The sequence below is a fragment of the Pinus tabuliformis genome, chromosome 9 (genome assembly GCF_031772625.1).
Source record: "Pinus tabuliformis cultivar Carrire ecotype Pingquan chromosome 9, CPIR1, whole genome shotgun sequence".
NCBI classification, from domain to species: domain Eukaryota; kingdom Viridiplantae; phylum Streptophyta; class Pinopsida; order Pinales; family Pinaceae; genus Pinus; species Pinus tabuliformis.
In genome coordinates this window covers 427,459,093-427,603,271 of record NC_142307.1, presented here as the reverse complement: position 1 = coordinate 427,603,271, position 144,179 = coordinate 427,459,093, and the positions used below count along the sequence as shown (strand labels likewise).

Below are 144,179 nucleotides of genomic sequence, written 5' to 3'. Positions count from 1 at the left end.
CTATTTTGCAGAAATTGAAAATCTATCTAAATTGCAGAATTCAAACTTACTTCTAATGGCATGAAAGGTAATGCTAGAAACCCAATTTCAAGAAAAACAATCTAGTTCTATTTTGCAGAATTGAGAACATTCTACACTATCTTGTAGAATTGAGAACATTTTACTCTATCTTGCAGAAAGAAAATTCTACACTTAATTGCAGTAAGGAAATTTTATGCTAATTACATGAAAGAGAAATGGCAATAAAAAGGATCTAATTCCTACTTGCAGAAATGGAAAACATATCAATATAGAATGATTACTTGTGTGCACATTTAACTCATAAAGCATATTTCATCATCATTTAAGAAATCGAATTAAGCTATGAAACATTTAAGTGCTGGAAAGAAGATGCATTCAAGAATCAGAACTTTTTTAGTGTTTTCCTGTTTATGAGTACTCTACAATCAAAATGACAATTATAAAAAATGTAACTATGATGAAAACAATTCTTAAAAGAAACTACAGTTCTATGAACAAGTCAAAAATACAAAACAAAACTATAAACAAAACCTCACAACTTGACATGGGGCCCTCCTGTGAGTGCAGGTCAGCTATCAATCACAAGATCTATCACGCACGCATTGAGAACAGAGTAATTATATTAAGTTGGAACAAAGTATCACCAATCTTCACAATAAAACAATTACAAACTTAATATCTGAACATGTTTTTCAGGTCTCGGCCTACACATTTATAAAAATTTCATAAAACGATTTTTAAGAGTTTTAAGCCGACACGAAATGAGCTAATTTGACATCTACGAGATAGATTCACTTTGAAACTCAATCTCTTTATGACTTGCTACTGAAAGAGCAAGTCATAGGAGATTCATCTCGATCCATATCGTAACAACTGAAAAAATCTTCAACACACTCACTTGATGTCGTCCTATTCCTCTGTTGCGTTTACTTGACCGCTACACGTTATTCTCAGAGTTTTCCTCTGAATTTGACTTTGAGATATCTCAATCCTCATAGCTTTCCAAGTCATGTTGATAGGTGGTTATCCTTATGGTGGACATTTTTCCTCTCCAGGTAGTCTTCATCCTCTTATTGAAGTGCTGCAACCTATCTAACCATGAATATTGTTGCCGAAACCAACATTAGATGCAAAATGTTTATGTTTTTGCCATTGTAAGAATGTTTTCATTATAATGAATTAAGAAATAGAGATTATAATTATGGATGATAACTATATTTTTTAAGGGTTGAACTTGATCATGTGCATGTTGAGATTTCTATAAAATCGTGGCAAAAAGGTGAAATAATATGGTAAAAGGATAGTAAAAAAGAAGCAATTTCAGACTTCAACACAAACAACACTTCCTTCTCCTTCAACTTTGTACTTCAGAGCCATAAGTGATGAACCAACACCTTTAATCTATGCAAAGTTGTAGTACATCTTGTCAAATACATGTTCAATTATATGACCTATCAAGACCCAAGAAAACCCCATTCTTGCCAAGAGTTTATAACACACTCTTCGGTCAATTTTACATCAAAATAATAATAGAAACCAATACCCAAGCTATCCACTAAAAGGCCAAAAACATCATCATGTTGAATTCGTAAGTGACAGAAAACACTTCATAACGTTTACAATCATTTCACAACGTGTGATTTACAAATGTGGCCATGCTCAACTACTTAAAAATGCTACCCATCTCTTACCCAACTAGGTTGATGGGATCTCTTCCTGTAGCTGCATTTCTCATTGATTTGCTGCACTAATAGGTTCATTTTCATGTTCTTTCTGATCCTTCGGTCTCTGCTCTGGATGGAGCTCCCAACATGTGGCTCTTCGATGTCCATTCTTGTTGCAATGGATACAAAAATTATTTTTCCTCTGGACTTTTCTAACCTTCTTCCTTCCCTAATGTGGAGATGGTTTTTCTTGTCTTGTCTTCTTTCTTTTTGTCATTCTCTCCCAACACTTGGAAACTGCGTGGTTATACAAGCCACAAAAACTACATGGTTTTCTATGCCACAAGTTTTGTTCACTATTACCAATTTTCTTGTAATCAAAATGAACTTTAGAATACTAAGACTTTTTATAACTTTATTTAGCCCACTCTTTTGAATGCTCACTTCCATTTGGAAATGAATTGCAATAATGATAATTGGAGGCTTGTGAGGTACTCTCAACATCCTTAATTGTCTTAGACTTGTCTCTTGAAGATTCTCCTATCTCTTATTTTCTGACATAGCCCAATCTCGCATGTCATGGTAATTCCACCACTTAGATGGGATTCACAATTCTTTACCCATTGGCTCTTATTCCCTTGCCTTCATATCCCATATTTTTCATTAATCTTGACCCAATGCCTATAGTGTGCCTTTCAAAAGCACCCAAATCTTCATCATCATGTGAAAATGAAACTGAAGAACTACCAACACCATTTAGCTTAGCTATCGATTCTAAAGCAGGTGATGATGGCTTCATTAAGCCTTAGTTTCACTTCAAATTTTCCAAGGCCTCTTCCATGGCTCGTAATTGAAGTTTCAATCTTTGCTTCTCCTCTTCAGTTTCTTGTAGAGGTATCCTCAATTCAAAATTCTCTGCTTAAAGGCTCTGATTGATCTCTTCATTTGAATGATGAGAAGAAGATGAAGAAGAAGAATACTCACTTGAATATGGAGATGGAGGATCATCCTCTGCTCTCTCCTTATCCTGTTCCTCTTTTTCCATTTTCTCCTCATAATTTGCATACATTTTATCTACCATGGTTTCCATATTGTAGAAGACCTCATAGAGATATCTGTGATCCTCCATTTTCTTTTATTGTTGCATGGTCAATCTTTGGTCATCATTCACACTCACAATTCGTATCAACAAGAATACCTCTTTGATACCAAACTTGATCTAGATTCTCTCAATTATCAGAATTAGCCAAGATCTTTTACTTCTATGATGATAGAAGAATTGCATATGAAATAGTATGAAGAAAACACATGTGCATACCTTAAAGAAGAGGAAACATAAAGACAACCATCAAATCAAAGAACATAAACAACTTGATAATGAAGTTCACCCAGTGTGGGTTACATCTCTAGGCCCAGTGTTAAGAGTGGGGAGGCCACTTCATTAATTATTGCAAGATGATTATGAGTACATGATGCATTATTGCCAAATACAAGGATGAACTTCCTTAACTAGAGTGGCATGTATCTTCACGAGACATTCTTCTATAAGAACTCTCACTCATAAAATCTCTCTAGCATGACAAAATATCTAACTATCACATGAAGTGCCATATAAGGATCCTCCAAAAAAATGGGAAATAAGGATCTCAACATCTAATCATCGTCTTAGCAAAAATCAAAAGAAGACATGACATCAATGCATCTTATACCTCCACTTCTGGGGACAGCCTAAAATTTACACCTTTTCTAAAGAAATTGATTGCATAGTTGAATTCCTAGTGGAAAATCATGAAATCTTACTATAAACTTGACCCCCTCTCCAGGAATCTCAAAGATTCTTCAAAGATTCTCTCCTGCAGGTAGGCTGAAATTTGGCTGCTCAATCGAATAAACTGATTACATCACCATGTTCCCTTCAAAAAAATGAGAAAAATGAGTATAAATTTGGTGTGGTTCTAAATTTTTCATTTTCGAGCCTCTAGGGAATCTTTCATATTCCATGCAGATTTCTATGTCAAGGTTCCACCCTCAACGTTATTCTTCTGAAAAATCTACTACTCAGATCAGAAAACTGATCATGCCATCAGACTCTTGGTGAAATTCCGGTTAATTTGAGTATAAACTTGGAATAATTCTGACACCTTCAAATATTGGTTCCTAGGGAATCTCTAAGATTCCTCCAAGATTCCCTGTATCAGGGTTCCGCCTCCTGAATCTACATCATGGTTCCATCATATCGAGGTTCCATCATTGTTCTAGGTTCTGCACACTTCCTCCTCTCTATTGGTCAAATGGTAAAACTCATTGTCTATATAAAATTTGGGTAGGCTTTACAAAGCCCAGTGGGTTGGTGTGTCAGTTGGCCCATGGCTGGCAGGTCGTTGGGCAGGTGGACGTCCCGGGGTCGACCCCCCACCACTCCACATTTAGCACGTGACATTTTTTATTTATTTATTTATTTTTTACGGTTTTCAGTTATTGTTTTAAATTTGGGGTCGCCCTTTGGCAGGCTATCCCACCGGGCCAAGTAGGTTCGAACCCCATTGGCCCCATTTGAATGGTGGTTAGCAACCATTGGGCTATATATATATATATATATACATCTATATATATATATATATATATATATATATATATATATATATATATATATATATATATATATATATATATATATATATATATATATATATATATATATATATATATATATATATATATATATATTCAAAAATACGGTGGGGAGTAGATGGAGCCATTGGGCATGACCCGTATTTTTAATTTTAATTTTAATTTTTTATAATAAATCATTCAAGAATTGTCAGCCGAAATTTTAGGGTCACCAAAAATTTTAAAGACGTAATAGTTTCTCCATTTTTGACCATCGGAAACCGTCACCATTTAGTTCCATTTTGTCGCCTAGTTAACAATTGTCAAATTTATCCAAAACTCCAATTTTAGTTGGCTCTCTGCTAAATTTAGCCAGTGGGCCTAGTTGACCAAAATTGTGACTGTGAATATCTTGAGCATACAAACTTGGATTTGAGTGTCGTATATGTCATTGGAATGAGAAAGACGAGATCTACGTTTTGGTTCTAGTTTCGATGAAATTTGATGATTTTGAATTTTGAGCCAATCTTGAGCCACCTTTGATCTTTGATCCTTCCTAGAGCCACCTCGACCAGTGATGCATAAGTTTTAGCAAAGTTTGAAGGTTGCCCAACTAAAAAGATGGAAGTAATTCAAGCTACATCAAAACTTTATTTAAAATTAAGTGTTATAACCAATCATCTTAATACCTGGCAGGTTGCGCCTCCTTTTCTCGGCAGCTTGATAAGGTCACGAGCTATTTTGACAAGGTAAATGAAGCAAGTTTCATTTTTTCTATTTGTAAATCTTATTATATCAGTTCAAGAAACCAGAAAACTCAAGTTTCAACTCTAACAAAGATTTATGTAGGCATCAAACTTAGGGAACAATATGCTTGAGGTCACTACTTAAATGAGATAAAGTGAAGATCTCACTTCTCTTCAGGCCATTTCTCACCATCAAATCAAGAAAAATTCAACAATGAACCAATCCATAACTTTGCATGTATGGTAAATGAAGTTTCATTTTTTCTATTTGTAAATCTTATTATATTAGTTCAAGAAACCAGAAAATTCAAGTTTCAACCCTAACAAAGATTTATGTAGGCATATATCTTAGGGAACAACATGCTTGAGGTCATGTGCTACTTGAATGAGATAAAGTGAATATTTCACTTTTCCTCGGGATATTTCTACCCATTAAATCAAGAAAAATTCAACAATGAATAGATCCATAACTTTTCATGTCTGCACTACAATCTGATAAGTTGAAATATTACTAAATTGAATTGAACTATTCCTGATTGTAAAGGAGTTAACAACCTGCATGAAGCAAAGTACCAATATTTTCCTTGGCTCATTTGACAGAATACCCAATTGAAAAATATTGATCAGTGCTACATATAATTTATCTATGTTTTGATTTTGGTGAAGCTCAGGGCTCAAACATAACCCCATTGTTATTAGAAACCCATGTTTTCATGGCGTGGGATTTCTAGACCAAATGCATAAATTTGTAATGTTATCTTGTTAATATGAAATCTTGATTTCAGGAATTCTCTACTTTCACTTCCTTACATCATTATTGTATATAATTGTCAAACTTAGTAGTCCAAATATTTATATGGTTAAATTTTATGCAAATCAACATGGAGGTGGAGGCATTGGAGTGGATTAAGGATGAAGAGCTGAAACTCTTTCAGAGAAATAAGATCTTCTTTAATTTTAATGTTCTTATTCGCATCAAGGAATCAATGGTTTATGTTTGTTCTTGTTGTATATTATATAGCATTAGCATTGAAGGTCAATGAAGAATATCTAATCTTGTTTATAAATAAGTAATTTATCAACAGGATCAAGATTTATTAGACAATCAAATAGCATGCAATCCATTAATAAGCTTCTGAATTCAATTTGAAAATTCTTACTAGGCCATAAATCTTGATAAGTGGTGCTTTTGTACTCACCTTTTTCCCAGAAGAGAAAGACAACCAAAGTAGGGCCATGTAGAGGAGTTGGTGACATGAGTGCTTCAAATGATGAAAATCGCTTGTGAATATGCTGGTATATGTTATGGATGAATTTTCTATTATGTTTTTGAGTTTATAATTTTGCTAGGTTCATGAAGAAAATGCAGAGGAATTGAATTGTGCATTGGCCAGAGAAATGCAAACATATCGTCAACATTGTTGGTCCCTTTAATCTTGTGATATGTAGATATTGAGGTCATAAGTGACCTCTTAAGTTCGAACTGCCATTACTTCTTTGGATTTTGATTGGTTCAATAATTATCTATAAAACTGCAACCATCTTTGACCTCTTAAGTTTGAACTTGCATTAACTCTTTGTATTTCGTTTGGTTCAAGAGTTCCATATAAAACTAGAAAGGGTCATAGATTAATTTGGGTAAGTGTCTTTGTGTTTTATTGTAAGGGATAAGTATATTTCAGATTGATTGAGGCTTGAAACATGTTTTCATGCACTTTTTGGTGTTATTTACTTGAAAACATCATTCAGTGATAAATGGGCATTCATGCTTGGGCTCATGGTAGGATACATGTTTCTTCATTATGGTATGTGAAGTGCATCAAAATTGTATATGTTGTGATGATTTATTTGTGAGAAGTTTGTGCAAATGTTAATGAATTTGCTTGGATTGTTTTTAATTTTATCTACAGGGTCAGTCCATTGCACTTTATCAGCGTAAATTTCTTGGTTCTATTTGTGGCTTCTATTCATGTTCTATTCTATTGGCAGGGAGTTGCTGCTTCACAACTCCCATTATTCATTATATATTTATGAATTAGTAAGTGGCATCCCCTTTCATGGGTCACATTTAACTACAATTTATATTTATCTAACTTTGAAACCATAATTTAAATACTACAATTGATTTTTATTGCAAGTATTTAATAAATATGGCTTTGGGGGGGGGTTTGGAGAATGGATTTTGCGGTTTTGCAGTTTTTCACATATCTCTCCTGTGGCTAGGGTTTGGTTTGTATGCAAGGTTTAGCCTATGTTCTGATGGAAGTGAAGGAGTAGATCTCGAAATTTATAGAGGTTGAGGCTCCTCTAGTCTTCTCTAACGAACAAAAGGTGGTTAATGGTTTTCATTTGGAGGGCATGAATGAGCTTGTGGATATTTCACCTAAGCTGGTTGATTATGTCAATTTCTAGGCCAACAAGCTAGCTCATCTCCATGCAAAATCAGAGGATCAACCAGATGAAGGAGTAGATCTAGGATTTGAAGCAATTTTTCCTCAGTATTTTCCCAAAAATTTTAAGGTTTCTAACTTCCCTGCCTTATTCCCTTCGCCGGTTTTAGGTAGGGTTTCTACACCGCTTTCTATTTCCACTATTTTTTGCTAGACTCCGGCCATTCCACAAGAAGGTATTTTGGTGGGGAGTTTTGTGGGTCCTCATGAGAGTAATATTGTTTCTCTTTTGAAGCTAATCATAGGTCTTTCAGAGGGATTTTATTATGGAGTGGGGTTTCAACATGAAGCGGTTTTTAGCAGCTCTGTGGCGAAAAATGTTGAAAAGTGTGCAACAAGAAATGCTTGTTGAGAATGCAACAAGATGATGGAGCTTAGTGGAAAGGAGTCACCTTCACTAAGTGGGCCCGCAGGCAAATTATGGCACAAAGTGTATTTTTGGATCACAGCAGGAGTGATCACAGCAGGAGTGATCATAGTTTATTTTTAGAATGCTAGTCAAATATTATTGTCTCATAATAATATTTAGACTATAAACTTTATCTTATACCCTTGGAGCACTTCAGTTAGAGCTACAGATGTGGAACATGCAGCTGTCAGAAGGAAATATGTTTTCTTTGTGGGTCAGTTGAGCTATTGCATGCAAGACATCTGTTAGAACTCGTGTGGTTGAGTTCTGTGGAGTTGGATGTGGAGTTAATGGAGTTGTGTTCAGTTTGACTTATTTGAACTAGTTGTATTTAGTCTAACTGATCAATAGACTAAGTGATGAGTTGTGTGAATTAGTTATTAATTAATTCACTAATTATTAACTCATAATGCAACTGAAGAATACATCAGTTAACTCAGTGCATGTACAGTTCAGTGGAGACAGGTGTTAGAGGTTGAGATTGCTATCAGTTGTGCATGAGATTTTGCACATGCATGGATTGAGTAATGCCAATGAAGACTATGTAGTGTTGGGGCCAATACCAAGAAATATAGCTTGTGCTCACGTGATTCCCAGTGTGGGTGATTCTCTTGAGGTAAAAACGAGTTTGGTTCAGCCATTCTCATTCATTCTCTTGCAGGATTGTGCAGTGGAGGCAGGCAAAGCAGCGGGGGAGATTTGGAGATCAGATCTGAGCTGTATTGTGTGTAACAGGTGGAGATAGTACTGAGTACTTGTGAGGAGTATTGTACTATGTTTGTTACATGTTCTCAATCAATATAATATACAGATAGTTGGGGTTTTTAGTGAGATGCTTTCCCTGGGAAAACACTGTGTTGATATGTGTGATTGATGCTTCTATGTGCGCATGTTATTGTTTCTGCTTCTGTAAATTGATGATCAACGTAGAGGAGGTTATGTATTATGCATGTTTTCTACAATAGTGTATAATCGAGATAATCTCTGTGAATAAGTGATTAATTATTCAAAATTTCTACATGGTATCGGAGCTGGTTGATTTGTAGGAAAAGTTCTACAGGGTATCAAAGCAAGGATTGATCATCGGATCTATTATTCAGAAAGTGTTTACATTTTATTTCTTCAGGTAGAGTCTGTAATCGTGCCAGGTATCCTCTGGATTCATCCTTCTTTTGGAAGGTGAGATATCTGATGAATGCCCATACAGTCGATCTCTGTACAAGAAATACTTTGTTCTCACGAATTTTAGATCAGAAGCGGTTGAGTTTTGAGCTGGTGGGATGGCACTCAAGGATGAACTCAGAAACATTAGTTGTGAGAATGGAGACAGTATGCCCCAGTATCTCACGAAGTTCACCCAATGCTGGGATGAGCTGGGAAGTGTGGGGGTAACTGTTGAGGATGAGGATATGGTGAGTCTAGCACTCCTTGGCCTTCCTAAGAGTTGGCATAGCTACCAGGACTCGGTGAATGGAAGGGGGAAATTGCCAGGATGGGAGAGACTTTGGTTGGATCTTGTGCAAGAGGAGATTAGAAGGTGCACCAGAGATAGTTCTTCATCTATGCATGATGAAGAGAACTGTGCCTTAGTGAGTAAAGCGAAGAAGGGGAAGGGGAAGGTTTCTCTTTCCAAATCCAGTTCTTCCAATGATGGGAAGAAGGTTGACAGGTCGAAGGCGAGATGCTTTCGTTGTCATGAGTTGGGCCATTATGCTACTAATTGCCCAAAGAAGAAATCCAAGAAGGCATCCGGGGAAGGATCTAAAGGTGAGGCACTTGCTTCACAGTTTGAGTTGGATTTCACACTCTTCGCATGCATGGTTTCATCCATGGTGGGAAGTGGTTGGTTTCTTGACAATGGAGCTTCTTTCCACATGTCTGGTGACAAAAGTTTGTTCAATACTTTAGAGGAGAAAGATCTCCAGATACTCATAGGGATGGGTAATGATGAGAAGTATAGTGTCTCAGGTGTAGGCACGGTTATTTTTTAGAGGGAGCATGGAGCTCGCATTACCTTCACCGATGTCAATTATGTACCAGGACTGAAGAGAAACTTGGTGTCGATCGCGGTGCTGGAAGATAGAGGCTATGATGTAGTCTTCAGTAAGGGAAAGGTTTTCCTTAGACACATCATCACTAGACAGGTGAAGCAGATTAGTTCACGGGCCAAGAACCTGTATGCTCTTGAGGTTCAAGATGGATGTAAAGCCTTGAGTAGCAAGGAAACTGATGGAGACTTGGTGGTTGAGAGGGAGCGTATATTACCGCTCAACATGCAGAGCCAGAAGAAGTATCAGACGATTGTGGAGGAGCCACGATTGGTGCAGCAGCTTCAGGAGGTTGTGGAGCAGCCACAACAAGGGAAGCTGAGAGGAGATCGAGTAGAGACATCTACTCATGCAGAGACCTCCAGTAGGGGGAAACTTCGAGCCAGGTGGGCTGAGGGATCGCATGCAGCCATACCTCCAGGTAGGAGGTGGGGTGATGTGGATTGATCATCCCAAGGAGGAGGGGCAGGATCCTTGAGTTACCCAACCTCTTGGATGAGAACTTGCTACGGGAGCCCCGATGTGGAGTAGCAGGAAATGATTGATTGGGTAGAGACAGATGCGGATGGAGTGGCAGAGAGAGAGACAGTGTAGGGAATCCTAGGACAACGCATAACATGCAGGCTGCAGCAATGCGAGAGGCACAAGTGTTTTGCACAATGCTAGGTGGCAAAAAGAGGTGTGCAATGGTGCGAGAAGCATGGAGATGTTGCAGTAGCATAGATGTCAGAGAGGGAGCACTTGTCAGCAGCAGGTAGAGCTTCAGCATCAGAGTATGTTCCTAGCCCAATAGAGTGGTCAGTTGGGAGTGTTTTTGTTCCAAGTGCTGTTGAAGCAAAGTGGACCGGGCAGATGTGTTGCATGCAGAACATTCTAGAGTTACAGGATCGGGTTTGAAAGGAAGCCTTTCTTGTTGAGAGGGAGTGTTGAAAAGTGTGCAACAAGAAATGCTTGTTGAGAATGCAACAAGATGATGGAGCTTAGTGGAAAGGAGTCGCCTTCACTAAGTGGGCCCGCAGGCAAATTATGGAGCAAAGTCTATTTTTGGATCACAGCAGGAGTGATCAGAGTCTATTTTTAGACTGCTAGTCAAAAATAGAAAAGTCAAATATTATTGTCTCATAATAATATTTAGACTATAAACTTTATCTTATCCTCTTGAAGCACTTCAATTTGAGCTACAGATGTGGCACATGCAGCTTTCAAAAGGAAATACACTTTCTTTGTGGGTCAGTTGAGCTATTGCATGCAGGACATCAGTTAGAACTCATGTGGTTGAGTTCTGTGGAGTTGGATGTGGAGTTAATGGAGTTGTGTTCAGTTTGACTTATTTGAACTGGTTGTATTTAGTTTAACTGATCAATAGACTAAGTGATGAGTTGTGTGAATTAGTTATTAATTAATTCACTAATTATTAACTCATAATGCAACTGAAGAATACATCAGTTAATTCAGTGCATGTACAGTTCAGTGGAGACAGGTGTTAGAGGTTGTGATTGCTATCAGTTGTGCATGAGATTTTGCACATGCATGGATTGAGTAATGCCAATGAAGACTGCATAGTGTTGGGGCCAATACCAAGAAATATAGCTTGTGCTCACGTGATTCCCAGTGTGGGTGATTCTCTTGAGCTAAAAACGAGTTTGGTTCAGCCATTCTCATTTATTCTCTTGCAGGATTGTGCAGTGGAGGCAGGCAAAGCAGCGGGGGAGATTTGGAGATCAGATCTGAGCTGTATTGTGTGTAATAGGTGGAGATAGTACTGAGTACTTGTGAGGAGTATTGTACTATGTTTGTTACATTTTCTCAATCAATATAATATACAGATAGTTGGGGTTTTTAGTGAGATGCTTTCCCTGGGAAAATACTGTGTTGATATGTGTGATTGATGCTTCTATGTGCGCATGTTATTTTTTTTGCTTCTGTAAATTGATGATCAACGTAGAGTAGGTTATGTATTATGCATGTTTTCCGCAATAGTGTATAATCGGGATAATCTCTATGAATAAGTGATTAATTATTCAAAATCTCTACAAAAATGCCTCTGAAGCAAGCTAGGTAAGGTTTGGAACCCATGCAGTTTCAAAGAGTTTGGTGGATATTGAAAATTTTCTATGAAATAAAGAGGTTTCTTGAGAGGGTGAATAAGGGTGCATTCCCAAATGACCATTAAGGAAACCTGCACAATAAAATTCCTAAGATGGGTTGAGTAGAACTAGAATCAGACAATGGGCGTAAAAAAGGAAAGAAGCAAAAATGAACTCGTCCAAAGAATGAGGAAGTAAATATGGTATTTGGAGAAGATATTAAGAGTGGCGAGGTTCTTGACATATCTGAAAAGGCAATGGTGGGAATATTTAGAGGTAGGTTTCTTTTTGTTGATTTGCTTCTCGTCTAGTTTGAGAAAGAATGGAGAAAGGAATTGATGGATGTGCTAAGACATTTTCGCTCGCTCGTGGTTGGTTTCTCTTGAAATTTGAATCAGCTAAAGTGGTTGGTAGGTTATTAATCAAACCTCGCAATTTTGACTCTTCGTCAGTGTAATGTCCCCTAATAATAATAATAATAATAAAATAAATAAATAAAACAATATAATATTAAAATATAAGGAAATAAATAATAAACAATAAAGAAAAGATAATAATGGTAATAAATAGTAAAAAATAAAGAGAAGATAATAATAGTAAATAAATAATAAATGATAAAGAAAAGATAATAATAGTAAATAAATAATAAATAATGAAGAGAATATAATAATAATATTAAATAAAATAGTAAATAATAAACTGGAGTTCTAAATAAATATATATAAAAGTAAACTATAAAAATAATAAAAATATGTCCTTGGTGGGGGTAAGAAACGAGGTGAACGTGGCCGGCGGATCCCATGAAGATTGACAATTGGGTTGGTGAGGTGGGCCGTACCTCCAAGCCCCCTCATACCATGTGAAGGAGGGGATGGTGTACAGGAGTAGCAACTCTCGGGCGTGTGAGAATTTACGTCGCCTTGGGGGTGGGAAGAGCCGTTGAATTGATAAGCGGGATGCGGAAGGAGTGGGGACTCTGGTTCAGTGTGTAGGCATGGTGGTGGATTTACAATTGGCCTCCTGCTTGACGGCGAAAGAGGCGATGGAGATGCACCAGAAGTGGTGGTTCCTTCAGTTTCCTTGGGAGATATGGACTGTTGCACCTAGGGGTGGCCAACTCCTGATCTTTCTTGGGCTGGACATAGTTGGATTGGGTTGGCAGACGTGGTGGGAAGGAAAGTGCTATTTTTGGGTCATTTGGGGCAAGGACTGCCTCTGCAAAAGCCAACAATACATTAGAGAGGGTGGCGCTTGGGGCGTATCTTGCTCCTGGAAAACTATCATCCTCCTCGTCGCTGGCTTTGTCCATTGGAGTGACTGGTGCGAGGGGGAGCGTGGGGATGACATCAACAGTGCAACCTCAGGGTCAATTTGGAGAACGGGAGGGATGCCTTCCATTATAGTTGACAAGATAGTTCTCCTAGTGGAATTGGGTATAATTACTTGGTGAAAAATGAAACCTACTCTTCGATGCATGCAATTGAACTCTCTGGAGCAGCAAAGGATGGGGAGGGAGGAGACCCTCACCTTGGAAACCATGGTGGATGGCAGTGGGAGTGCACTGGTGGGAAAGGCTTGAGGTGATGGTTCTAGTGTGTGCCGAGGATGACATGGTAGACTTCGCAATGATAGATGGGGTGGCCGGAGTCGAGGGAATTTGGGTCAGCATAGTGGGGGTGGAGGCACGAAGACACCCTGCACCAAAAGCAACTCGAGAAATATTGGCCCTCGGAGAGGTGGAGGGCACCGAAAGACTCAGAAAACTACAAAATGATGCAGGAAAAACCACCTAAAGATAATTTTCCTACTTTTCATAATCACCTTACCATGAACCTGTGGGTTATGGGCCCACCTATACAAATTGCAAGCGTTTCTATTGGTGGGTTCTAACAAAAACTTGACCAATCACCAAACAACATTTCTACACATAATCCGCCAACGAATGTCGATCCCACCTGAATGCACACAAGACTAGACCTTAAATTTCATTTGAACACCATTCGAGAATTGAACAGCAATTGCAATTGAACAACAATCGCAATTGAACAACAATCACAATTGAACAACAATCGCAATTGATGCTAGATCACTTTATGGACAATATCCATTGGATAACACATGGTCATCAAATCTACGGCCTACAGGTCTTCAAATAGCACACGGGTTAATTATAGGCCTAATCCTGTAGTTGACTGTGATGTAAGCGTTGACTAATGAGATTTCTGGCTATGATTTAGTGCGGGCCTTCAACCACAATCAGGGCATCCCGTACTCTCCTAACCTGCTGCAGTTGCTAAACAGACTTCCTCTTGGTTTCGAACAAAGAATTAGCATCTTTATTTCATTCCTGGAATGGTCGAATTCAGGTGTTAACGCAGATCTTCCTTCATAGTTCCACTGAGTTGTCTCTAAAAAAGGAATGCACGGATTCCATTCTAGTTCGAATTTCCCCAATTACGTATTGTGTGAAGAAAATTTCTCCTAGCTCAATCAGATCCAAATATTTGATCCTCCCAATCCAAAGATCACTATAACAAATGGATTTAATGACTTAATATACACATAACTACTTTAACTTTGATCAGATCATCATGATGATCACGATTGCTCTCTCTCATTCCACTAGATTCCTGTACGGAGCTCTCGACTAATGATTCACACTAAACTTCACACAGACACAAATTCATCTACCAACCTTACCCAATCAGAGAATTGACATGTCATACATATATGATACTTTATTTGATTGTCAAACTCCTAACTTGATTTCACCTTCTTACTCTGCATAAAACAAAGTTCTCCTTCATGGATGTGACTCGATCTTCGTGGACAGACAAGATACCTCCTTCAATGCTGTAAAGAAATTACACATACGCACTCCAAATTCTTAAAACACTTTACGCTGCTCCAATCACTAAGAGATCTCGTAATATTTGGTCAAGTTTCATGACCTCTGCAAATACCTTCTGCGTTGATAACTTCATCTCGACATCACAGCTTTCTTCAATGCATATTTTCAGATCTAAAGATTTGACTTATTACAATGGTCTTTTAAAATTATTGAATTGCTTCAAAATAGAATATTAAAGAGCTAATCTCTTATCCAAGACTTCAACAGGAATTCAATCAATCAACAATCATCCAAGATGAAATAACCTAATGAAAAATTTCTTTCATTAATCAAACTATATACATAAAATTCTTGGCCCAATTTCTACATTTGAAATGGCCCTCACACATTTCCTCACACCCATCTCTATCTTTTCCTCTATCGCTACTTCTCCCTATCCTCTCTATCCTCATACGCAGGCTTACATTTATAGAATTAATTACATAGTTATGGATTATTCTACATCCATGATTTCCTCTGTAGATCCCTCAACTAAATCCCCAAAAATATCTTATCACTCTTTTGACTCAATTAATTTCTATTCAAGGAGCTCATAATCCCTAACATATCTATACAACCCAACTCCTCTCATATTCTCAATTATAAGAGAATATTTACAATAAACCACACACTCAGATTTTTCTCTTAAAATGTACATAATTTATAAAATAATTAAGAAAAACATCACCCCCTAAATCAACCAAATAAACAATGACATTTGAGCAGGATGCTCCTACATCAGACTCCCCATGTAGAAAAGTTTCCATAGACTCCTGTCTATGAGGTCTGTCACTTTTTTGTAATAATGTGACAGCCACAAGTCTTAGTGACTTGCTGCCTCTAGGATTCCAAACTCTGTTAAGGCATAGGTCCTTTAAAGTATCAACTCCATTCTGTAATTTTGCATAGAATTCCCAGAATAGTATTTTCAAAGAATTATTTAGCATGGTTCTCAACTTTCCATGCCACACCATCTTTACCTATGGAAATATAGACTTGTGCACTGCAAGTAGAAACTTGAATACCCACTTTCCTGGTCTCTAAATTTCGAATGGGTTTCGAACTGGCTCTACATTGACACTTATAGTTTTATCAGCAGACTCGGTAGTGCTGAAATAAATAAGAGCTAAATATGAAAGCTCACTATCACCAACATCACTCACTCTGTCAACCGGATTTTGTCGGGTTTTACAGCAATTACTTCTACCAATTCCTTGGAGTAATTCCACTTTGTCAATTACATCAATACGGTTGATGTTTTCTGTAGTGTCTTCTCCTCCTTCCATTGCAATTTCTCTGGTCTTATATTCTTCGGCCTCTGGCTCTTTGTCTACTGCTTCCTTCTCCAATTGCATTAGACACTCAACTTTCTGTAATGAAGAATAATCAAGAACTTCTTCTTGATCACAACTATAGTCATTGATTGTCCCTATAGTAACAAATTTCTCATCCGATATTGTACCTGCATTCATCAACAAATTATTAGTTTTAAAAATACAAGACCTTTTGCCCTCTTTTGATGCTTCAAGCACCAATCTCCCATCATAGACCTTCTGGATTTCAGCAGATCCTCTTTGTTGTGATTCCATTCCCTTGAGTCTCTCCTTCTCTAACAAATCAATATGAATTCGTTTAAGTTCTCTGAACTCATTTATCAACTTGCCATTCTACTTTTGTTGCAATAGCTTCCACTTGACCTGTTTCTTCGTTCTCCATCTGTATCTTCGGTCTTCATTTGTCTTTCTTTGTAGCCACTTTGTTAATATATCTACTTCTGCTCTCATTACTACCATAATAGTCTCACACTCTTCATTCTGCTGCCAATTGTTATACTCTCGCAATCTAATGCCTTCCTCAAATTTACTTTTATGTTGTTGATCATCCATTTTAAATTGCCGGTTTCTTCCATATTTATCCTGCCGGATTAATACTTTTGTTTCCTTCATGTCTCTAAGGACATAACTTTCTTGTAGCTCTTGATATTTCATCTCATCTTCAGATAATATTTGCTTAATTTCTCTGATTTCAGCATCATATTTATTAATGTTGTCTCTCATACCTACAACCACATTATTAATTGAAGAGTCAAAACATTCACTTAAATCAATAAACGTTAGAGACATTTCATCCTTATCATTCATGGTACCCACAATCTATTCTTTATCATGTTATGAAAGCTTCATTTCTTCTTCAGGTTCCTTAAGCAATCTTTCCAAGAATTATATTTCCATGTGAAATATTTCCAGCATTTCATCACAACCTTCATTCTCAACTTCATTCTTTTTTTGGAAATCCTCCTGAGTTATCTTGTTTTCTGTACCATCACATTGCAAAATTCTTTCATCAATTTCATTAAACAAATTCATTTGTTTACCTCCTTGGAATACCACTACGGAATTTTCATTATGCTTCTGGTCCATAACAACTTCAACTGACTGTCTTACACCAAACAGAAATTCATCTATGAATTCTTTCTATTGCAATAAATCAACACCTTCCTCCTCTAAAAGGCATTCTCCATCATACTTCACCTCAAGAGCTTTATTCATCTTTGTGACAGTTTCACCAGACTGTCCATCATCTTCTGCACATCTTGCAAACACACACAAACTATGAGATTTAAAAACACAAGGCTTCATAGCCTCATCTGCTTCCCTTGTCAACATATCTTCGAATTGTTCTGAACTATTCCAATAGTCCATGAGATCTTCAGCTGATCTCCCATTATCCTCTTCACCCAAAATTTCACCCTGTTCTAGTCCACAAATGGAAACTTCCATTTCTGACTCTGCTTCTTTGAGTTTTTCCACCAGCCACTTTACTTGCCTCTGTTGTAGCCTTTTCTGTAACTTATGCCACTTCACTGGCTTCTTCTTTAATACCCAACCTAGTCTTTGGTTTTCCTCTAGTAGCATTGTTAACACATCGAGTTCTTCTCTTATCTCAACCATCTCCTTGTCAAGCTCTGCTTGACTCATCCGTTTCCTGTAGATTGTTTTAGCACCCTTTTCCTTCATCTTGTAGCCTTCTTTTGAACCTTCCATATGACTTTCCATAGCCATCTTCTGTTTTGTGTGAGCTTCTACACCTGCAACCAATCAAATTCCTTATGAGTTGATATTGTCACCAAGCTTCTCCTCTGCCTGGTTTCCAAGTCCTCTTTCCCATAGAACTTGCACTGAGCAATCTTGCTCTCTCTCTGGTTGCTACACTCACTTCTCTTAAGGACTCCCATGTCCCTGTCTATTCCAAGCCTCGGCTAGAATGAGATTCTGCTACAATCTATAAGAACTTCCAAAAGTTCTTCCTACAGTATTACTATTGTAGGCTTGTGCCAAACTTTGCCATTCATTCAACTACTGCAAACTTTCATACCTTTGTAATCATAAATCTTCATATGCAAGAACATCCTTGATCTGACACCAATTTGATGTAAGAAATAACGTCTAAAGGCAATTTCCCTACTTTTCATAATCACCTTACCGTGAACCGGTGGGTTATGGGCCCACCTATACAAATTGGAAGCATTTATATTGGTGGGTTCTAACAAAAACCCAACCAATCACCAAACAACATTTCTACACATAATCTGCCAATGAATGCCGGTCCCACCTGAATGCAAAGAAGACCGGACCTTAAATCACATTTGAACACCAATCAAGAATTAAACAACAATCACAACTGAACAAAAATCGCAATTGAACAACATTCACAATTGAACATCAATCAAAATTGAAAAACAATCACAATTGAACAACAATCACAATTGATGCTAGATCACTTTATGGCTGATATCCATTGGATAACACGCGGTCATCAAATCTACAGCCTACGGGTCTTCAACTAGCATGCGGGTTAATTACAGGCCTAATCCCGTAGTTGACTGTGACGTAAGCGTTGACTAATGAGATCGACGACTATGATTTAGTGCTGGCCTTCGACCACAATCAAGGCATCCCATACTCCCCTAAGTCCGCTACGGTTGCTGAAAAAACTTCCTCTTAGTTTTGAATGGAGAATTAGCATCTTGATTTCATTCCTGGAATGGTCGAATTCAGGTGTTAACGCAGATCTTCCTTCGTAGTTCCACTGAGTTGTCTCTGAAAAAGAAATGCACAGATTCCATTCTAGTTCGAATTTCCCCAATTACGTATTGTGTGAAGCAGAGTTTTCCTAGCTCAATCAGATCCAAATATTTGATCCTCCCGATCCAAAGATCACTATAACAAATGGATTTAATGACTTAATATACACATAACTACTTTAACTTCGATCAGATCATCATGATGATCATGATTTTTCTCTCTCATTCCACTGGATTCCTGTACAAAGCTCTCGACTAATGATTCACTCTAAACTTCACAAAAACATAGATTCATCTACCAACCTTACCCAATCAGAGAATCGGCATGTCATACATATATGATACTTTATTTGATTTTCAAACTCCTAACTTGATTTCACCTTCTCACTCTGCATAAAATGAAATTCTCCTTCATGGATGTGACTCGATCTTTGTGGATAGACAAGATACCTCCTTCAATGTTGTAAAGAAATTACACATACGCACTCCAAATTCTTAAAACACTTTACGCTGCTCCAATCACTAAGAGATCTCGTAATAGCTAGTCAAGTTTCATGACCTCTGCAAATACCTTCTGCGTTGATAACTTCATCTCGGCATCACAGCCTTCTTCAATGCATATTTTCAGATCTAAAGATTCGACTTATTACAATGGTATTTTAAAATGATAGAATTGCTTCAAAATAGAACATTAAAGGAGCTAATCTCTTATCTAAGACTTTAACAAGAATTCAATCAATCAACAATCATCCAAGATGAAATAACCTAATGAAAACTTTCTTTCATTAATCAAACTATATACATAAAATGCTTGACCTGATTTCTATATTTGAAATGGCCCTCACACATTTCCTCACACCCATCTCTGCCTTTTCCTCTTTTGCTACTTCTCCCTATCTTCTCTATCCTCATACGCAAGCTTACATTTATAGAATTGATTACATAGTTATGTATTATTCACTACAAGAAAAAAGGACATTGGTGAGGGGAGAAAAATGTCACCATAACCTCATTGGTGATGGTCAAAAGAGTGTTCATCACCAAAAACTGAACGACACCAAAGGTGGAGTCGCCAAAAGTATAGGTGTTGTGGTGACATTCAAAGTTTGTCACTAATAATGATTTATAATGACAAATAGTGACCGTCACCATTTCATATGAGAAATGGTGATGGGCCATAGCCTTGGTCACCAAAAATTGAACGTCACTAAAGTTGGCATCGCCAAAAGTATAGGTGTTGTGGTGACATTCAAAGTTCGTCACCAATAATAATTTATAATGACGGATAGCGACAGTCACCATTTCATATGAGAAATGGTGACGGGCCATAGCCTCGGTCACCAAAAATTGAACGTCACCAAAGGTGGCATCGCCAAAAGTATAGGTGTTATGGTGATGTTCAAGGTCCATCACGAATATTGATTATAATGACGGACAGTGACCGTCACCATTTCATATGAACAACAACAATTTATTGTGATGGATCTTTCATGGTCGTCACTATTGGTGCATATATATGGCGACGTTCGTTGACCATCACCAAAAGCTGCATTGTCAAAAGTATAGGTGTTGTGGTGACATTCAAGGTTTGTCACAAATAATGACTATAATGACAGACCATCACTATTTATTATTAACAACACCGATTTATGGTTACAGACCTTTCATGGTCATCACTATTGATGCGTAAATATCGTGGCATTCGTTGACCGTCACCATTTCATATTTTGGTGAGGGTCAAAAAACGTCACCATAAGCTCATTAGTGATGGTCAAAAGAGCCTTCGTCACCAAAAATTGATCGTCTCCATTCCATATGGATATCAGGGCACGATGGAATCGAACCACCAACCTCCTACTTGTAAAGTAGGTGCTCTTCCATTGAGCTAGCACCCTTTAAAGAATTAGACTTTTAAAAATTAGACCTTGAAACATCATAAATTGTAAATTCTACAACTTTTAATAAATTAAAGTTTTCACAATCTTTTACTAAACAAGCAAAGCAGCATCGAAGTTGCAAGTCCCTACCTAATGGTTATGGAAGTTATGAAAAGTGGGTGGAGGGAAAAATATATAAGCTTCCAAGGAGGAGTACATGCCCTAATGAGGTCGACATCTTAGCTGCCAGGCCGACTTGGTCTTGGAGGGGTATTTTGACACTTTATACACAAAAATAATTATTTTGACATGTTACAAGATGCCCAATGGGGTCTTTTTCATGTGAAAATGACTCTATTGACTTCTTGACTTCATGACAAACCCTAGAAGCACTCAATGGGTGCTTAACTATAAATAAAATGACCTTGAGCATGAAACCCATGCTACAATAATAATAATAATTTTTCTTTTCTTTTTACAACATAAAAGAATCAAGAGTACATTTCATATTTATGAAGACCGAACCTAGTTACATATTTCAACATATCCCCCCTCTACCTTTATAGAATAGATCTAGGGGATAACAAAAAGATCCATAGAGAATAAGATTGGGGTGGGCAAAATAAAGATGATAAGCAAAAAGACAACAAGCAACAAAATCTACTAATTTGAACATGTGTCCACATGTACTCAAAGATTAGAGGAAACAAAAGAACCCAATGTGATTGATTATGCACTTGATAAAATGGCATTCACTTCTTTAGTAAAAAGGAAGAAAATCATAGCCTCTTTTCTATTGTCCTCTAGAATAAATCATCTATGTATGGCATTGGGGTTTTGTGCTACACTCTATGCTTACAATCCAACATTAAAGTAAGAGTTCCCAAATTTGTTTCTAATTGTTTGATTTGTTTGACTTTGGGCCAAGCTAGTCAAATCTTTTCAATTTCGGCCAAGATGTAATGAGCTTAATTATGTTTTCCTGAGCTAGTCAACAAGCTTGACCCTAAATTTTGAAAAAGAAGTTTGATAGAGATGACTACTCTAACATATTTTGACAAATTTTCCCTTTTTGTATGTCTTGAAGAGAGAATATAAACTAGCCTCCTCTTACCACAATGTGGCTAGATAAGCAAGACAAATCAAAACCAATAGTATCCACTAAGAGATTGTGAGTGAACGGGGGGGGGGGCATTTATTCTGCCAAAAGATGCTCAGAACTTGCATCTGACTCTAGCCATTGTTTTTTGTGTTGCTACATCCATAAGCACAAATGAAATTTTGTCATCAAAGAGGCTTGAACACTAATATGGGAAATTTAAACATCTCACTTTTACCAACTGGGAAAACCACTATTTTAAAATTTATTTTAATTATGGAATTTTATGCCAATTTTCTGTTGGGGAATCCAAATCAGGTTTCTATTTTAGACTTTGCCCAATGTTTCTTGGGTCCATGTCTTGTGACTATGCTCTCCACTGGGATATAAATTTTTGAAAACTCATCTCTTTGAATCAAAAACATTTACCATAATATAGATAGGCAACTCATGTCTTCCAATTCAAAGGTTACCCTAGTTGAAGATCTCTCTCCACATTTTGTCTTAGGTATGAAGTTAAACATGTTAACTAGGATTGGTCATAGAGTTTACAATAGCTAAGCAACCTTTTAAAGGTTGGTCCCAATTTGAATTCATATTCATAGCTAGAGGCTTTCTAGCTATAGGGTGGTTCCCCGTCATTTCTAATATGCAAATTTGAGTTCAAATGCAATATTTTAGATCACAGAATAAGGTTTTGAATATATCGATGACTAATAAGATGGATCTCTATTAGGACTACTCATTTCTCATTGGGTGATGGATTCCTTTACTTGCACATATATGCTAAAGTTATTTCAAATGATGGATAGGTTCAGTAAGGAATTCTAATTATAAGAATATATCCTCTAACTCAAATCAACAAATTTTCTATATTAATGTGGAATAAAATTGCTTAGGATGAACCAACTTTCACTTCAAACCATAATCATCAATGGACCATGTAAGCAAAACAACCAAGAGCTTAATTAACCAAAGCTTCTTAACAAAGTAGTATAAACATGATATCTTGGACTGTTTTAAACTTACAAAGAGTAGTAGAGGATACACAATGAATCATGACTCCTACTCTTGCTTTACTCAAAAGTATAAAGGGAAATAATTCTACTGCATGAAATATAGATACAAACTAATCAATAACAACTTCTAGTTGCAGCATTAACATATAAGCCTGATCTATAGAAAAGGGAAAAGGATGAATGGCACAACCATGGCTACCCATATGTTGCACTGCCCTCAGAGATCATTTTTTGTCTTATTGCAAACTTTGGAGGATTAAACCCCAAAAAATCCACGCCTTACAGATTTTACAATATCCTCAATGTAGATTGTTTTGACAAAGTATAAAATGATTATCTAATTTCTAACCTTGACCATTTGGCAAAGTCAATGTTTATTTTCCAATAAATACATATTATCCCTTTGATCAAGTCAAAGATGATCATCATTCCTCTCATCCAATTGGTGATCAAGGAAGTAATTTGCAACCCTCAACATTAATCTCTTTTACAGTGTCAAATATGACAATCCTCCTCCTGGGCCTTAATCATTAAAAACAAGTTCCCAAACCATTAAGTATCCTACCATGCAATATGTCATCTTTGAGTTTGACAAAGTCAAACTTGATCACTAATCCCATACTTGGAGGTCTTTGGAATGGGTAATTTGCCAAGTTAGCCTTTATGATGATTTTTTGTCATGCCACGTCTAAGGGGAAACCTACTCATATTTCTCACCAACACCATCTCCTACCTTGATTTATACTCCCATGGGCCAAAATATGCTTTCTGTAAGACCAAATTTTCTTTCTACCTATTATTTTCATAGTGCCAAAATGTCCACTTGCATTAAAAAATGCATGCCATGATCATAAATTGAAAACCTGATGGATGATAAGGAAAAGGGGCTATCCTATATCCCATGAAACATCATATTCCATACTTAGAATGCACTCCAAAGTGTCAAAATTGCATGCCAAGTGGAAAAATCGCATTTCTCAGGTTAAAATCTGCATTACAGCCTGACCTGATTGCACACAACCTCCTGCACATGTACCTATGGAGAAGCCATAAAATATAGTGCTATATTATTTCTCCTTGTGCATCTTCCTACACTTCCATAATTCTAATTTACATCTTTGAGTGAGGGTACTAAGTCTCCCAAAACAATTTCACTGATTTACCTCATCTTTGGCTAAATGCAAATAGTCTTTAGTAACATGCATGTCCAGGGCTCACTAAAGATCAAAATTGAGATTTTCAAATTTCTTTGTGGTTCTTAGAACAATATTGATCTTTTTACATTGTTAGAGTTTCACTTCCAATCCAAGAAGTCACTATTGTGCAAAAATACCATGAAACTGCCAAATTACACAACACGACAAATTAGGCTAGGGTGCCTTCATAATTTTATATGCCAAAACATACATGAGCACATATGGTGAAATATAGAGATTGATAGCTAGAGTATCTTATGGTCTACAACAATACATGATCAAATTCCCAAGAACAATCTCCAACTATTAGTTATTAAGCATCAACCGTAGCAATTTGTTTGGTTTGGCACTTTTCTCCAACTCTAGAAACACTCTCAAGCTTAAAATAAATTGCATACACTGTTCTTATTATAAATCCAAATGCTAATTCTTGAAGTCTAGGGTCAGCTCAAGCAACCAAACACAAATAAAAGAGGAAGCTTTACATGGAATCAAAGGTCTGAGAATTAATTATCTTATTTGTAACCATGACATTACCTCAACAACAAAGCAGGCCTAGATCTTGTCACTGCGAGCTTCCATGATTCCCTTTAAAATCATATGCCCCAAGTATCGAATGATGTTATATATTTCAAGGAAGAGTGCCCACGCCTCACAAAACATCTATGATATTGGTGAAAACTAGCACAAAATATGACGACAACGTTAAACCATGTCTCAAAATAACAAAAATGAGTTATTGAGTGGATATAAAATCCCTGTTAATCTAAGAATTTAACTGACCTCTATAAGCAATTGTCGGGGTTGACTCATACTCTTTACTATGATAGGGCACCCCATGGATTAACCACCCAATTCCACTGCCCAACTTACCTTTTGAAAAAAATCCACCATCCTTATCAAGCACCTACATAGTTTCCAAGTAGATAAACAATTATACTTGATTAGCAATTTTACAGTGGTATTTTCCTTTTTTTTAACTACTGGAAAAAGAAATTTATGAGCTGGAGCAACACAATCACTGCATGGATGGATAATACATAAAGAAGCATAAGAATATCAAAATTGTAATACTTTAAAGGACCAGTTCATATTCCCCTTTGTATGGGCGAAGTAGAGAATGCAAATAAGATAAAACTAAAAAGATAGTTGTAAGGATATGATGTTATGATGCTCCCAATCATATCATATCCATGCATTGCAATTTGGCATGCATGTAAGTGATTAGAGCATATGGCTACATCTTCCTGCTTAAATAATTGAAAATTTAGGAAAAGACAGTAACATATTGCATGCAAAAGCCCCTGTGTTTCATAAATATGTCTGCAGTAAAAAATTCAGCAGGAATATATATTACACTTTCCATAATATTAATTTGTAACAAAATTCTCTCTTTTCTCAAGAATGGTTTCCAAAATTATTGGACCTTTCAAGTTCTCATAATAAGACTGCTAAATATTAAATTTTATATGTGAGCATGGAGGGGAGAAAAGCATAAAGTTGTATAAAAAAAGTAGATGTTGATGTTAGGGAAACTTTAGAGAAGTATGCTTAGCAATTATTTCTATAAAATTAAGGTGCATGATTTACATAAGGAATGGTGTTGAGAGGATAAATAATAATTGACTTAAAACACCTAGGTGACATATTCATATACCAACACTAGTGGGTAGGATGGTTTAACCACCTCACATCTAACTAAAACATCTAACATTAAGTTGGTCACATATAAAGTGGAAAATATTACTGAAACAACAATTTTGAGTGTTACCACTCTACCACCACCCCTCCATGCCCCAACACTAAATAGCACATTTTATCATTACTCAAATCCCCCCAATCTCCCCTAGTAAAATAATTCCAAATTTTACAAAGATTAAAAAATTTCTTAAGACCACATACCGATCTACCACCACCCAATGAGGCACCTGGGTAACCAGCCATAGTGATTGCTGGCTGTCTAGGATGGTAACCCAGTTCCCAGTTACATGTCATATCTTCAACTTTCTTCATCTCTAGGTCTAGGTCCTTGTTGGTTCTCCATCATACTCTCATTTTCCTCATTTTGAAGGGCATATTTCCATAAACTCATCAAAACAATCTTTCCACTCTATTCAATTGCCATCTCTTTCCATCGATAAAAGGATTTAGTGGAATTAAGCTGGACAATCTATCAAGCTAAGAATTCCAACTCATGTACCCTTTGCCTCAAAACCTAATTGAGTTACTTAATTAAAACTGGAAGTCTATTGGTTTTCACAAATCACAAGGTAAATTCTAACATGCACATAATTTTAAGAATTAAATCTTCAAAATGCTTTCTAGAACAAAATTGGACAGTGTTTTGGAAACTCTCAAGGTTTTCTGGTAGGTAGGCAAACTGGCTGCTTCATCCCTAATATAGTCTTGATCATTAATTAACAAAATTCATCAATAATTTCCCAAAAAAAAAATAACTCCAACAAAAAAACAATGGAATTAATTCATCAACCACTGAATATATGCAAAAACAACAATAATGGGTTGCACACATCTCCGTGCATCTGCAAATACAAGGACATGCAGATGTTTTTGATTTCTTCCCTACGTCAACTTTAGTCTAGGTCTAACAATGTTCCCTAACAAGGACATTTCTATAGTGGCTGTCATCCTATTATCAATGGCTACACAACATTTGCATTGATCTGTGACTTTTGTCATAAATTTGCAAAAAAGTTGTCTGATATCTAGGGCACATAACAATTGACTTAATAGCCATACATGTTTTTGCTACTGCTCTATACAAGTTCTGGGTATCTAATTATCGCCACATCCTCAGTGTAGCAAGAACATGAACATGTGAAGAAAATCAAGATTGCATTAATAATGATATAATGGGCTACAAGCTAGTCAAGTCAATTCCACTTTATGAATGTGGGATAGACCAAAAAATACACTAAAGTGAAATAAAGAATAAAAGTATAAAATAGCCTACAGTATAAATTGACTTTATTAATGCCCATGTCTAATATCTAATTGACTATTATAACCTGATATTTATTTTAACACCCTCTCTTACTGGTCAATCTACTAACTACATCAAGTTTTTTGGAACCCAAATACTCGTTGAAAATCTTTGTAGTTTGATCCTTTGTGGCACAATTATGCAATTCAATAGATCAGTCCTCTATAAGGTGTCTAATGAAGAGGTAGTGAATCTCAACATGCTTGGTATGCTCATGGAAAACATGATAGTTGGATAATATGAGCACCCATTAATTGTGACAAAACAGGGGTGTTAGCTTTTTCTGTAACGCCATTTTTGAAAGCATCCTCCTTATCCAAACTACCTCAAATTTTCCTTTCATTGATCCTCGATATTCTATTTTTGTCAATGAAGGAACTACTGCATGTTGCATTATTGCCAGCCTATGTGACTACACCCATGCCAAGCTTGAATACATATCGAGAAGTTGATTTTCTATCATCCACACAAACTGCCCAATTTCTATTCCAACACAGCCTAGGGTCTTTGCTTCTTCTATATTCAAGTGTCTCTTTCACATATCTCAACACTCACTTCACTATAGTCCAAATATCTACATTTGATGTTGTCATGAATCTAGAAATGAAGCTCATGGCATAACTCAAATCAAGTCTAGTGGCAACAAGATATATCACACTCCCCACTAGTTGCCTAAAAATTGATTCATTAACTGCTTTAGAGTCAGTCTTAGCTGAAATTTTCAGCCCTATCTCCACAGGTGTAGATGAGATTTTGCACTTCTAAACCTGTCAAGTAAAATCCTAGCATTTTTCTTTTTGTGAGACAAAAATGTTGCTCCCTGTTTTCCAAACTTCTACACCTAGACAGTAATGTAGGAGGCCTAGCTCAATCATGTCAAAATATTTCATATTAGAATTCATTTTTTTAATAGCACTAACCTTACTAGCTGTAATAATAATGTCACCTACATAAATGACCAGTAGAATGATATCATTACCAACACTTTTGACATACAAATTAGAATCTGAAGGACTTTGTTGGAACCCTATTCATCGAAGTATCTGTCAACCTTAATGTACCATGCCCAAGGTGTCTACTTTACACTATATATAGTCTTCTGCAATCTGCAAACAAGATGCTCCTCCACTAGAACCCAAGACTCCTCTCGTTGATGCATATACACCTCTTCTTGAAATCTCCATCTGATGGAAGGCACTCTTCACATCCATCTGATGGATCTTCCAACCAAACTATGCTTCCATGGCTAGAACTAATTGGGTGGTGCTCATCTTTGTTGTAGGAGCAAAGTTCTGCTCATAGTCAATGCCCTCTTGCTAACAGTACCATTTTGCGACCAACCCAACCTTGTGCTTGTTAAGTGTGCCATCTACATTTCCCTTGGCCTTGTATACCCATTTTCCACCAATGGGTTTCTTCCCTGGAGGAAGGGCTATGAGATCCCAACATAAACCTTCTGATGAGGCCCTCTCTCACCATTTTTTTTATCAGCTAGCCTCTTTTTGCAATGTTTCTCCATATGGCCCACCTTGCTATAATGGCATATGTTCTTCTAACTTCTAGTTGCATCTTCACCATGACATTCACCTTTCTTTTTGAACGATTTTCCTTTCCCATTGACATTGGTTGCAAAGGTCTGCTCTGAACCCTCTGTCTCACTATTGCTATAGATATATTTCTTCCATCAGTCCTACTGTAAGAGTGTATTTCCTAGCTCATCAAACTTCAAGTCAACATTCATATTTAGATTTATAAATTACCTAATGACTTTAGTTCAGATCCTGTGATTCGTGAATGGTTTTAATTCAAAACTCTTAATATCATTTTTTAATTTTAAAAATATTAATACATTTTTTGTACTTGATGTATCTTTGCCATTTCCAGATACTGGGTTTTCAAAAATCTAGCTGGTACATATCATGGTAACATAGATTTCAACCTCACAATTCGATTTTTAGTATTTTATTAGGATATACAATAGTTTTTCTATTGGTGTATCATACACCACGTAGTTGGTGTGTCTTCAAATGATTGACTCAATGTGGGAAAGAAGACAATAATTGGTGACATCCTGCAAAAAATTGGTCAAATTTTGCATTGCTCTTTTCAAATATGTGAGCAAAGATTACAATAGTGAAAACCACGATATACATCACCATACAGTCTCCCATGAACTTGATCCAATTTGGTTGTAAAACAAATTATACAAGGTCACAAAAGCTACTATAAAGAAGATAAATCTAAATCAACATAAATATTGGTTTCATAAAAGCAAATTAGTTTCAAATACATTAAAGGCAAGCACAAGAAAAGTTGCAGCAGGCAAATAGGTTGAATGGATGACAAAAATCAAAGGAATATCACTGAAAAGAAGCCTAATTACCAGCAAAGGGGAAACTGATCCCTTGTAAAAACTCCAGCTGCCCAGACCTGAAGTGTTGTAACTAAAACAATAGGACAAGTTTGCTTCTATCCCTTTTGGGGGGAACAATAGGTGACATGAACTTACTGGGGGGGACAATATGTGACATTACTTACCAGCTTCTTGTTCAAATGCATCCTTTCTCTCTTGATATACATCTACATTTATGAGACACCAAGGCTTAAACATATGAGAAAAGGAATCTAGAGAATGGTAATCCAACACCAATTAACTATAAGTAGCCTCCACTATCACATCTAAACATTATATTACAGAAAATGTAGACATGTAAAAAATTTATTTTGATGCCCTATAAAGCAAATATGCAGATGGAATATCATGTAAGAAAAATCAACGTATGACTACCAAAATAAGGTTGAGCACAAGAAACACATGCATAACACCAAGGAAAACAAGTACACACTAGATAAACCCATACTGTCTAAAACCTAACAGGGCAATTCCAAGGCTGACAATCGAAATGAAAATCATTTACTTCACTGAAATCACCACCATCCATTAGTTTCATGGCGTCATCTGTGAGTTGACTAAAGACGGATTTTATTTCTGGTGGCATTTTGTCATGCCTGTTCTTACCATTTGATGCTCCCTTCATCCTCCACAGAGCTTGCAGAACCTATATCCATGGCAAGTTTTAGTTAAACTATCCTTTAGAGATGCCTATTGATTTACCTAGAAGTAGGGGACCTTTTGAGTCTAATACCTTAAATATCTTTAAATTTTCAGGATTGCTAATACTTGCAAGAAACTAGAATACTTAGCAGATTGTTTCCAGGTAGATGTATTAGAAATTTAAAGTTGTTTTCCCAAGACACAGCTGGGATTTAGTTGCAATATCTATTTGGACCTTCCCCTCACTTAAAAGTCAATTAGAATATCGACAACAGTTTCAACAATAGTGAATGTATGACAAGGGAAATCAATGGAAAGGCTCCTTGACAACTTTAGTTAGACACCATTTAGAGACAGATGTACATGCAATCAATATCATTAGGGATTTTTATATTTTAGATAAGCCAAATCCTTTATATTACTAGAATTGCCAATATTTGCGATAATTTGGTATGCTTAGCATATTGTTTCAACGAAGTTGTCCTGGAAATTTGAAAGGCAAAGAAACCTTTTGGGAGTTGGTTGTGAGCCATATTTGGACCTTTCCCTCACTTCAATGATAGTTAGGATATCTTCCTAATTCTAACAAAAAAATTCTCTAGGAAGGGGTTAAGACTCAATGAGACTATGGAATAGGAAGAAGGGTTCTTAGTCGAAAAGATAACTTGAAATTTACTCCCCATGCTTTATATCTATGGAAACACTACTATATTGGAGTTTTGTAAGTTATTATTCTAAAATCTGGTATCTTTAATATACAAGTAGAGGTGAGCAGACCTAATCAGCAGGATTGGTGATAGTATATGACAAGCACTTCTTTACTATGAAACCAACAAACTACATTAAGGGATATGAGTTACCTCCAGATAGCAGGAAGGATTAGCAAGAGTCAGACAATTTAGGACAAGAATGACAGATGGATAAAATAGTGTCAAACCATATTGAAGTCATAACATCTTTCAAGTCCCAAGTTTTAGGCTAGTTTGTAATCAATCAGTCCCTTGTTGCCAATGCAATTCATAAAATATTAAAATAGGGTTAACCAATGGTTTGCTTACATTTTAAATAGATGAAATAGTGAAACATGTCTTTTAAAGTTGTAGAGCTCGTTGAGTGTTGTGGGTATGGACCAATTTACAATAAACAAACTTCATGCTTGGTCAGCTCAGCTAGAAGGTGGCAATTTGAGGAGATTTATTGATTGTCAAACAAAATGGCAAGGAAATATAAAGCACTATTTTACTCATAGGTTTCTATGGAGAGGGTAATGTATGGACGACTTTAATGGTGCATCAACCAACTTTTGCCTTATAGAGTTGACAGAGTCTAAAGTTGATATAGTTGCAAAATTTGCAACCAAAATGAGTTTGTATAAAAAATATATGGATTCTATGGAGTTTGGCACTAAGGTGGATATGTTGCTTATGCTTACTTATCTCGGGGGAGAGAGAAAAATGTAATATCCCCTTGCTAATATTTCATGTGTATAATTACATTGTTATTTATTGCAAGAAAGAATGTACCATTATCATAATTATATGTATGTTTTGATTTGCAGTATGCATAATTTTTTATACACATTTAATCTTCTGCTATTGATAATATTTTATTTTAGTACCAATTATTTTCCTCCCTCAATCATCTCAATCCTTTCATGTCTACCCTCTTGTTAACCCCCATATTTTCTCCATGTTATACTGGAGGGTTTAGGGCCAGCATATTTAATTAGGCTAGTGTTCAGAGTATGATTTGAGAGACAATTTTCGTTGAGTCTGAGGTTGGTTTAAACATGAGTTCAGATGCAAGATGCTTCAGTAAAATTGTCCATAGTTCGTTTCGAGAGAGAGTATACAGGTTTTCATCATATTAGAGATTTATTACTTTTCAGATTTAGTAGAAGTGGAGGCAAGAAAAGCTAGGGTGGAGGCACCCTGGTCTAAGAGGCATAGTTTGGTGGTCTCTATGGAAATATTGGTTATACAATTGTATTTAGGTACTCAACATGTGCAAACATATCATGTTTTCAAAAACCAAGAATGGTAAGGTGAGAAGCAATATCTACTTGATTTCTTCCTAGTATAAGTGAGAGGTATTTATAGTTAGCAAGTCTAGCAAAAATAATGATACAACGTAGTCAAGGGAGAAATCCAAAAGCTCGTAAGTATTGGGTACAACATTCAACCAAAGGATGATAGATTTAAAGGTTTTTAAAATTAAAAAAAAGCCTGAAATTGACATCCAAGTTAGGTTTGCCAAGTTCTAAACTCTGCGAAAGGAAAAGAGCCCACAAAATCCAAGATTTTATCTTATTATTATACTAGATAATTTTCTCCTAGAGATTAAGCACTTCAACCTGCAAATCAGATTGTTGTTTATTCAGTGCTCATAGAGCATATAAATGATCAATTTCGATCTCAGAAAAAGACGCCACCATGGTTGCTGAAATCTCGGCTTGATGAGACGAAAACTGAAATTGGTAAAGGAATTACGTCGCCGTGGTTGTTGAAATCTCGACTCGATGAGACGAAAGCTGAAATTGGTAAAGGAATTATGCTCATCACTAGCTCATTACAGCCTTGGAAATGTACTAATTGCAACCCTTCCAAGTGCAAAGTCTCAAAACAGAAGAAAGCCTGGAAAAAAACCTCCGATGAGTTGTTTAAATGTCTCCTTAATGATATACAGTTCAGTCTTTGTATTTAGATGCTAGTCGTCTCTACACCGCAATAGCAATATATAGTACTCTTGCATGAGTAGCCAACCACTGGATTGGTAGGGTCTAAGATTAACTCTGGAAGCTAATGAACTTGCTTACGGGAGAGTCGGTTGTTCACGTAATTTGTATGTATGGAATGGGAGGAGTTGGTAAAACAGCATTGCTAAGAAGAACATACAACGTTTTTAAGGTTAATAAAGGAGGCTTTGATTTTGTGATTTGGGTTAAAGTTGGTCAATTCCCTAATTTGGCCGACTTGCAGAGTTGTATTGTTCACGAAATCAAGCATGACTTACCAAGCTATAATGATGTTGATTATAGGAAGACGTCATTGTCTGCTTCTCTGAGGGACAAGAAAGTTCTTGTGTTCTTAGATGATTTACGGAGATTCTTCGATATTAATCAATTGGGCATGGCGTTTGTCAATAAGCAGGGAAGCAAGATTGTATTTTCTGCTCGCCAGGCTGGAGAAATGGGTGCACAAGAGTCCATGAAAGTACAAACCCTATTCCTCGACGAAGCCACCGATTCGTTTTGTAAGATAGCTTTTGAAGGCCAAGGTATTCCCCAGGATAAAGCGAATACATGGAGACAAGTTGCAGATGAATGTAAAGGTTTGCCCCTAGCCGTACGTGTACTAGCCGCTACATTGAGGAGAAGACCTGTGGATGATTGGAAACTTGCTTTAAAGCAGATGCAAACAGGGGATCCAAATTTTCTGAGTTTATATCCTCATGTTAATGACGAGCTGTTCGAGCCATTGAGATGGAGTTACGATCATTTGCCCAACCCTACTTCGGAGAACTGTTTTCTTTATCGTGCCATATTTCCCAAAGATGCTGAAATCCATCTACAACTTCTTAATTTCAGCCTGTAGTGCTTAAGTTAGAAGCTGCTTTGATTGTCACTCTTCCTCAATTTCTTTTAATTATCGTTCCATTTTAGATCCATAAAAAAGGAATAAATATGCAAATCTAAGCTAATTAAATTTACAAAAAAATATCTGAAGCAAACCAATTATTTTGCATAAGATAATTTGGGCAGAAAAACATCGATGTTCATCTCTTCTATCAGTAATTCATTTTCAAGCTCGTTGTTGCATTCCATTATTGTTTGGCATACCCATAATAAGTATTTTCCTTGAGTAACAAGAAAAAATGTCAAAACACATATTTTAACATACAATATCCATCTCACCTGTAGCACCAGAAATTGATGAGAGCGCCAAATAACTTGATGGTACGGTGGCGATTGGGCCTGAAAATGTCCTTTAGAGAGAAATCGTGGGCTCCCATAGTCTACATTAGCTTTTGAATTTATGAAATAGAATTAACATTGCCCACAGATTCTCTATGTGGCTCCTCGTTTTGCAGCACCTCCAAATCACAGAAGACTAGTAATTTTGTCTTGTTCCTGCATGTAGATTTGAAAAAATAAACCCTAACCTCTACAGCACGCTCTCATTCTCGTGAATTCAAGTCCAAACAGGTAGATGCATACATCCATAGAAGCCCTGTGCCTCGGTCATGTATTGAGTGAAGCAATGGTAGATATGGGAGATCGTATCAGGGTTTTATTGCAGAAGCTGGTTGTGGGTAACCAGTCGGACCAAAACTCTATTGAACTACTCACAACGTCTTTGAAATGAGTAAGAAGCCAAACCTCTCTGGCTTTCTTCTTTGTAGACTCTGAATCAATGGTCTGATAGAAAAGTCATGTTTTAAACTTGAAACCACTTTGTTTCCCACCCTTAGCTGATTGTGCACGGAGGTAATGGTTTTCAAATGTTTTGTTTCCCGCTCTTGACGATTGTGTCGTGGTAACACATGGTTAGATAATGGTGGTGAAATTTTGTAAATAGGGGTAGAGTCAAGCAGTAAATCATTTTGAATTTTAAATTATTTTTGGAGGTATAAATTATTTCTATATGATTAGTTATATATGATAATTTTTTTCATTTTAAAATGTGTTTGGTGTAATTAATAATATGTGCTGATAAATCTAAGGATTTAATTTAAATCAAATTAGAATAATAATATATATATTGAGAATAATGAATATTTTTTTTTTTTTTATATATATATAAAGTATGTATTACATTATATATTAGAGTTTTCACAAATAAGTTATCTCATTGTGTTTATGTCATCAATACACTATTGCACATATCTCCTCCCAATAAGAAGCTATTGAGCTCTCATACAAATGAGACCTCTAACATTGTATCCTAATTCCAAATATTCCCATAAGCATTGATTGTCTTTCATGTGATCAAAATATGACCCTTCAATGACAAGGGGTTTTGCTTCTTCTCCACCAAGTTCCTATGTTTTTCCTTCAACAATAGTCTTCCAACAAAGTAGGTTGGGCCTTGTGTGACATAAATGATTGTGTCAATGGGGTGAAACCACAAGGAGAGAACCCACTTTATGTGTGGCCCTCTTTTATATATATATATATATATATATATGGGAAAAGTCCATAGACTTCACCATATTTGATGGATGGTAATTTAGGTAGACCATCACTGCCCAACTTCCAAGCATCTTGCCCCTAGAGGACCAAGAGAATTGAACATCTAACCTCACCAAAATGGGGAGACAGATCTCACATCTTACTCATGGCTACTTAAACTAACCCTCAAGGCTACAAGACGCTTAGCCCATATTTGGAAAATAATCAATGGAATGGTAAATTAGTGATATTGTATTGATCCGCACTCACATCTAATGTGGATTATGTCTAACTCTTTGCATTAGAGCCACCCAAGGGTGCTAATTACTTTCCCTCCCCCACGACACTTATCATGTGACCCTCGTCCATGCATTTGATGATCTTTTTAAACATAATCATTCTCAATGAAAGGGAAGCTCCTCACTCCAAGGTGTTCTTCTCAATGCCTATGTGGTTCATTTGTTGTTCAATCCTACTCTTGTCCTCTTTCCTTTACTTTGTGTGATTTCCCTCACAACAAAATTTTATTACATAAACATTCAAGATAAATGCAACATCTGCCCACTTGTGTTCCATTTGGAATTTCGAGCCTCCATGCATTCAACATGGCTCTCCATCCCAAACTTATTTTATATCATAAACACTAGGTTTTATCATTGTTTTATTAGATTGATGTTGGCGGAAAAAGAAATAAATGGGATTCAAGGATGTTCTTTGAACTAGAGAATGTGGCTTATTGCCCAAGATATTACCCAAAGGCCATGCTTTCTCACTATTATATTTCAAGAATTTGGAATTCATCTAAGACTAGTTGATTTCTACTTGGGATACTTCCTTCATCACACCACTCATTTAGTGTTCAAAGGAAACAATTAGAAATAGTTGCAGTTTTCATTTTGAGATCTTGGGTTTCATTATCATGGGTTACCATTCATTGGGCCTAATTTTCCTTTCTTCACCTTTTTCTTATATCTAGGACTTAGGGAATGAGTTTTTCATTAGTTTGGAACAACTCATAGATATAAAATTTACATGCATTTGCACTTCAACCTTCGAGTTTAAACTTAGATGCATCGTATTAGTGTACCTTTAATTATTTTGGCTTTCATTTTTTTCTTTTCTTTCATCACAAATGACAAAAGGGGAAATAATTTTCCACAAATCTATGAATGCTTAATCATAAAGGTCTCACCTGAGGAAAATGAATGAATATCCTATAGAATGACATGGGATAAAATTTGACCAAGGGAAATAAGGGGTACAATAATATTGATGTGTAGCACCTACTCAAATCACCAAGTATATTCCCAAACCATCAAGATGACACACTTCTTTGAGTAAAATTATGAAACACCATGGGACAATCCAACTTAGAATTTATAGGCAAAGCATTAAGAGTTAGAATAGATTTCTTAAGTGATCACAATAAAAATAATAACCATTCAAGATATCATATGCACATGGATCATACATATCAAGCTAAATTTGGTAGCCAAAGCAACCTCTTCCTACACCTAGGGTCCTAGATGGCCAAGGAAAGGTGTGATTGAGCCAACGGTAAATCCATGAGTTACATATAGATGCATATACCTCAACAAGAAAATGATCAATGTGAAAATAATTCCAGAGGCTAAGATGACAATGAAAATTTGTAAATTTCCTCTAAAAAGCCATATATAAAGGGGGGTAACAGGTCCTATGACATCCAACCTACAATTTACAATGGGAAATCCTCATAAGTCTCTTTGAAGGAATATGTCCCATTAAGGCCAAGATGAGGTATGAGGCCACACCAATTTGATAGTTGAAGAAGTTTGAATCTTGGTTTGTCAAGTTTGGCCCTAACTAGGCAAAGCAACATGGAAGGAGGTGACACCCCTTAAAAGGGTTCAAATGGGGAAGGCCACATAAGGTATTATATAAATATCTAAATCCAAGAACCTCCCTCTTAAAAAGAGCTAGACATGTATTGAGAGAATGTAGACAATGAACCATCCAAATCTTGATAGAGACAATATAATGTCCCTTGGATCTCATAATAAATGTGGCTTCTACATATGAGGTGAACCTCTAACTCTATCTCATGTATATGGAAAAGCTAGCAGATTTTATTGAGAAGATGAAGATCATGATGATTAGTTTCAACTTAATGCTAATGTAAACCCACTTCGAACACAACAAGGGGAATCTAAGAGCAACATCCAATGCTTTGGTGCATATGTGGGTTAAGCACTAGCACCCCCTCTCATTTGCATGAATTGTAGCTAGTGCAAATCCATCTTAGAGTCGAGGCAATGGAAAGATGAATTCCAAGTACACTGAATGTATTGTCTATCAATAACCTCTCTAATAACCTGACATAAGCATATAATAATGACATTTACATTGGAGGTGTATATCACTTGAATTGTGTTCCAACTTTAATCGTTCCCCCACAAAAATGTGTCATGCTCCATGTGATGATGCATCAACCTTACTCGAGAACAACCTCATGATGTAAAAGGAAATTAAACATGATGTAATTTTAATAGTTTCACACTTTCACCCCTGGACTCACCAATCATGGCTAATGTGAGGTTATTTAAAGCATTTATGTGGATAAAGATAATAGAAAATCCCTTGAATCTCATAATGAATGGGGCATCTATAGATGAGGTGATAAACACATCCTGTCTTACACTATTACAGAAATAAATGGATCTTGTTGGTTTTGATACATGCCATTTAGTGTCATTGTGCAATATTTCATATAAGGTCTTGAAAAAAATCATTAGCAACCATTTGAAAGTTCACTCAAGAAAAATTAACCCAGAAGAGAAAAGGGGGTTTTGTAAAGGGAAGTATAATACTATAAAACATTGTAATGGTCCAAGAATATATTCATAGTAGCCTAACATGAGTTATAGTCAGTTCTTAGGTGAACAAGTCATAGTCTACTTGTAGTAGTTGTAACTTGGTCAAGTTGTTGTAGTTGAGGCAAGACTTGATTGGGTTCCCAAGTCCCAAAAAAAGTAAGGGTAGTTGTAAGGGAATGATAGATAAGGAGTGTCAGGGCATGCCAAGGAATGAAAAGGAATGCTAACGCATGTGAGGCAATGGAAATGAATGTTGAGGAGTGTTAGGGAGTGCCATAACATCACAAGGAAGAACTAGGTCAAAATTCATGGAAATGAATGAATAAGAGTGTGTGCCAAGGAGTGTCAACAAATTCCAGGTGTCTCAAGGATAAAGTGTGTTAGGATAAGTTTAGAATAATACTTGTAGGAGGAAAGCCTATGGTTACAATAAGGACCTAGACAAAGAATTTTTAGACAAACAGAGACTTTGGGTTGGGCACAACATTGTTTTTCCAATGACTTGGTTGGTTCCCAAGTCGCAAAAAAAGTAAGGTTATCTATGAGGGCATGATAGCTAGGGAGTACCAAGGTGTTCCAGGGAAAGCTAGAAAGTACTAACACATGCTAGACAATTCCAAGGCATGATAGGCATGCCAAGACAAGTCAAGTTCTAAGGCATGCCAAGATGTGTCAGGTGCCAGGGTGTGGCGCGAACACATGATAGGGAGTGTGAGGGCCAAGTATCAGGGAAACACAAGGGAGCACTAGTTTCGAATGCATGGAAATGAAGTGTCAACAAGTTCCAAGTGTGCTAAGGAGGGAGTGACAAGGTATGTTAGGTAGTGTCAAGGCATGCTAGAGTGATAGGGAAGCATACCAAGATGTGCCAAGTGCCAGGGTGTGCCAATGCGTGCTAAGGAGTGTTAGGGAGTGTCAGGGAAACACAAGGGAGAACTAGGTCAAAATGCATGGAAATGAATGAATAAGAGTGTGTGACAGGGAGTGTTAGTGAGTTCCATGTGTGCTAAGGAGGGAGTGATGTGGTATGCTAGGCAACGCTAAGTCATGCTAGAGTGTCAGGGTGGCATGCATCCAAGGTGTGCCAACATGTGCTAGGAAGTGTTAGTGAGTGATAGGGAAACACAAGGGAGCACTAGGTAAAAATGCATGGAAATCAATGAATAAGAGTGTGTGATAGGGAGTTTCGTCGAGTTCCAGGTGTGCTAAGGAGTGAGTGACATGGTATGTTAGGCATCGCTAAGTCATGCTAGAGTGGCAGGGCGACATGCGCCCAAGATGTGCCAGGTGCCAGGGTGTGCCAACATGTGCTAGGAAGTGTTAGGGAGTGCCAAGGAAACACAAGAGAGTGACAAGGTCTGTTAGGCAGTGTTAAGGCATGTTAGAGGTCAAAGAAACATGCCAAGATGTGTTAGGTGCTAGGGCGTGCTAATGCATACCAGGGAGTGTTACAGAGTGCCTGGAAACACAAGGGAGCGTTAGTTTCAAATGCATGGAAATGAATCAATAAGAGTGTGTGACAAGGAGTGTCAGTGAGTTTTAGGTGTGCTAAGGAGGGAGTGACAAGGTATGTTAGGTAGTGTCAAGGAATGTTAGAGTTCCAAGGCGACATGCCAAGATGTTTCAGGTTCCATGGTGTTCCAATGCATGCCAGGGAGTGTTAGGGAGTGCTATGGAAAAACAAGAGAGAATTAGTACAAAATGCATGTAAATGACCATATGAGAGTGTGTGATAGGGAGTATGAGTGAGTTACAAGTGTGTTAAGGAGGGAGTGACAAGGTTATATCCTAGGAAGTGCCAAGGATTTGTAGAGTTCCAGGTCATGTCAAGGAGTGGTAAGGTGTGCTAGTAAGTGCCAGAGAATTCCAATTAATGTAGGGGATGCTAACATGTGCCACATAGTGCCAAGGGATTGCTAGAAATATAAGGTTTTATGGCATGTCAAAATGTAAACTATGTTGCTTAGTTGTTTTATGGCCACGGTTGGACGTGAGCCTTGACTTGATAACTTGCTAAGTGGGGTGAGTTGAGATTGGACATGAGTAGCTTGAGATGAGTTATAGGTAGTTCTTAGGTGAACATGGCATAGTATAGTTGTAGTAATTGTAACTTGGTCAAGTTTTTGTAGTCAAGTCAGGACTTGGTTGGGTTTCCAAGTCTAAAAAAAATTAAGGGTAGTGTGAGGGCATGATAGCTAGAGAGGGTCAAGACATGCCAAGGAATGAAAATGCATACTAACACATGCCGGAAAATTTCAATTCAAGTTGAGGAGTGTTAGGCAGTTCCAAGGGATCACAAGGGAGAACTAGGTCAAAATGCTTGGAAATGAACGAATAAGAGTGTATGTCAAGGACTATTAACAAATTCTAGGTTTCCCAAGGATGAAGTGTTTTAGGAGAAGTTTGGAATAGGACTTGTAGGAGGCAAGCCTATGGCTATGATAAGGTGTGGAAAAAGAAATTTCAGAGAAAGGGAGACTTTGGGTTGGGCACAAAATTGTTTTTCCAATGACTTGGTTGGGTTCCCAAGTCGTAAAAAAAGTAAGTCTATCTATGAGGGCATGACAACTAGGGAGTGCCAAGGTGTTCCATGGAATTCCATGAAGTGATAACACATGCTAGACAGTTCCAAGGCATGTTTTCCATGCCAATACATGCTAAGTTCTAAGGCATGCAAAGATGTGTCAGATGTCAAGGTGTGGCACCAACACATTCTAGCGTTTGTTAGGGCCAAGTGCAAGGGAAACACAAGGGAGCACTAGTTTCAAATGCATGGGAATGAATGAGTAAGAGTGTGATGGGGAGTCTTAGTGATTTCTAGGTGTGATAGGTGTCAGGGAGTGCTAGGATGTGCTAGGGAGTGCCAAAGCATGTTAAGGAATGCAGGGAATGATACCATGTGCCACATAGTGCCAAGGGATTGTTAGACGTGCTAACATGTCAAAATGTAAACTATGTTGCTTAGTTGTTTTATGACCATGGTTGGATGTGAGTCTTGTCTTCGTAACTTGTTAAGTTGTATGATTTTAGATTCGACATGAGTATCGTAAGAGGAGTTATAGGAAGTTCTTAGGTGAACAAAGAATAGTCTAGTTGTAGTAACTGTAACTTGGTCAAGCTGTTGTAGTCGAGGCAGGATTTGTTTGGGTTCTCAAGTTGCGAAATAAAGTAAGGGTAGTTGCGAGGGCATGATAGCTAAGGAGTGTCAGGGCATGCCAAGGAATGAAAAGGTGTGCTAACAAATTCCAGACAGTGCCAATGCATTTCAAGGAGTGTTGGGGAGTGTTAGGGAATCACAAGGGAGAACTAGGTAAAAATGCATGTAAATGAACAAATAAGAGTGTGTTCTAGGGAGTGTCAATGAATTCCAGGTGTCCCAAGGACCAAGTGTGTTAAGATAATTTTATAATAGGACTTGCAGGAGGCAAGCCTACAATTGTGATAAGGGGCTGGACAAAGCAGTTTCAGACAAAGGGAGACTTTGGACTAGGAAAAACATTATTTTTCAATGACTTGGTTGGGTTCCCTAGTCACAAAAAAAAGTAAGGCTATCTATAAGGGCATGGCAACTAGGGAGTGACAAGGTCTTCCAGGGAATGCGAAGAAGTGCTAACACATGCTAGACAATTCCAAGGAATGTTAGCTATGCTAATACATGCCAATACATCCCAAGTGTTAAGGCATTCCAATATGTGTCAAGTGTTAGGGTGTGGTGTCAACACATGCTAGGGATTGTTAGAGAGTGCCAAGGAAACACAAGGGAGCACTAGTTTCAATTGCATTGAAATGAATGAATAAGAGTGTGTGATATGGAGTGTTAGTGAGTTCCAATTGTGCTAAGGAGGGAGTGACAAGGTATGTTATGCAGTTCCAAGGCATGCTAGAGTGCTAGGGAAACATGCCAAGATGTACCAAGTTCCAAGGTGTGCGTATGCGTGGTAAGGAGTGCTAGTAATTGCTAGGGAAAATCAATGGAGCACTAGGTCAAAATTAATGAAAACGAATGAATAAGAGCGAGTGACAGGGAGTGCCAACGAGGTCAAGGTGTGGTAAGGATGGAGTGACATGGTATGCTAGGCAGTGCTAAGGCAAGCTAGAGTGTCCAGGAAGCATGCGTCCAAGATGTTCTAGGTGTCAGGGTGTGCCAACGCGTATTAGGAAGTGTTAGGGAGTTCTAGGGAAACACAAGGGAGAATTATGTCAAATTAATGCATGGAAATGAATGAATAAGAGTTTGTGACAGGAAGTGTCAATGTGTTTAGGGTGTGCTAAGGAGGGAGTGACAAGGTATGCTAGGCAGTGCTAAAGATTGCTACAGTTCATGGAAGCATGCCAAGATGTGCCAGGTGCCAAGGTGTGCCAATGCATGCTAGAAAGTGTTTAGGAGTTCCAAGGAAACACAAGGGAGAACTAGTTTCAAATGCACAAAAATCAATGAATAAGAGTGTGTGACAGGGACCAAGGGTTATTTATTTCACACGCCCAGGCCTATCAAAGTTTGTCTTGCCTGAGCTGTGAGCTTTTCAATTAGATATCTCCCTTCTAAATATCTATGGGTCCCCCTCATTTTCAACCCCCTCCACATTGCCCTTTGGAAAGACCTTTGCAATAAGCTCTCCAAAAAGTATCGACCTGGACCTTCCGCGTTCTCAACCTGATAGGGAGGGCCACCCTGGTGAAATATGCTCTACAAGCTATGTCGTTGTATCAACGATCTACCCTCCTGGCCCCTAAGAGCATCTATGTCGAGTTGGCTGTTGCGTTTAGAAGATTCCTTTGGAGTGGGGCAACCAAGGAACGGACGTGGCCATTAGTAGCTTGGCATAAACTTTATCTCCCAAAGACCATGGGAGGGATCAGTTTACGTGATTTGAATGTCTTGATTGACACCCTTAGAGAAAAGCTTTGGTGACAGTGGATACAAGGAGGGAATGAACTCTGGAAGATGATTTGGTCTCAGAAATATGCAGAAGGAAAATTGCAGGACGCCTGCCTTACCGAACCTCTTACAAGCACTAGATCTACAATATGGAATCGCGCTAATAATAACAATGATATAATTCGAGACTACTTCTTCTAGGAAGTAAGGAATGGAAAATCCTCCCTCTTCTGGTAGGACTCCTGGAAGAATCTCCCCCGACTTGCTCAAGATCAATTGCTTTTTGACCTAATACCCCTCTTCCACTCAATCTCGGCCCTCTGCATATCGGATTACTGGATGGAAGATGTGGAACACCACAGATGATGGAGATGGAAATACGGTGCTGATTGGCCAAGAGAGATCTCACGGGAGGTCAGTGCATGCCTGGGGACTTTTCTCTCTCAACGTCAGGTACATATATCCTAGGAGATGGACAAACTAAGATGGGGTCGTTCTACGACAAGAACCTTTTAAGTGAAAGAAGCCTATATCATCTAGGCTAATGGTTAGGCTTAATCGAATCACCTCTTCTGGTGACACATCTGGAGAAGCAACCTATGGCCCAAGGTTACTCACTTCCTCTTGCTAGTGGGCCACAAGCAGATTCTTACCCGGGATCGCCAACAAAAAAGGGGTTTTGTTGGCCCGTCAATATGTACTATGTGCAAGAAAGCGAAAGAATCCCTTTCCCATCTCTTTGGAGACTGCCCCATAACATGTGAAGTTTGGAATCATACCTCCAACTTGTTTGTCCCAATAGATACCCATCTAGTGTGACACCCCAGTTTACAAGACCGACGCTGTTGACCAGTTTGCTTCTCGCGTCGATTTGCAGACATTAAAACTAGCACTAGCGCCATATGGAGTGACTAATCCCTTTTCCAATCGCACCGATCCTCTTTTGGCAAGTTTTTTAAATATGGAGTCGAAGCTTCCAGCTCTAGAAGCTTCGTAACAGAAGTCTGGTAGATGGTTGGGCTGGATAGAGCTGAGGAAGTCAGTTTGGGCTCCTTTCCCCTATTAGGATGGAAAAAACTCAAGAGATAAGACCTTCTCCCATGATGAGAGGAACCATCTCCCATCCATCCAAGCTATATAAACCTCTCTTTTCCCAAGCTAAACTAGTTTTGGAGTGAGTTTGAATGATCAACAAGTCATATATAGCTTGTAGCTTTCTAGTGTATGTTTGAGGGAGAATAGTGTGTTTTGGTTTGGTTTGAGACTAAACCTCAGATCACCTTGGTTTTTACCAGCCTTCTTGTAAGTCTGACCATTTGCAAAATCTACCTTTGTTGAGGAATTCGCCTTGTGTTTTCTCTTTACAAAACTTCGAAAAGCTTGTGTTTAAAAGTTTGGATTTCATTTTTAAAAAGAAAACAAAAATTGGTTGTTTTTTAACTGATTTGTGATTCTGCATAAATTGGTCCTTAGTTTACATCTAGCTAAGTAAAACATCCTTAAAAAAGACATCTTGTAAGCTTTGACTTCAAATAGGTTTTATAGTTTATAGATCTCAAATTTAGTCATTTCCATAGTTTTGAGTGTTTTATAAAAAATAAAAAATCTCTTTTGGAAAAAGTTTGTTTTTGTAGTGGTTGAGTGTTTTAAAAGAAAAGGGAATTTTTTGTGAAAATAACTAGTTGTCTCGTTTTGAGTGCATTGGAAAGGACAAAAGCTCTTCTTTTAATTTGTTTGTTAAGAAAGATTTGTGTTTACAAGTATTTGCATTCTCAAACTCTTTCATAGCTAGAAGTTCATTGAAGAGAAAAGATTGTTTAATCATCTTAAGTGCATTTTTTAGTGATTTCAAGTCGAGTCTTCATACCACGAGTTTCATCTCCGCACCTCTTGACTTAAACAAAAACCAATAAAAATAACGCTTAAAGTAAAATTCATCTAGTAATATTTTTATTTCTAGGGCTCTGATACACCAACATAACTTAGGCTAGTGTCTTGGAGTAGGAGAGTAATTAACTCTCCAAGACAATAAAACAAACAAGTAGTTGTATCTTGCAGTAGGAGAGAAATCCAATTGTTGCATTTATGCTCTGGGAAAGCTCCTCTTAAAGGAGAAGCACGAGATCGTGTCTGAACCAGTGTGGGAATCAATCCTTCCTCATTGGGAACAACGCCAGATATTCACGTATTAAAAATGGTAAACCTCGGATTAACCATTGTCGAGGAGCCTGGGGTCACTTGTTGGTAAACCTTGGATTATGTCAAGGAGCCTTCAAGGGGATTAAGCTTGTTACTCTGCCCTTGTGTGCGTATCGGATCGTAGACTGTTCCCCCAGGTATATTTGTTTCAGTTGGTAACCTTAGTGACCATATTCTTTAGGATTCTTCCTAAGGTGACAGTGGTGGGAAGATTCCACTGTACCTAGAGCAGACGTCGGTGAGACTCACTTGGATGTTCTGGGGGGTTCTCTTCACTCGAGACGGTTAAGTGGAGGAACTTGTGCCAGTCTATTCATTAAGCAGGTTGCCGAGGTAATTGTTCCAACTGCCATTTCTGTATTGAACTTTGCGACATTGGACTTCATCACCAACTAGTGTTTTCAGTACGGAAAGTTACTGTTTGTGTGTGTTTGATCTCCTAGATTCTTTAGGCATGTGATTCAAATTTGTTTGGTTCTTTAGAGGCTTTAGGTGGTTTTCATTGAGATTTTACTTTGTTTGCGTGTGAAGTAGTTAAATTTTTTTAATCGTGGCTGAATTACTGAGGAAGTCCCGTAGACTTCATGGCCAACCTCCTGAGTTTTCACTGAGCCGGCCTGAAGGGTTGAGAGCCCTCATAACTCCTAGAGACAGTAGAGTAGGGTCACCTAAAGAAGGAGAGTCTTCTTTGGTGGTACATCCTGATTTTCAAGCTTTAGTAGCAGATTATAATCCACAATCAGTGTCTGTTTCTGAAGTTACTGGTAGCTTTTCATCTACTAGTGATATAGGTGAGGAACGTGAAATATCTGAACCTGAAAGTGAATTTGCTGCTACTCCAACATCGGGGTTTGCTTCTCCAGCTTCTAGTGGTCCTAGTTCACCTAGGGTAGAAATAATAATTACCCAAAATCTTCCTTCTGGACTTATAGCTATTGAAGAACTTGTTACTCCGAAAGAAGAAGTAGGCATCCCTATCCCTGAAAATCAACATGTTATTGAACTAAGGGAGCGTGAATCAATTTTTTACAGTCCACCTAGGAGCAGTGCTTGATATCTTTCTTTGACTAATTTCTTAGAAAACCTAGGGTTAAGTTTTTCACCACCTCGTGTTCCTTATCACCCAACACCTAGAGGTTATTATCCTCTGTTAAATATGTCAAGATAGTCGTCCATGTTTACTCAATCGCCAAAATCCTTTTTGTACGGCGGTCCTTCTGTTCCCTCTGGGTATCAATCACTTTCTGGTACTTTTTCGGGAGCATCTCTTCAACCCATTAACCAAGGGTTATTAACTGGAAGCAATGGTACTAAGCCGTTGAGCGTAGAAGATATTCTCATGATGTCAGGTACTATTCCTAATCCTCAACCTCAAGGTGGCCAGTTACCGCTTGGGGGGTAGCCTCAAAATCCTCAATTATTGCCTAGGGGGCAACCTCAAGGTACCCAATTTGCGCCTGGGGGGCAACCTCAAGGACAGTACATACCTACGGGACAGTACGTTCCTCAAGGTCAACCCCAGACTCAATATGTACCCCAAGGTCAACCCCAGTATCAATATGTACCTCAAGGTCAACCCCAGTATCAGTACGTGCCTCAAGGGTATCAACCCCAAGGTCAGTACTCGAACCAAGGTTTCCAACCACCCTCCAGTCAATCATATGTTCAAGGAACGGGAAATGTACCGTTGAATTATCGACCCTACCCTCAACCCGGTTATGGTCCTCAATATTCTCAACCTGTTATGGGTCCGTACCCCGGAATGAATTTAGTGTGGGATCCATCGCAAACTCAACAGGTCTTGCAACTGAATGTACAGTTGTCATCTCAAACTAGACAACCCTTAGTTTCTGGTACACCCCAGCAACCTGTCCAGTCTACTATTCAAACTTCTGTACCTTTGGTAGTTTCTCAGCCTGGGCCTAGTACGCCTCGTACTCTGCCTCAAACGACTGCTGCAACTACCACAACATCTGTTCAATCTACCCCACCTACTTCTCGAGTATCTAAAGCTCTGGTTTCTATTGTTCCTGTATCTACTCCTCAGACATCTTTACCTCCGTCTGGATCTACAATTCAAACTTTGGTTCAGATGCCTGTAGGACAACCTGGTTCAAGTACGGTTGTCACAAGTCAACCACAATTTACTTATCAATCGTACGAGGGACAGTACCAATTCGGTCCTGCTGTGGAGTAGCCAGTCTATCAGTATCAACCGTACCCTGGGTACACATATCAACAACCTCAACAACCCCAGTATCTGGTTAATCCTGGTTTTCCGGGAGGATACAATATCCCAAATACAATCCCTATTCCTAGTTATCCTTGATATCCTCCTCCTGGGTCTGGTCTCATGACCCAGAGTTTTAGGGACCCTAATCATTAGTTACCGTTTATCGCAACTTTGGACTTGCCTGACTTGTCGCGCCTAACAAATGATCCCATTAATTATCTTCCATTTTGGCCGCCAATGCCGAATAAGTTGCCTAGTGATATTCCTAAGTTTGAAGGCAAATCAGGAGAGGACCCGTCGAACCATGTGATGACTTATCACCTCTGGTGTGCATCTAACCCCATTTCAGATGATTCAATCCGTCTAAGGATTTTCCAGCGCACTCTAATTGGTCTCGCGACCAAGTGGTACATTGAGTTACCGCAAGGCACTTTTTATAATTTTAGTTAGTTAGCTACCTCGTTTTTAACTCATTTTCAGTTTCCAGTCAGATATGACAATGGCACAGAATTACTAACTTCATTAAAGCAGTCGACGTCCACTTACATTTCAGATCACATTCATGAATGGAGACGTCGACGACGTTTAGTGAAGGTTTTTATTCCGGATCAGATCTTGGCTGAATGGTTTGTAAAATCTTTGTTGCCAAATATCACTGAAGATGTAGTTAAGGCCGGAGTCATTACTCCGGAGCAAGTAATTTCTCAAGCACAGTACCTTGACTTGGTTTATACTCAGTCAAGTACATTACACGAGAAAATCCCCGATCTTCCTAAACAGAATCAAATCGCTGCAGCTCCTTCAGGGTCTCATGCCGCTGATGGTATGATTGGTACGGTTAACACTAAAAGTAAGAAGAAGTCTTCCAAGAATTCTTCTCCTATCATAACCTTGCCTGATTCCCAGACATGAGATTCTTCCACAGAGATTTCCGCTGATATTCACGTTGTAGATTCATCTACAGCCAAATCAAAATCCGGTCGTAAGAAGAAAGGGAAGAAGAAAAATAAAACGGACAAAAATTCAAAAGAGAAACCTAAAAAATTGGAATCCAAGGATGAAAAACGCAAACCTCGTTATCCTTGTCTCATTTGTGATGAAGAACATTTTACAAGAGACTGCCCTCATCGTGCAGAGGTTGCGAAGATTGTCAAAGGTTCCCAAATGCCTGCTGTTTTGAAGGATCCTTTTCCAAGTCAAGACAGTAAGATGATAGGTTCTTCTTCGAGTGCCAATGAAGAACCCATACTGATGATGTCCCATGTTAGGATTGTGACTCGATCGCATGATTATGGTAGTAAAAGTCCTGTTGATGGTAAAGAAGTAGAATCTTCTCATTCTAACCCATCAACCTTAGCTCTCGGTTCCGATCCACTATAGATCGAGAAACCTAATCCATACTTGGTAATCAAACTACCCGCCAAGGGTATACTTCGAAAGTCAGCTTTCAATCCACATGCGAGAGAGGCTCAGAACTATAAAATTATTGAGGATTTCGCTGTTTCACCCTCAGCAATGTCGGCTTTGGAAGTGCTGCAATCATGTCCAGCACAACGTAAATTACTTTTGTCGGCTATAGGAGCTGTTGACGTTCAGGACTCGAACCTAATAATTTTCGATCTAGAAAATAGTACACCGCGCTTACCTCATCAAATGGATTTCCAGATTCCAGTGATAGTAAAAAACAAACCTATTCATAGGACTGTGATTGATGAGGGAGCCTCAATGTGTATTATGTCGATACAGTGTTGGAGATCGCTTGGTTCTCCTTCACTAAATCAATCCCCGACGATTCTAAAGGCCTTTGATGGCCGTGGGTTTCATCCTTTTGGTATTCTACAGGATCTACCTATAGGGGTTGAAGGAAAAACCGTTAATCTAGATGTGGAGGTGGTTGATGCCCCTCTAGATTACAACCTTCTCTTTGGTCATAGTTGGTCTTACGCTATGACAGCTGTCGTTTCATCAGTCTTTCGGGTTATAAAGTTTCCTCATAATGGAAAGATCGTAACAATAGACCAGCTGGATTACGTTTCGTCTGACCCAGCCTCTTCTGAAAGTATTTAGCATGTCGATAAGTATAAGGATGTTGGAGTAGGACTAGTTAAAGATGTCGGTTTACTGGGAACTTTTCCTTTTCCTCCGATCAACGCATCGTCTTCATTTGCAACCATTCATATGATTTCGTCAGACACCAATGTTTATGATGATCCTTGGATCGTTCCTTCTGAATCTGAGATAGACTCATTTGGTGATGTTATGCCTTTGAGTCCATATGAAATTGCGTATGAGGCCATGCAATCGTTTACTGACCCATCTTCAACCAAAATTGACTTAATGAATGTGGTCCGTGAGGAATCACTTTTCACATCAAGCTCAGATTCAACAATGTTTTCTGAACTTGCTCACTCTGATGAGAAAATTCGTGAAATCCTATGTGTAGATGATTTACCATGGGAAGATCTCCATCACAGATCTTCGTTCCTACCCGATAATGATCGTTTTGAAAATGATTTTTCATCAATTTTTACGACTGAATATGTCAAGGAACCTCAAAATCGAATGAAAAATCCTGATTCGGAGTTAAATTTGGGAAACATCTCTCGAACCATTCCTATTGACATTTCGGTTAAGCCTGGAATTGTTGAGAACATTCATATAGGTGCCTCGTGTACAGAAGATGAAATTCAAATATATAAGGCCCTATTTCAAGAATTCCACAACGTGTTTGCTTGGTCCTATGAGGAAATGCCAGGAATTGACCCCGCAATTGTTGTTCATGAAATCAAGACTTACCCAGACGCTAAACACGTCCGACAATGTTTGCGTCAGATTCACCCGAGAAAAGCTACTACTATTAAAGCAGAAGTTGAAAAATTACTCAAAGCAGGTTTCATTTATCCGATCCCGTTAACGAATTGGGTATCGAATATTGTTTCGGTTAACAAAAAGCAAGGGGCAATAAGAATATGTATCGATTATAGGAACATTAATTGAGCCTGTCCAAAGGACAATTACCGAATTCCCTATATCGATCAAATCATTGATGATTGTGCTGGCAGCGAAATATTCTCCTTCATGGATGGTTTTCCGGATACAATCAAATCAATATTCTACCTGCTGATCAACCAAAAACGGCTTTCATTTGTCCATGGGGCACATTTTCTTATTGAAAATTACCTTTTGGGCTGAAGAATGTCGGGGCAACTTTTCAAAGGGCCATGTCTTATGTGTTTCATGACATCAAACACATTGTGCAACCCTATCTCGATGATTTGCCTTCTCATTCATTACATCAAGCTGATCATATCATCCATCTACGAGCAATCTTTATGAGGTGTAGGCATTATTGGATTAGGTTGAATCCACACAAGTGTGTTTTCTGTATAGAAACGGGTCGATCGCTGGGGTTTGTTGTTTCGAAAGCCAGCATTCACGTCGATCCCTCGAAGTTCAAAGCTATTGTCAAATTGCCTCCTCCTTCGAGTCTTCGTCAACTCCAAAGTTTGCAAGGGAAAGCAAACTTTTTAAGACGATTCATTCCTAACTACGCCAAGGTTACAAAGGGTTTTACCCAGTTGTTGAAACAGAATACTCCATTCTATTGGGATGAGATAGCTCATAAATCTTTTGATGCACTAAAACACGTGTTGACGCATGCACCGTTATTGCATCCTCCCAACTACAACCAGGACTACTTCTTGTATCTCATCGCCTCCCATTCCACCATTGGAATGGTCTTAGTTCAGGAAGATGAATTCGGTACTAAACATGTGATATATTACCTTAGTCAAACTTTAAATCCAACTGAGCTAAAATACTCACATGTGGAGAAATTGGCATTGGCAGCTGTTCAAGCTGTCCAACGTTTTCGTCACTACATTTTACTACGTAAAACTACAGTAATTTCTGATTGCAACCCTATGATCTACATTTTGACCAAGAAATTGCTAGGGGGCAAGTACTCTAAATGGATTGTTATCCTGCAAGAGTTCGACTTGGGATTTGAAAAATCTAAGTCTAAGAAATCTTTAGTTTTTGCGGAGTTAATGTGTGACTTCCTGCGTGCTAACACGGAAACTGTGGCGGAGGAGCCCATTGCAGACGAATCCTTGTTTCTCATCAGCACTTTAGATCTGTGGTATGGGGATATCATCGTTTATCTCCAGACCCAATCCTTTCGGCCAGAAATTTCAAGGTCAGAATGTCGGAAAATACGATTCCAGTCCCAACAATTCAGGATTATAGGAAATACACTTTATCACCGTGGGGCGGACTCTGTTTTTCGACGTTGTTTAACTCACGAGGAAGCTGAAAGGGTTCTAAATGACTATCACTCTGGAGCGTGTGGCGGTCATATGTCTGGGTATGCCACAGCCCAAAAGATATTGCGCGCTAGCTACTTCTGGCCATCTTTGTTTAAAGATTGCATTAACGTGGTCTGAAAATGCCACAACTGCCAAATTTTTGATCGAAGGATGCGCGCTCCACCTGCTCCTCTCCACCCTATAATTTTTGTTGGTCCTTTTGCAAAATGGGGTATCGATTTTATTACATGTAACCCTCACTCGGCGGGGGGGCATGTGTATATCATCCTTGCGGTAGATTATTTTACCAAGTGGGCCGAGGCGATGCCTACATTTGAGGCAGACGGCAAAACAACTGCAATTTTCGTGTTCAATCACATAATTGCTACGTTTGGTGTCCCACAAGCGATTATCACAGATCATGGGTGTCATTTTCGAAACGTTATGATGATCGAACTTACAGGCCAGCCTGGCTTGCATCACAATAGTTCAACTCCTTATTATCCACAAGCTAATGGTCTGGTTGAATCCATCAACAAAGTTTTAGTCATCATGATCCGACGAATCATTGGGATTCATCGGTCGAATTGGCATAACATGCTATTTTCAGCGCTTTGGGCGTATCGAACCTCAGTAAAAACATCAACAGGGTTCACTCCTTTCCAACTAGTTTATGGTCTGGAAGCTGTGTTACCCATTGAATGCGAAATCCTGTAATTGCAAATGGCCATCGAGTTACTTCCAGCCACTTCTGAAGAGGAAAAAATGTTTGTTATACTTGGCTCAATTAGATGAGAATCGACGTGATGCTGCATTGGCGATCGAAACTCATGCAAAACGTATGAAAGCTCAGTATGATCGAAATGTGACCCCTTGAAATTTTTTGGAAGGAGATCTAGTCTTAGTGTATGATCAAGCTAATGATAAATTAGGCGCCGGAAAATTCGTTCCTACGTGGCATGGTCCCTATGTTGTCAAGCAAAAGCTAGCAAAAGGGGCCTATGAATTGGTAGACTTTGACAGGGACTCTTTGGGTAAACCCAGAAATGGTCTTTACCTGAAAAGGTATTATGCTTAAAGAATTGGTATGGAGAATTTTAGTTAGGATAGTTTTTCTTTCTAGCTGGTGTGTTTTAGTTTAAGAAGTGTGCTTAGCTTAGAGAGTGTTTTTCGTCATTATTCCTGCTTATCTTGGTTTTACTCTTGGTATTGTAGATGTCGATGCCTCTCCAAACATACATTGGTTTCGCTGATGGTGCTTGTCGTAATACATGGAACATTTCTTCCGTAGCTTGGGTTATCTATTCGACCTCTGACGAGTTGGTATCTATGCATGGGGTAAGCCTCAGTCAAACAACGAACAACATTGTCGAGTATAGTGCAGTGATTGAGTTATTATCTGAATCTATTTCTTTTGGGATTCAGAGTTTGATAGTGAGGTTAGATTCTGAACTCGTTGTATTACAGCTTAATAGAGTATATGCCATTATAAATCCAGTGTTATTGAGATTATTTTTGAGAGTGCGTCTCTTGGAACGTGAATTTGATTATATTGAATATCAACATATTCCAAGATCTTTAAATACATTAGCAGATGCAATTGCTTCTCGAATGTTAAGTAGACATTTGTAATAATCATACATGTAAATTTAAAAAAAACATTCCATAACATGATTTACAAGATAAGCCGGTAATAGTGATATATATATAGGAGTGTGTCAAAAATACATCGTCCTCGATAATAGGTTGAAAAACACCTTATGATCGACAAAAATGATAAGTACAAAAAGCAAAAATGTCATATGTGCCTACAATAGGTGATCATCCTATCACTGGTGATGATCTCGATAAGAAACCACTGCACGGGCCACCTTGCAAAGGAACCTCCTAAAAGGTCCTGGGACCCCAATCACATAGCGCTGAAGTCGACGAGGAATGTCATCTATGCTGGTCTCTGGAATGTCTCCTGTCAAGTGCTCTATATGACTCTCCAACTCGGCCAAGGTCTCTGCTGATTTGTCCTGTGGGGCTGGTGCGGCTGCAGCTGGTTATTTCCTCTCGTAAGGCCGGAGAGCGGCTGGTCGCTGTGGACCCACATCTGCATTTGAAACTTTTACTATCAGTTTTGGGACGATATAAAAATAAAAAAATTAAAATAGGAAAATGTTGAAAATGATTTTACCTAAGTCATCCCATTACTCTCTTGGTGGAAGAGCCATGTCTGGGTCACCATGAAAATCTACCCCAGCATAAGGGAAGTCCTGAATAGAAAAAATATGGTTTTCCAACCATTGGAAATACTCAGGTTTGAATCGAAAAACCTCTGTCCCCTCGTCCAGATGACGGGCCATAACTGCGACCCATCGCATCAGTTTGGGCTCTTGAGGAAGCCCAGCTCCAACAGTAAGGTGCTACGGGATCAACATCGGAACCCTCTCCAGACCAAAACTCACAACTAAAGCCCCATAACCAAAGGTCTTCAGTTGTTCGTTCTTGGCTCTGGTCAGTTGGCCTTTTACATTGGCCAGCACATCATCGCACCAGTTGAAGATGGTGCCTCGAAAGCAGTCAACTGCCATCTGCATCTGGGATCCGGTGGCAATATGTAATGCGGCACTCCCGCAAAGTCTGGTGACAGTAAATGCGATCACCATCAGTTTAGGACGAGATATGGTTTTAATGTCTATCCCTTTGTCTCTAGCCTGGCTGTTGCAGAACTCTAGCTAGAGGCTATCGACAGACTGGCCACCTAGCCTAGTCCCGAATAGAGTCAAGTCTTCACCTCTCTTAGGCAAAACAGTCAAGAAGTATATGTCTGCCGGCTCGATTTCGAGTTGGTGGCCACCAATGAAGAAGCATTGGTCCTGTATGCTCCATCTGTCAACCAGCCACTGTAAGAAATCCACTTGGGCCCTCATGCCAAGTATGGCCCAGAATTTGTACAAGTCGCATGCCTTCAATGCATCAATCGAAGGTTGGTGATTCAACGCGGCAAGATCCACGTCCTCATGCTCCCGTTCATGCCAATCTAGCATGATGTACACTCTACATCCAATAAAAAGACAAAGTAGAATGCTAGAAATTAAATTGTTTGGGTCAAATTTGAGAATTTTTGGGTTAAAAACCCTTGTTGTGGGGACCACACCCTCTGAGTTAGAAACAGTGCGTGGGTCCGCACCTTGCCTACATGGAAGGTGCGGACCTCTGACTTTTTCCCCATTAAGAAAAATTCGGGGTCCGCGGGATGCCAGTGTTATGCCTGCGGGCCCCCGAGCACGGGGTTTTAGCCTAAAAACCCTAAAATAAATTAAATAAAAACCTAAAACAAAAAATGAAACGGTTAAAAATGAAGAGTAGGTTGATGTGGATTACCTGGAGAAGACGATGTTCGATTCCGACGGTTGGATTTTCCGCAATCTTCACGGGACGTTTCTGAGCAAAAACACTATTTTCTCACCCAAATCTCAAACGATAAAAATGAATTGACGAAAGTCATTTTTATAAGTTTTTTGAGTAAATAAATTGCATATTTGTTTATGTTTCACTTTAGAAAGGTAATTTTTGCAGCATTTTTATCCATTTCAAACAGGTAAGAGTAATGTTTTCATTTTTGTTCAGGGTAACGGATTATTCAGGCGAAATCTATCATTTTCAACGAAAAAACATTTAGAGTCACCTTTAAGCTCTTTTCTGACTCTTAAAACATGAAAAGATCGCCGAGTTTTTCTTTTTAAACTCGTTAAAACGAAACTAAAAAGACGGTCCACTTACAGCTCTTTTCTGACCGTAAAAACATGAAAAGATTGTCGGATTTTTGTCGTTTCAAATTCGATATTGGTTATAAAACGACGTGTTGTTGATCGCTTTTTTACTTTTTCAGATCAGGGGCACTAATTACGAAAAGTACTCCTTGGTCGTAAAGATCAAGCGGTTCTCTCAAGTATTATTTTATACTTTTTCGGGCTTGGGAGACACAAATTTACGAAAAAGGTCAACCCTGGAGTCTTCTTAAGTTTTTTCAGACTCTCTAAAATTGAAAAACACCGAGTTTCTCCTATACTGGACTCATTAAAATTTCACAGTAAAGGACCTGTTCAATTACAAACAGGAACGAACCACTCCTTCTTAGGGTTTGAATTTAAACTAATTTGGACTCATCCAAAGGATGAGCTTATAATCAAGCAAATGTTATCCTCCTCAAGCTTGTCAAAAATAAAGAGGTACTTGCTAGAAATGGTGGGGGAAAAGAGAGAAAAATGAGCCTATTTGTCATACTTTGTAACCACTCTTTAACACGACACTTTTATTCACCTGGGTTGGGAAATCCTTTGCCTAACAGTTGATCAAACCACATTGAAAGTCTTCAGCCGGTTTCTGGGTATTAACTTTGGGTCAATTGTCACCAAACCATCTGTTGTGTCGTTATGTGTTCAAGAGGTCACTGCCAATAAGCCATTCATCTGCAAAGTATTTGTCATTCATCTTGACCATCCCTGAGTCAATCCTTGCAACTAAATTTCTTCAACTTGATCCATGATTTCGTGTTGTGGGCTTGCCTGCGACGGATCGCTTTCTATCGACTTCAGCTCATTATCTAGAAAAATGATCTAGAAATCGTCAGTACCTTGGGATCTGCATGCCTCAATGGCAGGTTTCTCGCCTTTGATGATAGGTTGCATCATTGACCTTCGATCAAAGGATTCTGTGACATGTTCGACATCAACACATCTATTCACATCTCATGGATTGTACTGGGTACTTTGAGAGCCATTGACATCACTGGTGGTTTCTCTCACACTTGTTAACAGTTTACATCATTGACTGGTAATCAAGTGGTTTCTACCATGTTCAACATCAACACATTCATTCGCATGGATAAAATCATACTGTTTTGGGAAGTGGAAATGAATACCCTGGATCTAGTTTCTGTAATCTAGGCTGCGAGGAATTTTGTATTCATTATATGATGGACTATTCATAAACAGATGGCTGCGTCCATACTGTGTCTGTAGAAATTTTGAATAATTTAACACATATTCAACAGAGATTATCCTGATCATGTACTATTGCGGAATACATACACAATACATAAGCTCCTCTATGTTGATCATCAATATAGCAGCATCAATAACAATAAAACATCAAGAGCATTCACACATTAACACAGTATGTAACCCGGGGAAAACATCTCGCTAAAAACCCCACACTATATGTATATTAATGATTGAGACCATGTAACATTAAAAAGTACAATGCTTATCACAAGCAATCTAGTACCATCTCCACCTGTTACACACAATACAGCTAAGATCTGATCTCCAAATCTATTCCACTGCTTGCCTGTCTCCACTGCTCAATACCTGCTCAAGAATGAATGAGAATGGTCTACCAAAATCGTATTTCACCTCCAAAGAATCACTCACAATGTGTAAGACGTGAGCAGAAGCTACAAACTGGGCAAATACATGAGCAAACTCATTGGCATACTCAATCCCTTGATTGTGAAAGATCTGATGCACAACTATAGTTACAACTGATAGCAATCTGATTCTCTAACACCTGTCCCTGCTGAATTGAACATGCACTGACATGAAACTGAGTTAACTGATGTATTCTATAGTTGTATTATGAGTGAATAATTAGTTTAACAACTCATCATTAGTCTATTTGCAGTTAGACTAACTACAACTAGTTTAACCAAGTCAAATTGAACACAACTTCATCAACTCCACAATCAACTCCACCAAACTCAACTGATTGAGTTCTAACTGAAGTCATGCATGCAACAACTCAACTGACTCAAGAAAAGCATACTTCCTTCTGACAGCTGCATGGGCCACATCTGTAGCTCAAACTGAAGTGCTCCAAGAGAATAAGATCAAGTTTATAGTCCAAATATTATTATGAGACAATAGTATTTGACTTTTCTATTTTTGACAGCCAGTCTAAAAATAGACTTTGATCACCCACACTTTGGTCACCCACATTGTGATCACTCACACTGTGGTCACCCACACTATGATCATCCACACTGTGATAAAAAATAGAACTTGTGCCATAATTTTCCTGTGGGCCCACTTAGTGAAGGCGACTCTTTTCACTAAGCTCCACCATCTTGTTGCAATCTCAACAGTGTCCACATGAGTCTATACTTTTGATGTCTTACAAGATCATTCCTGTATCAGAGCAGTAGTTAGTTTTCTAAGTCAGTTTTGATCTGAGTATGGGAATGCCTACCTCAGTGATGATATGATCTCATATATATATCTTGCATTGAATGTTTTTACAGGTTCTGACCGGGCTCTCCACAAGATGATCCTCGAAATGATAAAGTACTTCACTCTTCCTAAATGATAAATGAAGTCCTCATCTACTACAGACTTCGCACTTTAGGGGGAAATCTGTTACACAAAAATATCGTCACCATGATTATTTGCAGTGAGTATGGGTCTATCATCACTTGTACTATCCTCCTAAGCAAGTCTCGGACCTCAGCTCTTCAAGTCAAGCTTTGAAAACGAGAGAAAGACATTGAAAATCAACAAAACTCTGGTTCCGCACTTTCTCTCACTATTGCCTACGGTGCCACACCTCTTGTTTACAAAAACTGCGGACCTGCCCGCTCTGTCCCTAAAGGAGTGGGTGCGGACCCTTGTGAAAGTCAAAAAGGCACAAGTTTATTCTAAAAAACTCACTTTGGGTTAATTCTAGATGATTCCAGAAGGAATTTTGACGTGGATTGGTCGCTCTTAGGTGGTTCATGCATCCCAAAAGAGAAGGAGCTGATCCCTTGATGAGAGGATCTATCCCTTTGAAGGAGGACCTAGTAACTTCCCTCCATTGCACTATAAACTAAGGCATTGGGCTAGTTGCTAGGGAGGTTAAAAGCTGAACATTTTTTAGGGTAAATGCTGGTGGAATTGAGACTTCCTAGTTAAGCTTGAGAGGAGAGATCACATACCTTTTTGGCTTCATTGGGAAGAGAGTGAAACTTGTCAAAGTAGAGGAGACTTCTTGTTGGACCCTGGGAGGAGCTTGTACAACATCAAGGCACAGGTTGTAAAGTTCTTCTTTGATTTGAATTAATGCAATCAGATTCATTTTTCTCAACAAATTGTCTTATGTCATTTTTTTCATGAATTCCTTGATCTTCATGTTGAATATGTTTTATGATATTGGCTTTTCAGGGGCTATTTAATTTGTTTGCTTGTTTGTGTTTGCAGATTCGCAACAAGGGAGATCATTTGGATTGAAGGAGCGAGGCTTCCACAAACTTGCATTGGACCCAAGGTAGGCCTAAATCACTTGTTTGCCTTTGTTTATAAATGCATATTTAGAGAAAGATAGTTTTTGATTGGCTTGCTTGTCATTAGATCTCTTTAGATTCTAGGAAGGTCTATCTTGTCTGAAAGATCGACTCATTCCGTGTGACACCCCAGTTTACAAGACCAACGCTATTGACCGGTTTCCTTCTCGCATCTATTTGCAGACATTAAAACTAGCACTAGCGCCATATGGAGCGACTAATCCCTTTTCCAATCGCACCGATCCTCTTTTGGCAAGTTTTTTTAAATATGGAGTCGAAGCTTCCAGCTCTAGAAGCTTCGTAACAAAAGTCCGGTAGATGGTTGGGCTGGATAGAGCTGAGGAAGTCAGTTTGGGCTCCTTTCCCCTATTAGGATGGAAAAAACTCAAGAGATAAGACCTTCTCCCATGATGAGAGGAACCATCTCCCATCCATCCAAGCTATATAAACCTCTCTTTTCCCAAGCTAAACTAGTTTTGGAGTGAGTTTGAATGATCAACAAGTCATATATAGCTTGTAGCTTTCTAGTGTATGTTTGAGGGAGAATAGTGTATTTTGGTTTGGTTTGAGACTAAAGGAAAGGGGCCTTGAAACTTCCATTGTTAGGGCTATCCATGAGATGCTAGCAGAAGTGTGGGAACCCAGATACGTCAGAGGAGACCAGCAATGTCAAGGCACTGGTTGTAATCTCTTTCTAATTTATATACTATTGATTGATTTCCTATATGAAGTGTTATTTTACATATTTATGGCTTAATGTTCCTTAACTTGTTAAGTAGGTTGAATACAATATTATATGCTATCATGTTTGTTGTTGTTGTTTGTTTGCCTATTTCAGGTATTCAAAGGAAGGAAATAGAATATAGCTGGAGTGAGGAAGCAGGGCCATCACCAAGCGGAATAACGTTCTAAGAGGTAGGCCCTCTTAGTTGATTCTAGCTTAAGGAGATTTTCCATAGATTGTTTGTTTGTGGCTAGACCCACTCTCTCGAGCTAGAGGAATTGTTTGTGTCCACATTGAGAATTTTCCTACACCACGTAGAGCGCGTAGATAATTAAAGAGTCATAAAGGGTTTTACCCTTATTTTATGTAAGTTAAGTTGACTTTTGAAGATCTACCCATGGCATGCGAACCATGGGATTGTATAAATATGTGTGTCTTAAAGAGTCTATTGCATGGTCATGAAGAAGTGGAGTTTGGTCTATGGGAGAAGTCTAAAGAGTTAGTGAAGAAGAGTAGGAAGAAAGCCTCTGCAGTTGTGTGCGCAGAGGCCTAGAGTAGAGTCCGCAATTGAGTGTGCAGGGAAGTCTTGAGTTTGTAAGAAAAACTGAGTATTAATAAAGAAGATTGTTGCAGAAATACTTGTGTTATCTCTTTACTTCTATTATATGAATGCACCTTGTGTTATAATGGTTTTATGAAATAATGATGTAATGATTTGCGACTTTACATGACTTATATGGTTATATGAACGCAATTACTGTCAATTGTTTACGCGAAGATTATCTTGTTGTATGATGAAGTTATCAGACACTTAAGCTAATATGAGTAATTACTGGGTTATACGTAATATTTGATGTGCGTAAGTAGTGGATTCACCTATTCAGGGTCCGTGAAAGATAGTTGTAAACGTTCACGGAGGTATAGAAGTTGATTAAGGTTAGTTATATCGATAAGCCCTAAAGACTTATCAATCAGCACAAAGGCATATTTAGGGCATAAAATGACATCACACTCATCTTTGGGTGCGGAAACTTGGTTCCGGCATCCCCCCATACTACTTTGGGTTAGACTTCAGTCCGCGCTCTACGGATTGATGCCGAAAGGGCCAGTAGTGTAGGGATTTGTTTGGTGCATCTAACTCTGAACCTGGTTCAGGACCCACTAAGCCAACAAATGCTTCCATTTCTGGGACCGAGATCTGCATAAAGAGATGTGTGATGTCGCATCACTAGAATCTGACCAAGAAAGAAATTGAGGAGTGGTTGGATAGAAAGATCCACAAATTCACGATGCAAGAAAATAGAAATCTGTGCCTAACAAAAGAACAATGGTTGGATAGATATTTGTACATAGAAATACAAAAGATATTCTTTTGCACCTTCCCGATCAAACTATATGAGTGGATCGCTAAATTAGCAGACTGTCAAGGAACGTGGCGGCTTGGTGGTCCAATAGTGTGGACCCAGGAGCTAGTATGGAGGTTGGAAGCCTCTGAAGGTAAGCTCGCGTGGGCTCTTAATCACTAGCTTGATCAAGTCATAGGAGGATTTTTGATAGAATTCGCAGTCAATACCTCTGTCAACTACAGCGAAGCAGAGCGACGCTTCTTCAAGGGACCGTGAGGTAAGTATTTGAGATCTTTGCATACATGGATTAAAATGCTCTTGTGTGAAAAGAGGGTTATGCCATTACTTTGATGTTTGGGGCTACATGAAGAGGAAAGTTCTTCAGGATAGAGGGAGAAAAGGCCCTCTATATAGCCCATTGATCGAGCCTCCTCTGTGTTAATGGGAAAAGTGTCTATTCAGAACGACCCTATCCCACTAAGGTGTGACAGTGACCTTAGAAACAAACAGAGAAAACTACTTTTGTATTCTCCTTTATGAACTATAAACGAAGAGAAATAGGATGAACCAACCTGTGTCTTGCGCTAGTCTTTTGATCCAATCTCTCTCCTCTTGGACAGCTTCCAACTACCTGCTCCCTTACTTGCCCAGCTTCACCAAGTACCTGCAAGATCACAGAAGAAGGAAACTATACAAATACATGGGTTCATATTCATAAAAAGCTTAGGATCAGATTTAAGCTAAACATACAAATGTAACAAACATCAATGATACACAAGCATGTAGGAGAAACTCAAATAGTTTTATTGATATAACAAGAAGGTCCAGGAGGAGTTACAACCGATGATTCCTGATCCAGCATCAACCTCCCAGTAGAGAAGCCCCTCTTCACCTTCAACAAAGCATAAATCACCCAATACTCTGATATCTATCTCAAAACCAACAGCAATTCTCTGCAATGTACAATATTCCAGCCTCTAGATCTCTTGGTGAGGGATCCATATATAGATGTATGCAAAGAGGATGAGTCAGCTCATGAATTGATTAGTGGCTTCTCTCTGTCAGTTCTTGCTTCCACTTGGAGACTGAGAGCCTCTTACTCATCACTGGTCGAATTCAGTGAGGCAAGTGTCATTGGAGAAGATTCTAGAAGCTTCCATTGTCTCTCCACCTCGTGGAATGACTCTGCCACTTGTCATTTCCCGATCAACGCACCCTGGTAGTGCATTTAGGTGCGTTGCAACGCACCTAGCCAGTGTATTTGGGTGCTTTGAAACGCAGCTAGCTAGTGGAGCAGCTGAAATGATCCTGATTTGACTAGTTCTGAGCAGTTTCTGGTGGAGAACTTCTGGGAGAAGCTGTAATTTGTTGACCTTGTTCCTTTAGGAGTTATAACAACACTTTTAAGGACTTAGGAGCCCTTGGTTTATGGACATTTCATGCTTGGAGCTGTAAGGCACAAAAATGTCTATAACAGTTTCCCCCTAAAGTATGAGGCCGTTTATCGGGTGAAATGCTTTATTAGGAGGATCCGAAGTTCCTTCAATGCTGGGAGGAGACCTGTAATAAGATACAATAGAATACATTATTTTCATACTGTTTTCATGATCTAGCTGAGGTGAGCATTCCCATGCTCAGCTTTATAAATTCATTCTCATGTACATAGGACAGACAATCGTCTAATGGTAGACTGATGATTCCGATGGAGTCATCATTCTTTTGGTAGGATGATTATCTGTGCTGCAATGCTGTACATTTCAATGTCTTTATTTTTCCTGAATATATATCGCAGCCTGGATGGATGAAACTAGATCCGGGGTCTTCAATCTCGTCCGATCTTCACTCGAAGTACAAGTCGATCCATGTGAGAAATGTTTTGAAGTCGAACATGGAAAGACATCGCTTGATTACCAGTCAATGATGTAAACTGTTAACAAGCGTGAGAGGAATCACCGATAATGATAATGACCCTCAAGGTACTGCAATACAATTCACGTGGTGTGAATAAAGGACTTGGCGTCGAACACCACGCAAAATCTTTTGGTCGAAGGTCATTGATGTATACCTATCGCCGGAAGTGAGAAACTTGCCATTGAGGCATGTAAGCTTCAGAGTACTGAATGGCGTGTTCCTAGATCAACTTCTTGGATAATGAGCTGATGTCGACAAGAAGCGATTCGTCAAAGGAGGGCCTTAGTGAATCCCACATCAATGACACGAAACGGAGCAAATGATTTTGATGGAGGTGAAAACGATCTGATGATATATGGTTCAGGGTGGCGGTCATGAAGGAATGAAGTATAATGTATGGTAGTGGATGGGACACAGGTGACTTCTCTGGATGACTTCTCTTGAACATGTCGGCGACACTTATGTGATGGATTCATAGCATTTACCCCAAATGTGGATGGTATGGCGTGACCATGGTGATGTGACCGGTGAATGAAACAACCCAACCCGACTCAGGCACGGAGTGGAAGTGTCATGTTCAAGAGCGACTTGCTACCAACAAAGTTTCTTTGAGTTTTCTTCCCAATTTTTCCCCAGTCATTGCTGACCAGTACCTCTTTATTTTTGTCAAGCTTGAGGAGGATAACATATGCTTGTTCTATAATTTTCCCTTCGGGCAAACCCATCGCTATGTTTTAACGAGCCTAGCGATAGTGAAACTCGTTCTTGTCTAAAGACAAGTTTGTCGCTATTTAATCTTTTTAACGAGTCTAACGACAAAGATAACTCGGTCCTTTTCATTTTTAGAGAGTCTGAAAAGGTACGTAAAGGTAACTTCGGAATTCCTTTTTCGTCATCTAATCCCTTAAGTCTGAAAAAGTATAAAACAATACAGAAGGGATGAATTTTCGATAGTTTTAACGAGCCGAACAAAACAAGCGCTCGATCTTTTTGTGCAATAATCCCTCAGGTCCAAAAAGATTAAAATCTAGAGGAGGGATAGCACTTCCGGTCGCTTTAACGAGCTGGAAGGCCAAAACTCGGCAATCTTTTCATATTTTACGAGTCAGATGAAAAGAGCTTAAAGAAGACTCGTCTTTTGAGGAACGAGTGATAAAATGGGTAGCAGCTGATTCCAGGTAAGGTTTGGAATTTTCCAATCACGGCAGTGTCACAAGAATGGCTAGTGAAATCACTCTTTGCAGTTGTTCCTCAAAATGAGTAAACAATCAAATGGAGGTGAATGATCGGCCAATGGAAAAGTGGAGGCGACGGTACAAACACGACCAAGGCTTTAATGGCTGAAAATGCTTCATTCACGGTGGTTATTTACCGGGGGATAGTTCATTTTTTAACGAGCTTAAACGAGAGTGGAAACATTTGCTCAGATCTTATGTTTATTTTTTAACGAGCTTGAACTATGTGCTAAAACTGCTCAATTAATCTAGTTATATCATAAGAATGTCTCATATAAAAACGACAACTTTTAGATTTTTGCCCCACATCCTTTCTTTATGCAAGTTTGGTGATGACTAATCCTACGAGTTTAAAGGGTTAGCCTATGGGTTTAAAGGGAGGACCTAAAAATTTAAAAAATAAATAGTCGCCCTTCGCTTGCACTCCAAAAGGTTTGCATGCCCCTAGGTATAAAACAGAGTTTCAAAATTACCCCTCAATTTGTAGACAAAACATTTGTTCTATCAGGAGAGGCCTACCTCTTATAGGTTACCCAAAGATTGCTCTATTTGCGGTGCAAACAAAACAATTCTTCGGCGATGTCTATCGAGATAAACAAAGGTGAGTGACGACGTCCGCCAACTCACATAACTTTGACAAGGGAATCTTATTCTAGACTAACCCCTCTTCCACCGACGAACGGGCTACAGACTAGTCATATTCTCCCGTGGAAACCTACCCAATACCCAAAGTTTTCCTGCTGAAGCAGACCAGGACGCATGCCCCCTGGGTTTCAGTCATATCCCTCCGAATTACTCGTGCTCATCGGGAGGACGGACTGGGGATTGAGACATTTCTTGCGTGAAGAGACCATTTAGGGACGGTATATGACTATTTGCTATGCGTGATCCAGGAAATGAAAGCTGGTCCACGAGCTTGACCACTCTTCCTTCGCACGGAAAACACATTACTCTAAAGAGTGAGGAGACAATGGCTCCTATGCAATAAATATAGTCTCGTCCAAGGAGTAGGTTATAATCCAAGGGTCCTTGAACGACCATGACGTTCATGCGAACTGTCTTCCCTCTCAATGTTATGGGCACATCGGGAAGGATCCCTAAAGGTCGACTGGTTCCTTTATCAAAGCCTGTCAGATTTCTCATCTCAGGCAACAGTGATGGAGAACCAAGCGCTTTCCAAGCAATAGAGGAAAGGATACTGACAGAAGCCCCCTCATCTATGATGGTACCAGCCATGACCATTCTATATATTTGAACGATAATTCGGAATGGTATGCTTGCTAGCAAACAGGGTCTGCCTAGTTGATTCCAGTCGAAGGAGACAACTAGGTTGCTTGGAGGTGGGACCGAGTAGACGGCCGGGTATGGTTCTAACGAACTTCCTTCCTGCGGTAAAGGAACGGGTGGATTGCCCCCATGTTCGTCGGAGTCTGTGTTGATGAAGAGAATTTGGACGGTGTCGTCCTTGTTCTCTTTAGTGACTGTATCATCCGAAGATAAAACCTCTGAAGGCAAGACCGGGTCAACTGCCGCCTCGACCTTTTGACTTTCGTCTGGTATGGATTCAGTTGGTTTATCCCCAATGATAGACGCTTCAGCCGACCACTTGAGCGGGCCAGCTGGATTCTCAACTGGTGACGGACTCGGCAAGAGTTTTTTATATCCAGGAGGAAGTCGTAATGGTGAAACCGGACAATCATCCAAAACTCTTTTAGCTTCGTCTAAGAAGGGACAACGGTGGAGGGCATGGTCGCCTTCGCACAGTTTACAAGGAAATCTAGCTTTCCCTTTTTGTCCTGGGACTTCACTTTCACTAGTTGACGGTGTACTTTCAACATGATCACCAGAGGTTGACGACACTGGATTGTGCAAATGAGGAGACCAGTCCCTTAGTATCTGGGGGATGCAAGGACAATCTCTGTGAAAGTGGTCTCCTTTGCAAATGACACATGGCGATTTAGGCCTGGTCGGTGCAGTGTGTGGATTTTCGTTAGACGACACTCGTTTTCCCCCATTCGCCTTTGGCTCCTTCTTCTTTTTCTCTTTCTTCTTCTTTTCCTTCTTCTTCTTAGGAACTTGGATTTTAGCTTTACCAGTTCCATCAAGCGAAGAGGAAGGAGGAGAGGAAGAATTCTAGGAAGTAGAAGGCTGGTGGGTAACTCTGGACTCGTCTAATTGCTGATTCGATTGTTCAGGAATAGTGGTGTTCTGAATGACATTGGTTGAGAAGAGCCATACTGGCAAGCCAATTGTCAGTCCTGGAAGCGACAATGTGGCCATATCGGGCACACCAACATCTCCCCAAGAGGAGAAGGGACTAGGATTTCCACCAAGGGGAATTCCTTGGTTGGTAGGCTCCATTTTCTCAACCCAAAGATCAATGTAGGAAAAGGGGATGAATATTCCGTTTAAAATAAATTTTAACACGCCTTGACACAACTTGTTTTTTCAGTTTTAAAGAGTCGAGAAAAAACAAAAGATGACTCTAGTCTCCTTCGATTTTTAATGAGCCTGAAGTGACAAGTGCTCAGATGGACCTTTTCCGTTAAGGAGTCTTAAAAGGAACGAAAGGGACTGTTCTGGAGGTCTAGGTAGAGGGAGTACCAAACCAATCGCAAAACTGTAGAATACTTTTTACGGTACGACAGTAAATCTTCCCGAATGCTGTGTTTGGTGCATTGCGATCATTAGGGTGGCCGACACGGCTTCCTATGGATAAAAGGTTTTAAGCCTATAGGGGTCTCCCAATATATACTTGACGGTACATGGGAGCACAAGTCCGTACTGGCACTTATCGTCTCAAAGTGGAGGAATCACCCAACAATCAGTAAGGACAACAGTTACCAGGCTTTACGACGCCGGAATACGTCTCTAGCCTAGACCTCTAAATGTTGCGCGTTAAGTTACAAAGCGTTGTTAAGTTCATTGAATTTATTTTAAGTTGATCTTTCTTATGAAGTTTGCCTTTTGGGATCACCACGATATGTATATGTAATTCCTAAAATGCAATCTAAAGATGATAAACAAGCTTTTATCTCTTTTCAGCAATGAAAATCCTAGCTACAAGGGAAAAGAAAGACACAATCTTTTTGCAAAGAGCAAAGAGCACACTGTAAATGCACTTTTCCTAAATCAAGCCAAACAGACTGTCAATATGCAAATGCACATGCATGTGTTTTTTTTTTCACTTTCTTAATATTGATGCCTAAAAAGAAAGTTGTTGTACAAATCTAAATTCGCTTTCAAGTGAAAAACACAAACAAGCTTCTTTTCGAAATCAAAAGGTAGAGACGATTACGACACTTTATGATTTTGAAATAAACACTCGTTTCGACACTAGAAAGTCACAAATTCAAACCAAAGGCAAAAGTAAAAGCATAATCGACTGTCAACAGCAAATAAACTTTCTCCTATGATCAAAATTGACACTTGCGACAGATCTAAATTAGAGGACGACAATATGACTATTCTACTTTTGTAATGGAAAACTGTAAATGACGTAACAAACACACAAAGAACATCTACAGTTTCTTTTATACAACTGAGGCGGAATATCAGCAAAGAAAAGGGGTTTTTAAACAAACACACACACTGATCACAGGCTGCAAAAATCAGAGAGAAAACTGAAAAAATTGAGCAAAGAACCTCAGCTGCACAAGGCTAGGCTGATCAACGCACCTGCTACACAGAGAAACTGGATTGCAACGCAGGTTGCCCTCTCGGGAACTGCGCTGAAATGCAGGAAATCTTCATAGTACCTGCGCTGGGGCAGAAACGAGAATTCTATCTGGGTTCTGGGTCACGGTTTGTAGTTTAATCTATGGTTTTTGGCCGAGTAAAAGCAATCAGTAATGCACAATCAGAGGGTAGATTTAATGAAGGTTTAAGAGCTATCACAGAGGGCAATCAGATCATTTGTGAATCAGCTGTTCAAATCATAAACAGATCCAGTGGATGGATTGAAGCAACAGATGTCTACTTTGCATTTGTTAATGGCAAATGCAGTTCGATTCGCTACATCTAAGTTTATGAAACAAACAACAAGAGAAACACAAACAAACCAACTAGACGATCGTCCCCAGCGGAGTCGCCATTTTGTTAACAGGAAAAGTGTCTATTCAGAACGACCCTATCCCACTAAGGTGTGACAATGACCTTAGAAACAAACAGAGAAAACTACTTTTGTATTCTCCTTTATGAACTATAAACGAAGAGAAATAGGATGAACCAACCTATGTCTTGCACTAGTCCTTTGATCCAATCTCTCTCCTCTTTGACAGCTTCCAGCTACCTGCTCCCTTACTTGCCCAGCTTCACCAAGTACCTGCAAGATCATAGAAGAAGGAAACTATAAAAAGACATGGGTTCATATTCATAAAAATCTTAGGATCAGATTTAAGCTAAACATATAAATGTAACAAACATCAATGATACACAAGCATGTAGGAGAAACTCAAATAGTTTTATTGATATAACAAGAAGGTCCAGGAGGAGTTACAACTGATGATTCCTGATCCAGCATCAACCTCCCAGCAGAGAAGCCCCTCTTCACCTCCAACAAAGCATAAATCACCCAATACTCTGATATCTATCTCAAAACCAACAACAATTCTCTGCAATGTACAATATTCCAGCCTCTAGATCTCTTGGTGAGGGATCCATATATAGATGTATGCAAAGAGGATGAGTCAGCTCATGAATTGATTAGTGGCTTCTCTCTATCAGTTCTTGCTTCCACTTGGAGACTGAGAGCCTCTTACTCATCACTGGTCGAATTCAGTGAGGCAAGTGTCATTGGAGAAGATTCTGGAAGCTTCCATTGTCTCTCCACCTCGTGGAATGACTCTACCACTTGTCATTTCCCGCTCAACGCACCCTGGTAGTGCATTTAGGTGCGTTGCAATGCACCTAGCTAGTGTATTTGGGTGCTTTGCAACGCAGCTAGCTAGTGGAGCAGCTGAAATGATCCTGATTTGACTAGTTCTGAGCAGTTTCTGGTGGAGAACTTCTGGGAGAAGCTGTAATTTGTTGACCTTGTTCCTTTAGGATTTATAACAACACTTTTAAGGACTTAGGAGCCCTTGGTTTATGGATATTTCATGCTTGGAGCTATAAGGCACAAAAATGTCTATAACACTCTGAGTGACGACGAGGGAGCAACATAGGCTTCACCGCAGAGCGCTATCCAATTAATAAGGCAAGGGTTTCCACAAATACCTCATCTGTCCACACCACCTCCACCTTCGCCTCCACAACATACACCTTTTCCCACACCACCACCACCTCTGCCACTGTTCAATATGTCAAACATGATGAAATTTCCCGTTTACAAGGGCTTCGGAATTGAGGACCCATAATAGTTTTGGTTCATTGCAAAGGCCATGTGGACAACACAAAATATTATAGATGATCATATGAAGAAATCGCAGTTGGTTACTTCTCTAAAAGATCGTGCGTTGACGTGGCACATTAAGTACTGCACTGATAACCTGGTCGCATCATTAGTGGACACTCGGACTGCTCTGAACAAGGAATTCAGTAGGCCTAAGTCTAAAACACAATAGGTATTAGGGTTCAAGGAAATCGCGATGAGGATCGGTGAAACACCTTGGAGCTGGATCAAAGACAAAAGTGCGGAATCTGCAAAACCAATATGAATCTCACAGATAGTCAGCATTGCAACTGGTTTATAGCCACACTCCTGCCTCAATTAAGGATTGTTCTGTCACAACAAAAGATAGGAACACAGGAGAAAGTGCTAGAGATCGGAATAAGATTACATGCGACACCTATCTAGGACACGATGTTGGGAGTTCAACATATTCATGCGGAGTTGTAGAGCCTCTGCTTGGAGTTTCAGAGCTTGAAGAAGGAAAAAGCGGCTTGGCCAAAAGTGCATGAAGAAGTTTGGTGTGTCAGATGTAAAAGGTAGGGGCATGATAAAGACCACTGCCCTATTTTCATGAATTGTGTAGCAGGAGGAGGGCCCATGCCTCTGAGGCAGGAAACCCCAGCAGGACCAATTATAGGGCCCACATTGTGGTGCACTATCTGTCAAGTAGCTAGAAAACATGTGACAGACAATTACCACTTACTGCAAAAATTCGTATAGAAGCCACAAAAAATATTCTGCAACTTCTGTAAATTGGTAGGCCATGATGAGCGTAACTATCATAGCTATGAATTAATGATGGATAGAATGCCCATGTATCAGATGCAAACAGAGACTCAGCCTCTATACCAAGGCGTTGTGGGAGCATGCAGAGGATATCAGGGTCGTGGACAAGGCCGAGGAGGAGGAGGACCTAGTAGAGGTCGAGGGCAAGTTATTTTCTATAATTACGGAGTGCCAAGACACTACGCGTGGGAGTTTACAAGCCAAACACACCTGTCATGCTAGTATTGTACTCAATTTGACCATGCGATAGAAGAATGCCTTATATTGATAGCTACAATGTAGGAGAAGAAGGTGTAGCTTCAACATCCTACCCATAACTTGCAGATGATGAGGGTAGAGCCTCGTGAAGAGGATCCCAATGTCAATATCGTGCTGTGAAGTGGTGTGACGACTGGTGATGATAAGGGAAAATAGCCTGAAGAAGGTGGATGGGTCCACAAGGCTCCAGAAAAAGAAGTTGGGTTTGATCTAAAGCATGCAAAGGAAACATTCATGGAAGTAAAGAAAATCTTCGTTGAAGCCTCTACCTTAGGAATTCAGGATAGGCTACCTGAAGAAGTTGACCCCTTCATGCTTACTACTTTCTTGGATACTTTCATGAAACTATTGCACAACAGTAGGGCTGTGAAAGGATTACAAGAGTTGATAAACAAATGTGCGGTAGGGATAATGCTTCTAATGGGCACCGCGCAGTAAGAAAGATTGTAGACACAAGATGAGAACATGTCATAGGATGAGGCTCACTGCACAAATAAGAGAATACGAGATGGATCAAGTTATTTTGGACCTAGGGTCGGATGCGAATGTTTTGCCTAAACGGACTTGGGAAAAAATGGGGAGGCCTATGCTACAGTGGTCTCCGATTAAATTTAGAATGGAAAATAAACATAAGATTATCCCTATGGGAAGATTACATGGGGTAACCGTAGATATAGAAGGTGCATGTGCATTGGCTGTGTTAGCTACCTATACCAATAAGTTTCATTTTTCATGATTGGCAGGGGAAGTGCCAAATATGCTCTACTTTGGTGAGGCAAAGATCTCATATTTTTGTGGAAAACACATATCTACAGTTGTTTGATGCTGTCCTACTTCTGAATGGGTGATCCAACAGTCTAAGCTGGGTCATGCCATATTTCAATTTTTGTTGTAGATTAGAGAAAGAAATCTGTCCAAACTGTTCAATCTTGGCAGATCAGTAGTTAGGTAGAGAATGAAGGTTCCCAACTGCTTAATCTAGGGTCTTGGACATAATAAGGCTAGCCTTAGATAGAAAATCAAAAGAAAATGCAAAAAGAAAAAGAAAAAGAGCAATTGAGGGTTTGCTAGTCTAAGTGCACCCTCCTTGAAGTAACAAAAAATGGTAGGCAATAGAATGGGTAGGTAGATGGGGTTGTAGAAGCATGATTTCTTTCATATCACTGGCCTAAGCAAAGGAAACACATGGTGGCCAGTGCAGATCTTCCTATTCAGCAATTTTGTAGCAATGAAGTGAAGCATGTCTAACTTCCCATTCATTCCCTGTCAAACTTCTTTCTAACATCCCAGTATCACCTTTGTTCATAAGAGAAGTCAAACTCTTTTGTTGATTCTTGTTGCATAAAGAGCCACATTTCTTGGGTAAAAATCTTTTCATTTTGCTCTACTCTCATAACTAAGTCTCTTCCCTAAAAGGCTTAGTGTTTGCTCCCTCTCTTCTATATCTCCCATCCAACACTAACTACTAACTCCATTATTACTTAACTCCCTATGTTCCCCTTTTCCCTATTATTATATCACTATTGTACATAAAAAACCCCAAAAAGTGTATATACCCCTTCCCCTAGGCAATATAGCCTTATAGTTCCAAAAGGTCAGAGCGCAAAGAAATTAAGGCGCTAAAGGAAAAATAGTGCTAACATTATGTCTCGAGATTAAACCAAGATCCGCTTGGTTTAACAGCCCTAACCCCTTGTTGTGAATAAACAACAATAAACTCATTTTGTCCACAAAACACTGAAAAAACCCAAAAAACCTGCCGATGGCTAAAGTCCCGCCCTGGCGCGCATCCCCAGAAAAAATAATTATTTATTACCCGCTCCCCGCCGTATTGTCCTATCACTTTTGCTTCCCGTCAACCGTCGGATCTGGGCCCTCCCATCCGACGATCCTCAGCAATATTGGGCTGCCTCCGATGGCAGTACTTTAGCGCCCGAAATTGTCAGAAAGGTGACGTAGGGCGCTGCACACGCGTCACAATATAATTGTATTGGGTGGCCTCCTGCCAAAACCGCACCCGTACCTTAGGCGGTCCGATATTACCACTTACCGCCTTCTGTTTACCGCCCGCCAAGTCGACCCTACGTCACCTCCATGCCATTTCTGAGTCAGCACCACATTGGCGCCCGACCCACCATCGCCCCGAGCTGTCTGCCATGTCCCCCGTTTTCACATGGACCACTCACAGACCGCCACGTCATCATTCTGTACCATGACCCCACCTATGACGTCATGCTGACGTCATCCGAGAAAAGCGCGCCAAAGGCCAAATTTCCTATATTTTCGCCAAAAATCACGTTTTTCCGCATTTTTCACCAAAAGACTGTTATGCCTCCTGCATGAAATTTAACGACGTTCTCGCCGCCAACCTGCAGAAATTGATTTAAAGCCGTGGCCGCCCACAATTCGGCTTGGATAAGCCTCCACCCATCGCGCCGTGACCAGGTATTTACCAATCCTTCCTGCACCTGGTTCAGTTTGTTCTTCTCTGTAAAAAACGCCCAGAAGTGCCATTTTCCCCTGAAACTCAAGCTTCCTTGACCTGCAAGTGACTCAATTTCCCCCAAGACTGACCAATTGTGCCCCTTTTACACCAGAACTGCCCTATTTTCAGTGAAAATCCTTTTTACCTCAATTCGCTGCACAAAGCCGCATTTGCCTACATTCCCAAGTGAAATTCTACTTGAAGAGCACCAAACACATGGAGACACCAGTAGCTCTAAACATTCCACCTTTAAATGCCCCACAAAGAGAGCTAGAATGGCTGCCCTTGGCTGACAGAGACTACCAGATGGCAGAGGAAATCCCAGATTACAGCAAATACCATATTCATGTAATCAATGAGCTAAAAGCCAAACATCTCAGTGGAAATGATGTTCTAGGGATTTGGGACTCCAATTTGCCCATTTTCAATCTTCCTCAAGTCAATATCCTCCTAGATTTAATCCATCGATGCAGTGCCAACTATGATCCATGTCACAGAGTTGTCCTCAGTCCCTCAGGCTCAGTCTTGTTCCATGTCACCCCCGAGGCTATAAATCAAATGCTGCACTTTCATACTACAAAGCCATTGACTCCTCTATCCATGATGGACTTGATAAAGCAAGGAGGCAAGCTGTCCAGTGCCCAGATCATAAAGATTAATCAACTATTCATTCAATCAGGCTCTCAAACTGTGAGGACTCCTCCTATTGGAAATGTATATCTCAATGAGGTGGGTAGGATGCTTGTGGATATGATCAGTTACGTCCTGGGTTACAAGTCAACTGAGGATGTTGATGAAACCATTCTGGCCATGATGTCTATCTTCTCCCTTGGAAAGCCTCCTTCTGTTCACTATGATTATGCTGCATACATTGCCAACAAAATTCACGAGCAATTGATGAATTTAGAGAGGGAAAGGATATTTAGATACACTTCTTACATCTATCACTTGTTCCTATTTTATCAGCCTGATAGCTTCCCCATTACTCTCAAGAAGTTTGATGCCCAGGGGAACCAAAGGTCTATGGTATTTTGGTCTTCAATCTTTCATCACATATATTTTTCACCATATAGCTACTGTGAATTCATAGACCTTTTCATCCATCCAGCCATGTCCTTGCTGTTGAGTTCTCCTCCTCCAAGATTGACAGATGAGATGCAAAGAATCCTCCAGCTCTCAAAGGCCTACAACATTGGGGATTGGTACTTTTACCAACACCATACAGTGATCAGAATATATGGTTGTGAGTTAGCCCCATATAGGCTACCAAGATATGTCCCTATGAGACTTTTTGCTTTAGAATATTTCAGACAATTTGGAAATGCAGACATGATCCATTTCCACAGCAAGAATAAAAAGGCTCAACTCAAAGTCAAAAACCAGCTAGGCCCATTTATTTATAACAAAAGAGAAGAGGCATGGCAAGAAGCAGATAAGATCTTAAAGTGCCTCGGGTTGCAAACCAGTTTCCTCTGGTTACCCTATGATCCCAATCACTTCATTAGTCTTAGAAGGGTCAAGTATAAGTTAGCTAGCTATGATCATCTCAGGTTACCACATATTGAAAAGTATGCAAATCAATTAGAATGGAAAGAGGGCACCCTAGAAGAAGCAAGTTCTAAAGAGGAAATAGCACAAAAAGCAGCAAAGAAACTTGAGAAGGAAGCTGACTTGGAATATTGTGGACAGGTTTCTTCTTTCTATCATACTCAACTTGGAGCAGCTGCCTCATCTTCTACAGCTCCCCAGCAAGCAGCTCAAACCACTACTCAAGGAGCTAGCACAGATAAGGGGAAAGAAATGGAGCAGGATCAGACACTCCCACCAGCAGAACAACAGAAAGAACAGACAGAACAGCAAGAAGAAATGGCTGAGGCCCCGGTATCTACAGAGCAACAGGTTCAAGAAAATGTGCCTCCAAGGCAGGAAAAAACAGTGGATACCTCGATGCTCCAAACCCCAATGAATGAAGAGAGAGCCAGGAAGAGGGACAGACATCAAGAAACTCCCCTCACTACATCAGCAAGTCAACAAGGGGAGAAAAGGCAATGATTAAACCTTTTTTCTGAAGAAGAGATGCCTATTGGGCCATCCATGGGTATGGGCCCCCCTAGTATGGAAGCATCAGCCAGTTCCTTCCAACAGGAACAAGAAAGACCACTTGGAGGGGAGGTCAGCTCCTCAAGCCAGCAAAGAAGGGCAGAGTCTGGAATCAAGAAGCAATTTATGGACATAAAAGCTAGGAATGAGCTAGTCAGACTACAGCTTTACAATCATTTTCTCAAGATGGCTCCCACCAACCAACAGAGGCTCATGTCAGCGTATGACATTGCAGAAGGGAAGATGACTATGAGCCATTTCATGTCTGCCTTGTTGCAGCCATAGTCAGCTGCAAATTACATCAGGACCAACCTAGAAGTGTTTGCAAAGGACATCCACCCAATGGACCAAATAGAGCTACACAAGCAAACGGGTGAGATGGTCTACTCTACTCTTGCAGATAAAACACTTCTAGCACACAAACTGCAAAATTCTCTCCATAATACTACTTCCCAACTAGAATTGGAGAAAGCTTCTTCTCAAGCCAAAGACAACATGATTAAGTCTTTGGAAGATATCATTATAGAGCTTGGGCATGACCCAAGTGATCCCAAAGCTGTGCAGGCACTAATGAAGAAACAATATGAAGATATATCAACTTTGAGGAAGATGGTCAAACTTCCATCAACCCTTCACCCCCAAACAGAAGATGTTGCTCAACAGAGAAAGGATCAAGATGTAGCTGCCATTCTGTTGACATTACACAAACAATTGGTAGAAACAGAAGGACGATTGGTAGCAACAGAGGTTGCATTAGAGGCAGCCCTGAAAAAAAAAAAGGGAGAGCAAATACCTCAGCCCTCTCAGCCAGTAATAAATCTTGAGGAGCCTCCTCAAATTATAAGTCCTCCCCTGGTACAAACAACAGGAGCAAGTACCTCAATTGTTGGGCCTCAAGCCACAGAGAAAGAAGCAGCAGCAGAGCAAGTCCCAGGCCTTGGTATGTGAGATATGATGAAGGAGTTGCAAGCTCTTGAAACCCAAATGAATGAGCTGAAGGATGCCAAAGAAAAGCTGGCCCAGCTAGATGAGAAATATGATAGATCTAAGCAGCGAGTGGCAGAAAAGACCAGGGAAGTTAGGACACTAGAAAGAAGGATAAAAGAGCTTGAAAAGGAGCTCACCATGAGCAAGGTCATAACTGAAGTCAAGAAGATCCTATGGGCTAAGATTGGCCAGTCAATCACAGATCAGTGGCAATACATTGAGACAATTCATGAGCAAATGGATCTGCTGAACAGGGCTCATGCTGAAAGCCAAAGGGCCAAAGCCTCTCTGGGAAGTATGCCTGATATTGCTACCAGGATGATCAATGCCCTGAATAATAGAACTGGCCTTCAATTGGCAACAATGGGTATCAGGGATAGGACTGATACAATTTTGTTAATCAAAAGGGTGCACACCCTCAGAAGCTATGTGCAAACATTAGAAAGAAAGTGCCAAGATATTCAAGTAGAGATCAATGCTTTTGCCACCAAAATCACAGCATTGCATGGCAGAGGGCTTCCCAGCCTAGTGACCAGTGCAGGAAGACTGTTGTCCCATGAACAGTATGCTAAAAGGGTCAACAATTATGCAGCTAATCAGTTGACAGCTACAGCAAGCAGTCCAGAAGCAGTTGGCCCACCATCAGGGCAAGATATTTATGATAAATTAGAGAATTTATTCTTCATTGAACATGAAATTAAACACCTTTTTGAAGTGCCCCTTAATTATTATAAGTATACAGAGGCAGATGAGACCCTAATCAAGATGCAGAGACATCAAATGCCCACTGATGAATGGTGGACGAATATGATAAAGACTTTGCTTTAAATCAAGTCTGAATTTTGGTCTAAAAGTTTTTCACAGCAACAGGAAAACAGTTGAATGAGGTGGACAGTGACTATGCACAGCTAGAGCATCACAGATGAGCTGTCTGAATACAGCAGTGCCCTAAAATGGCAGCATAAAGGCAAAATCAATCGAAATCACCGCGAGGAGCTCAGATGGCCCATAGAGCCAAAAGTCAAGAATCTCTGACAAACAGCAAACAACTGTTGTATGTGTATTTAAGTGGCTTTTAATTTTGTAAGAAATATCTTAGAAAGTTGGTAAGAGCAGTTATTGTGCAATAACTCGTCGCTGAGATATTTTTGTGATATTTTGTATATATGCACCCCCGCATAGCTTATTGGGGGTTGTTGTTGCTCAGTTGTTCAAGAGAACTCGGCTGTATATTCTCTAAAAGATATAATACAAAGGAGCTGTTGGTTTCCAAAAGAATGAGTTTGGCTTGGTCGTGATGTGATGAAACTATTGACTACTGCAGGATTCTTGTGTTATTGCGAGATACAATAAGTGTTTTCTAACTGTATTTGTGTTTCATTTCTTGCATAATCTATTTGTGATGTATGGTAATTAATCTTGGTAGAAAAGAAAAAGAATAGTTCGGGATTTGTCCACTAAGAACACCCTAAACTCAATCTTTACTACTAAATACGTTTTCTCCAGGGTTAGCTGCAACTATGGAATTCTTAAATGCTCCTATTTGCTCTAATCACATGATAAGTCTTTATTCAGTAATTCTTACTTGCTACTAATTATGATTTGTCTGTTATTCTCAATTACACTGTGAAAGAACTCTTAACTGCCTTTTACTGGTAATTTATACTGTTTATTATCTAAAAATCAAAGTTTGTGTCATGAATACCCATCTGGCCCTGCAGTGAACCTCTCTTTATCACATATATCAAACACTTTCATTTCTGGACTCCACATGCCCAATGGATTGAACTCTCTTTGATATTGGCATGCCCTTCTTTGAACAATAGCCTGCAACCAAAATTCAAACAAAACTCTCACCTTATAACTAGCCTAAAAATCTTCAAAAGACAAAGTTAAAACTGAAAAGAGAGAGCCCTCTCTGATTACAGGTAGGCTAGAACCTGTAATCCAAAGCTTGGTTAGTGGTTACCCCGGCCGTATTCCCTTAGGATTCAAAGGGAACAACCTGGGTGTTAACATAAATGGCGACTCAACTGGGGATCTGAATGAAATTCATAAACCCCTGTCTGATTCTTAATACTATAGATAAAGCCTGAGTGATAGCCAGACAGCCTTAGAAACTGCCTCTGCTTTGCATTTGTAGGAGTATATAAAAGCTGCCTCAGTCAATCTTTATTCAGTCTTAAGTTCCATACAGTTGTGCTATACTTGATCAGTCCTTTTCAAAGACTAATATTTCTTAGAAAATTCTCCTAAAGAAAATCATAGAAACTGGCTCCTAAGAAGAAAACTCGTCATACAAGATCTAACCCGGATCCAGATCCATCACCTGAGTTCCAAAATCCAAACTTGATTTCAAGAATCCTTAGGAAACAAAAATCGGAAGAGACTTTATCAGATTCAGGTTCTGAGGCAGGACTTCAAACTAATTTTTCAACCCCTGCTAAGGTTTCTTTACATCCTCATACCACCGTTCCACACTCTCCTAGTTCTTCATCCACTTCACAAGGTGTCCTTTCAACCCCTCCATCAACAGCAGATACCCTTCTCATCCCCTTTCCTCCACTTGTCCCATTCGTTCCTGTTATCCCTACTGTCCCACCAAAAATGGCTAATAGATATGCTCCACTGCAATTACCTGCCAATCCAGGGCCTATGCCTCAAGATTATCAAACCAAGATATCATATTTTGATGGTACTGGCTCTTATTCAGCCCTTCAACATACTAAGAAAATGCAGGATTATTTTGAAAATTATGAGATAGATGATGATGGGGTTAGAATGAAAATTTTTGTGCAAAGTCTAACCGGAGATGTAAGATCATGGTTCAGGTCACTCCCAGCAAACTCCATAGCTGACCCCGAAGCCCTGTATCAAACCTTTATCAACAGATGGGAGAAGAAAAAGGATCCACTCCATATTTTATCTGAATACAATGCTATCAAAAGAGGTCCCCAAGAAACTGTCTTGGACTATTGTGCTCGATTCAACAATGTCTACAATGCTATTCCCCAAAATCTAAGACCCCCACCTGATCTGGCCCTATACACCTTTCCTGATGGGTTTGACTCAGATATGGCATACCAATTGAGAGAAAGAGCTCCTCGAACTTTAGCTGAGATGCAAGATATAGCAATCAGTGTAGATGCCAACCTGATAGCTAGGAGAAATAGGACCAGAACTGAAAGAAAGACTACCTTCAAAGAAGAGCCTTCAGGCTGGGATCAGAAATTAGATGCAATAATCACTGGTATGCACAGATTAGGTGACAGAGTAGAATCAGTTGAGAGGAAATCATCATGGGAAGCACCACAGAATAATCCTATCAGGAATCCCAATTTTAGAAGAAATCAAAATCCTAATGTTGGCAAGGCCAACCCTGAACCAGAGATTAGACCTCCGTTCCAAGAAAACTATGCTGAAGCATCCACTTCCAGTGAGCAGATAGATGATACCCACATTAATTTGATGGGCTTGAACGATGATCAGCAAGTTTTTCTGAGTCAAGAGGATCACAAAGATGATGACATTAATCAGTTTCAAACTAAATCAGGTGAATCATTTGACTTCAAACAAGGTTATGACACAGCTGTTTTTGAAGTTCATAAACAATACAAATTGAGAAGAAGAACTATAAACATGACGCAGCCTGAGAAAACAAAGGATTGCCAGTAGCCTAAGAAAGCTATTATCACAGAGCCAATTGACAAAACTGATTCAATTACAAATGAAGTAACAGTTGAAGAGGTAACCGAAGCATTTCCCTCAAATCAACAACCATTGGCTACACCGCCTTTACAACACAATCCAAGTAACACTTTTCAAAAGGTGAGCAAAAAGTACAAACCTCAAGATCAGATTGAAAGCCAAGAAGAAACCTCTAAAAAGTCAATTGACATAGAAAAAGTTGTTAACCAGAACACCAAGATCCAATCTGAAAAACCTTTTGATTTAGAAGCTGAAATTGGTAAATTAAAGATAGCCATTCCTCTTTCAGAGCTAGCCAAACATAACATTTACAAACAACAAATCAAGAAATCCCTTCAACTGACCCACAACAAGGATGATGTCAATGTGTTGGATGATACCCCAGAATTGCTTTTCGGTCCAGAAGTTGATGGAAAGACAGGAACTACTGGAATCTTACCTTTTTATGTCAGTCTGCATGTTCATGATAAGATATTACACAATGCAATGTTTGATTCAGGCGCCTCTCATAACCTTATGCCTAAGTCAGTAATGGAGAGATTGAATCTAGACATCACAATACCATATAAGGACCTATTTTCATTTGACTCCAGCCAAGTTAAGTGTTTAGGCTTGATAAAAGATTTATGTGTTTCCCTTGTCCAGTACCCAAATAAAACAATTTTAATGGATGTTGTGGTTGCTGATATCCCACCTAAATATGGAATGTTGTTATCAAGATCATGGGGAGCTAAACTCCAAGGTTCCCTACAATTGGACATGTCATATGCCACCATATCTGTCTTTGGGCAACCAAAGAGGTTGTACAGAGAATCACTCATGAATTACATGGTGAGTAGTGAAGAAAAACCTCAGAATTTCCCTATTTATGCAGTCCATTCTGACATGGATTCCTTCATTCTGTTCAATGATGATATAAGTCCAATATCTGGTGACAAATCTGTCTTACTTAAACAAGATCTGCATATGAATGAGCAATCAAGTTCCCAAGAAATCAAGGTTGAGCAATCAATTGATGAGACCGTTCTAGAAGGAAAACCAGATGAAAAACAAGAGTTCCAACTTATAATTCCAAGTCATAGAGAGGTTGTTAATCCTCCCCTAAATCAAGAAATACTTTGGTTTCTTGAGTTTGATGGATCAGTTAACAAATTAGGGGCAGGAGCTGGAGTGTGGATTCCTAACAAACAAAGCAATCATGTAGAAGGTCGAGCCTATAGGCTTAATTTCAGATGTACTAATAATATGGCAGAGTATGAGGCTCTTTTGCTAGGCCTCAAACTGGTAAAATCCTTACAGGCCACAAAAGTTTCAATCCTGGGAGACTCAGACCTCATTATTCAACAAGTGAAAGGCAATTTTGTCACCAATGATAAAAGACTAAGGTCATACAGGTCTGCTGCTTTTGAAATACTCAAGGCCTTCACTGAATTTCAAATGACCAAAATATCTAGAACCCACAACCTTCATGCACATAGTTTAGCTACTTTTGCCAGTACATGCAAATTGCCTTTTGAACCCCAACCATTTTTTTACAGCTGAGATAAAACACAGACCTTCTATTCCAAACAATGTCAAAGATTGGCAAGTATTTGAGGATGACACACAGATAAATAATTTCTTGACCTTGCAGCATGAATTTTCAGGTTTAAACATTGATGTTGACTCTGTGAAAGATACACAACCACTAAGTGAACATGACCAAACAGCTATATCGCCCAAAACAACAAATCAAATACTTTGTCCAACAACCTTTGGCAAGGAAAATATACAAGAACTCAAACAATTACATTTTGATGAAATCACTGGTGCAGAGGTTGAAGTCATACAGCTAAAAGACAATTTTCTACCAACAGGCCTGACTCCATTGGAGGACATTTTTAACTCAAATGATGTTCCTAGGAAACCAAAAATGCAACCCCTTAATGCTGCCATTGAAGAATGCAACATTGGAACTACTGAAAAACCCAAGATAATAAAATTGTCTGCATCTATACCTCCCGATCAGAAGCCCAAATACATTGACCTCTTTAAAGAGTTTCAAGATGTGTTTGCATGGAGTTATGAGGATTTGAAATCCTATGACACCTCTGTTATTCAACACACCATCCCTCTCAAGCCTAATCAAAAGCCATTCAAGCAAAAATTAAGAAGAATCAATCCTATGCTTCTCCCTTCAATTGAGAAAGAGGTACAAAAAATGTTTAAAGCTGGTATCATAGCACCAATCAGGTTTTCAGACTGGATTTCAAATTTGGTTCCCACAAGAAAGAAAACTGGTGAGATTAGGCTTTGTGTTGATCTAAGGAATCTGAATCAAGTGTCCCTCAAAGACAATTATCCCTTACCCAAAATGGATCACATTCTCTAAAGAGTGGTGGGGGCTTCAAGAATCTCATTACTTGATGGATTTTCAGGCTTTAATCAGATCCTAGTCCACCCTGATGATCAAGATAAAACAGCATTCACAACCCCATGGGGAACTTTCCAGTATGTCAAAATGCCTTTTGGATTGAAAAATGCAGGAGCTACATTTCAGAGAGCAATGGATATTGCTTTTGCTAAAGAGATTCGTGATTTCCTTGTTATTTACTTAGATGACCTCACACCTTTCTCAAAGTCTGACCAAGAACATCTGAAACACTTGAGACAAATATTCATAACATGTAGGAAATATGGAATTTCCTTAAATCCCAAGAAGTCTCTATTTGGTTTGGAAGAAGGTAAGCTAATGGGTCATATTATTTCAAAGGATGGCATTAGAATTGATCCAGACAGAATACAGGCCATCTTGCAAATGCCCCATCCAAGAAATATTAAAGAATTACAAGCCTTCTTGGGAAAGATCAACTTTCTAAGGAGATTTATCCCAAACTTAGCAGAATTGATCAGATTACTAAACAACATGCTAAAAAAGGATTCCAAAGTAAAGTGGACAGTAGAAGCAAATCAAGCTTTTGAAGGTATTAAATTGGCCCTTACCCAAACCCCAGCCTTAACAAATCCTCAATTTGACAGAGAATTTATCATTTTCTCTTTTGCCTCCCAGCATACCATTGCTGCTGTCTTATTGCAGAAAGATGATCAAGGGAATGAAAAACCTATTGCTTTCTTTAGTAGAGCCCTTAGAGATGCACCTCTCAAATATCAAATCATGGAAAAGAAAGCTTATGCTTTGGTTAAGGCCATCAAAGACTTTAGGATTTACATCCCATACTCCCATGTTATTGCTTATGTACCAAATGCTATTGTGAAAGACATATTGACTCAATAAAGTTTAGAGGGCAGAAGAGGAAAATGGATTGCTAACATTTTAGAATTTGACATTGAAATAAGACCTACGAAACTGATAAAAGGGCAAGGTTTGGCTAAATTGATGTCTGAAGCAAACTTCCAAGCCTTGGATATTAACCAACTGGACAATGAACCTGAGCTGGCGACTCCAAAGATCAATGCAGCCTTTGAAAAATCCCTTTGGTATTCTGATATCTGTTATATATTGCAAAACCTGTGTGCTCCCCCAGGATTGTCCAGAACCAAATCTAGATTTTTAAAAATGAAGGCTTCAAGATTTTGTGTTATAGATGGTAATTTACTATGGAAAAATCATGAAGGTATATTGCTGAATTGTTTGAATATGGATGAGACAAACAATGTTATGAAAGAATTTCATGCAGGTGATTGTGGTGGACATTTGTACTGGAAGTCCACTGTGGATAAGATATTAAGGGCAGGTTACTATTGGCCCACTCTGTTCTCTGATGTTAAAATTTTTACCACTTCATGTCACAAATGTCAAATGTTTGAGGGAAAAAGAAAGTTACTACCACTTCCCTTGAAGCCTACTGCAACAAAAAGGCCCTTTCAACAATGGGGCTTGGACTTCATTGGGGAGATTCATCCTTCATCTTCAGGCCAACATAAATGGATCCTAACAGTCACAGATTATTTCACTAAATGGATTGAGGTTGTTCCATGCAGACAAGCAAATGATTCCACTATCATTCAGTTCCTGGAAACCAATATTCTTTCCAGATTTGGTTGTCCTGACAAGATTATCACAGACAATGCTGTTGCTTTCAGATCCAAGAAGATGGTGAAATTTTGCCACAAATTCCATATTACTTTGGGCCATTCTACTGCATACTACCCTCAAGGCAATGGTTTAGCTGAATCATCTAATAAAAGTCTTATCAACATCATTAAGAATATATTGGAAGAGAATAAGAAAAATTGGCATAAGAAGCTTGTAAATGCCTTATGGGCAGATAGGCTAACAACTAAAAGATCTATTGGGGTCAGCCCATATGAATTGGTTTATGGAATGGAAGCCAAATTCCCTTCATCATTAGGGCTCCCTGTCATGAATCTACTTCAAGAAAGTCTGGCTAAACCAAATGACATGCAAAGAAGAATCAACCAGATAATTTGTTTACAACAAACCAGAGATCAAGTGTACAGCAGAGTTCAAGTCCTACAAGAGAAGATGAAGAAAGCCTTTGATAGAAGAACCGAGGCTGAAGATTTCTTTATTGGTGACAAAGTGCTTAAATGGGATTCAAGAAGAGAAGACAAGGGAAAGCATGGAAAATTTGACTCCCTTTGGAGGGGACCCTTTGTAATTCAAGCAGTACAAGGAAATAACACTTATTTCTTGAAGAATTTAGATGACACTGAAGCTGAAGAGGGCCCTGTAAATGGCCGGGTGTTAAAGCATTATTTTGACTACTTTCCATGTATATAGAATGGCCTTGCCTTGTACATTATCAGTTGTATATAGTATTTATTTCAACATATAGATAGTTCAGCTTCACAAGTTTTGTAAATAAGCAGGAAAAGGCTTTTTATTTCAGAAGTTCCACAATGGTGGAGGATTCCAGTTTTGAAAACCAAGGAGAAATGCTTCAAGTTTTGATAAGAAGTCAAGAGCCAAGGCAGTCTGACTTGCTGTTCTTGGTCTTTCAAGTAGAAAAACCATCCCCAAGTGGAGCCACTGTTAGCTACCTATACCAATAGGTTTCATTTTTCATGATTGGCAGGGGAAGTGCCAAATATGCTCTACTTTGGTGAGGCAAAGATCTCATATTTTTGTGGAAAACACATATCTACAGTTGTTTGATGTTGTCCTACTTCTGAATGGGTGATCCAATAGTCTAAGCTGGGTCATGCCATATTTCAATTTTTGTTGTAGATTAGAGAAAGAAATCTGTCCAAACTGTTCAATCTTGGCAGATCAGTAGTTAGGTAGAGAATGAAGGTTCCCAACTGCTTAATTTGGGGCCTTGGAAGTAATAAGGCTAGCCTTAGATAGAAAATCAAAAGAAAATGCAAAAAGAAAAAGAAAAAGAGCAATTGAGGGTTTGCTAGTCTAAGTGCACCCTCCTTGAAGTAACAAAAAATGCTAGGCAATAGAATGGGTAGGTAGATGGGGTTGCAGAAGCATGATTTCTTTCATATCACTGGCCTAAGCAAAGGAAACACATGGTGGCCAGTGCAGATCTTCCTATTCAACAATTTTGTAGCAACGAAGTGGAGCATGTCTAACTTCCCATTCATTCCCTGTCAAACTTCTTTCTAACATCCCAGTATCACCTTTGTTCATAAGAGAAGTCAAACTCTTTTGTTGATTCTTGTTGCATAAAGAGCCACATTTCTTAGGTAAAAATATTTTCATTTTGATCTACTCTCATAACTAAGTCTCTTCCCTAAAAGGCTTAGTGTTTGCTCCCTCTCTTCTATATCTCCCATCCAACACTAACTACTAACTCCATTATTACTTAACTCCCTATGTTCCCCTTTTCCCTATTATTATATCACTATTGTACATAAAAACCCCCAAAAAGTGTATATACCCCTTCCCCTAGGCAATATAGCCTTATAGTTCCAAAAGGTCAGAGCGCAAAGAAATTAAGGCGCTAAAGGAAAAATAGCGCTAACATTATGTCTCGGGATTAAACCAAGATCCGCTTGGTTTAACAGCCCTAACCCCTTGTTGTGAATAAACAACAATAAAATCATTTTTTCCACAAAACACTGAAAAAACCCAAAAAACCCACCGATGGCTAAAGTCCTGCCCTGGCGTGCATCCCCAGAAAAAATAATTATTTATTACCCGCTCCCCGCCGTATTGTCCTATCACTTCTGCTTCCCGTCAACTGTCAGATCTGGGCCCTCCCATCCGACGATCCTCAGCAATATCGGGCTGCCTCCGATGGCGGTACTTTAGCGCCCGAAATTGTCAGAATGGTGACGTAGGGCGCTGGACACGCGTCACAATATAATTGTATCGGGCGGCCTCCTGCCAAAACCGCGCCCGTACCTTAGGCGGTCCGATATTACCACTTACCGCCTTCTGTTTACCGCCCGCCAAGTCGACCCTACGTCACCTCCACGCCATTGCCGAGTCAGCACCACATCGACGCCCGACCCACCATCGCCCCGAGCTGTCTGCCACGTCCCCCGTCCACGTGGACCACTCACAGACCGCCATGTCATCATTCCGTACCATGACCCCACCTATGACGTCATCCAAGAAAAGCGCGCGAAAGGCCAAATTTCCTATATTTTCGCCAAAAATCACGTTTTTCCGCATTTTTAACCAAAAGACTGTTATGCCTCCTACATGATATTTAACGACGTTCTCGCTGTCAACCTGTAGAAATTGATTTAAAGCCGTGGCCACCCACAATTCGGCTTGGATAAGCCTCCACCCATCGCGCCGTGACCAGGTATTTACCAATCCTTCCTGCACCTGGTTCAGTTTATTCTTCTCTGTAAAAAATGCCCAGAAGTGCCATTTTCCCCTAAAACTCAAGCTTCCTTGACCTGCAGGTGACTCAATTTCCCCCAAGACTGACCAATTGTGCCCCTTTTACACCAGAACTGCCATGTTTTCAGTGAAAATCCTTTTTACCTCAATTCGCTGCACAAAGCCGCATTTGCCTACATTCCCAAGTGAAATTCTGCTTGAAGAGCACCAAACACATGGAGACACCAGTAGCTCTAAACATTCCACCTTTAAATGCCCCACAAAGAGAGCTAGAATGGTTGCCCTTGGCTGACAAAGACTACCAGATTGCAGAGGGAATCCTAGATTATAGCAAATACCATATTCATGTAATCAATGAGCTAAAAGCCAAAAATCTCAGTGGAAATGATGTTCTAGGGATTTGGGACTCCAATTTTCCCATTTTCAATCTTCCTCAAGTCAATATCCTCCTAGATTTAATCCATCGATGCAGTGCCAACTATGATCCATGTCAGAGTGTTGTCCTCAGTCCCTCAGGCTCAGCCTTCTTCCATGTCACCCCCGAGGCTATAAATCAAATGCTGCACTTTCATACTACAAAGCCATTGACTCCTCTATCCATGATGGACTTGATAAAGCAAGGAGGCAAGCTGTCGAGTGCCCAGATCATAAAGATTAATCAACTATTCATGCAATCAGGCTCTCAAACTGTGAGGACCCCTCCTATTGGAAATGTATATCGCAATGAGGTGGGCACGATGCTTGTGGATATGATCAGTTATGTCCTGGGTTACAGGTCAACTAAGGATGTTGATGAAACCATTCTGGCCATGATGTCTATCTTCTCCCTTGGAAAGCCTCCTTCGGTTCACTATGATTATGCTGCATACATTGCCAACAAAATTCACGAGCAATTGATGAATTTAGAGAGGGAAAGGATATTTAGATACACTTCTTACATCTATCACTTGTTCCTATTTTATCAGCCTGATAGCTTCCCCATTACTCTCAAGAAGTTTGATGCCCAGGGGAACCAAAGGTCTGTGGTATTTTGGTCTTCAATCTTTCATCACATATCTTTTTCACCATATAGCTACTGTGAATTCATAGACCTTTTCATCCATCCAGCCATGTCCTTGCTGTTGAGTTCTCCTCCAAGATTGACAGATGAGATGCAAATAATCCTCCAGCTCTCAAAGGCCTACAGCATTGGGGATTGGTACTTTTACCAACACCATACAGTGATCAGAATATATGGTTGTGAGTTAGCCCCATATAGGCTACCAAGATATGTCCCTATGAGAATTTTTGCTTTAGAATATTTCAGACAATTTGGAAATGCAGACATGATCCATTTCCACAGCAAGAATAAAAAGGCTCAACTCAAAGTCAAAAACCAGCTAGGCCCATTTATTTATAACAAAAGAGAAGAGGCATGGCAAGAAGCAGATAAGATCTTAAAGTGCCTCAGGTTGCAAACCAATTTCCTCTGGTTACCCTATGATCCCAATCACTTCATTAGTCTTAGAAGGGTCAAGTATAAGTTAGCTAGCTATGATCATCTGAGGTTACCACATATTGAAAAGTATGCAAATCAATTAGAATGGAAAGAGGGCACCCTAGAAGAAGCAATTTCTAAAGAGGAAATAGCACAAAAAGCAGCAAAGAAACTTGAGAAGGAAGCTGACTTGGAAAATTGTGGATAGGTTTCTTCTTTCTATCATACTCAACTTGGAGCAGCTGCCTCATCTTCTACAGCTCCCCAGCAAGCAGCTCAAACCACTACTCAAGGAGCTAGCACAGATAAGGGGAAAGAAATGGAGCAGGATCAGACACTCCCACCAGCAGAACAGTAGAAAGAACAGACAGAACAGCAAGAAGAAATGGTTGAGGCCCCGGTATCTACAGAGCAACAGGTTCAAGAAAATGTGCCTCCAAGGCAGGAAACAGCAGTGGATACCTCGATGCTCCAAACCCCAATGAATGAAGAGAGAGCCAGGAAGAGGGACAGATAGCAAGAAACTCCCCTCACTACATCAGCAAGTCAACAAGGGGAGAAAAGGCAAAGATTAAACCCTTTTTCTGAAGAAGAGATGCCTATTGGGCCATCCATGGGTATGGGCCCCCCTAGTATGGAAGCATCAGCCAGTTCCTTCCAACAAGAACAAGAAAGACCACTTGGAGGAGAGGTCAGCTCCTCAAGCCAGCAAAGAAGGGCAGAGTCTGGAATCAAGAAGCAATTTATGGACATAAAAGCTAGGAATGAGCCAGTCAGACTACAACTTTACAATCATTTGCTCAAGATGGCTCCCACCAACCAACAGAGGCTCATGTCAGCAAATGACATTGCAGAAGGGTGTTGGAAATAATACTGAGAGGGGGGAGGTGAATCAGTATTATCATATTAATAAAACTTTTTCATTTCCATAATCAGATTCATATATGCTACGTCCACAACTTCTTATGATTAAGTTAATCGATCTTCAATGAGTGCATTAGAACATTATCAACCATATTATCAGTTAACAGATGCAGTAACATAAAGTAGATCATCACACATAAGGCACACACATGAACACAATGATGTAAGGTGGAAACCCAATGCGGGAGAAAAACCACCTGCTACAAGTCATCTCAATCTTCTTCTTAATAAGAAAATTCTTTTACAATATTTGTACTGGTGCAGCCTTATACCAGTACGGGAGCTACAACCCCCTTTGCTCTTGTACTAGTCGATCCATTTACTAGTACGCAGGATACTACCTGCTACAATGCTCCAAAGATTTCCTTTAGCTCTTGTACTAGCTTAGATACTAGTACGTAGGCGCCGGCCTACAATCTTCTCTCCTTCAAGTACCACGTTTCATCAATTTTCATACTGGATACGCTGAAGCACAACCCATAAACTGAAAGGCCACATTTCATCCAATTTTCATACTGGACCCAACAACAACATTGAAGCTCAAACAACCTTCTGAAACACCCAATCAACTGAAGTAACCAGATCAACAATAATAGGACCAAACCCAGAACACAACAATGATAAACAAAGATTTTAAGAGAAGGAAGCACCCTACTCAACTGCTAGCCTGAGTCCGGACTCACCCTGCTCAACTGCTAGCCTGAGTCCCGGACTCACCCTGCTCATCTGCTGGCCTGAGTCCCTGGACGCACCCTGCTCAACTGCTGGCCTGCGTCCCGGACGCACTCTGCTCAACTGCTAGCCTGAGTCCGTCGCACTGGGTCTACTGAACTGCCTGCGTCCCGGCGCACCTGAACCCTTCTGCGCCTGCGTCCGGTGCACCTGAAACTCTGCGCTCCTGCGTCCCGGACGCACCTGAACCCTTCTGCGCCTGCGTCCGGCGCACCTGAAACTCCGCGTTCCTGCGTCCCGGACGCACCTGAACCCTTACTGCACCTGCGTCCCTCCGGGCATAGATGATTTCAAGACTTTAGAAGTAACCCAGACAATCAGATCCACAGATCTGAACATGCGCCGAAGAGATCTCGGTCCATCAGTAGATTCGCCTTGTTTAGATCTAGACCAGATCTAGCCCTCATAAGATATTCAACCCAAGACATGTACAATCCAAATGAACTCCTTTGCTTTATATAGGCAAGCTCCTCCCCAAAACATGGAACAATACCACGAGCCGACACCATAGAAACACAAAACCGTCGGCTAGATACCACACAAGAAACCCCCACGTGCTTTTCTCTGCCTTGAAATGTGTGCACTGGGTGGACGCACCCCCTGAACGGCTGGCCTGCGTCCTTGGACGCGGGTTCTGCATGGTATACCTGCGGGGACACACTTTCTGAACTGGCTTCCTGCGTCCTTCATAATTTTTCAATAAAATGAGAGCGGATCATCAACTTCTGCTGCTGACTTGAAGAATAGTGAACTACCACCTGAATGGGTTGCCATCAAGGACAACACTTTAGCCATAATGCCAACAATCTCCCCCTTTGGACTTGATGGCAAAGCTTACTAAGAACTTGCCATTTGATTCCTTTGAGCTGTCCTGCATCTATGTATTATGTTACATCTGATATCTCTTCTGAATGTATATAAGTGAGATGGTCTTCTATGAGGGGGGTTGCCATCAAGTACAACACATGCATCATAATGCCAACAATCTCCCCCTTTGGACTTGATGGCAACAACACCAGATCACTCTCCCCCTTTGACATCAAGGGCAAAGGGGTATGCTCCCCCTAAGAACATGCTCCCTTTGACTATAAACCAGATCTGCTGAAGTCTCTGAATGAGCTCCTCCTTTGAATATGACATGGTGCTCCAATCTGATAATGGTCTTTCTGAGAACAAGCTGAGATGTTTGCTCTGCTATATAGTGTTGTTCATGCTCAAGCTCCCCCTGACTGTAAGCAAGGTCTGCAAAAAGATGTTCTACAAGAAGAACATGACTCTATAAAATACATACATCCATCACCCATCTCAATAAGGATCATCCATCCAACCAAGTGGGAATACATCATAAATATGAAAACCAAATACATTACATCTTCATCCTATGCATAGTGGGGGGACATAGACCGTTACATGACCTGAAGAGATGACGATTACAACATGAGTCTTGCTACGACCTTCCAAACATCTAAAGATCATGACAAACAACAGCACTGTATAATCTGCTCCATAGTATCTGTCAACATCAACTCATAACCATCCAGATCTACATGAGTCAAGAGCCATCAAAATAAATCATCAATCAACATATGTATGAATAATCATCCCTGTATCCAGCCAACAATCCTCATCCAAAAGAAATCATGCATCATGCTCATGTCAACATCATCATGAAATGCATATGAGTGACTCATCATCATCATGTCTCCAACAATGCAACTTTGAATAATCATCCACGAAATCAGCCAACCTCATCCATATATGTGCCAAGGATAATAAAGACTTCATGCAAGCATCATTAGAGAATCAACCATACATCTGATCATGTGACCAACTCATAATAGCAAGATGAATCATAAGCATTGTCATCAAGGACCATAATGCCAACAATGAATTTAGGACATATGCTCCCCCTGAACCAGTGCCATCTGTTAAATCTGATCATGCATATCAAGAAGAATCAGCCAATAAATGCTTTGAGATAGGTACGCACTTCATCTTCTGCTGCGCTGCGTCCTGTTGCTGCAGGGACGCACCCAAAAACACTATCGCGCCGCGTACTTTTACTCAGGGACGCACCCAAAATTACTATCGCGCCGCGTCCTTTTGCTTCAGGGACGCACCTGATCCTCAGTCGCTCTGCGTCCCCATGCAGATCTTCAGTTACTGAACTGCGTCCTGGACGCACCTGGACTTGGTCTGGCCTGCGTCCGCACGCAGGTCTCCTGTTACTGCACTGCGTCCTGTACTTTCAGCTTCCTCTGATTCTGGTATGTCTGTACATTGTACTGTGCCATCCTTTCCTAACTGTACTTCCTTTTTCCTCCATATCTTCAAGCGTGATGATGACATTTTCTTCTTTTGATATGGCGCCCAAACTTTGTTCCTGCATTCCTTGGCTATATGTCCAAGCTTGTTACATGCATAACATCTTACATGTTTCATATTCCTCCTGTAACAATCAGTAGCTTTGTGACCAAACATATTGCAAGCAAAGCAATATCCATAAAAGTACCTTGATTGAGATGACCTTTCTGCATAATGGTCTTGAACTCTTCTTCTTCTACATCTAGCTGCAACATGTCCAAGATTATGACATACATAACATTCAACATTATTCATAGGAGGAGTAAAGGATTTTCTTTGAGGAATCTCTTTCCTTGGTTGATGATGAGATTGATCTTTTACTTCTTCGTTGATCACTTTAGATTTCCTTTTAGATTTTCTTGCCTCACCTTGTGAACTAGATTCACTTTCAACAGATTCATGGAAACCAAGACCAGTCTTTATAGCAGGGGACCTTTGACTACTAAGAATATTATCCAATACTTTAGAGCTATCTTGAAATCGTAAAAGCTTATCCTTTTCTTCTAGTTTACTTTTCAAGATATTTACCTCAACCTGAAGCTGTTCTTCCTTTTCAAGAGATTTCTCTTTCAAAACTTCTTCAACGTTCCTTCCTTCTTCCATTTGTTCCCTTAGTTTGAGAATTTCTTTTTCTTGTTCTTCATACAGATCCTGCTGCATTTGACGAACTCGGAAGGCACATTCCAGTTGAGATTTTAAGCTGGTGACTTCGTTTTCTTGTTTTGCAATAGCTTGGAGTAGATCTGTATTCTGCTTCTTTGATTCTTCAAGATCTCCTTTTAGTGAGAGGATTGTAGCTTCAAGATTTTCATAGTAGTTGGATCTATCTTTGAGTTTCTTGATGGTTGTGCTTCTTTCGTTGACTTCTTTTCTTAATGATGTCACTTCATGCTGCAATTTTTGACATTGGTCTTCCTTGTCCTTGAGTAGCTTTCTTACCTTGTTTCCTTCTTCTAGTTGTGCCCTTAGTTTGGTAGCTTCTTCTTTGAAATCACATTCCTTTTTGTTCAATAGATCTTGTTGATCTCTAATTTTGTCTGTCAGCCTTTTAAATTCTACCTCTATTTGATATCTTTCTTGTTCACTCATAAGAGCAAATTCAGTAGTTTCGCTATCACTTTCATCTCTTTCACAAGGAAATATAGCTGGAACATCAGAGGATAACACATTCATACCTGATAATGACTCTGAATCTGATTCTGAATCTGAAGAGCTTCTTATGCCTAATCCCCAATCGATTCTTCCACTGTCATAGTTCTTCTGAGATGACTTCTTTTTCTTATTAGCTTTCTTCTTAAGCTTCTTTCCCATTGTTCCACGGATCTCCTTCAAGCGATCAAGCTTCTATCAAAGGACCTGCTCTGATACCAATTGTTGGAAATAATACTGAGAGGGGGGGGGTGAATCAGTATTATCATATTAATAAAACTTTTTCATTTCCATAATCAGATTCATATATGCTACGTCCACAACTTCTTATGATTAAGTTAATCGATCTTCAATGAGTGCATTAGAACATTATCAACCATATTATCAGTTAACAGATGCAGTAACATAAAGTAGATCATCACACATAAGGCACACACATGAACACAATGATGTAAGGTGGAAACCCAATGCGGGAGAAAAACCACCTGCTGCAAGTCATCTCAATCTTCTTCTTAATAAGAAAATCCTTTTACAATATTTGTACTGGTGCAGCCTTATACCAGTACGGGAGCTACAACCCCCTTTGCTCTTGTACTAGCCGATCCATTTACTAGTACGCAGGATACTACCTGCTACAATGCTCCAAAGATTTCCTTTAGCTCTTGTACTAGCTTAGATACTAGTACGTAGGCGCCGGCCTACAATCTTCTCTCCTTCAAGTACCACGTTTCATCAATTTTCATACTGGATACACTGAAGCACAACCCATAAACTGAAAGGCCACATTTCATCCAATTTTCATACTGGACCCAACAACAACATTGAAGCTCAAACAACCTTCTGAAACACCCAATCAACTGAAGTAACCAGATCAACAATAATAGGACCAAACCCAGAACACAACAATGATAAACAAAGATTTTAAGAGAAGGAAGCACCCTACTCAACTGCTAGCCTGAGTCCGGACTCACCCTGCTCAACTGCTAGCCTGAGTCCCGGACTCACCCTGCTCATCTGCTGGCCTGAGTCCCTGGACGCACCCTGCTCAACTGCTGGCCTGCGTCCCGGACGCACTCTGCTCAACTGCTAGCCTGAGTCCGTCGCACTGGGTCTACTGAACTGCCTGCGTCCCGGCGCACCTGAACCCTTCTGCGCCTGCGTCCGGCGCACCTGAAACTCTGCGCTCCTGCGTCCCGGACGCACCTGAACCCTTCTGCGCCTGCGTCCGGCGCACCTGAAACTCTGCGCTCCTGCGTCCCGGACGCACCTGAACCCTTACTGCACCTGCGTCCCTCCGGGCATAGATGATTTCAAGACTTTAGAAGTAACCCAGACAATCAGATCCACAGATCTGAACATGCGCCGAAGAGATCTCGGTCCATCAGTAGATTCGCCTTGTTTAGATCTAGACCAGATCTAGCCCTCATAAGATATTCAACCCAAGACATGTACAATCCAAATGAACTCCTTTGCTTTATATAGGCAAGCTCCTCCCCAAAACATGGAACAATACCACGAGCCGACACCATAGAAACACAAAACCGTCGGCTAGATACCACACAAGAAACCCCCACGTGATTTTCTCTGCCTTGAAATGTGTGCACTGGGTGGACGCACCCCCTGAACGGCTGGCCTGCGTTCTTGGACGCGGGTTCTGCATGGTATACCTGCGGGGACGCACTTTCTGAACTGGCTTCCTGCGTCCTTCATAATTTTTCAATAAAATGAGAGCGGATCATCAACTTCTGCTGCTGACTTGAAGAATAGTGAACTACCACCTGAATGGGTTGCCATCAAGGACAACACTTTAGCCATAATGCCAACAATCTCCCCCTTTGGACTTGATGGCAAAGCTTACTAAGAACTTGCCATTTGATTCCTTTGAGCTGTCCTGCATCTATGTATTATGTTACATCTGATATCTCTTCTGAATGTATATAAGTGAGATGGTCTTCTATGAGGGGGGTTGCCATCAAGTACAACACATGCATCATAATGCCAACAATCTCCCCCTTTGGACTTGATGGCAACAACACCAGATCACTCTCCCCCTTTGACATCAAGAGCAAAGGGGTATGCTCCCCCTAAGAACATGCTCCCTTTGACTATAAACCAGATCTGCTGAAGTCTCTGAATGAGCTCCTCCTTTGAATATGACATGGTGCTCCAATCTGATAATGGTCTTTCTGAGAACAAGCTGAGATGTCTGCTCTGCTATATAGTGCTGTTCATGCTCAAGCTCCCCCTGACTGTAAGCAAGGTCTGCAAAAAGATGTTCTACAAGAAGAACATGACTCTATAAAATACATACATCCATCACCCATCTCAATAAGGATCATCCATCCAACCAAGTGGGAATACATCAGAAATATGAAAACCAAATACATTACATCTTCATCCTATGCATAGTGGGGGGACATAGGCCGTTACATGACCTGAAGAGATGACGATTACAACATGAGTCTTGCTACGACCTTCCAAACATCTAAAGATCATGACAAACAACAGCACTGTATAATCTGCTCCATAGTATCTGTCAACATCAACTCATAACCATCCAGATCTACATGAGTCAAGAGCCATCAAAAGAAATCATCAATCAACATATGTATGAATAATCATCCCTGTATCCAGCCAACAATCCTCATCCAAAAGAAATCATGCATCATGCTCATGTCAACATCATCATGAAATGCATATGAGTGACTCATCATCATCATGTCTCCAACAATGCAACTTTGAATAATCATCCACGAAATCAGCCAACCTCATCCATATATGTGCCAAGGATAATAAAGACTTCATGCAAGCATCATTAGAGAATCAACCATACATCTGATCATGTGACCAACTCATAATAGCAAGATGAATCATAAGCATTGTCATCAAGGACCATAATGCCAACAATGAATTTAGGACATATGCTCCCCCTAAACCAGTGCCATCTGTTAAATCTGATCATGCATATCAAGAAGAATCAGCCAATAAATGCTTTGAGACAGGTACGCACTTCATCTTCTGCTGCGCTGCGTCCTGTTTCTGCAGGGACGCACCCAAAAACACTATCGCGCCGCGTACTTTTACTCAGGGACGCACCCAAAATTACTATCGCGCCGCGTCCTTTTGCTTCAGGGACGCACCTGATCCTCAGTCGCTCTGCGTCTCCACGCAGATCTTCAGTTACTGAACTGCGTCCTAGACGCACCTGGACTTGGTCTGGCCTGCGTCCGCACGCAGGTCTCCTGTTACTACACTGCGTCCTGTACTTTCAGCTTCCTCTGATTCTGGTATGTCTGTACATTGTACTGTGCCATCCTTTCCTAACTGTACTTCCTTTTTCCTCCATATCTTCAAGCGTGATGATGACATTTTCTTCTTTTGATATGGCGCCCAAACTTTGTTCCTGCATTCCTTGGCTATATGTCCAAGCTTGTTACATGCATAACATCTTACATGTTTCATATTCCTCCTGTAACAATCAGTAGCTTTGTGACCAAACATATTGCAAGCAAAGCAATATCCATAAAAGTACCTTGATTGAGATGACCTTTCTGCATAATGGTCTTGAACTCTTCTTCTTCTACATCTAGCTGCAACATGTCCAAGATTATGACATACATAACATTCAACATTATTCATAGGAGGAGTAAAGGATTTTCTTTGAGGAATCTCTTTCCTTGGTTGATGATGAGATTGATCTTTTACTTCTTCGTTGATCACTTTAGATTTCCTTTTAGAGTTTCTTGCCTCACCTTGTGAACTAGATTCACTTTCAACAGATTCATGGAAACCAAGACCAGTCTTTATAGCAGGGGACCTTTGACTACTAAGAATATTATCCAATACTTTAGAGCTATCTTGAAATCGTAAAAGCTTATCCTTTTCTTCTAGTTTACTTTTCAAGATATTTACCTCAACCTGAAGCTGTTCTTCCTTTTCAAGAGATTTCTCTTTCAAAACTTCTTCAACGTTCCTTCCTTCTTCCATTTGTTCCCTTAGTTTGAGAATTTCTTTTTCTTGTTCTTCATACAGATCCTGCTGCATTTGACGAACTCGGAAGGCACATTCCAGTTGAGATTTTAAGCTGGTGACTTCGTTTTCTTGTTTTGCAATAGCTTGGAGTAGATCTGTATTTTGCTTCTTTGATTCTTCAAGATCTCCTTTTAGTGAGAGGATTGTAGCTTCAAGATTTTCATAGTAGCTGGATCTATCTTTGAGTTTCTTGATGGTTGTGCTTCTTTCGTTGACTTCTTTTCTTAATGATGTCACTTCATGCTGCAATTTTTGACATTGGTCTTCCTTGTCCTTGAGTAGCTTTCTTACCTTGTTTCCTTCTTCTAGTTGTGCCCTTAGTTTGGTAGCTTCTTCTTTGAAATCACATTCCTTTTTGTTCAATAGATCTTGTTGATCTCTAATTTTGTCTGTCAGCCTTTTAAATTCTACCTCTATTTGATATCTTTCTTGTTCACTCATAAGAGCAAATTCAGTAGTTTCGCTATCACTTTCATCTCTTTCACAAGGAAATATAGCTGGAACATCAGAGGATAACACATTCATACCTGATAATGACTCTGAATCTGATTCTGAATCTGAAGAGCTTCTTATGCCTAATCCCCAATCGATTCTTCCACTGTCATAGTTCTTCTGAGATGACTTCTTTTTCTTATTAGCTTTCTTCTTAAGCTTCTTTCCCATTGTTCCACGGATCTCCTTCAAGCGATCAAGCTTCTATCAAAGGACCTGCTCTGATACCAATTGTTGGAAATAATACTGAGAGGGGGGGGGGGTGAATCAGTATTATCATATTAATAAAACTTTTTCATTTCCATAATCAGATTCGTATATGCTACGTCCACAACTTCTTATGATTAAGTTAATCGATCTTCAATGAGTGCATTAGAACATTATCAACCATATTATCAGTTAACAGATGTAGTAACATAAAGTAGATCATCACACATAAGGCACACACATGAACACAATGATGTAAGGTGGAAACCCAATGCGGGAGAAAAACCACCTGCTGCAAGTCATCTCAATCTTCTTCTTAATAAGAAAATCCTTTTACAATATTTGTACTGGTGCAGCCTTATACCAGTACGGGAGCTACAACCCCCTTTGCTCTTGTACTAGCCGATCCATTTACTAGTACGCAGGATACTACCTGCTACAATGCTCCAAAGATTTCCTTTAGCTCTTGTACTAGCTTAGATACTAGTACGTAGGCGCCGGCCTACAATCTTCTCTCCTTCAAGTACCACGTTTCATCAATTTTCATACTGGATACACTGAAGCACAACCCATAAACTGAAAGGCCACATTTCATCCAATTTTCATACTGGACCCAACAACAACATTGAAGCTCAAACAACCTTCTGAAACACCCAATCAACTGAAGTAACCAGATCAACAATAATAGGACCAAACCCAGAACACAACAATGATAAACAAAGATTTTAAGAGAAGGAAGCACCCTGCTCAACTGCTAGCCTGAGTCCGGACTCACCCTGCTCAACTGCTAGCCTGAGTCCCGGACTCACCCTGCTCATCTGCTGGCCTGAGTCCCTGGACGCACCCTGCTCAACTGCTGGCCTGCGTCCCGGACGCACTCTGCTCAACTGCTAGCCTGAGTTCGTCGCACTGGGTCTACTGAACTGCCTGCGTCCCGGCGCACCTGAACCCTTCTGCGCCTGCGTCCGGCGCACCTGAAACTCTGCGCTCCTGTGTCCCAGACGCACCTGAACCCTTCTGCGCCTGCGTCCGGCGCACCTGAAACTCTGCGCTCCTGCGTCCCGGACGCACCTGAACCCTTACTGCACCTGCGTCCCTCCGGGCATAGATGATTTCAAGACTTTAGAAGTAACCTAGACAATCAGATCCACAGATCTGAACATGCGCCGAAGAGATCTCGGTCCATCAGTAGATTCGCCTTGTTTAGATCTAGACCAGATCTAGCCCTCATAAGATATTCAACCCAATACATGTACAATCCAAATGAACTCCTTTGCTTTATATAGGCAAGCTCCTCCCCAAAACATGGAACAATACCACGAGCCGACACCATAGAAACACAAAACCGTCGGCTAGATACCACACAAGAAACCCCCACGTGCTTTTCTCTGCCTTGAAATGTGTGCACTGGGTGGACGCACGCCCTGAACGGCTGGCCTGCGTCCTTGGACGCGGGTTCTGCATGGTATACCTGCGGGGACGCACTTTCTGAACTGGCTTCCTGCGTCCTTCATAATTTTTCAATAAAATGAGAGCGGATCATCAACTTCTGCTGCTGACTTGAAGAATAGTGAACTACCACCTGAATGGGTTGCCATCAAGGACAACACTTTAGCCATAATGCCAACAAAGGGAATATGACTATGAGCCATTTCATGCCTGCCTTGCTGCAGCCACAGTCAGCTACAGATTACATCAGGACCAACCTAGAAGTGTTTGCAAAGGACATCCACCCAATGGACCAAATAGAGCTACAAAAGCAAACGGGTGAGATGGTCTACTCTACTCTTGCAGATAAAACACTTCTAGCACACAAACTGAAAAATTCTCTCCATAATACTACTGCCCAACTAGAATTGGAGAAAGCTTCTTCTCAAGCCAAAGACAACAGGATTAAGTCTTTGGAAGATATCATTATAGAGCTTGGGCATGACCCAAGTGATCCCAAAGTTGTGCAGGCACTAATGAAGAAAAAAGATGAAGATATATCAGCTTTGAGGAAGATGGTCAAACTTCCATCAACCCTTCACCCCCAAACAGAAGATGTTGCTCAACAGAGAAAGGATCAAGATGTAGCTGCCATGCTGTTGACATTACACAAACAATTGGTAGAAACAGAAGGACGATTGGTAGCAACAGAGGTTGCATTAGAGGCAGCCCTGAAACAAAAACAAGGAGAGAAAATACCTCAGCCCTCTCAGCCAGTAATAAATCTTGAGGAGCCTCCTCAAATTATAAGTCCTCCCCTAGTACAAACAACAGGAGCAAGTACCTCAATTGTTGGGCCTCAAGCCACAGAGAAAGAAGCAGCAGCAGAGAAAGTCCCGGGCCTTGGTATGCGAGATATGATGAAGGAGCTGCAAGCTCTTGAAACCCAAATGAATGAGTTGAAGGATGCCAAAGGAAAGCTGGCCCAGCTAGATGAGAAATATGATAAATCTAAGCAGCAAGTGGCAGAAAAGACCAGGGAAGTTAGGACACTAGAAAGAAGGATAAAAGAGCTTGAAAAGGAGCTCACCATGAGCAAGGTCATAACTGAAGTCAAGAAGATCCTATGGGCTAAGATTGGCCAGTCAATCACAGATCAGTGGCAATACATTGAGGTAATTCATGAGAAAATGGATCTACTGAACAGGGCTCATGCTGAAAGCCAAAGGGCCAGAGCCTCTCTGGGAAGTATGCCTGATATTGCTACCAGGATGATCAATGTCCTAAATAATAGAACTGGCCTTCAATTGGCAACAATGGGTATCAGGGATAGGACTGACACAATTTTGTTAATCAAAAGGGTGCACACCCTCAGAAGCTATGTGCAAACATTAGAAAGAAAGTGCCAAGATATTCAAGTAGAGATCAATGCTTTTGCCACCAAAATCATAGCATTGCATGGCAGAGGGCTTCCCAGCCTAGTGACCAGTGCAGGAAGACTGTTGTCCCATGAACAGTATGCTAAAAGGGTCAAAAATTATGCAGCTAATCAGTTGACAGCTACAGCAAGCAGTCCAGAAGCAGTTGGCCCACCATCAGGGCAAGAGATTTATGATAAATTAGAGAATTTATTCTTCATTGAACATGAAATTAAACACCTTTTTGAAGTGCCCCCTAATTATTATAAGTATACAGAGGCAGATGAGACCCTAATCAAGATGCAAAGACATCAAATGCCCACTGATGAATGGTGGACGAATATGATAAAGACTTTGCTTTAAATCAAGTCTGAATTTTGGTCTAAAAGTTTTTCACAGCAACAGCAAAACAGTTGAATGAGGTGGACAGTGACTATGCACAGCTAGAGCATCACAGATGAGCTGTCCGAATACAGCAGTGCCCTAAAACGGCAGCATAAAGGAAAAAGCAATCGAAATCACCGCGAGGAGCTCAGATGGCCCATAGAGCCAAAAGTCAAGAATCTCTGACAAACAGCAAACAACTGTTGTATGTGTATTTAAGTGGCTTTTAATTTTGTAAGAAATATCTTAGAAAGTTGGTAAGAGCAGTTATTGTGCAATAACTCGTCGCTGAGATATTTTTGTGATATTTTGTATATATGCACCCCCGCATAGCTTATTGGGGGTTGTTGTTGCTCAGTTGTTCAAGAGAACTCGGCTGTATATTCTCTGAAAGATATAATACAAAGGAGCTGTTGGTTTCCAAAAGAATGAGTTTGGCTTGGTCGTGATGTGATGAAACTATTGACTACTGCAGGATTCTTGTGTTATTGCGAGATACAATAAGTGTTTTCTAACTGTATTTGTGTTTCATTTCTTGCATAATCTATTTGTGATGTATGGTAATTAATCTTGGTAGAAAAGAAAAAGAATAGTTCAGGATTTGTCCACTAAGAACACCCTAAACTCAATATTTACTACTAAATATGTTTTCTCCAGGGTTAGCTGCAACTATGGAATTCTTAAATGCTCCTATTTGCTCTAATCACATGATAAGTCTTTATTCAGTAATTCTTACTTGCTACTGATTATGATTTGTCTTTTATTCTCAGTTACACTGTGAAAGAACTCTTAACTGCCTTTTACTGGTAATTTATACTGTTTATTATCTAAAAATCAAAGTTTGTATCATGAATACCCATCTGGCCCTGCAGTGAACCTCTCCTTATCACATATATCAAACACTTTCATTTCTGGACTCCACATGCCCAATGGATTGAACTCTCTTTAATATTGGCATGCCCTTCTTTGAACAATAGCCTGCAACCAAAATTCAAACAAAACTCTCACCTTATAACTAGCCTAAAAATCTTCAAAAAACAAAGTTAAAACTGAAAAGAGAGAGCCCTCTTTGATTACAGGTAGGCTAGAACCTGTAATCCAAAGCTTGGTTAGTAGTTACCCCGACCGTATTCCCTTAGGAGTCAAAGGGAACAACCTGGGTGTTAACAGGCTGAATTTGAAGTAATAGAGATTGTTGATGACAAAAATCCATATCCTGTTCTCCTTGGATTTGATTGGGCTATTGACATGAATGGGTTCATCAATTTGAAGAAACGAACAATGTCGTTTGAAAGGAAAACACTCCACATGGTAGTACCATTGGACCCCGCAGAAGGAGCGTGATATACTGAACTGGTCTGTGACTATGAGGAAAGCGATGATGATCTATATTAGATCTATAATATAACAATGCGAGAACAAGATTGGGTTAATACAATAGCTGATGGATGAATTGCATGGGACAACGAAAGCTCCTGTAGATAAGATTCGAATGAAGAATTGGAGCATTGGCAGAATAGGTTACACGAAGTATCTACGCTGCGATGTAATATGATGACTACATCACTGCGCTTTGTATCATTCGGGGTAAGAATTTTGCCTTACTATGATGGTCTAATTGATGTCAATAAATTTCTGGATGCATTTGAAAGGGAAGTGCCTGAGAAGCATCGCTTCCAAGCACTAGATTTGGTGTTGCATGCTACGCCTGCACGGTGGTGGGGTACGCATAAAGACAATTTTGACGAATGGCGTGACTATAGGAAGATGATGAGGATGCGATTTGGTCACCTCAAGGTACAGTTGACTGAGAAGTATGATGGGAGAAATGATCCGCGCGATCATTTGGCAAAGTGGACTAAGGTTTATGGAACAAAGCCGCAACCAAAGTGGTTGATATTTTTTGTCACACTTTGGACATCATCCCTATGAACTGGTATTTGGAAATAGAGCTCTACCATGGCACTGCTGAATGGGATATCTTAATAGAGGGGTTCATGAGGATGTTCAACTTTGAAGATAGATTCAAAAATATTGATGAAGTGTTGCAGGAGGTTAAGGCAACAATCTTCAGAATTTCGTAGGATCCCTTGGAATTGATTCAATCGGATTGAAGCACCCAGCTGCGTCATGCACTAGAATGCTATAATGTGACTATTGAAGGAGAGGATGAGGATCCAAGGAATATCAACATCCCTGAAGAAGAGTTCATTGCGAAGTAGAGGGACCGCAGATAGAGAATCCCGACATCACCGTGCCACTAAAAACTAAGCAGGTAAACATTGGTATAGAAGCGAAACCAAAGTTTGCAAAGATTTGGGATTCTTGGGATGATGCTACGGTCAACAAAGTCATTGATTTGATTCGCTAATATCAGGATTTATTTCCCACAAAATTTTCAGACTTAAAAGGCATCATAAGATATTTGGGAGTGATGAAAATAACTTTGAAACCGAACGCGAAGCCTGTTAAGCAGAGGCCATATCGCCTTAATCCAAAATACAAGGAAAAGGTCTGCTTGGATTTGGACAAGATGCTTGCAGTAGGTATTATTGAACCATTGGAGGAATTCGATTAGGTGAGTCCAATGGTTGTCCAAGAAAAGAAGCAAAAGGATGAAATAAGGATTTGCGTATATCTCAGGAAGCTCAATGACACTTGCGTTCATGACCCTTTTCCAACTCCGTTCACAGATGAAGTACCGGATAATGTTGGCGGGCAGGAGACCTATTCATTCATTGATGGGTTCTCTGGATACCATCAGATAAAGATCGTGCCAGAAGACAGGAATAAGACCACCTTTGTGACAGAATGGGGATGATTCTAGTATATAGTGATGCCTTTTAGACTTAAGAATGTGTCGACAATCTTTTCATGCGTGGTCATCGTGACATTCAAAGAGTTCATTCACAAGTTCTTGGAGGTCTATTTCGATGACTAGACAGTGTTTGGGCTAGTTAAGCGCCATGTAGATAGTCTGCGCTTAATGTTGGATACATGTCGAAGGTATCAGATTGTGCTAAACCTAAAGAAATGCTTGTTTTGTGTCCCTTTTGGGATCTTGTTGGGTCATGTGGTATGCAGGCAAGGACTTATGGTGGACCTTGCTAAGATCATGGTAATCATCAATTTAGAAGCCCCAAGGAGTGTTAAATAGTTGCGTGCTACACTGGGCCATACTGGATATTATCATAATTTCATCTAAAGTCATGCTCAGATTACTGCGCCTATGGAAAAACTATTGAAGAAGGACACTACATTTCATTGGGACGAAGAATTTCAGTGCAGCCTAGATGTACTGCAGGATAAAATGGTCATTGCGCCGATCTTAGTCTTCCTGGATTGGAAGAAGGAGTTCCATGTGCATGTAGATGCCTCATGTATTGCGCTGGGAGCAGTGCTAACACAAGCTGGCAAGGGAGAACTGGATCACCCTATAGTGTTTGCGAGCAGGAAGCTATTTAAGGCTAAAAAGAATTATTCGATGACAAAGTTCAAAGGCTTGGAAATTGTGTATGCACTCCATAATTTCAGAGATTACTTGGTAGGCAGACATTTTAATATGTACAAAGACCATTCTGCATTGAAATATTTAGTCAATAAGCCTGTGTTGGGGGGGGGGGGGGGATATGCAGATGGATGCTGTGTTTTAGGAGTATGATTTTGAGGTGATTTTGAAGCCAGGGAGGTTGAATGCAAGGCCAGACCATCTTTTTCGCATTGAAATAGGGGAGGAACCAACCAACTTGGAGGAAGGGTTTCCTGACGTGAAACTCTTCTCGATTCGTGTTGTAACATGATTAGTTTTGATAATTTAAATTTGATGATATAATAGGTTTTAATAGTTTAGAAACAATAAATGGGTCTACAAGAGTAAATGCGCCCTCAAAATGTAAATTTAAGTTTCATTAGCTGGTTGATTTAGTTAATCATGCATTTAAACATGATTAGATGATGTAATAAAGTAAATTCAAACATGGTTTACAAACCGTAGAGAATGAATTTTCAAAACCTGAAAGAGGTTTTTGTTGATAACATTCTCATATACAAAAACCTCTCTCGGTTTTGTAACAACTATTATGGATTGGGAGATACAAATGCATCTTTGAAGGAATGTTTTCCAGAAATTTCCTGTTTTAGTCACCTTTTTGCAGAGGATAGTGTGACTAAAAAAGGATGAATATTTGGAAACTAGAAGAGTTTTGGTTCATAAGATTCTACAATAAAAAAGCCTATCTCACTTTTCATACAGCGATCAGGAGTTGGTATATACACTCTCATCATGTTTAGCCTATTTTTTCCGATTGTGAAATGTATTGTTTAAGCCACCTTTTTGCAGAAACTATTTTGGATAATCAGAGATGATTCTTGAGAAAATTAAGGAGGTTTGTGTTCCTAATATGCTAAAGTAAAATAACCTACTTCAGATTTTACTCATCTATTACATAATTAGAGATAAAAGTACATCTTCACAGCCTATTGTTTGGACTGTGTAAATTCCTTTTTAAACATTGTTTTGCATAAAGTATTGTGAATATCTGGAGCCAAATTTTGGGAAACTGAGAGAGATTTACCTCAAGAACATATTCATCTACAATAACCTCTCTCAATTTTTACATAACTATCTCGGATTGAGATATACAAATGCATGACTAGACCCTATTTTGCAGGATTTCGAGAGGAAAATACTCAAAGACAGTTAGGCCACCTCATCAACTAAGAGTTGCAATTCAATTTGAATTTCTCTTTTTTGTAAACAGCAATGCATAATGATAGTGCCAAGTAGATACATTATTTTTTAATGTCCTATATTTCAGTTCTGTTTGTGTAAAACAGTTTAAGATATTTGTAAACAAATCTTGATATTTTTTCAAGATATTTTAGTTTAGAATTTGTATAAATACTTTATCAATTGAAGTAATTGGGGTTGGCTTTTGATGCCAAGACTCTTCACTTTGTAATAAAGCTTTTGTTTTAGTTTTTCTAATGAAAGCCTTACAGCTCTAGTTTTCACAGAATTTTGTGTTTCGTGTATGTTATTCCCGTTTGTCATATCTTATTTCTACACATGATAAAATTGTTTATAGGAAGGTCTGCAAAATCATTATCTTTAGAAAGAGATTTTTTTAATGGACTGTTTGTTCATCATAAATCCTCTTTAACTGTTTTTTTTTTTGTGATTTCTGACAGCCATTAAAAGAGATTAGCTTTTTAGGCTATTTGTCTAAAATAGCTCGTCTTATATCTATTTCAGTCTGGCCATTATGTTTCCCTTTAAATCTGTTTTGTTTGGCTATAGAAATCTTCTACGCACATCCAAATCTTCCTAGTGGTTAAGTAATAAGTCTGGCTACTCAATTATTAGGAATATCCTTACATTCTTCTGCCAAATTCTTATACAAATCAAGTCGTTCTATCAGGTTGGAAGCTGACACTTTCAAAAGGAACCCTGTGAGAGAGCCTTTAAATCATGAGTAGGGATTATCATTGATTGCCAACCACCCCCAATTAAAACCATAAATCTAGCCATTGTGCTTCAAAGGATGTTGTTCAGTGATAGGTGAATAGCGTTAAACAAAGCCTTGTAACAACTAAGGGAGCCCCCTCCGGTTCAAGGGCCAGCTTGAACCTAAAGGTTGGTTAAGTTGGTGTCCTGGTGTAGATTTTGTAGCCAAGGACTGCCTATGGGAAACATGTACAATAGTTCCGATAGCGGATAATAACTTTGCGAACATTATCCACTTTCTGGCCACAGGGACGGCTCCAAAGGGATACACCAGTCAACAGAATAAATAATTGGTGGTGTGCGCAAAAAACTTTTTAGTTATTGCAGGCCATTTGTATAAGATGGGATCATATGAAATACTTCGACACTATGTGCCCGACTTTGAAAGAAACATTATCCTCACTGAAGCTCATGGAGGAGCTACGGGAGGACATTATGATGGAAAAGCAACAATGCAGAAGATTTTGTGCACTGGGTTATGGTGGCCGACACTGCATAAGGATTCTAAAGGATATTGCAAGGCATGTGATGCGTGTCAGAGGATGGGTAGGCCATTGCGGAGGGATGAGCTGCCTTTGAATCCACAGGTGTCATTGCAACCATTTCAGAAATGGGAAATTGATTTTGTAGGACTGATTCAACCTCCAGGCAAGAAGACGGGCGCGTGATATATCATCAGCGTGACTGAATATTTGACCATATGGGTGGAGGCACAACCTGTGAAAGACTGTATAGGGGAAACAAAAACAAAATCTCTATCCGAATATGTGTTGACTAGTTTTGGTTTCCTAAAGGTTTTGATGAGTTACCATAGTATGCATTTTCTCAATGAAATGATCAGCACGCTAACAGAGGAGTTCCAGGTTTACCATCAAAAGAGTACGTTGTACCATCCTCAGGCCAACGGAATTGTTGAGGATTTTAATAAGATATTGGAGAATGCGCTGACAAAGGTTTTCAATGCACAGTGGAATGATTGGGATGTGCATGTATTAACACTGTTGTGGGCCTACAGAACTACTTGTAAAAAGCTTACTGGTCAGACACCTTTTAGGTTGGTCTATGGTGTAGAAGTTGTAATGCCTATGGAATACATTGTGCCTAGTCTATGCATAACGACTATTATAGACATTTTTGTGCCTTACAGCTATAAGCATGAAATGTCCATAATTAAGGGATCCAAAGTCCCTAAAGATGTTGTTACAGCTCCTAAAGGAACAAGGTCAACCAATGACAGCTTCTCCCAGAAGTTCTCCACCAAAAACCACTCAGAAACAGTCAATTCAGGATCAATTCAGAGGCTCCACTAGCTGCCTGCGTTGAAATGCAGAAGTTACACTGGCTAGGTGCACTGCAACGCAGGTGGAAGCACTACCAGGGTGCGCTGAGCGGGAAATGACAAATGGCAAGTTCATTCAACGAGGTGGAAAGACCTTGGAAGCTTCCAGAATCTTCTCCAATGACACTTGCCTCAATGAATTCGACTAATGATGAGTAAGAGGCTCTCAACCTCCAAGTGGAAGCAAGAACTGCCAGAGAGAAGCCACAAGTCAAAACATAAGCTGACTCATCCTCTCTGCTTACATCTATATATGGATCTCTCACCCAGAGGTTCAGGAGGCTGGAATATTGTACTTTGCAGAGAATTGCTGTTGGTTTGAGATTGAGATTAGTACATTGGGTGATTTATGCTTTGTTGGAGGAGAGGAAGGGATTCCTTTGCCGGGAGGTAGATGCTGGATCGGAACTCACTTGGTTGTATCTCCTCTTGGACTTTATTATCATATCAATAAACTATTTGAGTTTCTCCTACATGTTGTGTACCAATGATGTTTTGTTATGCTTACATGTTTAGCTTAATCTGATCTTGAGCTTTTTATGAATGTATATATGTATCTTCGTGTAGTTTCTCTCTCTTGTGATCTTGCAGGAATTCGGTGAAGCTGGGCTGGTGAAGGAGCAAGAAGCTGGGAGCTACTGAAGAGAGGAGTGATTTGGATCGACAAACTAGCGGAAGACACAGGTTAGTTAGATCCTTCTTCCTCATTTACATTTCGTAAAGAAGAATACTTGATTAGTTTACCTCGTTTGTTGCTAAGGCACTATCACCTCTTAGAGTGGGATAGGGGCATTCCGAATTGGATACTTTTCCCAACAACAAATTGGCGACTCCGCTGGGGAGAGTATCTTGTTAGTTTATTTGTGTTTCTATTGTTGTTCTTCTCATAAACTCAGGAGTGTCAAATCGAAATGCATTTGCCATTTTCAAATGCAAAGTAGAGATCTGCCACTCTAGTCCACTCACTGGGCTTGTTTTTATGATCTGAACAATCTGATCCACAAGTGCTCTAACAGCCCTTTGTGATAGATCTTAGTCCTCCTTCAAATCATCCTCCTAATTGTACCTAATTGATAGCTTTGATTCGGCCAAAAACTGTAGATTTAACTGCAAACCGTGACCCAGAACCCAGAAACAACTCTCGTTTCTGCTTGAGCGCAGACTCTGTGAAGAGGTTCTGCATTTCAATGCAGGTCCCGTGAAGGATACCTGCGCTGAAGTTCAGATTCTCTGTGCTGAGGGTGCGCTGATCAGCCTTTGCCTTGTGCAGCTGTGGTTCCCTGCTTCTTTTTGCTCAGTTTTATCTCTGTTTTTTGCAGCCTGTTATCAGTCAGTGTACCTATCTGAAACCCCTTTTCTTTGCCTCAATTCCGCCTCAGTTGTATAAAGAAACTGTATTTGTTACATCATTTGCAGTTTCCCATTACAAAAGTAAACTAGTCATACTGTCGCCCTTAGATCTAGACCTGTCGTAAGTGTCGTTTTGATCTTAAGAGTGAGTTTGTTTGTTGTTCACAGTTGATTGAACTTTTACTTTTGTCGTTTGGTTTGAATTTATGCATTTCTAGTGTCGAAACAAGTAAATCATAAAGTGTCGTAATCGTCTTTTTGATTTTGAAAAAGGAACTTGTTTATGTTTTCACTTGAAATCGAATTCAAATTTGTACAACATCGTTCTTTTTAGGCATCAATATTAAGGAAGCGAAAACAAATACATGCATTTGTGCATTTGCATTTTGATAGTTTGCATGCTTTGATTTAGGAAAAGTGCATTTACAGTGTGCTCTATGCTCTTTGAGAAAAGATTGTGTCTTTATTTTCCCCTTGTAGCTAGGATTTTCATTGTTGAAAAGATATAAAAGCTTGCTTATCATCTTTAGACTGCATTTAGGAATTGTATCATACATCTCGTGGTGATCCAAAAAGGAAAACTTCTAAGAAAGATCAACCTAAAATAAATTGAATGAACTTAACAACGCTTTGTAACTTAACGCACAACATAGAGGTCTAGGCTAGAGACGTGTTCCGGCGTCGTAAAACCTGGTGACTGTCGATCTCGCTGATGGTTGGGTGATTACTCCTGAGGGACGATAGCGCCAGTACGGATTGTGCTCCCATGTACCGTCGAGTATATATTGGGAGACCCCTATAGGCATAAAACCTTTATCCTTAGGAAGCTGTGTCGGCCACCCTACTGATCGCAATGCACTGAACACAACATTCAGGAAGATTGACCACCCGTACCTTAAAAAGTATTCTACGGTTTTGCGAAAAGTTTAGCACACCCTCTACCTAGAACTCCAGAGCAGTTCCTTTTGGCATTTTTCAGACTCTATAACGGAAAAAGTCCATCCGAGCATTTGTCACTTCGGGCTCGTTAAAACATCGAAGGAGACTAGAGTCATCCTTAGCTTTTTCTCGACTCTTTAAAACTGAAAAAGCAAGTTGTGTCTAAAGCGTCGTTAAAATTTATTCTAAACGGAACAATCACCCCTTTTTCCTGCATTGATCTTTAGGTTGAGAAAATGGAACCCACCAACCAAGGAATTCCCCTTGGTGGAAATCCTAGTCCCTTCTCCTCTTGGGGAGATGTTGGTGTGCCCCATATGGCCACATTGTCGCTTCCAGGACTGACAATTGGCTTGCCGGTCTGGCTCTTCTCAACCAATGTCATTCAGAACACCACTATTCCTGAACAGTCGAATCAACAGTTAGACCAGTCCAGAGTTGCCCACCAACCTTCTACTTCCTCTAATTCTTCCTCTCCTCCTTCCTCTTCGCTTGACGGAACTGGTAAAACAAAAAACCAAGTTCCTAAGGAGAAGAAAGAAAAGAAGAAGAAAGAGAAGAAGAAGGAGCCAAAAGCGATTGGGGGCAAACATGTGTCGTTTGACAAAAATCCACACACAGCACTGACTAGGCCTAAATCGCCATGTGTCATATGCAAGGGAGACCACTTCCACAGAGATTGTCCCTGCATCCCTCAAATACTAAGGGACTGGTCTCCCCGTTTGCACAATCCGGTGGCATCAACCTCTGATAGCCATGTTGAATGCATACCGTCAACTAGCGAAAGTGAAGTCCTTGGACAAAAAGGGAGAGCTAGATCCCCCTGTAGACTGTGTGAAGGCAATCATGCCATCCACCATTGTCCCTTCTTAGACAAAGAGAAAAGAGTTTTGGATGATCGTCCGGTTTCACTGTTACGACTCCCTCCTGGATATAAAAAACTCTTGCCGAGTCCTTCGTTAGTTGAAAATCCAGCTAGCCCGCTCAAGTGGTCAGCTGAAACGCCAGTCATTGAAGATGAACCAGCTGAATCCATACCCGCCGAAAGTCAAAAGGTCGAGGCGGCAGTTGACCCAGTCTTGCCTTCAAAGGATTTATCTTCGAATGATACAGTCACTAAAGAGGATAAAGATGACACCATCCAAATTCTCTTCATCAGCACAGACTCCGACGAGCATGGGGGCACTCCCTCCATTCCTTTATCGCAGGAAGGAAGTTCGTCAGAGCGATACCCGGCCGTTTACTCGGTCCCACCACCAAGCAACCTAGTTGTCTCCTTCGACTGGAACGAACTAGGCAGACCCCGTTTGCCAGCAAGCATACCATTCAGAATTATCGTCCAAATATACAGAATGGTCATGGCTGGCACCATCATTGATGAGGGGGCATCTGTGAGTATCCTTTCCTCTATTGCTTGGAAAGCGCTTGGTTGGCCAGTGCTTTTGCCTAAAATGAGAAATCTGACAGGCTTTGATAAAGGAACCAGTCGACCTTTAGGGATCCTCCCCAATGTGCCTATCACATTGAAAGGGAAGACTGTTCAAATGAACGTGATGGTCGTTCAAGGACCCTTGGATTATAACCTACTCCTTGGACGAGACTATATATATTGCATGTGTTATAGACATTTTTGTGCCTAACAGCATGAAGCATGAAATGTCAATAATCTGAGGGATCCAAAGTCCCTAAACATGTTGTTCCTACCCCTAGAGGAACAAGGTCAGCAAACCACAGCACCGAAAATCAGTTCTCCACCTGAAAACACTCAAAAACAAGCTATTTCTGGATCATGTCAGCTGCTCCACTGAGCATCTGTGCTGAATGTCAACTGCTCCACTCTGTACCTGCGCTGAATGTCAAAAGCAATGAAGGCTACCTGCGCTGGGCGAGATTGGCCAAGTGGCACAGTCATTCTGCAAGGTGTCAAATGCCCTGGAAGCTTCCAAAATGACACTTGGATCAGGGAATTCGCCTTGTGATGAGTAAGAGGATCTAGATCTCCAAGTGGAAGCAAGAAACTCCAAGTGGACTCAAGAACTGAAGTATAACTGAAGTGGGAGAGGACACTAGTCAGCTTCATGCCAGCTTCAAGCTGACTCATCCTTTCTCCAAAACTCCTATATATAGAGCTCTCTCATGAGGTCTAGGAGGCTGGAATTTTGTGAATGTAAGGAAGTGTTGTTGGTTTGTGCATAGAACTATTGGGTGATTGCTTTGAAGGGGGTGAAGAGGAGATTTCTTTCAGCTGGGAGGTGTTGCTGGATTGGGCCTCTTATGGTTGTAACACTCTCAGAACTTTACTTCTTCCATTAATAAAGCATTTGAGGTTCTTCTATATGCATGTGTCTTTGTGGCGTATTGATGCTTGTATATTTGATTTATTCTAATCCTTGAATCAGTTATGGATGTATGCTTCTTGTAGTTTCCCTTTCTTGTGCTTTTGCAGGATCTTTGTGTAGTTGGGCCAGTGAAAGAGCAAGGAGCTGGGAGCAAGCAGCAAAGAGGGAAGATTGGATCAACCATTAGCGGAAGACAACGGTTAGTGGATCCCTTTCTCCTCTCTCTTACATCTCATAAATAAGTAATCTTGAATAGCTTTGTATTCAGTTGTTATTGAGGTACTATCACCCTTAGAGTGGGATAGGGTCATTCCGTATTGGATACTTTTCCCAACAACAGCATGGGAGCCATCGTCTCCTCACTCTTTAGAGTAATGTGTTTTCTGCACAAAGGAAGTGTGGTCAAGCTCGTGGACCAGCTTTCATTTCCTGGATCACGCATCGCAAATAGTCATATACCATCCCTAAATGGTCTCTTCACGCAAGAAATGTCTCAACCCACGGTCCGTCCTCCCAATGAACGCGAGTAATTCGGAGGGATATGACTGGAACCCAGGGGGCATGCGTCCTGTCATGCTTCGGCAGGAAAACATTGGGTATAGGGTAGGTTTCTGCGGGAGAATATGACTAGTCTGTACCCCGTCCGTCTTGGAAGAGGGGTTATTCTAGAATAAGATTCTTTTGTCAAAGTTATGTGTTTGGCGCTCGTTGTCACTCACCTTTGTCTATCTCGGTAGACACCGCCGAAGAAATGTTTTGTTTGAAAGATTAATAGAACAATCTTTGGGTAACCTGAAAGAGGTAGGCTTTTCCTGGTAGAACAAATGTTTTATCTGCAAATTGAGGGGTAACCTTGAAATCGTACTTTATGCCTGGGGGCATGCAAACCTTTTGGAGTGCAAGTAAGGGGCGGCTATTTATTTTTTAAATTTTTAGGACCTCTAACCCTTTAAACTCGTAGGATTAGTCGTTTCCGAACTTACATAAAGAAAGGATTCCGGAGCAAAGCTTTGTAAGGCGCAAGCTCCATAAAAAATGGCATCTTACATGAGACATTCTTATCATATGACTGGATTATCGAGCAGTTTTAGCACATAGTTCATGCTCGTTAAAAAATAAACATAAGACTGAGCAGTGTTTTTCCGCATTTAAGCTTGTTAAAAAATGAACTACCCTCCGGTAAATAACCACCGTGAATGTAACATTATCAGCCACTAAAGCCTTGGTCATGTTTGCACCGTCACCTCCACTTTTCCATTGGCCGATCATTCACCTCCATTTGATTGTTTACCCATTTTGAGGAACAGCTGCGAAGAGTGATTTCACTAGCCATTCTTGTGACACTGCAGTGATTGGAAAATTCCAACCCTTACTTGGAATCAGCTGCTAACCCGTTTTATCACTCGTTCCTCAAAAGACGAGTCTTCTTTAAGCTCTTTTCATCTGACTCGTAAAATATGAAAAGATTGCCGAGTTTTGGCCTTCCAGCTCATTAAAGCGACCGGAAGTGCTATCCCTCCTCTAGATTTTAATCTTTTTGGACCTGAGGAATTATTGCACAAAAAGATCGAGCGCTTGTTTTGTTCGGCTCGTTAAAACTATCGAAAACTCATCCTTTCTGTATCGTTTTATACTTTTTCGGACTTAAGGGATTAGATGACGAAAAAGGACTTTCGGAGTTGACTTTACGTACCTTTTCAGACTCTCTAAAAATGAAAAGAATCGAGTTATCTTTGTCGTTAAACTCGTTAAAAACATTAAATAGCGACAAACTTGTCTTTAGACGAGAATGAGTTTCACTATCGCTAGGCTTGTTAAAACGTATCGATGGGTTTGCCCGAAGGGAAAATTATAGAACAAGCATATGTTATCCTCCTCAAGCTTGACAAAAATAAAGAGGTACTGGTCAGCAATGACTGGGGAAAAATTGGGAGAAACTCAAAGAACTTTATTGGTAGCAAGTCGCTCTTGAACATGACACTTCCACTCCGTGCCTGAGTCGGGTTGGGTTGTTTCATTCACCGGTCACATCACCATGGTCTCGCCATACCATCCACCTTTGGGGTAAATGCTACCAATCCATCACATAAGTGTCGCCGATATGTTCAAGAGAAGTCATCCAGAGGAGTCAACCGTGTCCCATCCACTACCATACATTATCCTTCATTCTTTCATGACCGCCACCCCGAACCATATATCATCAGATCGTTTTCACCTCCATCAAAATCATTTGCTCCATTCCGTGTCACTGATGTGGGATACATTAAGGCCCTCCTTTGACGGATCGCTTCTTGTCGACATCAGCTCATTATCCAAGAAGTTGATCTAGGAACAACCCTTTCAGTACTTTGAAGCTTGCATGCCTCAATGGCAAGTTTCTCACTTCCAGCGACAGGTATACATCAATGACCTTCGACCGAAAGATTTTGCGTGGTGTTCGACGCCAAGTCCTTTATTCACACCACGTGAATTGTACTGCAGTACCTTGAGGGTCATTATCATTATCGGTGATTCCTCTCGCACTTGTTAACGGTTTACCTCATTGACTGGTAATCAAGCGATGTCTTTCCATGTTCGACTTCAGAACATTTCTCACATGGATCGACTTGTACTTAGAGTGAAGATCGAACGAGTTTGAAGACCCCGGATCTAGTTTCATCCATCTGGGCTGCGATATATATTCAGGAAAAATAAAGACATTGACATGTACAGCATTGCAGCACAGATAATCATCCTACCAAAGGATGATGATTTCAGCAGGATCATCAGTTTATCATCAGACAATTGTCTGTCCTATGTACATAAAAATGAATTTATAAAGCTGAGCATGGGAATGCCCGCCTCAGTTAGATCATGAAAACAGTATGAAAAATAATGTATTGTATTGTATCTTATTACAGGTCTCCTCCCAGCATTGAATGAACTTCGGATCCTCCTAATAAAGCATTTCACCCGATAAACGGCCTCATACTTTAGGGGGCAACTGTTATAGACATTTTTGTGCCTTACAGCTATAAGCATGAAATGTCCATAATTCAAGGGATCCAAAGTCCCTAAAGATGTTGTTACAGCTCCTAAAGGAACAAGGTCAACCAATGACAGCTTCTCCCAGAAGTTCTCCACCAAAAACCACTCAGAAACAGTCAATTCAGGATCAATTCAGAGGCTCCACTAGCTGCCTGCGTTGAAATGCAGAAGTTACACTACTAGGTGCACTGCAACGCAGGTGGAAGCACTACCAGGGTGCGCTGAGCGGGAAATGACAAATGACAAGCTCATTCAACGAGGTGGAAAGACCCTGGAAGCTTCCAGAATCTTCTCCAATGACACTTGCCTCAATGAATTCGACTAATGATGAGTAAGAGGCTCTCAACCTCCAAGTGGAAGCAAGAACTGACAGAGAGAAGCCACAAGTCAAAACATAAGCTGACTCATCCTCTCTTCTTACATCTATATATGGATCTCTCACCCAGAGGTTCAGGAGGCTGGAATTTTGTACTTTGCAGAGAATTGTTGTTGGCTTGAGATTGAGATTAGTACATTGGGTGATTTATGCTTTGTTGGAGGAGAGGAAGGGATTCCTTTGCCGGGAGGTAGATGCTGGATCGGAACTCACTTGGTTGTATCTCCTCTTGGACTTTATTATCATATCAATAAACTATTTGAGTTTCTCCTACATGTTGTGTACCAATGATGTTTTGTTATGCTTACATGTTTAGCTTAATCTGATCTTGAGCTTTTTATGAATGTATATCTGTATCTTCGTGTAGTTTCTCTCTCTTGTGATCTTGCAGGAATTCGGTGAAGCTGGGCCGGTGAAGGAGCAAGAAGCTGGGAGCTACTGAAGAGAGGAGTGATTTGGATTGACAAACTAGCGGAAGACACAGGTTAGTTAGATCTTTCTTCCTCATTTACATTTCATAAAGAAGAATACTTAATCAGTTTACCTCGCTTGTTGCTAAGGCACTATCACCTCTTAGAGTGGGATAGGGGCATTCCGAATTGGATACTTTTCCCAACAACAACGACCTTCACAGGAATGGAGGACCTCGAATCCTTAGAAGAAAGGCTCGCACAACTAACATATCTCTAGGAAGATAGGTTTTTGGATGGATTCCATCAGCAGGTTTCGAAGGGACATGAAAAATCTTAGCACGATTGACACATCAAACTGTGCACCTTCAAGGTAAATGATTTAGTTTTATTATATGACAGTAAGTTTGATAAGTTTCCAGGAAAATTTTAGATGCACTGGCTGGGGTCATATGTTATCAAAGAAATTACAGATGTTGGAGCAGTTCAACTTGCAAAGTTGAATGGAGACCCATTTCTGGGAAGGGTAAATGGAAGCCGATTGAAGCCATACACTGGGGATCCGGCCCAATGACTACATGATGGTAGCACAATCTTAGTGCTCTAGGTAGCTGCAAGCAGGTTTAGGACTATAAACTACACTTCTCAGTTGATAAAGCTACATGACAGGGGGTCTGCATGAAAACGAATGCTATCTCAGTACTAGAAGAAGTGCGAAGAGAGCTGCGCTACAAAGGGTGAGACCACGCAGCGCAACCAAAAAGTAACTGTTACATTCACTGTTCATGATTTGACTGCCAGAAGACAGTTAAGAGGAGTAGGGGGGCGGCATTTAAGGGATTTAAGGCTGAATTTAAGAGTGAAATATTTGGAAATATATTGGCAATTCAGCATTTATGGACAGATTTTGGGGGGAATGATCAAATTTGAATTCAAATTCACCCATAAATTACGCATGGCCATCCTGCAAAGAACACTTTGTGTCCTTAGAATTTTTGCGTTGTGTTGTCAATTGCCTATGCATCGCTCATATTGGGAGGATTTAGTTGCAAGGCCTACATTTTTCAAGTTATCAGAGGTAAATCAGACATTCATCCTAGAAAAGATGCTAGGACCAAGCCCCATGGAAACTATGAGTACTGGTGGAGATGTCGCTTCTGAGGGAGCGGTTCCAGAAGTTGTGAGTGTGGAGGCTCCAGTTGCTATGCTTACAGCGTAGAGGTCACCTATGTCGAAGCCAACACTAGTGAGGGAAGTCCCCAAACCTAAGAAGGACAAGCAAAAGAAGCCCATGCCGGTGTGCGAGTCACCGAGGAAGCATGCAGCCACCCAAGCTCAGAAGAGAGACAAACCGAGCGTGAAAGAGAAGGGAAAAGTGGTGGACTTGGAGGCTGAAGAGGGCACAGAGGACATCGACACTGAGGGGGTGGATCCAATATCCAAGTTGCTGGATTACATCCCTCCGTGCAAGGGGAAATTAAAGGTCCCTAAGGACCCAGATGTGGGGAAATTCCTTCTTAATACACCCTTGCTACTGGAGAACATCACTTTTGAAGGTTTGCGCAAGGCGCGGATTCCCCATATAAAGCTGGAAGGTTGGGATTTGGTGGACCATGAGAGATTCTCCCACTTCGCAACAAAAAATTACATGAAGAGGGTGTTCTAAAAAGAATCAGGTGTCACCGCACTGGAGTCAGTGGAGTAGATCCGCGGAGTGAATCAGTCGAGGTTGCTGAACTTGTTATGGGTGCCCCACTACCACCACTCCAACATCAATCTAATTGTCATCAAGCAGTTGTTAACCCTGGTGCATGACGGTTGTTTGTGGATGAGTGTGCCAATCCACATCACTAATATGTTGATCCATCAGATCACATTGTTTTCGCACTCGGGGTTGAATCCGGCCAAGGAGTTTGGTAGAAAGACGAGCGAGCGCGACCTCGCAGCGAAAATGAAGGATAAATTCAAGCTCAAGAAGAAGCCATGCGGGGACTATAACCTCGATCACTGACCCAGCTGTGAAGGTTGCCACACAGATCCTTGTGGGAAACATTGTGAGAAAATGTTGCGCGGACGAAGTTCCCGCACCAATGATTTCTTTAGCTACTCGGTTCGTGGAGGGTGTACAGTTCAACTCGGTGTGCTACCTTTGTAGTGAGTTCCTCGTGAACTGTCGAGGGGCGCAGGACAAGAGTAAAAAATTCCACTATTCGTGGTTGTTTCTCTCCATTATGCTCGTTGCTTGGGATCTGCCAGAGGACAGTCAGTTTCTTCTTGTGGATAAGGATTTGTCGAAGGTGGCAACGTTTGCATCTCTCTGGGCTACAAAATATTTTTTCACAGGTCACAAAGACCAAAGTATTTTCGGTAGTAATGGAGGCGAGCATTCGCATGGCCATCAACTAGAAGTTGCGGTTGTCACCAACTGTGTTTGAACAACTTCCAGGGTATGCGGAGTTCAAATCTAACCTCCACCACATATACATCTAGGTGCAGAAGGATACACAACAAAAGTGGTTCGACCTACCCTACCTCGCCATAGATCGCTATTGAGGAAGTCATCAAGTGCTAGCCGATAGAGTGGCATTTTCCATCTGATCTGGTCGCAGGGACTAGCAAGTCCGCAAAGAAGAAGAAGAAGGAAGTGGCTAAGAAGAAGGTTCAGTAGTTGGTTGAGAAGCGGAAAAAAGAGGTCGAGGAGAAGGCTTGGGTGGAAGCAGAGCGCGCCGTGAAGCAGCAGGCTGAATAAGAAGAGTGTGGCTTCGAAGGGAGTGATAAGTCTCCTTCACCCTAAATGGAGGAGGAAGAGTAGTCAGAGTAGGGCAACAGTGGTTAGGAGGAGTAGGAGAGCACTCCCTTCCGAGTCAAAAGATATAGAGAACAAGGAAATGAAGGATCACGAAAGAAGTCAAAGGCGACAAAGTCGTCACTGGATCCAATCACTTTAACAGATGCCGACCTTGAGGAGATTGGAGACAAGGTGTGCAATACCATGACAGAACTGTTGCAATAGTTTTAATAGCAAGAACAACAGACACTAAGCACCATCCAGAAGGATCTACAGGAGCTGCAGATTCAGATGACTAGAATCCAGGTAGGCACAGGGCAGAGCAGCGTTGCATGAACAAGTTTGGCACTGGGGACCACTCAAGTAGCTGAGATGGTTCGATCACTGGATCTCTGGACAATCATGCTACTAGATGGATCTTTGAGCGTGGATGCGGCCGATTACAAGGCCATAGTGAGTTCTTTGAAGAACATCAGCCTCAACCTGGGCACGCTCTCGAATGAGTACTTGCACATGCTGCAGTCAGCTGTGTTAGCAGAGTTTCAGGTGTAGGCGCAGCACACACTAATCCTTATAAGTCAATACATAGTAAACAAAGAACAGATGTTCATTGAGAAATCAGAGGCACTGGAGGCACAGAAGAAATTTAGGCGTAGAATGCCCAGATTGCAGCTGCGGTGGTAGAAGCCTGCAGAGCAGTGCCCGAACTGCATATACCAGAGGAAGCATCGTTGGAGATGAAGATCAAAAAGTTGGCTGTAGGCATGCACGATGCCAAGGTAGAAGTGGCTAGAGTTCAATTTGAGCTAAACTTGAAGATCACAGAATTAGAGTTGAACTCACAACCTTCAACTCCGCCAGAGGTAAGGGAACAGCACGAAGCCACTGTGAAGGATGGAGTTGCGACAGTGGATGTTGTGGTGGTAGACTGCACCACGCTTTTTGAGCAAGCAATGGAGGTAGTCACGACTCTGCAGGAAGATCCCACCCTGCAGGCCTTGAATACAGAAGCTCGCGAACTCCAGCAACAGTATGATGAAGTGAGGACGATGGAGTGCACCATTGCTGCTGCACAACGCCTTGTTAAGTTGCAGGAGGTGAGGCAACTATTTACATACGGGGAAGCAACGCGGAAGAGAGAGGTAGTACTCAAGGCCAGATTGGGGCCATGGTTAGATGAGGCCTACATCGTCTCCACAAACGTTGAGGAGAAATTGGAAAATTTACAAAGTAGCAGCGGAAAATCAAGGAGGACAGTGCAGGACTGGCAATAGAGCAGCTAGTGGAGCAGATCAAGCAGGCAGCCACCCAGAGCACAATTGAGGTAGGATTGGTGCAAGTGGAGCTGGGGGATGTTCGCAGTAATGTCTCCGCACCAACAGAGGGACTCGAGGGCAAGTCACAAGCTTTTTGTTTGGGGCCTGTTGGGATGGGGTCCCTTAGGGTCAATTTTGGGGCAAAATCCCAAGTTTTGTTGTATAAAGATGTAAAGTCTCCACAAGTTGTGGTCGCGGAGTGTGTAGATAATTAAAGAGTTATAAATGGTTTTACCCTTCTTTTATGTAAGTTAAGTAGGCCTTTGAAGATCTACCCATGACCCGTAGACCATGGGATTATATAAATAGGTGTGTCTTAGAGAGTCTAAAGCATGGTCATGAAGAAGTGGATTTTGGTCTATGGGAGAAGTCTAAAGAGTTAGTGAAGAAGAGTAGTAACAAAGGCTATGTAGTTGTGTGCGCAAAGGCCTAGAGTAGAGTCCACAGCTAAGTGTGCAGGGAAGTCTTGAGTCTGTAAGCAAAACTGAGTATTAATAAAGAAGATTGTTGCAGAAATAATTGTGTTATCTCTTTACTTCTGTTTATATGAATGCCCCTTATGTTATAATGGGTTTGTGAAATAATTATGTATTGATGCACGACTTTACATGACTTATATTGTTATATGAATGCAATTATTGTTAATTGTTTATGCGAAGATTATCTTGTTGTATGTTGAAGTTATCGAACACTTAAGTTAATTTGAGTAATTACTAGGTTATACATAATCTTTGATGAGCGTAAGTAGTGGATTCACCTATTCAGGGTCTGTGAAAGACAGTCATATACATTTGCGAAGGTATAAAAGTTGATTAAGGGTAGTTATATCGATAAGCCCTAAAGGCTTATCGATCTGTGTGAAGGAAGATCTAGGGCATAAAACAACATCACACTCATCTCTGGGTGCGGAAACTTGGTTCCAGCATCTCCCCATACTGCTTCGGGTGAGACTTCAGTCTGCGCTCCACAGATTGATGCCGAAAGGGCAAATAGTGTAGGGATTTGTGTGGCACAACTAACTCTAAACCTAGGTCAGGACCCACTAAGCCAACACTATGCCTACATCAACACATCTTAATGTACTTCATTTGGGATCATAGTGTATGCTTCTGGGCATGGATTGGTTGTATCTTCACATGACTAAGGTTGATTTTTATGAGAATGAAATTGAGTGCCTAGATGAAAACTTGAGAATAGAGAATCTTGCAGGGTAAGAAGAAGGCTACATCATTTAGAATGGTTACAACTATGTAGGAAAAGCGCAGTTGCAGGAAAGTGTTTGTGTTATTTGCAATGCATATTTCTAGTGATAAAGGTGAGGATTTTGAGGATGCTGAAGTCTTGAATATATATACGATTTTGCAGTAGTTTTAAGATGTATTCCTCGTCGTGATTTTAGAGTTGCTACCTCGCAGGGAAGTAGAATTTTCTATTGAATTGGTACCAAGGGCAGCATGGACATCAAAGGCACCTTACAGTATGAGCACTCCAGAGTTAGTGGAACTGAAATTGTAGTTGAGGAAATGTTTGACAAGGGATACATTAGGCCAAGTGTATCACCTTGGGGTGCATTGTTATTGTTTGTGAAGAAGAAGGATGGTACTCTCAAGTTGTGTATTGACTACAAGAAGTTAAACAAGGTGACGATCAAGAACATGTATCCATGCCAAGGAATGATTACTTGTTTGACCATTTGAAGGGAGAAATAGTGTTCTTGAATATTGATTTGAGATCAGGTTAGCATTACATACGCATCAAAGAAGCGGATATTTACAAGACTGCTTTTTGGACCAAGTATGGGAATTATGAGTTATTTGTAGCTCCTTTTGGTTTGAATAATGCTCCAGCTACTTTTATGTGCATAGATCATCACAGAGTATTTAAGGATTTTTGGGTTGGAGAACAAGTGTACTTTTTCATGAAGCCCAAGAAGACTTCCTTTAGGATTGGGGCATGTGAAAAGCTAGAACCTCAGTATTACGGGCCTTTCAAGATTTCTTGAGAGGATTGAACCAGTGGCTTACCGACTTGCACTACCTCTGACAGTGAAAGTCCATGATGTTTTCCATGTTTCATTGCTTAAGAAGTATGTGAAATATTTTGATCATGTGATTGACTAGTCTATATTGTGGGTGGATCTAGAAAGAGAATTATAGCCGAAACTTTAGTGCATTTTGCAGCGGGAACAACTCATGCTCCAAAATTGAGGAATTGAGTAAATTAAAGTGCAGTAGAAGAACTTTGGGCCTGATGAAGCTACGTGGGAGATTCTGATCAGATGCAAGTTATGTATCCTCCATTTTTTGCCAGTTGAGGCAAAGGAGTTTTGGTATATGTATATATATTTATGTATGGTTTTTATTGTATATATGGAAACAAATTGTGTTATAAAGTTCCAATAAGAGGTATGGTTGTTATGTTGTCATGTTGGTTTTGCTTTTTAGCAGGTTATCCATTGTAAATACTGCATCGAGCTAAGTTATAAAGCTCCATGGGCAGTATGTTTTGGCTTTCAACCATATTGTTGGTTATAGGTGTCATTGAACACCGAGGACAACGCTCCCCAAGGGGGAGGGTTCTGTAACATCCCTGGTTAAAAACCCATGTAATAAAGTTAATAAAGGAAAAATAAGACCAAGTTCATTGAACACGTATTCCAACTGAATGTTAGGTAAAACATCCTAGAATGGTGTTCATTTGGTTTATTATGGCTAAGCAAAGTGGAAAAGGCATTGGAAAAGGATTTAAAAAGGAAAAGCGGCATTAATTGGCATTTTATTTACTAAAATAAAGGAAATTAGGAGAAAAGGAAGGTGAAAGGTCACAGGTTGCATGTGAGGAGGAAATTGAAGGAAAATAATGGAAATTGGAGAAAATAGAGGCCTCAATAATAAAAAAGGCTTATGAGGCTCAATCCAAAACATTTTTTTAGTTCAATTGTATAGATTTCTCTCTATTCTCTCTCTCATACACTTAGAGAATTCTTGGAGCACTCAAGCATTGGAGAAAGGAAGGCAAAGGAAGGACAAGAAAGCAAAGGCAAGAAAATATCAAGCAAGAAAGAGTTGGATCAAGTGGCTACAACAGATTACTTGCAGGTATCAAGTTACATATATGGTTTCCTTTCTATTTTTGGCATGCATGGTATATGCATGCGTGTATTTGGTTCTCTTGTTGTCATTGGCAAGGGTTATTCTAGGTGTTATAGTGGTTTTCAAACTGCCCTTTCCATTTCTGGATAGTCATGGTGTGATGGGGTTATTTCATTTGGTTAAGCCAGATTGTCGAATGGTTTTGGAACTGAGTGAGGTGGTCTCAGACAATTCCCAAGGGCCTAGGAATCCATTGTCTGGTAATGGCATGTTACATGGTAAATCCTTAGGGTGGAGACGAGAAAATTCCTCAAGGTATTGATGAAGAAATCTAGAGGCATCCTGATCCAGGTTGATGTTGGTGGCCACCCGCCTATCCCACTTGGACCCCCACAACTTTCTCTTTCAGTTTTTCAATTTCCTTAATTGTAGCATAGTTTACTATTTTTAGCAGTTTTTCGGATCCTAAACTTCTGGAGCCGTTTTGAGGCCCTAAATGACTTTTTTTGGCAATCTACCGCCAGCGATTTTCTGCCAAAATTGTCTCTTTCATCGTATTCCTTGGAGATATCTTTCCAACGAAGTATCATGCACGTCAAACAGAGATAATATGACCAAGTCATGACCCCGAGAATTTGGCTATCCAACTAACCCCAATGAGGCCCATAAACTCTTGGTGTTACATCTCCTCGGGTTAGGGTTTGGTTTTTTAGCGTTTTCTCTTATTGTCTAATAATAAAAAGGCCCTTGAGCCTCATTGTAATGCAGTTCAGAAGCATGTAGCCACCACATCTTTTCTCAGAGAAGCTACCGTCACCTGAGCTAGTTTATTTCCATTTATGTTTGTAAGCATATTTCAGTATTTTACATTAATGAAATGAAGTATTATTTCTACTACATTGTTGAGGAGGTAAATCCCCTTTGTGGACAGAGGCAATCCCTACTAGCCTAGACCGGGTCTAGCAACAATCATACAACGCTACAGCACAAGTTCCTAATTGCAAATTAATAGACCAGTGATGAAGGCCTACCTAGATTCCAACACTAGTGCTTGTAGAAGAGGTGGTGCTCCTGTTCCTTTGCTCTGGCAGATCACAATCCTCACGATCTCTGTGAATAGGCACCTGCACATGCAAAGAACGACACAAACCCAAGCATAAAATCCAGCGTATGCAACTATATGTCAGTCAGAAAGGACATAACTCATCATTATCACAAATAATAACAAGAGTGGAACCATAACCAATAGTAGTTCATTAATAATCAATCAAAGAAGAATACAACCAAAGTTCTGACACTGGATTCTCCTTTGGCGGGTCAGCAGCACATGTCTTGCAAAGCCTGTCGGGAATAAGGACAAACCTCTCTCTCTTTGGATCTTGGACAATAATCTCCTTGCTTGGATTTGGCCTTAAGGGAATCAAGAAGGCTCTTACAGCATGAAGCTCTTGGGAATTTGGAATTCTGAATCTCTGGAAACTAAAAACTATCCAACTCTCTAACTATCCAACTCCAAAAACTAGCTTGCAAAGGAAATGGGCAAGCTTTTATAAATGGAGGAAGGGGAGTTGGGATCATCACCATTAATCATGGGATTGGCCATATCATCAAGGAAGCTTCCATGAGAGGTGGAAAACCACTTCCTCTCTTTGGAAATCCATAGCCAACCCACCCAACTCAAGATAGATTCAGTCCAAGAATTTGTTAGGATGAAACTTCTGCCATTTGTTTGTTAAAAACACCATTGATTATGGTTGGCGCGGGTGCGAATCTATGACAGAGCGCCAATTGGTGCTCCCTCTTTGGAAGGTTTCCCCCATTGGCGCGAGGGCTGCAATATGGAACTGCACCAATGGAAAAAGGGCTATTTTTAGGGTTTTTCAACAGGAGATGTCTTCAGGGCAAATAAAGCTCATGTTCAGAGGAATGCAATGCAAGTGTTTGTAGGCCATGTCACTTCTCATAGGTCCCGGAATGAGTCCTCCAAAATGCAGGAGAGGGGTAGCAGGGACTGTGACAAATTTTTGTGTAAAAGATGCCCCCTAAAGCATGAGGCTCGAGAGAGAGAGAGAGGGGTGAAATGCTTTACGAGAACATGTCCAACTGAAAACACTGCCACCAGAAAACTTGCGTGGAGAAATACAACTGATATCTCAAATACATGATATATGTGGTATGGGTGCAGCCATCCATAGCAAAGTACACAATAATCTAGATCCAAGGTACGGGCACAGCCATCCAGTGAGGATCGATAAATAGACTCAGGCATGGTCGTAGCCATCCAATGAATGAGTCATGTAATAATCATAATAATCCACAAAATCGCAGCCTGGATCTCAACAGAAAAAATCCAGGGTCTTGCGCTCCATCTCGATTCGAACAAAGTACAAGTTCAAGAATGCAAATATAGGAGTCGAAGTCGAACATGCAGGAACTTTGTCTAATTACCAGCCAATGGTGAAAGCTATTAACAGACGTGAGAGGTACCACCAATAATGACAATGGCCCTCAAGGTATTATAGGTACAATCTACAGCATGTGAATCAGTGAGCTGGCGTCGAACATCCGTAGAATCATCCGATCGGAAGCCAATGATGAAGACCTTGCGTCGAATGCGAAGAACCTCCCATTGAGGCATGCAGGCTCCAAGGCACCAGAAGGGAGTCTCTAGATCAACGTCTTGGGTAATGAGCTGAAGTCGACAGGAAGTGACCTTGATCGAAGGTGGGCCACAGTGTTTCCCACATCATCGACAGGAGACAGAGGACGATAAGGTTGTTGTGAATCAGGATTATGTGAGTTATTAGAGGGAGGTTGTTATTGCGCAGAGGTCAACTTCTCTTGAACATATCGGCGACACGACAGTGGACTTGACAGTATTTGACATCAAATGATCAGAGGTCATGGTGACAAGGCAACGAGCAGATGAGAAGTCAAACAGGATCACCCAAACCCGCGGAGGCAAGTGAAAAACGAGATGGGATGTCCTCATCCAGACACGAATGCAGACAAGTGCCATGTCCAAGAGCGACATACTGCCGACACGACAATGATTGTGGTTCTATTTTCCCCACCATTTCTGGCGAGTACCCTAGTTATTTTTATCAACAAGCTTGATAGGGATAGCATATGCTTGTAAAGTGCCATTTCGACGGAATCCAATGTCATCAAGTTTTAACGAGTCTAACAGAGGAAGAACTTGGTGTCTTTTCATGTTTAGAGATTTTGAAAAGACAGCAGAAAAGTAAACTCCAGGGGTGTCCTTTTTCGTAAATTTGTGTCTCTCGAGCCCAAAAAAGTATAAAACAATGCTCGAAAGAACCGCCCGACCGTTACGATCGAGGAGTACTTTTCATGATTAATGACTTCGACCTGAAAAAGTAAAAGAGCGATTGAAATCACGTAGTTTCGTAAACATTAACAAGCCTGAAACGACAAGGGCCCGATGATCTTTTCATCTTTACACGGTCGGAAAAGAGTTTAAAGACGACCACCTCTCATTTACATTTAGTGAGTTGAGAGGAATAACTCGGCATTCTTTTCATGTTTAGAGAGTCAGAAAAGAGCAGAAAGATGACTCCATAATGACTTTTTCGTATATTTACCGAGTTTGAAAAAGTATAAAGTACAACTCGTTTCACCGTCTAAGTCGCATAAAAACCTGTCACTGCACAAAAACAAGTGTAAAATCCATTTTCGACAAAAATATATTAAAATAAACCTATTTTGAGTTAAAAAAGCCATAAATATGTCAAAATGGTAAAAATCAAATTTACTTTTTACTTTTACCTCATTGGAGAGCGACAATAGTGCTTTGATGTGCGATCTTCGGGTGACGATTGCGACAAATTCGTGCGACCAATCAGAGCGCCGTCAGTTCCAGGTAAGAGGCACCTTCTCATGCCTCATTTTAGTCCATTTTTTAGTCGTTTTTGCTTTCTCCATCGACCTCTATGGAGGAAATTTGAAAAACTAGGGCTATGCCCATTGGCGTGGCTATCAGGCACGGACCCGCGCCAATGGGACTTTTCACTCCAAAGGCCCGCGCCAACGGCCGAGCGTATTATTTTTTCAAATTTCAACATTTTAAACTGATTTCAATGCATTTCTAAGTTTACGAAAGATCTAATTAATATTTTTTGATCATGTGGACACAGGGAAACGAACAAAATGGTAGTCCAATGGAAGGAAAGGGAGCATGACAGTGCAGACAAATTGGCCATAGAAGACGAAGGTTGCATGGAAGCCCTTAGAAATTGTGGGCTAAAAATATTCTTCCTAACCTCTTACTTACGAGCTCAACCTGAGCTCTTGCAGTACTTGATCAATCTTTGGGACGAAAACGAGCAAGTGTTCCGTATACAAGATCAAGTGTTGGAACTGGATATTTTTGACATCTACTTCATCACGAGACTGTCGTCCATAGGGCTGGTGCCCCTATTGACAGGTAGTAGGCCATCTGGCGAAAATATAGGCGAGGTGATGGAACGGGTGTGCCCAGGGGCACAATTCGGGTCTGAGAGTGCAAAGGTGGATATTGCCACCATTCAGGATCTAACACTCAAGGCGGTGTTATTTACCATCACACGGGCTGCGGGGGCACAGGCACCCCACGAGGCAACAAAGAACCAACTCATAATTGCCATAGAGTGTCTGAATCCCACTATCTTTGATTGGGCGACAGCAGTGACTACCAACATGAAGAGACAGCTTACAAAAGCTAAGCGAGGCAAACTGCAGTAGTTTGGGTATGGTTCTATCCTGGTATCGTTCATTCTGGAACGATTACCAATCTTTCAGGGCCAGGGGGCCATCGTAGCTGATCCGGTGCCACGAGAGCCGAGAATGGCTCGCTGGGCAGCGTTGATGCCCAGAGGGGGAGGAGGCCAACAGATGTCCTAGAGGCCAGAGTTCTTTGGGTGGCTCCATCGCCAGGTGATCGTGGTCGAGGATTGGCCGTATGCAAGGATTGACTTCACAGGTGACCCGGATCTCCCACTGCCAGAGGGAGATGAGTGGGATCAGGAGTTGGGTATGACCTCTTTTTGATTTTATTTTTTATGATTTATTTTTTTTTGTGTTAATACATGTTCGTTCTAACAACAGTTATATGTGTATGCAGATGTTGGCCCGGAGAGACCAGCTGGCATGTCCCCTATTTCGTAGAGAAACCAGCCTGCAGATGACCCTCAGTAAGAGGGTGCCAAGGGAGGGGAGCTGATCTAGAACCTGGAGGGAATTTCTCGGGGGATTCTGGATTATGCCCGGCTGGCGGATGTCCCACTAGCGTATCATAGGCATACAGTGGGAGTGCCCAGTCGCATCCACCATCTCTTGAGACGCCTAGTGCGTGCGGCGACGTGCTATCATGAGCACCACAGGGATTAGACACCTAGGTTTATTTTATGCATATTTTTTGAGAGACTTGTCGTCTCCGGATGTATTAAGACAAACATGTATTATTTTTTGATCTATGTGACGCACGTTGTGCAAACATTTCGACATATATATATATAGATATGCCTATTTTGGATGGATCTTTTACATGTGATGATGTTTTTATATGCCATGCAAATGTATAACACAATTTTAATATAATGTATCAATTGCATAACAAACGACCCAATGCGAAATGTATTTAATCACATATTTTATTTTTACACAAGCTTAAAAGCACACATGACAACACATATGCAAACTATGCTTGGAAATGAATTTTATTTTTTATGCAAGCTTAAAAGCACACACATGAAAACTATGCTTGAAAACAAGGGAAACGGGCATGCCCCCCAGCATGATGTCTCAATTCGAGGTACATGCCCCCCAAGCTTTAGTCCATTGAAAATGGAGTGAAGGTTGAAAATATTGTGATCGCACTCGAATTGCACGAGCTCATGTTTCATTATTTTAATGAGGTTGACACACTTAAAAGAACTATCCTCGTGACACCTGGTTTCATTTGTTAAGGAGCTTGACACAGGAAAGGAACTATGCTCCGACTAGACCTAGTTTCATTTTTTAAGGAGCTTGACATAGGAAAGGAACTATGCTCCAAACGAACTTCATCATAATGAACAGGAAGTTGTTTCTTCCAAGAGTGTCACTCCCAGTGGAAGGAAAATGTCTTGGAAGTCAGGACCCAATGCCCCCAGGACACTATGCATGACGACATCATCACTGGATACAGGCACGGGATAAGTAGCCACGTAGTTGACCTGCGGTGGGGCAGATACAACCGGTGGATATAAACCAGGAGGGGATGGAAACTGCGTAAGAGGCACTGGGGACTAAAGAATGATAATTGATCTATAGTCATGATTCTTCTGTCGTGTGGAAAGAAAACCACATGGAAAAGTGAAGAGATGAGGGCCCCCATGGCATAAACATAGTCACGGCCAAGGAGAAGACTGAAATCTAAAGCACCTCGGGTAACCAGTACGTCTATACAGACGGTTTTGCCTCCCAAAGTAACAGGAAACTTCGGGAGGATCCCTAATGGTTGATTGGTTCCTCCGTCAAATGCCAACAGATTCTGTGCGACCGGCACAAGCTGTGGGGAGCCCAAAGCTTGCCAAGTGGTGAAAGGCATGAGACTAGCAGATGCACCCTCATCCAAGACAGTGCCGGATACTACCTTATCATAGGCATGTACTGTAATCTGGAAAGGCACATGGGATGGAAGGAGGAATGTATTCAAATGACTCCAGTCGAAGGAAACGACCGAACTACTTGGTGGGGGAATCGTATGATTGCCCCCCTACGCTTCAGGAATCGAAGAAGGACTCTCTTGATCAACGAGGATAGGAGGGTCGTTCTTGGACCCAACAGAATCTGACAAGACGAGAAGAACATGAGCAGTAGAATCATGATGCTCCTCCAGAACAGAGTAATCAACAGGTGGTGAAACCAAGTCGACACTCTCTCCGACCAATGGTTGGTCTGGAGCAGGCTTGGCACAGCCAGGTTTGGAAGGAGGGGGATAGACAAGAGAAGAATCTAAGTCAATCTCATTGTCCACAGGGAGGGAGTCAGAAGAGAGCTTCTAATAACCAACAGGAAGTTGGGGTGAAGAAGCTGTAAGACTTTCCAAAACAGAAGAAGCTTTATCCATGAGCGAACAAAGGTGAAGGGGATGATTGCCTTCACATAGTCTACAGGGGATTCGAATCTTCCCTTTCTTCTGAATGTTGTGAGTTGATAGGGTGGCATCGCCATGAGCTTCAGAGGACGATGAGGGATAAGCCGAATCACGAGACCATACTTCTAGGATTCTGGGAATACCAGGACAATCACGAAGAAGATGGTCACCCTTGCACAACTTACAAGGAAACTTAACCTTCCACGGGGGGGCGGAAGGTGTTTCAACCTGGGATGGATTTGGAGCAGTAATTAGACTTTTAGCCTCTCGCTTATGAGACTTCTTCTTCTTCGTCTTCCTCTTCTTAGCCACCTGGTTACTTGAATCCAGACTTTCACCAGGCGAAATAGAAGATGAGGACATAGAAACAGGTGAAGTAGGGGAGAGGTCCACCTTGGAATCAACATGATGTTGTTTGGGTGGAGGAAGTGATTGACCAATAGTTGAGACATTAGAGACCATAGAGGTTGAGAACAACCAAACAGGCAACCCGATGGTTAACCCAGGCAAGGACAAAGTTGCCATATACGGAGCACCAACATTTCCAAAAGAAGGAAATGGACTAGGGTTTCCATCTGGGGGAAAACCTTTACCAGTAGACTCGAGGAAGGTTGCCATTGAAAATGAGAAAGAACCCTACTTAAGCTAATGCAAACAAGATCTAACAGGTTAGATGTGAACGTAGTCGAATAAATTTTAAGACACAAGGACATAACTTGACCTTTTCATCTTTAAAGAGTCGAGAAAAGGACAAAATGATGACTCTAGTCGCCTTCGAATGTTTAATGAGCCTGAAGTGACAAGTGCTCAAATGGACCTTTTCTTTTAGGGAGTCCGAAAAGGAAAGAAAGTGACTACTCTGGAGAACTAGGCAAAAGGTTTACCAGACAATCCGTAAAACTGCATATACACCTTGGCAATCATATGAAAACCAAGGACTTTCCGTACGGCAGTCAATCTTCCCAAATGCTGTGTTCGGTGCATTACGGGTCGTAAGGTGGCAAACACGGCTTCCTATGGATAAAGGATGATAACCTAGTGGGGTCTCCCCATATACTCGACGGTGTGTGGGAGCTCAAATCCGTGCTAGACCACTATTGAGTCACAGAAGGAGGAATCACCAACCTTGAGTGAAACAAAAGTGACTAGGTTTAACGATGCCGGAGCACGTCTCTAGCCTAGACCTCTAAATGTGTGCGTTATGTTCCAATGCGTTGTTAGATTCATTCAGTTCATTTTAACGTTGATCTTGGATTATGTTTCAGTTTTCAGGCCTTACCGTGTTTAATGTCTCAAAATTTCCTAAATGCAAACTATATGCCACAATATATCATTTCATTCGATGAATGCTAACTATGAGAGAGTTGAGAGCTTTCACACAAACAAAATGATCATAGAACAATCAACAATATCTCTAATGCAGCTAATGGAGATTAACAAACTTTTCTTCAAAGCCACTAATCACTAATAACAACGAAAAGCTCTAATTCACATTAACTTGATGAAAAGCAAAAGAGATTGTTTTTTCTTTAAAAAATTGATGGCAAGATGCACTAAACAAATTTTGAGAAATGATAATAAAAGAGTGAAAACACAAATTTCACTCAATGAAAACACAATCAGATCCCTAAATGCCAAAGAAGTCCTTCAAAAATGAGAAAAGTCCCAAAGACACAAATGAGTCGTGTAATCTAGGCCCAAAACGAAACAAAGCAGAGTTCAAGTGAAAAAGAGGTAGGTCACTCAAACAATGCAATGAAATGATTAACAACCACTAAACAAGTGCAAGGGAGTGATCAGAAAGTTGACTGGACCAATAGAAGACCAAAACTCCTACGGAAGGCTTGACACACAAAGCCACTAGATGCCCTAGGGCTAGAAACGTGAAATCGATAGAAAATGCCAAAGACCCAAAGGGTAAAGGTTAAAGCCAGTCAAACAAGACTCCAACACACTCAAGTAGTCGAAAAAAGGTACCCAGAACAAAAACCAAGCTCAGGAGGCTCAAAGACAAGCAAACTTCAAAAGTTGCCAGGCCTGGCGCGACTGTCAGGCTGCAACCAGCGCCTTTTATTGATTGGCGCGGGTTGTATATGATCAACTAGAGCCAATTGGTGCGACTGTTACGCTATTAATGCCAGTAAAGTTTGCTATGCAAAAATAAAAAATAAGCGATCCAAAGCTAGGCCAACAATAACCAGGTAAACCAAGAGGCGAGAAACAGCAAAAGAACTTAACCCAGAAGGCTAACCAAGCAGGTAAAAACCAAGAAACAACCAAAAAGCAAGACAAGCTTCGTAGTGGAGTCGCCAAATTGTTGAGGAGGTAAATCCCCTCTGCGGATAGAGGCGATCCCTACTAGCCCAGACCGGGTCTAGCAACAATCATACAATGCTATAGTGCAAGTTCCTAATTGCAAATTAATAGACCAGTGATGAAGGCCTACCTGGATTCCAACGCTAGTGCTTGTAGAAGAGGTGATGCTCCCGTTCCTTTGCTCTGGCAGATCACAATCCTCACGATCTCCGTGAATAGACACCTGCACATGCAAATAATGACAAACACAAGCATAAAATCCAACGTATGCAACTATATGTCAGTCAGAAAGGACATAACTCATAATCATCACAAATAATAACAAGATTGGAACCATAACCAATAGTCGTTCATTAATAATCAATCAAAGAAGAATACAACCAAAGTTCTGATGCTGGATTCTCCTTTGGCGGGTCAGCAACACATGTCTCGCAAAGCCTGTCGGGAATAAGGACAAGCCTCTCTCTCTTTGGATCTTGGACAATAATCTCCTTGCTTGGATTTGGCCTTAAGGGAATCAAGAAGGCTCTTGCAACATGAAGCTCTTGGGAATTTGGAATTCTGAATCTCTGGAAACTAAAAACTATCCAACTCTCTAACTATCCAACTCCAAAAACTAGCTTGCAAATGAAATGGGCAAGCTTTTATAAATGGAGGAAGGGGAGTTGGATTCATCACCAATAATCATGGGATTGGCCATATCATCAAGGAAGCTTCCATGAGAGGTGGCAAACCACTTCCTCTCTATGGAAATCCATAGCCAACCCACCCAACTCAAGATAGATTCAATCCAAGAATTTGTTAGGATGAAACTTCTGCCACTTGTTTGTTAAAAACACCATTGATTATGTTGGCGCGGGTGCGACTCTATGACAGAGTTCCAACTGGCACTCCCTCTTTGGAGGGTTTCCCCCATTGGCGCAAGGGCTGCACTATGGAACCATGCCAATGGAAAAAGGGCTATTTTTAGGGTTTTTCAGCATGAGATGTCTTCAGGGCAAATAAATCTCATGTTCAGAGGAATGCAATGCAAGTGTTTGTAGGCCATGTCACTTCTAATAGGTCCCGGAATGAGTCCTCCAAAACGTGGGAGAGAGGTAGCAGGGACGGTGACAAATTGCTGTGTAACATACATCTCTGTATTTATGGTTATATTTGTAATTTTTTGCATTCCTATTTAAATCCAAATCACATCCATGCTTGTTTAGGGCCTAGTGATCCCTTGACCAGTTTTGGCAAGATTGCAGTAATGCCTGGTAGTGTATGTTTCTTTGTTTGGTCCTAGGAATCCCTTGGCCGATAATGGTGGGATACACAATAAATATTGGTTGTATAGATGTGGGTTTTGGGTCTAGGAATCCCTTGACCGATAATGGTGGGATACACGGTAAAGCCTGAGGAAGCCCTGGTTGTTTTGTTGTGAGTCTCACTTGCATGCTTGGAATATGGCATAAGGGTGATTGGCTGAAAGAAATATTTGGTTCAACCCAATCTATCATCGGGTGGTATGTGGAAGTGCTTGACTTGGTTGGATTTTCATATGTTAATAAGAGCTCATTTCCTCTTATATTTCATGAGTATTTATACTTGTTATGATGTGGAATTGATGGTTGTTCTATCATTGTTAATATTCTGGTTATATGTTGGTTATAAGCATGGTTGTATGATGGACTTCAGTTATGGCTCTCATCATGTTTTGATTAGTATATGAATGTTTAATGAATGTATGACCTAATAGATGATAATTCAGCTATTGTGAGAGGGCATCAAACCTTCTTGATGATTCTCAAATAAATATGACATCCCTATGTTCATATATGTAATTATGACCTATAGATTACATGTTCATCATGTGTTTGATGAAATGTATGTCATGGTTAGGCCTTGCTAGGTCAATTTATTGTCTAAGTTTTGTATGGAAGGATTTGTCCTTGTGTCATTCATTTTTCTGGAAAGTTTCATTAAGGTTTTTGCAGTTGTCTAGATACTAGCCCTAAAAAGGTGCCTCAAATCTAGCGGTCATAGGCATAGAACTGGGTGAAAAAGACAGTAGTTGCTCCCTTGTAGGCTTATGCATGTGAATATATGGTTATAGTCAAATTTATGCAGTGTTGTTTCGACGTATGGGAGTCCAGGATATTGAAAAAGAGGTTTAACTCAAGGTTTGGGCACCTGGAAGGGTGGTTTAGCTCTTGGGGGTACTGTAGCACTTGAGGGAAGTCAGTAAGGTTTTGGTTTTTTTTATTCCACTTCCTTAAGGTGATCTAGGTGGTTGATTCATGTCATAATAACTCTTCTTCACATATTTACCTTGGTGGACCGATGAACTAGGGTAAGTGTGCGAGGAGGGCATTACATGCTATATCAAGGAAGGTAGCAAGGAGAACATGGCTAGGTGACTGATTCCGTTTCTTAGCCACCACCTAATATAGGTTGGCCTCCTGTACATATCCTCCCTCTGAAGCTTCAACTTCTCTTCTGTGCTCCACCTCTACATCACATGGACCTATCCCTCTATTAACTCTACCCCTCTGCCTCATCATTTTCACCGCAACTACAATCCAATATACCAAACACCTGCCCTCCATTTCTGCACCCCAAGCCTCAAATTCCACTAACACTCATCAACCAATTGCCTCAAGCCTACACTTTGAGATTCGTTGTTCTTTAGTGTGTGGATGGTTCCATCTGAGCCCGTTCCTACCAGACCCCATTTGCTAGCTCCTACACCAGTGATTAGAAATACAAACCCTGCGATACACCTCTCGGGCCTCAATTGGTTGTGCCTAGAGTGAGACACCCTTTCCTCTAGTCCAATTTAGAGTTGAGATTCTCCTCCAAGAATTTCTTGAGCTGACAGGTTCTAATAAAAGGAAACTAAGTCCACCATACTAGTTTCCACACCCCCTACTACCATTCGGCAATATACAATTAAATTTGAGACCTAAAGTAACCCTCCACCCAAGAGTCACCAATTCAAATTATAAATGAAAATGATTAACCCAAAAGATTCACAACAATGTGCCAGTGTGCTTGAGAGCCTAGGATTTTTTGAGCTGAAAAATGTGAGATCCAGAGATCAACCCAACCAACACAATAAGAAATCACACTATAAAGACTGTGAGAACTATTTTAGGGTCTTACTTGTGTTATTAGAGCCAAGCTCCAATGAAAAACTTCTATTCTGAGACATCGGTTATGTGAGCTCCCCAAATTTCCTCTCCAACCTTGCCTCAATGATGATGTCAATGACAATCCTCTCCAGGGTCCCAAATCAAACATTGGTGTCCTCCTCCAAAACACCAAGAACTATGTCTCTCAAGACCATCCACTTGCATCCCTAAATTCTAAATTCAAAGAGGTTTGCATAGGTTAGCAACCTGTATAAACAATTCACTTCCCCTACCACCTTCAGGTCTACCCATTCCCAAGAATGCTAACAGTTCCCTTTGTATACTCACATGCATATAATACACTGCTTCATTATCTTGAACCATCTGCTCTGAGGCCACATATGTCCCCACATGCCATTTTTACAGCACCTAATTCCCGAAGAGGAAACGAGGTGACCCTTGGTTCCCCTCATTATGTCATTCAACCACCCCTATTGGGGTCTCCTTGTCCCTATGCAAGATGTTACTCAGAAGCTCAATCCAATTATCAGGATGTGGAAGCGACCATCTCTGTCAAATATCCAAGTGGGGATTCTGACACCCCAATTAGCCAGCAGGTCTGCAACAACATTCCTAGATCTTCTGGAGTGAATTGTGATCACATAGGTAAAGGAGAGAACCAAATATTGGATTCTATTCACCAATATGTCCATCTGCCAAGTCATAACTACATTTTGAATTAGAGATCCATTAATCAATTTCTTAATCACATTAATAGCTAGTTGTGAGTTTCCATCCACCTAAAGATTGGTATAAACCTCTTCATTAGTCAAAGATAAACCTCATTCCAAGGCCATAAACTTAGCTACACTGTTGATATTATGACCATAGTATCCAAAATAAAAATGTAGTGTGTTAGCATGGTCATCTTATAAAAGGTCCCCATATCTGGCCGATCTAGGGTCACCTTTTGTGGCTCCATCAAAGTTTAGCTTGATGAATCCGGGGGTAGAAAACACTCGAAGATGAAATAGGGTCACTAAGTCATCGATAGTTGGCCAGGGAAATCATATTTTGCGAGCTCTCTAGTTCTTGCAAGATGTGAGCTTCTTCTCCTTCTACTTTCCAATCATTGTCGGCCAATTTCTCTGCTAGGATCATTTCTTTAATGTTACATTTTGTACTATGCCAAATAGAATCCTTTGTAGATTTTTTTATATTTAAAGATTCTTTTATTGTGTTCTTTCCAGACATTCTATAAAAGGAGTCCCAAAACCATCCCCCAATCCTTGTTCACAATCGATTTTTTGAAAGGAGAAGAGTGCCATGATTCAATAGTCTCACTCAGGCTATCAAGTGAATGGACTAATTGAACGAATAGATTATGGATCCGGGTCCAGAGGTTCTCCATATTCATACACGTATTGAGTAGATGATCACAACTCTAATCTTTTTGCTGAAAGATGGGGCACCAAGTAGGGCCGACATAGCCTTTTTTCTACAAGAGGTCCCATGTAAATACCTGTTTACTTCCAACTAGACATAGGAAACTTGCAACTTTCAACCATAGTTGACCCTGCCAAATATTTCTCCAAAGGGGCTCCTTTGGAAGTTCTGAATGATTTTCCAAAATACAAAGGCTTCTTTTATAGTTAACGTACCCTTGGATTGATGAACCCATCTCAACTTATCTCTTCGTATGGATATTTGTATTTTCCTTTCATATTGTTGTGTGCCTAAAATGTTCCAATCCTGAGATATCCACCACACATCCCAATTCTCTTGTGTTTTCCATTCTCTCCATTGGTCCCAATCTATTGTATCTTTCAAATAGTCTACAACTACAAGTGCTCTTGTCCTCGTAGTATATTATTTGAGAGTACCGAGCTCTTCTCTGCTCTCTAACTGTGGTAGTGGCTTGCAGGATTCCTCCCAAAATTTGGTTTTCCTCCCATCTCTAATTTCCTATAACATGTGCTCATACATGAGGGACTTTTATTCCTTTTCCAAATTCCATATTGATGATCTCATCAGATAGTCTAACTTCCTTAATCTCTCCCCTTATGTACTGGTTGGAATATATTTCCTATTCCATATTTGTTTCCATGGCTCTTGACCTTCCTGTAACCATCTCCACCATAGCTTAGCTCCCATGGTTTTGTTGAGAGCTTCAAGGTCCCTTAGTCCTAGACCACCTCCCCATTTTGGAAAATGAGATTTGTCCTAAGAAAATAGAGTCTATTTATGGATTTCTTCTACCCCTTTCCATAAAAAATTCCATAAACAAGAGGTTATATCCTTTTATACTCCTTTTGGCACTGGAAGCACTGAAAATTTATATATCAGTAGCACTTGCAAGACTACCTTGAGAAGGGTAATGTGACTAGGTATATTTAGTGCCTTGAATGTCCAATTCCCCAATATTTTAGCTAGATTCTCTTTGATCCCAGTCCAACATGAAATCCTCATCGAATCAATGGCCAGAGGAATGCCGAGGTATTTGGTTGACAATGTTACTATTTGAAAACCTAGGTTTCTCACCAAATTCCTTTGCACCAACTTATTTATGTTGAAGAAGAACATATTAGATTTTTATCCATTGATCATCATGCTAGAAGCTATTTAAAAATAAAAAATAATTCCTTCCAAGGTTCGAATCTCTTAAATGTTTGGTTCCATAAATAAAAAAAAATATCATCCACAAATTGTTGATGGTTGATAGGCAAGCCATGACCCCATAAACATAATCCTTTGAGGAGAATGTGATCTATTGTTGCTTTGATGTATTTTTTGAGACCTTTTGTAGCAAGGATAAAAAGGAAAGGGGAGAGGGGATCCCCTTGGTGCAAACCCCTTAACCCTTTGAAGGTTTGAGAGGGAAACTCATTTACTAGAATAGAGAAGAAAGGGGTGCAAATTAAATATCGAATCCATTAAATCTATCTAGGGGGAAACCCAATGCCACCAAGATTATTAGAAAATAACTCCAGTTCATTCTGTCATAAGCCTTCGAGAGGTGAAATGTGATGACCATCCCTAGTTTCCTGCTTGTTTGCAGGGAGTGGATCACCTCTGGTGTTGTGATAATCCCATTAAGAATTTGTCTACCCTTAACAAAGTCGATGTGCTAAGATCCTATGCGGTGTTTTAGTAGAGGCTTGAGTCTTGTTACAATAACCAAATAGATGATCTTATATATTACATTACATAAAGAAATGGGTTGAAATCCATTAGTGGAACAATATTTGTTAGTCTTGGGGATAATATTTATAAAGGTAGTTGCCAATCAAAGGCCAACATACCTTAAAAAATTCTGACATGAATCCATTTGGGCTCAATTCTTTATTGCTAGGAATTTCCTTTACTACCTCCTCCACCTCGCTGAATGTTATCTCCCACATCAATGCGACATTTTGTTACAGGCTGACCATCTTTGGAATATGTTGCGAGATACTCGAGATATCGTCTAATCTATCTCACCCGTCCTCTGAGAGGAGATCGTTATAATAAGTGACCAATTCATCCTTGATGTCTTCATGTTAAATTAGCCTAGATCAGTTTATTGCTTCTAGAGAGATGTTTGTGCTTGACTAGAGTCTTGTGGAATAATCTTGTGTTTTTATCGCCCTTCCACAACCATTATATTTGTGATTTGTGCCTCTAGAGTGTTTCGTTCTGTTTCCCTCTGGCTTCAAGATCATGTATCAATTTTCCTTCCTCTTCAATCAAAGAGCTTGACCTTCCTTGATAATAGTAGCCTATAGCTTCTCCATGCAGTTCTCTAATTTTCAAGTTTGTTGTAAAATTTGGTTTGAGAGACATATTTTTAAATTACCATAGTTTTAAAGCGTTGAAAATTAAAATAATCCATATAAGAATAAATATTTTAAAATTAAAATTTAATATAACTATACACATAATAATTAAAAAAAAAAAACTTTTTATTTTAAAATATTTTAATATAACAAAAATAAAAACTATATTGAATACATATATGTAATAAAAATCAATTATATTATTTAAAAATGCATATTTATTACATCCCCTTAATGATCCCCACCTTCTAGCATCCAACAGTAACCTACTTAAACGTTCGACAATAAGCAATAATAAGAGCGAAGATAAAGGGCATCCCTAATGAAGGCCCCTTTGAGAACGGAGAAAATAATTTTTCGCACCGTTGATCAAACCAATAATAGAGATAGACTTGATGAAACTCATCACCTAGTTAATAAAAGGGACTTCAAATCCAATGTGGTCTAACATCATACACAAATAAATACAACTGACCTTTTCATAGGCATTCGATAGATCATTCTTAATCACCACTTCTTTTAGCTTTATGACCATAAGACTATGCAAACCTTCTTGAGAAACTCCAATTGCCTCGCGAATTTTTCAACCTTCCAAAAAAGAAAATTGTTCTTTATACATATTCCTAGATAAAATCAGTTTGAGCCTGTTGGAAATGATTTTTGCAATTATCTTCTAAATTGTGTTACAAAGAGAAACTGGGCGGAAGTCATCAAAAGGATTTTGAGAATATGATTTTGGGATTAATGAAAGAAAATTTGTATTAAAGGGATTGTGCATAATTTTGTTTGATCTGGAATATTCAATAACATGTAACAAATCTTGACCAACAATCTCATATAAATTTGAAAATAATTCAATGGGCCACTCATCCCGACTAGGAATTCTGTCCGTTTGGAAAATGTGGAGAAATTTTAGTAATTCTGCTTCTATCACTGCATCCTCCACAAAACGTGGGAAAAACCTTGCTATGTACTGGAGGACATTTAAATAAATGATGAAAATGGTCAGTCCCAAGCTCATCTAAATCCTGAAAAGAAGAGACCACATTTCCTTTTGCATTTTTTAATTCCCAAATGGTGTTTTGAACTTTCCTTCCTTTTTTGTATTGTTGAAAGAATTTTGTATTTTCATATCCACTTTTAAGCCATAGAGAACAAATTTTTAGCCTCCACTCTTCTTCCCTTTACTTCCATTCTTTAGAAGAATAACCCCCCCCCCAACATCCGGATCTTCCAACCTCTAAAGTTCACCTTCGATCCTTTTTAACTCTTCATCTTTCCTCTTCTTCTTAGCCTCAACCCACTCTTTCATGACAAATTTTAGTCTTTTAAGGTTTTCAACAAATTTAATACTCGTTGAACGATCATATTCTAGGATATAATGTGACCAATTATCCACTACCAGATTGTGAAAAGATTCCTTTTTCAGCGATGATGAGTTGAAATTGAAGGGGCTTCCCGACTTATTTTGATTTCCTTTCAGTTAGAAAAAAATTGGATGATGATCAAATTCCCCACTGTTACCAACCCATTGATGGAAAAAATGGATTTGATCAGTCAAGGAGTCTACCATCAAAAAATAATTAATTCGCTTCGCGATCCTGCCCTCCCTAGCTCTCCTATTCCTCCATATTGGGGGGGGGTTAACTAGATCTACATCACACAAATGACTTTCCTCCAATTTGTGGATGAAAAGTTATGGAAGGGAATCTTGATGCACATACGACCCCCAAATATCTACAACCCCATTGGAAAAGTTTAGATCCCCTCTAATCACTAGGCAGGGATCCTTCACGAAAGATCAAGAAAGGAGAGAGTTCCAAAATAAATGACAATCCTAGTGAGGCATGTAAATATTAACCAGCTTCAGCTCCATACCTAAATCAAGAGAGACGATTTCCACCCCCAAAACCAACTCCAGACCCCATGAACCAATAACTTTAATAGACCTTGTGTTGGGAACAGGATTCCCCAAGGAAAGTTTTGGTGTTGAAAGCCCATGTTTTGGGTCGAAATTTGTAATAAAGTTGTAAAGACTCCACATTTTGTGGTCGTGGAGCGCGGAGGTGTCATGATTCATAAAGGGTTTTTCACCCCTATTTTGTAAAGTAAAGTCGACTATAAAGCTCTACCCATGGTCCGCGAACCATGGGATTGTATAAAAAGAGCTTAGTAAGTAAGCTCTAAGTAGTTTTGAGGAGTCATAGGTTGTAGAAGGAGTCTTGAGCGATAAAGAGAGAAGTCTAAGTTTTAGGTCTTAGTGTAGGTAGAGGCTCTGTAGCTGAGTGCGCAGAAGCCTAGGGTGGAAGTCTGCAGCTGAGTGCGCGGACCCCTACAGCTGTGTGTGCAGGGCGGATAGAGTCTGTAATCATCTGAAGATATCAATGAAGATAAGTATTCTACAAATTTTGTGTCTTTGTTTCCTGTTAAAGCATCTTGCCATATTGTGTACGAATATCATTTATAATGCTTATGTGATGCACAAATGTATGTAAGTACGTTGGATAATCGAACGCAAATAAGGATATCTATTTACGCAACGCTAACTGCGATTGTTTAATAAGACAATCAAGGCACTTAATGTTATCAGGAAATCTAGTGTCCACTCGGATCTGCTAGTCCCACTAAGACTAGTAGCTATCTTAGAAACAAACAAACTAAAACCACTTTCGTTTTCCTTTATGAAAAGTAGATAAGAGTGGAATGAACAACACCAACCTCAGTCTTGCGCTTGGTTACTTGCTTGATTCCTCTCCTTTCTAACAGATCCTTGCCGCTTCTCCTTCGTCTACCCAGCTTCAAAGAGCACCTGTGGAATCAAAGCAGCATAATACTATCGAAGAACAGAGATCTACAATCATAAACAATATAGGACCAGATATATATTGACCACACAAATGCATATATCATAAAACATACAAGAATGTGGAGGAAAACTTTAATAGCTTTATTAATAATCAAGAATAGCAAAGAGGATTACAACCAATTGTTCTAACCCAGCATCATCCTCCAGCATGAAAGCCCTTCTTTCACCTCATGAAAAGCTTAGATCACCCAACACTATGATATTCCAACAAGAAACCAACAACACTTCCTTACAAGATACAAAATTCCAACCTCTGGATCTCTGGGATGAGGGATCCATATATAGATTATTGCAGGGGGGTGAGTTAGCTTCTAGGATTTGGTTAGTGTCCTCTCTCTGATAGTTATTGATTCCACTTGGAGATTGATGATCTCTTACTCATCCCTGGGCGAATTCAGAGAGGCAAGTGTCACAGGAGAAGTTTCTGGAAGATTCCATGATCATCCACCTCACAAACTGTCTCTGCCATTTGTCCACTCTCTCCCATTGCACCCCATAGAAGGGCTTTTCAGTATGCATTGCACCTCCTGTGTGCATTTAGGTGGGATGCATCGAACTTTGACCATGGAGCAGGTGAGATGGTCCAGTTTTGACCAGTTCTGAGTAATTTTTCATGGAGAACTTCTGGGAGATGATGTAATCAGCTGACCTTGTTCTTTTAGGGGATGGAAAAACACTTTTAGGGACATAGAAGCCCTTGGTTTATGGAAATGTTTGATTGGGGTTGCAGTGCCCAAAAATGTCTATAACAGTTGCCCCCTAAAGCATGAGGTCGTTAAGCTTTTGATGTCGGGTGAAATGCTTTATCATGAGGATCCGAAGTTTTTTCGAGCTGGAAGGTGACCTATAATAAAATACAATAAAATACATTATCTTCATAATATTTTTCATGATCTAGCTGAAGCGGGCATTCCCATGCTCAGCTTTATAAAT

The 144,179-nt window shown here is 40.1% G+C and overlaps 1 protein-coding gene across 1 annotated transcript; it reads left to right on the top strand.

Annotated features, from left to right (window-relative positions):
• Nucleotides 1-33,111: 33,111 nt before the first annotated feature.
• Nucleotides 33,112-33,852, top strand: LOC149148976 (putative disease resistance protein At5g63020). Its single transcript, XM_089442339.1, has one exon. It carries the CDS (start codon nucleotides 33,112-33,114, stop codon nucleotides 33,850-33,852), a length of 741 nt encoding a protein of 246 aa, XP_089298465.1.
• Nucleotides 33,853-144,179: the final 110,327 nt, after the last annotated feature.

Coding starts and splice junctions, on each gene's coding strand:
- LOC149148976 (XM_089442339.1), top strand. CDS start 33,112: ATGGGAGGAGTTGGTAAAACAGCATTGCTAAGAAGAACATACAACGTT.